At 37.3% G+C, this 144,179-nt stretch overlaps 1 protein-coding gene across 1 annotated transcript; it reads left to right on the top strand.

Moving 5' to 3' along the window:
* The first annotated feature begins 27,607 nt into the window (after positions 1-27,607).
* On the top strand, positions 27,608-143,883 carry TTC29 (tetratricopeptide repeat domain 29). The gene is made up of 12 exons (XM_048305332.1): positions 27,608-27,682; positions 30,430-30,526; positions 32,870-32,953; positions 46,436-46,659; positions 56,282-56,467; positions 73,424-73,636; positions 76,254-76,339; positions 91,554-91,645; positions 97,135-97,258; positions 100,256-100,493; positions 143,339-143,411; positions 143,792-143,883. The coding sequence occupies exons 1-11, from the start codon at positions 27,673-27,675 to the stop codon at positions 143,374-143,376; spliced, it is 1,392 nt and encodes a 463-aa protein (XP_048161289.1). The 5' UTR covers positions 27,608-27,672; the 3' UTR covers positions 143,377-143,411; positions 143,792-143,883.
* Positions 143,884-144,179: the final 296 nt, after the last annotated feature.

Here is a 144,179-nt window from a genome sequence, read left to right as displayed (position 1 = left end):
GAGGTGGGCTCATTCTAACTGTGTCATCTAACTCTAAAGTCAACTGAATTATGAAGAGTAGAATGAACTATAGCACAGCCAAATATTTAGAAATAAACAGACATGGTGCTCATTGAAAACGCACCACTCATGCAGTTAGCTCACAGACACTCACAGAGACCACTTATTTACTTGAGACACTCACAGAGCATCTAAAGTAAATAAGTAATGGTAATAAACAGCATTAAAAATTACTGAAGTGGAACTATTAGGTAACAACCCTGGAATTTTAACATGGTTATGTGGAAATGGGAAAGGGACAAAGAAAACTAGCAAGAAATGGAGAGAAGGGCTTATAATTTGAGAGCAGAGATAAAGGTTGTCTTGGGAAGGAAAGGCTGAATACACTTGGGAAAGGCCCTCATCCAGAAAGATACTTATTTTAAAGAGTAGACTTTATGTCACATTTACAATTTAGAATTACAAACTGAAACTTAATTCTTTAATAACAAAATAGTAACTGCATTTTTTTTTTTTCTGTGTGTGTTATATGTAAGAGGAGCTTGAAAACCTTTTGGTTTTTTTGTGGTTTTCATGGCCTTCTTAATCCTCAAAATATCAGATGTTAATTCCAGTTTTGCTGGAGGACATTTTTACGGATGTACCTCCTATACGTACCTTAATTGAACTGATAAGAGAGAAGGGACTGAACATTTAATAATACATTCTTCCTTCAAAAAATTAATGAAACAAGAGTATGAAACATTAATGGAATTACTTCATATTAAACTATCCAGAGAAAGTGCTAAACATAAAGGGTCTCGTCACTGAGGTGACGGTATAGGTTAAGTGCTCTGTTTGGATGGAAGGGGATTGGAGCAATCTGGGCTCCCCTGGACATTGTTTCATCTCTCACACCTACAAGGGGCTGAGCTGTTAGTCACTTGTCTGAGGCCAGGCAAGGTTTCAAAACATCAAACTGAAGACTAGTTCCTTTGAGCTGAGGGACACCTCAGTTCAAAAGCTGAGCACAGGAAGGAAAAGAAGAGTGGACTAAAAGCAAGAGAAAGAGATGAGAGAGAAGAAAGGGACTTTCTTGGCATCAGAGCTGGCTTGGTGCTGTCTGATTTGAATATTTTGAAAGCAGATTTACTTCAATTTGGATCACCTCTCTTAAAAATAAAACAGTTGTTGTTCATGTTGGGTACAAAGACACCCAGAAGCTGGGACATTTCTCTTTCGGCTGTAGAAATCTAAGAGCCATTGTAAAATCCTGATTCTGCTATGACTTTTAATGCAGCAACATTCATTTCACACTGAGCTGACAACAGAAGACATCTGATATAGGAAAAGTTCCTACCTCTGAGAGCCTCCCAGAAAGAGTTGGACTGGCAATAGCAATTTGATTTCTAGATAATTTTCTTACACTGATGATGAAGCAAGAGCTGATGACTGAAGTTGGAATTTGAAGAAATTGCAGCTGGTGGCTTTTGTGTTTAATGGTATTGTGGCAATTTACAAGTTGCCAGGTACACAACTAAACAAGTTTACTTCTTCAGAGCATTTTGTCATTAGGATGACTGTATTCCTTACCAGTTGTTGTGCAGGAAGTTGTTAGCTCAGGAAGACTGGCAGACAAGTGCCCTGCTGGTGCCAAACCAGTGATTCTTTGCTTACTTGGTTTGTTCCTGTCATTCTCCAAAGAACTCTCAACTTGTTTCACTTCCCAATGTTTTATTTAAATCTCAGTGAGATAGTGGAGCATGGAAAAAGACCTCCTGTTTCATGGCTGAGCCTCCTTTCAAACCTGCAGGCTCAAACAGAATTGCATAGTGTTATGTGACCCTTTGCACTGCCTGTTCTGTCAAAGCTTTGGCCGCATCCTGCCCAAGTGGTCAGTGATGAAGAGAGCTCTGCCATGATTTCTGCAGGATTAGCAATGGTATGAAAATACAGGTATTCCATAAAAAAAAAAAAAAAAAAAGAAAGAAAGAGAGAAACACACAACAAGTTGGTTTTCTTTAAAATCTTTTTCTACTTTACTCCTCATGCTAATACATTTGTGACAAATATTATTTTCCCAGATGACATTTGTACAGTCGGTCTATAGGAAATGTCAGCCAGAGAAAAAAAAATCCTGCATTAATCTGCATTCTGAAAGACTTCTCATTATTTCTCATCCAAACTAGGAGCTTACTAAATAAAAAAAATAGAATACAAATGATTAAATAATGCAATTAAGCTCATATGGAGTTAGAGCTGTCCAGAAATAGCAGGGAAAACTACACACCATATTTATGGGTGTATATATGATTTATAAAAGAAAAAAATGATGGGGTATTGATTTTATGCACACTTTATATTCTTATCACTCAAATCATGTAGTAAAAAACAAAAGATCAATTAAGGTGATACTGTGCTATGGAACAATGTACAGTGATGAGTCCAATGGAATCTGTCACAGGTCATCTTTATGGATCCTTTCAAAACAAATTTCTATATGGGAACTGCAGTGGGGACAAAAAGGAAAGTTCAAAAATATCTCCAATGTATGAGATTTTAAAAATGAATGAGGGTGACTTAATCTTTTAAGCAGATTAGATTACACCTAATGTCTACAAGCAATTATTTCCCAAATTTTTGTTCTAAAAAGTGGGACAATGAGCAATCATTCCTTGATGACTTTCTTCATACTAGTAATGATTATCACAGCCTCCAGGTACTCATCTTTTATCAACTCTTTCTAGTTTATGTCAGCCTTTCTCTTACAAAAACTATTCCCTACCCTCAGTTTTCTCGATGATTCTGCAGAGATCCAAGGATGGCCCCTCAGGGGGAATGTCATGGAGAACAGGGAACTCTGTCCTAGTCCCCTAAAAAATTATGAATGCCCACTATGCCTGTCCAGTCCAGCCTTGTCTTAGGAATATAAAACTAGGTGGTTTCATAAGTGTTCTGGTCCAGAAACTGAAGCACAGTATGACACATTAAACAGTCTCTGTGCAATTTTCTTTAGCAAGACAAATTACTGTAATTAAAGGGATTTTCTTCATCTATTATTTTAACAAGGAAGGTTCAGAAAGTTCCTGATACCAAAATCAAAAAGGGTCCTAGGGCAAGAAGAAACATTCTTTTGACTATCATAAACAATGCCATTTAAGCTTAGAGCAGAGAACAGAAGATACCCAGTTCAAGGGGTTAAACTCATCCCCTTGGGGACAAGGAGATGTGTGACCTGGATGGCCATGTAGAGGAAAGAGTCCTTATAGTTTGGAAACTAGAAAGAAAGTAATTGCACAGCAGCTATTGACAGAACAGAATAAGTAACTTTGTGTAAATCATTTCAAATAAATTAGAAAACATCTGCACGTGGACAAGTGGCATTTATCTAAATGTTAGAGGCCCTTTCTTAAGTCAAGCTGTGAAGTTCATGCAGTCATAAAACACCAAGAAATGAGTCTGGGATAAAAGCCTTTCATATAGATGAGATTTTTTAATTAATTATTTTTAAGTTAACAAAATCAGTCAAATTTGAAATTCAGATAATTTTATATTTAATCCTGAGTCCATTAAACAAGTAAACATCTATGAAACTCAATACAATTGCAGGAACTAATAACAGAGAGAATATCTAAGGAAGGAGAAATCAGCTCTTTCGCTAACAGGCTACAGATTATGAGAAATAGTCTTAATTTTAAATAATTTGAAGGGGTTTTGATGCTACAGTAGGGAGCAATCAAGTTGTAAGACACAATTTTCTCTGCCTTCCAAAGGGTCCCTCTTTATCTTCTGTATCCTGCTCAGATTTGCAAGTCAGATCTGACTACAGCACCCTATTTTCAACGAGTCCCTTATATCCTGTTGGTCTTCAGCCTCCTGAGAGTATTTTTATTCTATCCTAGTGTTAAGGACTTTAGAGAGAGCATTTGGGAAGTTGTATTAAATTATAATTTGTTTCTTCATAATTTGTTATATTGTTGACATGCCAAAAGAAAGTTGGAAATTACTCACAGGTATTTATAAAGTGAATTACCTTTTTAACATACAAATAGGCATCACTAGCAATGAAAGCCTCTCCTTTTGATGATTTTTGCCTTTTCTTTTATACCCCTGTTATACCTTTTTTCAACTTCTGTATTCATAGTGCTTTTTGCCTACATTCTTGGACTTGTTTGTTCAGCTAGGAGACTAAACATTTTAGAAGCTTTGTAAGTAAGGGTTAGTGTGCCCCAGACCCCAAGGTCCTCTCCAGAACACATTCTGTAAACCGAGATAGAACCATCCAGGGGAAGGTTCCTTGGAGAGGGGGGCTCATTCTAGCCTCTCATTGAGGAATTTTTGATAGGTATGCTAATTAGTAAGACCTATAATGTTAGACCCGATCTTTTGGGGGTGCATTGTGGGGTTCATGATGGTGTGCATTTCGGTGCATTCAACCTAGATGTAGTGCACCTAAAGATCCTTAAAATAAATACCAAAGTAAAATCCCTTTTTCCCCTTCTAACTGTGTTTGACTCTTAAGACCAGGAAAAGACATCACCTTATGTACCAAATCATGAGCAACACACCCAGAACATTTTAGACATCTCAGGAAAGTGCTTCAAAAGTCTCTGCTCTACAAAGACTATAAGAGTCTGACACAGAGAGTGAACTCTGCTGAGAAGAGCAGCAAAAGTGCTGCTTGTAATTGTGAGGGCAACTTTGCTCCTAAAAACAAGTAAAGCAGAAGGCACTGAAGTTACTCACGTGGAGTTGCAAAGGTCCAGGTGTGCGTGTGATGCACAGCCCCAGTAGCTCCTCTGCTCCACAGCCATGGCAGCAATGTCAATAATGGACAGCCAGTCCTACGTGTCTGAGAATCCACAGAAGAGAATGCTCTGAAGAGTCTTGACAAGCAGTGCCCTGGGAGTTACTTTGCTTTCAAGAGGCTGACTGCATTCTTTGTGCTTTTGGCAGCATCACTACAAAAAAGAAAAAGAAAAAAAAAAGCATTCTTGGATCTCAATTTTGTTTTCTATTGTTGAAAATTATTTCTGAAACCAAAAGAATACAGTCTTGCATCTGCTAGACGGGAACTACAATGTTAAAAAGATCAAAAACTTTTTTGGGCTGGTAAACTGAGCAAACACAGTATGCAAGTTAAAGAGAAAACATCTATAGAAACTATGCTTTTAGACATCAGATTTTTGAGAGAGGCCATGTCTTAGTGTAAAAGAAATTCAACATACTTTTCCGTCAAGTTTTTTTAATAAATTTTAAATTCTCTGTGCATATTTTGCAGTAAATTCAAAATTTAACTCAAATTTGAAAAGCATAGGTAGCTTGTTTCTGTGATATATCTCCCCCCTACCTTTTTTTTTCTTTTTATCTGTTTCTCCTGTTGACAAAAAGTCAACAACTCTCAGTGTAGTATTTTTCTAGTGTCACAAATGTGACCTTGATCACCCCTTCTTCTGTTAAGTCTTCAGAACATTCTTGTCACAGCCAGCCATACTTTTCCAGAATAATACCAAACAGCTTGAGAATTTATTCAGTCTTCAGTTCTAACTATATCTTTTTCTGCTCCCTCTGATCAATCTGTCTTGGGTGCTGTTTTACCCTGGTGTATTGTTTTCTTTCCTGCCCATATTTCTGAACAAGTCTATTTAGATAGTCTGTTTCATCAATTTTAACATCAAACTCTATCATTACCTGTTTTGCCTTAAGAAAAAATAAACTTTGTGGAATCCCATAACATCGTAACTTCAGAGCAGCTGTCTACCTAGTAAAATAAAGACGTAACTTCATTATCATGTGTCAGCATCCCTGGTTAGCTAAACTCAGCTAGCACTGGAAACAATAGCCCAACAAAGAAGGGTGCAGCATGAGCTTTGCAAGGCAGGACTGCACAGGATCCTTGGGAAAACTGCACTTGGTTGTGCAAAGCCAGCACAGCCCTTGATCTGACCACAGGAAATAAGGAGCTGCTCTTTCATGAGGGCCTTATTCAGTGTTCTAGACTGGAAACTTCTTTCTTCCTGATTGCATTTAATTCATACACTGTCTCTGCCACTGCTGATCCCACCTACTGTCCTGAAACAAAAGCACGAGCTGTGAGTGTGGTCAAATACTTTTTTAATAATTATTTTTAGCTCAAAATAACACAGTGCAGTATCATAATTTTTTTACTAAAACATTTTCTGCACCGTTTAAGTAACATCACTTATTTATCCTCATAAGAGGATAAATACACCTGCCAAATCAGGCAGAAACAGCCTTCCTCTCTTTATAACATTTCTCTCACCTATACAAAGGCATATGACATCTCAGTGCAGAACTATGACACAGTCTTCCCTGTCTGGATGTTTCCTTCTCACTCTTCTGTCTACTGGTTTACACTCTGAAATGGTTCTTTGTAGTCTTTACCCCTTTTCAAAGCCAGACACAGTTCTATGGTGGAGCACTAAGCTTTTCCTTTTTTTTTTTTTTTTTCTCAGTTGACTATTTGTTACTGCATTTTAAAGTGCTATTCAAATCTGGAACACGATACACTGATGAGCTGCTATTAATATGTGCATATAAAAATACAAATATATTTATATATGCTAATCCATTTAGAACACCCCTTATTTAGGAAATGCATTATTAATTATGATCTCAATAACTGCAGAACAACTAAAAACCAATGCACTATGAATAATTCTGAAAGTAAAAATATTCTACTTCCTAAAAATATTTGTTAACAGCTATGAACTCTGAAACATCTGTTTTCCTGACTTTCCTTATTTAGAGAATAATTCTGAAAATCTCATTGATTTCATTGTTTTTCTATTTCCATCACATGATACAAGAAGTGAAAGGAGGTCATAGGCCATGTTCTCAGCTTGTGAAAAATGGCATGGCTAAGTGAGAGATCCTTTATGCTAGCTGAGAATCTAGCCTCACATTTCTAAACATTACTCATTTACTATTTAAAATGTATTTTTGATTTAAAGGGTATAAACCAATGAAATTTGGAATATATAGATGGGAAGCTGTGATGCATACTGCCTGTAATTACAAAAATGAAGGTCTGATTAATACCTAATATTATATTTTGCTAAGATAATTTATGTTCCTAATAGACAAAAGAAACACAAACAATTTCTTATCTGCACTTTAGAATGGGGCCTAATACAATGCTACATGGGAGTTATTTTTTGCAGTGGAATTTTTACAAGAAAGCATGGAGGGAATTCACTGGAGAGGAGATGCTGACATACTACATTGAAGGCTGAAATAGTCAAGCTAAGAAGAAGCTTTGTGTAGGGTTCATAAAGTAGTGGTGAGGGGACAAATTAGATGTAACACATTCAAAAAATTCTTGGAAATTGGGAATAGATGAGTCAAAGTGGAGAGGAAGTTTTAAACACAGAGAAGCATCCAAATATGCAGAGAAGAAAATCACACTGAAGGTTGGACTGATTTCAGTGACATGAAATTTAAAACTACAGAGCACAAAATAACCTATTTAGGGACTAAACGTGGAGAATGTTTCTGCAAGATCAAGTTCAACTTCTGAGTAAGTTCAATTTTCGGAATTACTGTTAAGTAAATATCTAAAGCCTGGAAAAAGAGGAAATCCATTACAAGTTTTAGTGACAGTTTCAGAGCCATGAAGTCTAGGGCATATTATGCAGGTGCACAAGTTCCTTCCACATGGAACAGGATTCTAACTGGGATCTAATTCAAGATCTTGGACTAAAAGTGTTTTATCAGTGTCACATTATTTATACTTTTCTAAGTCACCTTCAGTTTAGCTAATCTCTTCCATGGCAGGAAGAGACTGGTTATGTCTGCATTTGCTATCTTGTCCCATTTCCTATGGTGCTCTGGCAGTTAATACCATGCCAAGGCATAGGATTTGTAGGGCTTGCTTTGACTTTATCCCTGGCAAAACAGGTCTGAAGAACTGGCCTGAGTAGTCACTGCTTTTAATCTTCAAATCTGGCTACTGGGATTGTTCTTTATCAGTGTCATAATTTAAAATTTTTAGATCTAATTCCCCTACCAGCCATAACTGATCATATTCTATAGCTAATAACATATAGTGGCATGAAGTTTTTTGCCACACAAAAATCTTATGGGGATTCTTAAACAAATCCTCTGTTCTCCTATAAGTCCACCTGCTCTGCTGGAATTTCCATCTCAGAAAAAAAGTTCCTTCTTCCAGCATCAGTCACTCCTTTATCTCAGCTCTTTCAATGCTGTATAGAAAAGGTCAGCTCCAAGCAACACTACTGTGTGTCATTCTCTCGACCTAGTACTGGATCTCTCTTCTCATCTCTGCTGGATGCAGCAGTGCTGGTTTCTCTTCCTTCTGAAATGGCTTAGGAAGAGCACTCTTCTCCATTTCAGAGTTTGCTGCTTTCCTCCCTTTTTATTTAGGAAAGAATAAAGCATAAACTTGAGCTCCTTCTTCTAACACAGCACCAATTCCCTGGCACACAAAGATATAAATCAAAGCCACCACTATTAATATTTCTTTGCAACTGAGAGGATATGCTAAAAGGATACTTTGTGTTCCACTCCCTTAAGAGAAATGCGAGATGAAACTGTTACTGTGCCAGACTGAAGATCTTGTTAACACAGGTTTGTTCGGTTTTGGGGTTTTTTTCAGCAAAAGCAATAAGAAGATAGTTCCTTTATCAGGATATTCCCATCTGGCAGTTCAAACCTATTCTACCAAAACTAGCTGAGAATAGAAAGTCTGTTTACGTGTCACATCTGCCCTGGACATCTCAAACTTCAAAAACCCTTCAAAACTGCCAGGCACTGTACTTGGCAACTCTGAGATCGGTCCACTGGAAATCCAGTTGTATTTACCCACATTTTCACTCTTCTCACACAATACCCAGTCTGACAGTGTTTTTCCTCTATTTTCTCTCCAGAAGTTTATTCAACAGGTTTTTAATAACTTACCCTTTTCCACTAACATTAGTTATGCTTCTTCTTCACATTCTAACTAACATCTTTAAACATTTCATCCTCCTCCACATTTCCTGATCTTTCTTCACTTACTATTTGTATTTCTTTGAACTACTTGTTCCCTGTCAGAAGTTTATTCTCCTTCTCCTTCTCTTTCAGTCTTTTTCTCAATGTCAGTCTTTATTTCAATCCTTATCTCATTCTGCAAATTCATCCTAAGTTTCACATACATCCTTTTCCAAAGGATTTTTAGTTCTTAAAGTGATATCCTTGGTCTTCCTAATGGTAAGTCTCAGGTCAGCTCAAAACACTGATGAATGAATGTCCGAAAATTTGCACTGAAAGTACAATTTGTTACAGTGGATCTTTTCAGGGCTTTAAGTCTCTTCTCGCTTAAAAAGTTCCTTTATTGTATTTAACTGTATCACCATGGAGAGGCTTAGGATGAGCTGACAAGAGTAAAGGCAAATTATGAAGTGCACCAGCAATGGTTTCATATCTTACACAACCCTATCCAAGATTATTTTACAGAAAGCAACCTGGGCATTTTCTCCCCACTAATACCTAGCAGCATCTGACCTGTATAATTAGAGACCAATATAACCACTTTCAATTTAACCACTTAATATTTCATTTACTAGCCATGAGTATCTTTTTTTTTTTTTAAAGGTTAGATGAGTCAGTTTATAGTTGGTGTTTTTGTGATAAAATAAAATTCTAGTCAAAGTAAGCACAGAACAAGGTGAAGACACTGTATCACAGAAGAAGGAGCCCTCTAACTCAATGAATAATTCATTCGTGAACCATGGAGACCATAAAAATCTGAGAACAATACATAAATATAATCTGCACCACAAAGCTTGGGAGTGCTGAGTGGGGGTTACTCACTTGAGCCCAAAGACAGTGGTAACAGTTTGGTTCTGGCTGCCCTGCCAAAAGCTCCAGGACTATGTTAATATAATAAAAGCTATGATCAGATCCCTTCAACTTCAGGTGCAAAGAAAATGCTGCAGCAGAAAAGCAGATGTCAATTGTTTCTAAAACAACTGAAGAAAATACATAGAACATGCTGCTAATCCAAGATGATGAGAAGAATGTAGAAAATTAAGAGACTTTTACTCCAAAAAGATCTTCAGTGGCTGGAGGCAACGAGTGTAGGAAATTTACTGTGGGCTATAATAATTGCTGCCTGCTTTGGGAAATGGCATCAAGGCCAGAGCAGTCATGGCTCCATGCAAGCACATCCTCTAATTATTGAAAAACCTGTGTAGAGTCTCAATGTTAATCAGTCTCTCAGAGACTTCAGCTTTATGTGGTTAGTGCAGATTTATGGCATTTTTCTTTTCTTGTTATTAAAACTGATATTTCACAAGGAAGAAACTATCTCCAGACCACTGTTAAAATGCAAGTTTCAGTCATAAAAGAGAACGGCAGAATTATTCTGCGACTATTCCACAGAGAACCCAAACAAGAAGGGTAAGAAACAAAACATCAAAGACATATGGAAAAATGGAAAAAGATGAGACTTTAAAATATTAACTAAAGATGCAACAGTTGGCCTATAGATTCAAGAGGTTATAGTGTAATTAATTAAGTGCTTGTTACAATTAGGGAAATAAACAGCGCATATGCTAATGCAACATGAATAATACATAACTATAAAAAAGTAAAACAAATTGAGAGCTTTGCACAGTCACATTACCGGAGTAATTTGCATTATTGTATCAATGATGTGCTTACAAAACAAACACAGAATTTCAAAAATCTATTGCAAGGCCACAGTTTGCTTCCTTTTACAAGTGCTGCAATAATAGTATAACGTACAAATTCTGATTATTCCACTGAGATGATTTTATATTATATTTTGTTCCCTAATGCTGAAGCAACTTTGAAACATTATACACAGTGGTCTTGGACAAATAATATGTTTAATCAATATTTCAGATTTTCTACCAGCTGGTTCTGCAGATTTCTGGAAAATAAAGTGGGAAAAGTTGTGTGTCTCAAGATCTTTTCTCTTACATATTACATCAATCCCTACTTTCCAGAAGTACCTGCCACTTCATAAATAGACAAACCCTGGGAGAGTTCACAGAAATGAAACCATAAAAATTGCGAACTTCTATGTCACTGACAGGATTTGAGAAGGGCTTGGGGGTGGGGAGGGCAATAGATGTGTTATTCACACCTCATTTGGTTGTCATCATTCTGAAAAATATGAAATAATAGATCTGATTTGTCTACAGGTTTTAATTTGCTGGTGATTACTCACTGTGCTCTTCAGTGGCCTAAATTAGCATCAAAATAATCTTTCTGGAAAGAGGTGCATAAATACTGCATAAAAACTGACCGTAGATTGTACTTATAACCCAAAAGTGGCACATTTATTCTGTCTAGAAAAAGACTGTGCAAGATACCCAATTATCTATATGGGAACAGGAAGTTCAAAAGATATAACTGGAATAAGCTGTGGGAATGCCTGAATCAGAGCACAAGACTGGAATCAAAAAAGGAGATGCAAACTGACACCTGACATCAACTCTTTATTCCACTTAGGATGCTAATACTTGAAAAGAAAATAAGGACTAAAATACCATGGCCATATGTGCAGGAATGATGCAGAAATATTTGAAGTACAAAAAATTGTACGCAAAAGCAAGCAATGTGTTCAAGAATTCTCTCATCAGCATAGAAAGCTCTTAGATATAAAGACATCTGGGACATTATTTTAGACTAACTTGCAGCTGTAACCTTAACTATGGTAGTATGATAACTTAAATCATGTCGTGCACTCAGAAGCAAATCACAGCTGCCAATTTTACTACCTGGTTTACTCTGAAGGTGCCATTAGTTACAACAATGAAAATACATTAAAGCTTTCAAGTGTTTTATCTTCTGTATGACCTAGTCCTACTCAGCACCAGAATAAATCTCATTTTGAAATTGAACTTGAACAAACACCAGCTAGTCCTGGGAGGGAAAACATGCAATGGGATCAGTATTTTATTCCCAGAACAACATTTGAAAAATGTATGCTCATGTGAAGTAACTTGGCTGTTACCAATGCAACAAATGCTGCAATAATTGTGGCTACAGCAAATAGAAGTAACAGGGGCAGCGTGGAAAGCTGTGCGTGCTGCTGTGCTTGTGAGCCAGGCTGTGCTAGGTTTGGCTGGAGCAGAGTTAATATTCTTCCCAGTGGCTGGTATAGATCTGTACTTTGGATTTGTGCTGAACACAGGGTTGATAATGTGGAGATGTTTTCTACTGCCACATTGGCAAGGGGGTGTGGGAAAGTGGCAGGAGACACAGCCAGGACAGGTGACTCCAGCTGACCAAAGGGATATTCCAGACCGTGTGACATCATGCTCAGTGTATAACCTGAGGGCGAAAATGAGGAAGTGGGGGATGTTTGGAGTGATGACGCTGGTCTTCCCAAGTAGCCTGTGATGCATGAGGGGGCCCTGCTCTCCTGGAGATGGCTGAACACCTGCCTGCCCATGGGAAGCAGGGAATTAATTCCTTGTTTTGCTCTTTGTGGCTTTTGCTTTCCCTGTTAAACTGTCTTTATCTCAACCCATTAGTTTTCCAGCTTTTACTCTTCCAATTTTCTCCACAATCCTGCTGGCAGGGGATTGGAGGAGTGAGCAAGGGGCTGCCTGGGGCTCAGTTTCTGGCTGGGGTTAAATCATGACACAAGCAAAAGTTAGACCAATGATTACTAATTACAAATTATAACTCAGATGTCTATCAAAGAAAAAAACCACTCGGTAATACTCGATGTTTTCCATTTAGCCTTTAGATTCACACATTCTTACTGGTATGCATTTCTGTTTCTCAGCATTAGCTACCACTTTCTGCCTTAGTAATAAGATCCACATCCAAAAAATATGAAGGCTTCCTCACCCTTTTATAATAACATCATATGAAATGCAAATGTATGCAGATTATATAAACATAGACAGGGAAGTCTAGATTTTCACACTTGCTTCTCTGTCTGCATAACTGTATATTTGCACTTTAATATTTACATGTTTACACCACATTAATTTTAAAACATGAATAACTGGGAGTTTTACTGGGTGAAATATTAAGTGCCATCTTTATAAAACAGAGTATTCGACAGTAATTACTGCAAACTGCAGTATTACTCTTATTACTTAGAGTGTCTTAAAGGCTACAGACATCCTGTGGTATTATTTTTTAAAGGAGGAGAAATGCTTGATTTGTATAGGTACACAAAATTTTCAATCCCAAAACTTTTTTAACCCACAGGGAAATTAACAACAGTTAATCAATTTTACTTTCAAATGATACATACAATTATCAGGTATATTTATCCTCTGCTTCAACTTTTATGCAAACGTAAAAAAATATAACACGTCTATTTATTTTATGATACAGTATTATCAATTACTGAAAATATAGTTGGCAGCTTCAAAGATATAAACAGCAAGTAAATTTTTCTAAAGATTTGCTTCACTTTTTGTCTTGGGGTGACCTTATGATGTGTATCCCATATCGCTGCCTATGCCCAGAAATTAATTTCTGTGTCTTTCTATGCCTCTAAACTGAGCCTGAGAGGGGGAAGGAAAAAAACTGAGCAAAACTTTTTCAAAGCAGTTTGCAGCTTGTTCAAGGTCACACACAGATAGCAGGGTCTTGTTTTCCCCCCCAGCTGCGGCAGGGGAGCGAGGAAGCACCCAGCATCCTGCTTTCCAGTCAGCTTTTGGCCAGTTGTTTCAGTTTCTTGTTCTCCGGAGAGAGACTGAGAGTTGGATTTTGCTTTTCCTTCCGATTAGGGGTGGAGAATGTCATAGGTTAGCAAGCATAGTCCCGGAAGGGATATCCTTGCTGAGGGGTGCTTACAGTTTCCTCTGGGACCTGATAGAACCTATCAGCTGGCCAGTTTGAATATGGACAATTCTCTAAGCCACTTAAAGTTGTGATCACCTCTGTGATACACATTTAAGAATAGGCAAACTCCCCCCCCAAGCTCTCTCTTGTTTCCGGCGCTGGCACAGGTGGCTGCGGGCCCCGTGTGGGGGCCAGCGGGCCCGGCCCCTGCTTGGGCCAGGCCGGGCCGGGCCACGGCCATCCTGAAGCCGATGGACCTGTTCCAGCCGTGGAACCCCCCCCACTGCCTTGCCGTGGGCAGCCGGAGCGGCTCGGCTCTCCCCCCTCTCCACTGAGATAAGAAACATTCAACATTCCAGCTGCAAAGCTGCAAGGCCGAGGTGAGATTAACCCTTTTATTGCTGTGAAGAGCTGAAAACCTGAGGGAAGAGAGAGAGGAGATGCTTGAAGCTGAAATTCTGTTGTGAAGCTATGATATATCAGAGTATCCCGTTGTAATTCCATGAAGATATGGGGGGTGGAGTGTTCAGCTCGTAAGCAAAAGCACCTGCGCTGAGATAGGCAGATGCTGATGCAGCTGTAATTTCATGAGAAGTTTGGACAGGGAGAGATGAACCAGATGAGGACTTTTGCTCCAAACGGGAAAGGAGAAAACCTCAGTCCCTAGAGATGAACCAGATGAGGATTTTTGCTCCAAACGGGAAAGGAGAAAACCTCAGTTCCTAGAGATGCTCCCAGAGATAGTCCTAACGATGAAGATGATGAAGACCCTTTGCTCCCAGGGAAGGAGAAGGGCCTCTGTTTTTGTTTCTGAACGGCTCAACCTTAAAATTGTACCCCAAAAAACTTCAAGAGTGGACCCTCGAAAGCAGTTGTGGGAAAAGCTGCAAGTCGGGGGAAGGGACTCACATGCAGGCAGAGAGACTCCTCTTCCTAAATGGACTGAACAATATTTGGAAGTGGGCAGCTGTCTCGTTGTGATAATGTTTTCACAGCATGAGCAAGAAGAGACTTCTCTTTCTAAATGGACTGAACAAGGTTATTATGGAAGTGGTAAACAGACTGAACATCTTAAGGGTTGTCTTTGAACATTGTCAGTGGGAGAAGGGAGGAAGATGGGGGGAGGAGGAGAGTTCTGAAGGTGGTATAATTTTCTTTTTCTTCTTTTAGGTCTGTTAATAAACTTCTTTATATTCTTTCAAGTTTGGTGCCTGCTTTGCATTTCTCCTAATTCTTATCTCACAGAAGATAAACAGTAATGAGTATTTTGGACCAAACCACTACACTTTTCTAACCTGCCAGTTATTGGTCTTATAATAATGAGAGATTATTTCACCTTTAAAATAAATACAAGATTTTTGGAGGAGAAATTATTTAACCAAACAGAATCTTTTAAGACTGAGTGGCAGATTTGATTTGAGCTTCTTCACTTACAAATGAAACAGATATCCTGCAAAGACTTAAAAATTTCAAATCAAATTGTTCCATAAGCAATCAGTAACTGTATAAGAACAAATGAGTGATATTCATTTTATTTTATTATTTAATGAATTTTCCTTCATTTTATTTTTTAAACCATCTACAGTTTTATGTTGATATCCTACCTTTGCCACTACTTTTACTAGACATTGTAAGTGATGTCATGATGTGTCTTCATGTACATAAATAAGTGATCTGAATGTTTCTTGACTAAATCTTTCCTGGGAAGAATGAAATACGTAATTCTTACTTTTTTCATGGATATAACTGTGCCATAAGCTGTATGACCTGTTTTTCTGGGTATGCCTGCAAGGGTTTCTTTGTGTTGTGCTGCCCTCTTTGCCTACTCCCTATCTATATGGATACAGAATTAGGTCCCTCTTCAAAAGATACCATAAAAATACTGAGAAAAATGTAGTAAGAGAAAGACAGAAAAAACAAAGGACTGCTCTTTTAGGAAGAAGGTCCATTTTGCTATGAGTTCTAGAAAAAGAAAGTATTTAGCTGTAAATGAGGGAAACACCAATATTTCAAGAAAAACATGAGGCACAAGGAAGAAGAATCCCCAGCTCTTCAGAAACAAGCCAGACAACTGCCTCTCATACCTTTTTCTTCAGTTCTTTTTATTGTTAAAATCAAGGTAGGATCTCTACAATGCCTCTATTTCATACACTTCAATCACCACATTTATCTGCTATGATACTTTAAAAACCTTTGCCAGAAAAGAGAAAAGAAAGAAATTCCTGATGGCTCCTGGGGAGCTTGTCTTTGTAAAGAGTCTTTCCTGGTTCGACAGCAGGGACCCAGCTCTCAGGGGAGTGTGCAGGACAGGGAAACTGCTTGCTAAGGCTGAGTACAGAGGCAAAAGGCAGTGCCTGAACTCTGCTCAGGTTGAAGAGGGCAAGGATTCACTATGAGGCCTCGGGGAGAGTTCAGAGGCAAAGTTCACAGGGTGGACAAGAAGGCAGCTGTTAAAATTACAAAATTAGATGATTATAAGATAACAATGTAGGTCATTATAGACCTATACTATGGAAGATTCTTAACCCTGACTTTGTTTAAATTGTTATGGCAGAGAAGGCTGGTTCTGCAAAGCAGAAGCATCTTGGCTGAATCCTCCATACTGGGTTCTGGAGACCAGAAATTCCTCTCAACAAATCCAACACCAAGGACAGATGGGTGCTGATATTACAGTGTATCATCCAGGAGGAGTTAATGTTGAATTTCATTATGGATATTAGCTTCTGATATTTCTTGAAGTAAACTCAAATTATTGTCTTTAATATTGCCATAATCCATCTCTCAGCCACGGCCATATTACTAAACTACAGCTTGTTCCCATGTACTTAGTTCAAACTGTTTAAATAACATTGTTCAAAGAAATGATCATTAATCACCCCGTAAGAATTTCTATCTCGCAACACTTTAAGACAAAGCTGAAGACTGATGTTGTAATGGCATAAAGGTAATGGACTGTTATAGAATCATTGAATCATAGAATGTTAAGGGTTGGAATGGACCTTAAAGATCACTTAGTTCCACTCCTTTACCACGGGCTGGTAAAATCCACTAAACCAGGTTGCTCAAGCTTTATCCAATCTGATCTTCAACACTTCCAGGGTTGGGGCATCCACAGCTTCTCTGGGCAACCTGTGCCAGTGCCTCGCCACCCTCACAGTAAATAATTTCTTCCTAAGGTCTAACCTAAATTTCCTTAAATTTCCTAAATTTCCTGTCACTGGAGTTCCTACCAAAGAATCCCTTTCTGGCTTCCCTGTAGCCCCCCTGTAGCCTGGAAAGTTGTTACAAAGTCTCCACAAAACCTTCTCTTCTGCAGACTGAACAGCCCAAATTTCTCAGCCTGTCTTCGTAGGAGAAGGTGCTCCAGTCCTCTTACCAATTTCATGTCCCTCCTCTGGACCTGCTCCAACAGTTCCGTGTCCTTCTTATGTTAGTGGTACCAGAACTGTGCGCAGTGCTCCAGGTTATGAAAGTTTTGAATTCATGGTCAAGTCCCAAGAAAAGCTGCCTTTAGCATCATCCTCTCTGGAGCTGAGTGAGAGATTTAAAATTCAGAGCACCTGTAAATTTGTGGAAAATGATGGCCAGGATAGAGCAAGATAGACAACATGGCTGAATTCTCTGCATCTGAGGAAACTGTGCTGTGAAAATGCGACACAGATGTGTACTACAATTACAATAGGGTGAAGTTTGTCCATGGAAGAATTCCAAGAACATCTATTTTCAATAAACATGCTCTCCCAAAGCCTAATTCACGAGAAACTGTCTGACACAAACTTCTGTTTCACATTTAGGGGAGAATGTGACTCAACAGTTTGGACCTTGTGGTCACCACAAGACAAAGGCATTTACGTCAAAGCCTACTGCAACTGCATGCAGATCCAAGTTCAGCTCTTAGCATAGTGATAATGCCTTCTTCAGGATTTATGGCCCTAAACTGTCATTTCCGTTGCTGTCTTCTGCTTCACTCTCCAAAAGATTTTACTTTGACCAGATAAGCAAGCAAAATAAGGGTAAGGCTAGACTGGATCAGTCTTGAGTTACACTTAGACATCCTTGCAGACTGAGGGACAATAAATGTCACCTTCATCTGTGAACACTTCGTTTTGAGGCAGATCCATAAAGAATGAGTAAAGCCATTGGCTTTTGCTGGGAAACTCCTGCTTCCCTGTTCTGGACATCTTGCAGGCAGCTAAAAATCTTCCTCTTCTTTGCATGGTAGTGAAGAAAATCAGGCAAATAATGCTGATTCCAGTAAAGTATCATTCCAACAGCAGCACTTCACTGGATTCTCAGGCTTTTTCAGTTCAGTTATTATTTTTGTATTATCTGGTAATTTAGATACAGTTATTGTAGGTTCTTCAGCCTTTGTTAGATATTCTCTGTACTCCCCAGAGTTTTGTATCCTGTTTTATACTTCTTCTCTTGTTTTTATCAGTTGTCACCTATTGTGCCTCAGTATTTTACTCTCGGGTACTTCAATTATACATGAATGTGATGTGCTTCACAGCAGCTACTTTCCATTTGCCGTCTAAATATCTTTCCAGATGAATGTAGTAACCTACATTTAACTTCACAGGCAGTTGTGCAAATCTACTGTGTTTCAGCTTTTGGGTTTTGGTGTGGTTATTTTGTCTGCTTGCTTTTATCTGATAATTGATTTCTAGATTTTTTTTTTTTTTTTTAAATTCTCTGCTTTCCAAATCAAAAATAAAATGGGAAAAGAGAAAAAACCCAACTGGTTAGGAAAGTCACTGAGCCTATTCCTATACCTGAAGGGAAAGAGGCTAGTTTGGGATATTACAGGGCTCATCTCTTAAATTTTAATCATATTGGCTCCCTTTGCTTGTTCATTTACTTAACTTCTGCAATTTTTAAAGAAAAGTGCTATTACAAGACAAAGTAGCTTGTCTGGTTTCAACGTCTTAGCAGAAGAAGTAAATATTTGCAAAGCATTGGTAATACCTCACCAGACTGATTTTCAGAAGTGCTTTCATCCCACAATTAAGCAGAAACTGTTTTCCCTGCACTCCTATAAATAAGGCACTTTGAAAAGAGAGAGGCAAGATTCATGCTCTAGTATTGCCTACAGAGATAAAAGCCAGGTAAAGAAGGTGGCAGGCATATGAGCTGGCATTAACATTTATAGGAATATCCTTTGACTTATTTTCAGAAAATATCTGCAATATTTGAGACACAAATATTTGTTTGATATTTTTGCAATTTTTTAATGTAAATATAAACACACTGAAGGAAAATCAAGTATACCTCACATCGTGCTTCCCTATGCTCCTTATACACTATCACAGGATAGTGAAATAGAATTTAGTATCAAGATCTTATAAGTTTGAGTTTGGGCTCTTATAATTATACAAAATAAGAATCAGTGCACTACATTATCAAAATAATTTTTATTTTTATCAGGGTTTTTTTTTCCCCTCAAGCTACTTGTCAGATATTTTTGCCTCAGTCTACAATATTCAGAAAATGTTCTGGGTAGAAAACATATGCTGAAGAAAAATGACCTGCCCACAAAGCTTATGGCTGACCACAAATGTTTTAACAGTGTTCTCAGTTCTTAAAATTACTTAACAGAGCAGATAATGATCTTCTCAAATTCATGGAAAGTAAGGGGCTTTTATGGAAAATTGAATTTTAGACTAATATAACAGTTTCTTAAGTAGTCATCTTGCTGCTTGAATTTTAAGCTACATTTAATATAATATGGCAGTATTCAGAAAAACATATAAAACAATAAGCATATATTCTTACAGGAAAAAAAAATCCCAGTGCTAGAAGAACAGAAAACAGCTGCATTGGACACAAATAATTCAAAAGAGAAGCCTTCAATATATAGCAATAATACACCATATTTGTTTGTATTTTTGCTTTTCTGAATCCCATGAGCACCTAACATACCTTTTAGACTATTTTGAAATAATTTTAAATGTAAATAATTTGGTAGGACTTTTTAAATCAATTGTTAACCCATGATTTGAGTGGCAGTCTCACTAATCAGGAAAACAGCATGAACAAGCGGTAAGTAAATACAAATCAAAATACATCAAGAAATAAATGTCTGAAAAAAACCTCCAGCAATGCACTAGGGAGTTCTCTGACTTCAAATCTGTGCAAATACAGATTGAACTTAAGATGTGTTGTTATTGGTTAAACAATTTTTAATGAAATATAAAGACCTATGTGCTCTTAAATGGATAATTTATGTGCAATGTTATTGTCTCCCAAGGTTTAATTAAATGTTTGCCTTGTGGCTAATCAGCTACAATTAATAAATGAAGCCTATATTCGTGTCACTGATAGGGAATGTTAAAATGGCCTCCATTGTAATTTCAGTATCACTTTTGTGTCTAGTTGATAACAACAATCTATCTAATGTGTAAGAGGTTTGGTCCAAAATACTCATTACTGTTTATCTGCTGTGAGATAAGAATTAGGAGAAATGCAAAGCAGGCACCAAACTTGAAAGAATATAAGGAAGTTTATTAACAGACCTAAAAGAAGGGAGAAAAGAAAAAAAAAAAAATTATACCACCTTCAGAACTCTCCTCCTCCCCCCATCTTCCTCCCTTCTCCCACTGACAATGTTCAAAGACAACCCTTAAGATGTTCAGTCTGTTTACCACTTCCATAATAACCTTGTTTAGTCCATTTAGAAAGAGAAGTCTCTTCTTGCTCATGCTATGAAAACAGTATCACAACGAGACAGCCACCCACTTCCAAATATTGTTCAGTCCATTTAGGAAGAGGAGTCTCTCTGCCTGTGTGTGAGTCCCTTCCCCCGACTTGCAGCTTGTTCAAGGTCACACACAGATAGCAATTGGTTTTCCCGCGTTCGAGGGTCCACTCTTGAGGTTTTTTGGGGCACAGTTTTAAGGTTGAGCCGTTCAGAAACAAAAACAGAGGCCCTTCTCCTTCCCTGGGAGCAAAGGGTCTTCCTCATCTTCATTGTTAGGACTATCTCTGGGAGCATCTCTAGGAACTGAGGTTTCTCCTTTCCCATCTGGAGCAAAAATCCTCATCTGGTTCATCTCTAGGGACTGAGGTTTTCTCCTTTCCCGTTTGGAGCAAAAGTCCTCATCTGGTTCATCTCTCCCTGTCCAAACTTCTCATGAAATTACAGCTGCGTCAGCATCTGCCTATCTCAGCGCAGGTGCTTTTGCTTACGAGCTGAACACTCCACCCCCCATATCTTCATGGAATTACAACGGGATACTCTGATATATCATAGCTTCACAACAGAATTTCAGCTTCAAGCATCTCCTCTCTCTCTTCCCTCAAGTTTTCAGCTCTTCACAGCAATAAAAGGGTTAATCTCACCTCGGCCTTGCAGCTTTGCAGCTGGAATGTTGAATTTTTCTTATCGCAGTGGAGAGGGGGGAGAGCCGAGCCGCTCCGGCTGCCCACGGCAAGGCAGTGGGGGGGTTCCACGACTGGAACAGGTCCATCGGCTCCAGGATGGCCGTGGCCCAGCCCGGCCTGGCCCAAGCAGGGCCTGGCCGGGCCCGGTGGCCCCCACACGGGGCCCGCAGTCACCTGTCCCAGCGCCGGAAACGAGAGAGAGCTTGGAGGGGGAAGTTTGTCTATTCTTAAATGTGTATCACAGAGGCGATCACAACTTTAAGTGGCTTAGAGAATTGTCCATATTCAAACTGGCCAGCTGATAGGTTCTATCAGTTCCCAGAGGAAACTGTAAGCACCTCTTAGCAAGGACATCCCTTCTGGGACTATGCTTGCTAACCTATGACAATGTATGAGACACTTTCACAAAATAATTTGGTAGGGACACTATGACAAAATTCCAGTAGTTTAATGCACAGGTTTATCACAATGCATAATTTCACATTCAGTTTGGAGGTAAGTACCCAGCAGTACTGGATGTGGAAGTGTATTCCTACAAAGTGCTTTTCACCCTGAAAGTTTCCAAAGTTCAATTTAAATACCTACTCTACCAGAAAAGGAGCAAATTTCTTAGCCTTATATGGTTAGATAAGAGTTTACACAGTGGAGCATAAACATCCATTAATCACCCGACCTACTGAACCCAAAGAATTTGAACTATCTCTGGCATGACACACCTAAATATTGTCTTAGACTATATAAGAACAACACATTATTTTCCTAGACGTGACCTTTCCATGCCTTTTCACTCTCCCTACTTTAAGTTATAAACCTCTATAGGTAAGCCTTTAAACTGTAGGTGAGCCTCTGCTGGGTATTCTCCCACCTGAACACATCTTATAAACGCTGGGCTAACAGAGAACAGGCCAAAGGCAACACTGGCTGTCACTGACAGTTTTCCAGAAGTCATCTAGAAAGAGAATTTTAGATCTACCGACCTCAAAAGACATCTGTTCTCCGTAGTTAGCATATTATTATTTGTTATTTATCATTTACACTGCACTAGTGCACAGAGGTCTCAGGGCTGGGCTCCATCACAAAATGGGATCTGTAAATAATTGCTGTTGCCTGTCTGTATCAGTGTTTTAGACAAGATGCAATCAATGGGTGTGACCAGAACTAGAAAACAATAGCGAAAGAAGAGTTTAATATCAATCAAGAACAAACAATCTTCACGGACCAAGTGCAAAACTTTGGAGTTTCAACTTACTGGGGAAAAAAATAATTTTTTTCTGCCAGCTGAATATGAGCATCTCTTGCTGTCAGACTTTCTTATTATCTCAAATCATTTTTTTCACCAATTTAAGCATAATTTTTCATACAAGGAACAGAACTGTACAGGATAATTCTACTGTCATCTCTTAAGTCATTCATTTTGATTGCACCTCCTTTGATTGAGTTAGATTCTCATTCAGCCACAAGTCACACCACGTACAGAATCATGAAATTCACTCAGAGGAGTCTGAAAGGCTGTAAATACTGCTGCCTTCCATTAGGATAAAGAAAGGCATAATTAATTGCAGTACAGTAAGAATATTGGCTGCATATTTTGTCTCAGGAAATGAAAACTTATTTAAGAATAACTTATTTCTCTTGGGGTTGTAAAGACATCTTTATCTGTACATCACTGTTCTTTTACCCAGGCTTCCATTTATCACCCAGGCTTCCATTTATTACAGAATGAATACTGTACAAATTAATGGATTAGAACTATTTAGCTCAGCTCTCCATGAAAGAGCTTGTCCCAACATACACCAGAATAAACAGATAACCACACACTGAATACTGAAAATACAGTCAAGTTTTCTAAATGTGATTACAGTGGTTTTTTCTATTAGTTACTAATATCAGTTCTACACACAAAACATTTTTTAAAATGCTCTATAAGGATAAACAGTCATAAGCTAATTCTGATTACAATTTCCCATTCAGTTATGAAGGAGACCTTCAAACTCACTTGCCTGAGGCACTGAGGAGCTCCAGGTCTTTGACGCTCATGAAAGAAAGATAACAATCACTCTTCAGGGGAGAGAGATTTTATTATACATACCCCGTGGGTTTTTTTATCCTTTATCAAACTGCACCTTTGTGGGCCTTTAATTTCTTAATGGGTTGTTTATCCTTTCCCCCATAATTCATGATGATAAGCTAGATGTCACAGAGATATTGTTATGGTGATGAAAAAGTTGTACTGATGAGTTGAGTCAGTGATGTAGTTTGATTAACTTTTTATATAAATCTTTCTAGACAGCTTTCAAAAGAAGGCCAAACAAGTAAGTTGGCAATGTTACAAATGTTTCAGTAGGTGAAAATCCATCTGATGCAGACCTATAAAAGTACCTGAAATAAGTAAACAGAACCAGGAGGAGATATTGATGGGATAAATTTCGGTTTGTCATGACATAAAAAAGTGCATGCTGGGGCACTTTTGTCTGTAATGCATATAGAATATAGGGCCTACAATGGCATGATATAAAGACTTAAGAGCATGAGTTTTGGAAAGCAGTTATTACTTGCAATTCCAACATTCTTGACTTAGTTTATTAGGTGCTCTCAGGCAAATGCCAAGAAAACGTTTGTACACTGGTTGTTACTTGGTAGCATGCTCAGTGTTGCCCCCCTCCAGTTCCCTGGTTTTGTATTTTTAACAATCTGGCCTTTCCTCCTTTTTTTCCTTCATACTCTTCTCCATGATACTTTAATTTGCACCAAGTCTCTTCCTCTTTTCCCCCTTCTAAAGTGAAGGACTGGGGACACTTCAGATTTGGGGTCTTTTTGTGTAGTGGACAGGTTGATAAGTAATAGGAAAATCAAAACTACCAGGGACCAAAGATGGACAGTTAGGCAGGAATGAAAACACTTATTTTTTTAATGAGCAGTACTCAAGTAGTCAATATTCAGGAGTATCCTGATATGTTCTGGTAAGTTTCAGGCATTGCCACATTTAAGCACAGCAATTCCTTTTCCGTGTAACCATTAAAGGTGCACAAACATATTTCCTAAGGGTACCAGCTACTCATAATGATCAATACATTGTACTTTTTGCATCTCTAGGTTACATTTTTGAATATGCCAATGTCTGAAATCAATTTTTTTTCAAGAAAATTAGTTCTTCACACAGTTTTTGCAAAGAGTATCTGCTATGAAATATTATCCTTCCTTGGACATTATCATTGCTTACAGAATTGGGAGAAAACCTACTCTAATGATAGGAACAAAAAAGTGCTAGCAACTGAATTTTTTTTCCATGGACAGACATCCTTTCCCTTCAGGACTTGCAGGCCAAACATTTCTAGGCAAATTAAATTGGTGCTAAAACACAGCATTGTAATAGGAGCTGGTTTCATCCTTAACCACAGAAAGGCTACTGCCTCTTCATATTACTATGGAGATGTAGACTGCCTTTGATTCTCTGCTAAAGAGTGCTCTCTCTAACTTACATATTGTTTGGCATGCAAGATCCTTTGAACACATCTCCATAAAAAAAAAAAAAATTCTTACTTTGCTTCCAAGTCAAATGAATTATATATGTTTAACACAGGAGATGTAGCCATGGCGTAAATGTCTGCTTGTGAAGTACTTCAGATATCATTCCAGAATATTAAGAGTAATTTTAAATCTGCTGGTTTATCTTTTTTGTTTTTACAAGTTTTCTTTGTAAGTTTATGTACAGGATACAAATAATTGTGTCATTGAAGTGTTTAATTCAAAAAGCCAAATGTTAATAAGTCAAATGCTTTACTGAAGTCTAATTAAATTACATCAATAAGTGAAACCTGCAGCATCATTAAGAAAGCAAAGTCTGCTTGCCAGGCTTTATTTTTCTGCCAGGATATATAGATTTTTTAGCAGAAGCCCACAGTAATTGGAAATATCTTTCTTCTTTTAAATTATTTGCTAACTGAGTTAAAAATATTGTCTATCCTGTATTTTGGCTGATCAATGTCACATGGGTAAACTATTATTATCCCATTTATTCTTTTAAGGTACTAGAACAATACTAGCTTCATCCTCCTTAAAAAAGTCTTAGTGTTCCAAGAACTTTTGAATAAACATTGATTGATATGTTCATTCCAAAAGCTTTAATGGCAGTTTTCTTTCAGTAACTGAACCATTCCCCCTCATCATTTGAATAGAAAACAACTCTTCAATACTAACAACATAATTACATCAGCTGCCATCTTCCCAAATGCACAGAATAAATATGTATATCTTTAATATTTGGAGTTTGTCACTGATTAAGGTTAAAGCTCTCATCCTCATGTCTTAATAGGGTCTTCTTACTATTCAGATCATTTTCTGTATTCTATACTTGCAAAAGCCTTCCAATTTCCTCATTTTAACTCTGTTGACCACATGTGTATTTCCCTCATAACCTTTTACTTGCCACAGTAATTTTCTAAAACCCCTGCCTTTCAGTGTACATGAATGACACCACATTCTTTCTTCAGTTTTGCAGATGTTTGCCTTATAAACCACCCTGGATTTTCAGCAAACATATTCCTCAGTTGTGGCATTATGGCTGAGTGGGTAACTGCACTACCATCCTTAAACCACTTCCAATTACTATTCTCCCACTTCAGATTAAATTTCTTCTCCCAACAGACTTACCATGTAATAGTGCTCACCTTTATAAAATTAGCCCTTTCAAAGGATTAAGTATATGTATTATTGGCTTGGACTTAATTCTGTTTGCACATAACAAATGTGATCGAATAATTATCAGTTATACCTAAGCTATGGCTAATTTTTAGTTCTGTGATCAATTCCTTTTCATCTGACAAGATGACGTCTAATATAGAATTCCTCTGTGTTGTATGCAACATTTTTTGAGTTAGGAAATTGACGTTTTAAATATTTTGAAATTCCAAGTACATTTTAACACTGGCAGCATGAGACCTTCAGCGTATGTCACTCAGATTGAAATTCACTCAGTACAGCAGTGCTTTCCCTATGTGTTGTAGGTGGGTAAGGCATAGGTCAGGCTGTTCTCTAGTGTGATTTGATATCAGCTAAGTACCCTGTCAGCTTCTGACTTATCCACTAGAACATTGACCCATAAACATTCACGATCCTTTGTTTCCGATTGCCATCAACTCAGAAACGGGTAATGCCATTTTTGAAGTGCTTTCTGTCCACTTGATCCTTCCAAAACAGATTATAGCAATTGATTCTGACATTCCAGTTTTCCAAACAGTTGTAGCAATAAAAACTAGGTCAAATCTGTGCTAAAAAAATGATCTCCTGCTGGTGTCAAGTTTCCAACACAAAAACAGAAGTCACTGAAAAATCTCTGTTCTTTATATTCTCTAACATCCCAGTTGGGTTTCTCTTATAGTTTTCATTTGTGCTTATCAAAAGCTTGTTGATTCCTTCTCAATACTTCTATTTCTGACCAGCCCTCAGACACCCTAGCAGGCCAGCCCCTTAGAACAGCTCCTTTGTGACAGTAAATTAAGCAGCAGGTTCTCATCAACAGAAAGCAAGGACATTTTCAACAAACCAAATGCCTTCATGTTATGTCACTTACTCAGAGATTCAGTCTAATATTTTTTCTACGTGCTCTTTCCCCTTACTCAGAAGTCCTGAAGGATGTCAGAGAGGAGAAGAAATCCTGGAAGGATGGAGGGTAACAAAGATGATTAAGGGACTGGCGCATCTGTCTTACAAGTAAAGGCTGAGGGAGCTGGGCCTGTTCAGTCTTGAGAGGAGATGAATGAGAAGGGACCTCATGAAGGTCTGTCAGTATCTGCAGGAGGGATGCCAAGAGGATGGATCCAGGCTCTTCTCAGTGGTGCTGAGCAATAAGACAAGAGGAATGGGCAGAAAGTGATGCACAGGAAGTTTCACCTGAACACAAGGAATAACTTCTTTACTATGCAGTGACCACACACTGTAACAGATTGGCCAGAGAGATTGTGGCCTCCCTCACTGAGATATTCATGGACCATCTGGGCACAGTCCAGTGCCAGGTGCTCTGGGACGACCCTGCTTAAGCAGGGAGGTTGGACCAGATGACCCACTGTGGTCCCCTCCAACCCTAACCATCCTATTATTCTGTGAAAGAAGAAAACCTGCTCAGTGCAGGTGTCTATTTATCATCAGAGAGATTGCCCACACTTCCTTAGGTATCCATACGATCCTGGCTCTTTGGTTGCCAGCTTCAGAAACTCGCTCAGCTTTGAGGGATGCTCCCGTTTGAGGCAGCTCGTTCAGAGCTCACCTGAGCTCCTGGAAAGCACACCAACACCTTGTGCCCATTTCTCCCAGCCCCCGTGTTTCCCAGGGTCTAACCCGGCGTCAGCGGCTCCCCAAGCCCGCCGGGAAGGGCTGGGATGCTGCCTGACGGCTCCCGGGAGCCCGGCCCTCAGCGCCGCCCGGCCGCAGCGCCGCCCGCCCCCGTCGCCATGGCGAGGCCGCGGCGTCCCGTGAGGGGCCGGGCCGGCGGAGAGCTCCTGCAGCGGCCGCGCCATGAGCCCAGGTCTGTTCCCCGGGGAACTCCGGCTGATGGGCGTTACATTTTATTGGTACCGGAGCCAAGGGTCAGGGTATGTAGCAGGACAGGTGAAGACAAAAGCTGAAGTGTCCCTGGGCGGTGGCTGGTGACCGCCAGGCAGCAGCGGAGGGCGGCTGTATTCCCAGAGCCGCAGGGACGGAGGGCATTCACGATACGGGTCAGGCTGGGGCCGCGGCCTCGTCCAGGTTACTTGGAACAAATAGCATCTCTCATGCTGGCTGTTGATTTCAAAAAATTATTGCTCATTTTTATTTTTTTAATCAATTTACTCTCTTACTTTCAGTGTAATAAAGCAGCGTGCCAGTAAGTCTGTCCTGTCACATTCTGGTGTCCTTTTAGCTGACAAGGTGCCGGGTAGCAGCAGATATGCCCACAAAGACATCCATGTGTCGAGGCCATTCCTGCTTCCTCACCTCCTTCCCTCCTTGGGAAATCCTCAGCCTCCAGTTAATACCTCGGAAAAATGTGTGGGAAGAGCTAAGAGGCAGCCAACAGGTTTCCCAAAAGGTGCCGGGAAAGGCACCATTGCAATCAGCTGGTGTTTTACCTTCGGCTTCAGTGCACCTTGGAGCGATTCCAGTCCATGGGAAGATTCCCTCCATCATGGGATTAAGTCGAGCACTTCTTGAGAAACAAACTGCACCCCCTCATCTTTCACTGAATTTTGTGGATGTTTGATTAAGTAAATGAGACGTGGCTTGGGCTTTATAATAAAGGAGCAAAATGTAAAGTGGTCTTTAAATGACCAGCAACGAAATTTACATGACTGAAATAGCATGGGTTTCAGAAGGATGTGTTGCTGGTGCCTTCTGTCATGTGTCTGTGGTTGTAATTTACCTGTAAGAATGACAGTTACCTTGGAAATGAGGGAAATACACCCTCCATTTCACTCTGAAAGCAACCTCCCAAGTCTAAAGTAAAAGTTCGGTTGGCATTATTAAGGAGCAGTTTAGGAGGTTTTTTCTCTCCCAAGCATGGAGTTTGAAATAGGAGCCAGGACAGTATTTTAGTACCTGTGAGGCAGGAACGTACTAAGAAAAATGTCTGTGTATGTGCCTCATGTGAGACCTGTGTGCATGACAGCCTCTTTTCCCATAGACTTTTGTGTATTGGCAACGTGGGGCGTGTGAGCCAGCAAGGAGCTATTGTGTGCTCCAGCCAGGTGCCATGAGACAGTCCCCAAATTACAGCTCCCCATCAATAGCTTTCCATGGCTGCAGAGGCTCTCTGGGGGTCTCTTTTCAGGTGCTTCCCCTCCTTTTTCTGCTCCATAGCTGCAGTCAGCCCTGCTGCCTTGCCAAATTCATCAGTTGCCAATAAGGCACGGCTGTTTTCATTTTCCCACTTAATACCTAAAAACAAAAGCTTTGCATCTTCTCTGGGCTTCAATATAGTTGTTCCAAAGTTCAATTACTATTTCCCACTGAATAGCATCTTCCTGAAAAGGAGTTTTCCTTTTGATAAAGTTTTTATATACAAACCTGTCATTCTCTGTGAGAAGTGCAATCTTTTGTAGTGATGAATTACCCATATTTTTTTATTTTCCAGGACACACTTCTGTTAAATGTTGCTGCCTCTAATTGCAGATCAGTTTATTTATAAATAATATCTTTTTTCTTTCTGTAAAAAATGTTATCATTAGTACGAGTCCCCAAAAGAATGACTTAGGAGAAATATCCTATCCTGTCATCTTTTCAAACTATAATTCTCCTTATTATTCAGTTCTAAGTAACACAATTTTAAAAATTACTTCACTATAACCACAGCAAAATACTGCATCAATGAAGTGGCTTTTGATCCCAGAAAGGCTAAAATATAAAATATCTGTTAGTCTGATGCTAATCATTCAGTAACAAATTGATTAGTATCAAATACTTATTTCCCAAAAACTAAATTTCCTTTCACTAAATGTAGCAAATAGTTAAATTCTTTCCCCCCTCTTATTATATTCTGTTTTTCCATCCCTATTAAAAGTTTATGCCTTCAGGCCTACCAGCAGGGCATGCAATACCTACATTAAACCAAATTTAAAAGTAAGGGTGCTCCTGCTGCTAACGTCCTCAGATCACAGACATGCAAAATGAAGGAACTGGCAGCTGAAACTTTAATGGTAGGAAGTGTAGACTGAATACTTGGGGAAAAAACACAGTAGCTCTATATGACAAAAAAGTCCTATTAGCATTTATGTATTTCAAAATGACAAGCTAGACGATTTTACATAACTGTGGGGCTTTTGGCTTTTGTTTTAAGTAAAATCCTGTGTTGTAAGTATAGCGTTACTTACATTTTTTCCTTCAAACGATTGTTTCTATTTTAATTATGTAGGATTTTGAACATTAAAACAGTGCTTTTCATACTGTATATCCCATCATTTGTCCACGTTGTGTATTAATTTGTTATCAATACTTGAACCTAGATAGCTCAAGGAAGCACAGGGAATCCCATGCAGGTATGGTTCCTGAATCAGCTGTCCCTATGGAAATCAAAAGCACCTCAGCGAAAGAGAGAAAACCATGGAAAGTTAGATAATGACCATTCCTTTGTGTTATGTCCTACTGAAGTAGGGCTGTGATTTTTGTGGAACTGGAGTTGGGTCTTAATGCACTGGAAATAACAGAGAGTGGGCTGGGAAGCAGCACAAGAAGGAAAAAATCCTGCATTGCTGTGAAGGGGTTGTTTCAAGTAATGTTGGTTTTGTTTGTTTGTTTTAGTTAAATTGAATGTGTTGCCTCAAGCGGTCCTCCAAAGCCCAGGGGAACATCCCAAGTTCATAGAGCAGGCTCTTTGCCCCCCGTTAGACTTTGCAAGGTAGGTACCTCTTCTCTTTCAAAGCATCATTTTTGCTGTGAACAACTTCAATCAGCTGTGCCGAGGTGACAAATAATATTTGCTCTTTTGCAATATTTAAAACTACAAAAATCAGAGGCAAGGAAATTCTCTCTTAGGAAAGTTCTGCAATTAAAAGGGAGAAAAAAAGAAGGTGTCCATTGGATTAAAATGGATTTCTCTTTAATAACTGCGTGATTTAAAATTAAATAGGAGCCAACTTACAGAAGTGGACTCTTTTTATACACTTTATGAAGAACAGTGAGTCATTATGGAAACACTGGAGAAATAAGGATAAAACAGCTTAGAAAAAGCAAGTGACAACTTCTGGAGGAAAAGAAACCGGGTCTTTTAGCAAGTGCCATCCTCACCTCAATTCTGTATAAAAAAACAATGTCTATTCCAAGTCACAGTCTCTTTTCGCCACATTGATTAATTAATGAATTAATTTTTATGTTTTTAATTCTCATTGCATATAGGAAGCCATAATGATTTTGTTGAGCTGATGGCATTTCCTAGTGTATTTTTTCCTAAGTGTCACCTGCCTGTCTTTTCTGTATTATGGCTACATTAACAACATTGATAATAACAGCCAGGATGAGAGGAGTATTTGTTATTCTTAGTAAGCTAAATGCTTTATGATGGATGACAATGTTTGTAGTTGCATCAGTCCAAAACTGGTTATTACAGAACTTTTGTAAAGAGTAATTAGTTTGCAAGTTTTTGCTTATGATTTTTCCCCTTGACTGTAGTTTTCTTTATGTTTGAGGGGGTTACCAATCAGAAGTCAGAAATGTATACTTTGCCTATAAGGCAGGTGGCATTTTAAATTGTATATGATTCTAAGGGCTTTCCCCCTGATTTTTCAAATTTTTTTTTTTTTATTTATTAAAATACCTTTGTAAGGATAATGGAAATGCATCAGTCTTTCCTTTGTTTCATTTTGAGGTGGTTTCTAACTGCAGTGAGGATTAAATTGCAGCAAGCTGATAGGAATTTGCCTGTTGTAGTTCACTGTTTCAGTCTGGGGTTTTTGACTTTCTCTCCATTCTTCCAAATATCTTCCTAAATTGTAATTATTTTGATGTGAAAATTTTGATATTGAATACATTTTGGTGTTGATTATAAGGGAATTTTTATGGCAATATCCATAAGGTGTACATTTAGCCAGATCAGCAGCAACTCCTATGGCTTAAGTGCAGCCTGGAAGCACAAGCCTGGTGCCACTCAGCAGCAGCAAATTCTGGAACAAATTTAAAGGCACTATTTGTGAGGGAAGTTTTCACTGTTACATTATTTTAAATACAGATATGTCAAAATATCTCTGCTTTGCTTAGCTATTTTGTTTTCATTTAAATGAACTTCTTGAAGTGTCTTTGGTATTCTCAGAGCAATAAGGAGCATGACGCTTATATTAGCTAACATTATGAAAAGAGTTTACTCTCATCACTGTAATGAAAGACAGCAGTGTAATACAGACAGAGGAAGAGCAAAGTAATAGATTTATGTGGAACACTAATGCTGAATTTCTTTTATCTTTGAGTGATTAACCAGACAATCTTTATGCTCTTTCTCCGAAGAGTAAAAATAAATTCACATTACTTTTATAAAGATAACATCCTCTACAGCCAGGATATCAGATTCTATTTACATACACTTTATGGTCAGTAAGTGCATATTACCCTTTCCAGGCATCTCGTGTGTATCAGAGTGGAGATGCAAAGATATGATGGCTGAAGTGAAAGGTGAAATGATGCACAGTTCAAATTTTAAACTTAGATCCATGCATCCTGAAATTTGTGGACCACCTTTTGCACTGTGCTGCATTTGAGCTGGATTTGGGAATTCTTTTGTTGATTTGACTTTGTTTTTAATTTTGAAGAAGCTAAATATGAAATAAATTGGACCACTCTGGTCCATACTGATAATACGAAAATGTAATGGTCCGGTTTAGGAAACAGTTTAGATATGGATAGCTTAATCAATTATTATTGATTTAGCTGATACACAATTTCTTCTAGTTTAGACAGAAATATCAGATAACCAGATCCCTGAAAGCTACTACCACCTCTGTTTTCTTTTATAAATAAAGATTTGAAATAGCTACTGAAAAAATTTGAAAAAAAAATTTGAAAAAAAAATTTGAAATAGCTAGACCAAAAAATTAAAAAGATATTTGTATGTGCTTATAGAATGTCTGATACATTACTTTGTCAATATTTCAGTATTTAGCTCTACTTGGCAATGATAATATATTATACATGCTGCAGAAGTCTATGTTAGCACCTTACAGTGTTTCTTTTAATTTTTTTCATTTAAATTTAGGATTCATTTGATCAAAGACAAAGATGCCACAGATGATTATTTGGCAAAGAATATCAAAGGGGTGTCAAAACAAGAAGCTGCTGCGTAAGTTGGCTTTTTCGAGGCATTTTAACATCCATAAGTTTATTGTTTCCTTTGTTTCTAGTCATCATAGTCATTTAAATTTAAAGTTCCCTAGGCCCTACCCTTTTTAGTGGAACTTGGCATTTAAAAATTGAAGTTGATATTAAATAATGATGGTTCATTTCTCCTGATGTTAAATATATCAAAGCATTTATCTCCTTGCTTTTACTAATTTGTATATTTACCAATTAGATCAGATTTGGAACATTATTGTTAAGATTGTGTCAGTAATTATTATATTGTGCTGCCTTTTTTTTTCCTTTCTCTTTTTTTTTCTGAGCCTTTGTGAAATATCTCCTTTGGGGTGGGAGCTTATTGTACCGACATACACATTCTTGTAATTTTGAATTACTATTTAGCCAAGCCCAAGTGCTGACTTCTGTGGTGAAGCATTTAATACCCCATTAGTTATTTAAAAACCCAGTGAATGAAAGAAATCTAGATAACTTTTGATTTCTTACAGCTGAGGTATTTACATTTAGAAGTTACAAGAGACTATGACTGACTTATTCTTCTGGAGTCTTTCAACAGATCTGGGGTTCAGCACCATCAAAATTAATGAAAGAATTCGAACAAACTGAATTGCTGGTTGCTTAAGTGAGCTGATTTATTTATTTCAATATTTAAATAATAAAAAGATGCATATACAAGGGCTCTAGGCACCTTAACAATGAATATTGCAACATCACCCTTGCAGCATAAAAACATTCTATCAGTCAGACAGCAATTCCACCAGCTAGTTTCTTGCAAAACAGGCTTCTTTTCTCCTTCCTAGCCTAAGAATGTGCCTACAAACCTTCCCTAAAAACTTCCTCGTTAAAATCTAGACAATTACTAGAAGTATCAGACCTCGGGGAGCAAGCACAGAACTAAGTACCTTCCCTTACTGTCACCCTGGTTGGGTGCCAGCTGTGGCTGCTCTACTCATTACACTCCAACAATTGTCACAAGCTGGGTTGCCTTCCCGGGGAGCTGTTTCAGTCATCAGCCCCAGTGGACTTCCACACACCATGCCAGGGACACAAGTGTTGTCTCTGAGGTGATTACACAGGAAATCACCACTATTTTAGGAAGGCCTTGGGGCTTCAAAGTGCATTTTCCAGCTCTGATTTGATCAGGTCAACTTTTCACTGCTATTTAAAAAACCAAACAAAGCCACAAACAAACAAAAAAAATGCAAAAAATCCTCCTAAATGATGTTTTTATATCCAAACCCTGAGTCTGGACACTGTGGAAAAGGAAACCAGCAAGGACATCACAATGAAGCAGGAATTTTATCATCTGTTCTGCAATACCTAGACAAAGTGGAGTTCCCTTACCGTTTTGTAAGAGGCTGTTTTTCCAAAGTTACCAAAGCCTCTTAGAAGATTGAACTGAAATATCATATGTATCCTGGCTTATTTCTATGGAGATTTTTAAAGTACCTATTTTAAAAGGTTACATTCATGTTCTGTGCATTTAATTCTTCTTGGAATTTTAGCTTTTGATAATAGATCAGCAGTTATGAAGTTTCTCTCTCTAGATATAATTTACTAATGCTCTTCCATAACCTTGACAAAATCATTTGAGAGCAAACAAAAGGTAACAAACTAACTACACAGTTATATTAGTACTATGCTAATCCAGTCAGGAAAAACTAAATGCATCAAATGTAATTTAAAACCAATTTATAAAGTAAGGCAATGCCATGTCTGCAAATGATCTTAGTGAAATCAGTGTAATTCTTGGTCTGTGTCAGCAGACAACGGGTGTTATTATTTTAAAAATAGGAGAGATGGCTTATAATATGCTGTGCAGTTTTTCAATATTATTTCCATTTCAGAAGTAAATTATTACACTTCTTTGTAAAGGGACTGAATTTCCTTCCTCTGACGCATAAATATCTGTACTTTTGTTTAATATGGAGGTTAACTTAATATGCCAGTGATTATTTCATCAATACAAATTCCTCTAGCCACACTCCTGCTTAATATTAAACACGCTTTTTTAAAAGTGTGTGTTAGGCAAACAACAAGTTTATTATCTTCTAAATAAAAGAATGTATAGGTAGTATTACATTTATGGAAAAAAGCAACATTCTTTCAAACTTTTCCCTAAAATTCTATCCTTCACAATATTCCTTAAAATTGAGATGTGCTATTGAAGGAAAAAGATTGCAGTTATTCTTGTATTGTGTAATGTTGTATTGTGTTCCAAACTACAGGAAAAGAGAAGAATTCCATTAAGTGTGTTCATGATATCATCTCTTTTTTTTCTGTGGAAAAATGAGGAGATGTTTTTCATTCTTTTTTCTTTGTAATAATTTTTTGTCCCAGGTTGATATGACAGAAGAGGGCGAAAAAATAGTGCTTAAGAGAGATAGTACTTTAATGACATTAAAACAGGATATTGCTTTGTTTTTTCATTGATTTTGTTTTGCCTCCTTCTCAAAGACTTTTAACTTGAAATAAGAAGTGAATGTGGTGCAAGGATCTGGAAATGGAAAAAAAGTAAAACTTTCATTAATGCAGAACATGAGTGCTTTCTTGCCACAGAAATAGGCTTTTGTATGACGAGGTTGGCTGACTCCAGTGGCCTTCAGTGTGCTTTCCCTGCAACTTTCTGTTCTTAGTCCTGACTCACCAAGTCATTAACAGCTCAAAATCAGATTGCAGTAAAAATTAAAAATCGTTCTTTTGACTGAACTAAGAGTCAAGAAGTTCACGATGAACTGTGAAGTAAAGCATTTTTCAAGAGATTGATTCCAGGATTGAGTCTTCAAATGAGTTTAGAGCCTAAAATGGGCCAGAATTTGAAATTGTCATTCTTGTTTCCTGATCTTTTTGTCAGGGCCAGAAAGATCAAGTAACAGTTCTCTCTTCTTCATACAAATGAAAATTGTCCAAAGAGGACCATGTCATCAAAAAAGAGTTGAAGACTAGAGAGAGCCTTTGAAATGTATTTGATGAGAGGAACAGCTTTGCTTAGCTGTGACCAAAAAAAAAAATTACATTAGTGATGTTACTACATGTATTTTAAATACATTTGAGTTGAGTGGTGGAGTTCTACTGTCCTCAAGACTGTGGTGGGCAAATGAAATCCAAATTATTATACAGAGATGGTAAAGGCTTACCTAGGTATGCAGAAAATTTGTATTTGTGTTTCCTGTCTCGTGAGCAGTGGATCAGTGTGCTGTGGAAAGCTTGCTTGATAGATCTGTGTCAGTAAAGACAGGCTCTGAGATGACTATTTTCAGGCAGGAGACAAGATTCTCTGACACGCATTCTGTCGGATGTTTTTGAGATACAGTGGGCTGTTCTGCTTAGAATTCTCCAATGGCTGGCCCACTTGAAGATTAGCTGGAACAGAAGAAGGCAAAGGCTTTAATTCTCGGGTGGGCTGTGTCCTCCAGAGCAGTTGTTGGCCATCTCTGCCAATACTGGGAAGATGAATCATTAAACTACTTTGCAGATTGTAGACTGCAAAATGGAACATAAAATTTCTGCTCTAGCAGTGATGACTGATGAATATAGTGAAGTATAGCTTTTGTAAACTCCCTGCAAAAAGAGCAAAGGGGCTTTCACCCAGATTTAACTGATCCAGGTTAATAAGCCCAGTTGTGTGATTAGTTGAGCCCCATCTTTTAGGATCCAGACAAGTGCTTTAGAATAAAGTGGATTATACTTTGGAAACACCTATTTCTCTCCATTGCTTAAAGAGAGATTGTACGGTGACGAGCTCAGATGTAGGCACATACATTTACCACTCAATCCCACACTGCAGAACTGTAGGTTTTTGAAAGCTGTAAAAAGGATGAAGTAGAAGTCTTAGAAACTAATTCCTGAGGCAGCATTTTTACAGGAAGCTGTCAAGTTCAGAACAGAAGTGGCCCAGGATCCATTTTAAATCTCCTGCCATCTGATAAAAGATTATTTTTCCATTCTTCAGTCAGAGACAAATTACTTACTGCCCTCCTGCCCTCCCCAAGTTTCTGCTCTTTTCAGTGTCAGCATCAGATAGGTAGAGTTAAGGAAAAAAAGATGTGGGAAAATTTATGAGGGACTAAGTGCTAGATGAGTTTGTGGAAATAAATTGTTTCTTTCCTACATCAGTACATCTTCTACCAGTCGATCTCTGAATACTCAGCCCTATCTGTCCTCCAGGACTAAAGAGGGAGAAACTTCCTTACCTGACTAGAGGCTGGGATGATCTGGAGAGCTCCCTGAAGGAGAAAAATGGGGTTTGTGGGCTGATGGAGAGGAGAAGACCTAATATGAAGAGTGTTTTGCTCTTTATTTTCTTCCTAGCCATGATGGACTAGTAAACCCTATTATTAGACTGAGATTTTTCTGACCTTGTCCTTCGTTTGTAAGTTATTTACATCATGAGAGTTTCAGTACTCAGTTTTTGATTTATTTGCTTCTTTATCAGTCTGTATTCTGGTCTTTTGCATTGATGGACCAGTGCTTTGAGGAAGCTGAACACAAATAGCTGGTTGGGGATTTGATTAACCCATGCCTTTAGTAGCTGTCACCTCTACCACATAAATTAGTAAGGTGACTTCTTATGTTACTCAAAAAATAGATGGGGACCTTTTTTTCACTGACATCATATTGCCATGTTTTCTTTTTCCCAATCTGGAATCTCTCCTGGGGCTTCCCAATTTGAAGGGGCTTAATTTAGGTGTGGGGATTTTGTATTGTAAGGTGGATTTGACCATTTCTGTGTTATTAAGTGAGGCTCTCAAGGGACAGAAGAGGGGCACTGCCAAGAATAAGGGTAAGGAGAAATATCTTGTTGATACGGGATAAAGGCAAGGAAGGAGGAGGTAGAGCTGCTATTACTAGCAAGCTTGCAGAAGGAAATTTGGGATGCAGACAGATAAAATGTAGGTGCAGATTCTGCTTTTCCCTTGTATTTCAGCCCTTGATTGCACAGTATTTGTTTCCAGTGATGCACTGCTGCGAGCTGCTTCCATTCTTCTGCGTGCAATGCTATGAAGACAGAGAGAGGGAGGTGAGCTCAAGGCAGCTGAAGAAGGACGTAGCAGCAAACAGAGAAAGAAGTAAACTTCCTTCCCTTTCATGTTCAGTCCTAGCAAGATTTTGCTGTTCTTCCTGATGTCAGTCTTTGGATAGGACCTGTAAGCACCTTATAGCCTGCTTTGTTCACATTACTCTGGTTGAAAACTGGTGCAATGTTGTGTAAACTCATTTACATTTTATGAGCATATTTCTTCACTTTTAGATACTAAGAACTATGGAAGAGGGTAAATCAGAACCAAAGAAATCTATCCTTTCATGGTAAAAGAAATTTTAAATTAAGGCTTTCTGTCCCAAACTCCCTGCTGGTTGTGGAAAGGGAGATGGCACAAGTCACTTAGTGAGCTAGATGATAAATTTTAAATTTCTTTCACAATATTATTTAAATATGTATTTTTTTCAGTCTGAATAATTCCTAACAATCTTTCTTGCCATGACCAGGATTCAATGTTTATTAAACAACTTTCAAAAAGAGATTTTAGCACTTAGAGGCACACATTCTTTTTGGTCAAAGGAATGATCTCTGTGAATTTTGGGCTTGATAAGCATATTATTTAGTGTAATTAGGCAGTGATCTGAAGAACAGAACTGTGTAGGAAGTGAATGGTTTGCCTTTCCTAGAGAAACTTCTCTGTGCATTTGTGTAATGTGAAAGATTTTTCTTGAAAAGGTTAAAAAAAGTTCTAATCAACTTCTGTACATTATGTAGAACTTCATTTTCTAAACTCTGCAAAAGAAAGTTTCATATTTAATGGGAAATCATGAATTATTCCATTTATTATCTACTTCCTCCTTTCAAAGACATGATCTGGATAAAAGGCGGGGTGAATAATTTCAAAAAATACAATACATTTTTAATGGGAAGGTGCAAACTACAGATTCTCATGACTATTAGCAAGTATAGAGGAAACAGAATTTTACTTGCAAAAACTCATCAAACTCTTGCAAAGATAAAATACATGACATACTTTAATAAAGAAGAACACAGTGAGCTGAAGTGGTTTTTTTTATGTAACTTGTTGTTTTTACTAAGTTTGGTCTTATGGTTTTTTAGTGTTTTTATTTCTCAATAGTTCAACAATATTTACTACTGAAGATAATGTACAAGCAATACACATTCTGATTTCTATTTCTAAAACACTCCATAAAGGTGAAGCATCTCTAACACACAAAAAGTCTGATATAAAGAAATATTGTCTAATCCACCCTGGTACAGTCATGACTTCCTAATAATTTTCACAGTGAATCCTGCATTGTGTAAAATCCTTGCTTTTCCTTTCTTCTCAGTCTCCATGTGGTCTATTTGTCCTTATCCTACTGAGTCAATTCAGCTGGGGACTTGAATAAGAGATATCCTAAACAAAAGCAAAAGCGAAAGTGGGAATTGTTCATATCAATACTGCAATAAATGCAGAGCCTTGTATAGGGTTTTATGATATTTCATAACATCAGCTTGAGAAGATATAGGAAGTAAGTAATTATGTTTATCTGTCTTGTACACTGTGAAAGAAACTTGCAGAGAAATTTAACGACTACTTTGATATCATGCAAGTCAAATGGAAAGGATTCCAAACTCCTGTGTTTCTAGCTCTGAGTCCATCAGGTCAGCTCTGAAATAAAAGAGGGAAGTTGAGAAATACTTCGTTTTGATAAATAGTAGTTCATAACGTATGGTTGGGATTACTTTTTGTTAAGGAAGATTATTAATTTAGAAAGAAAAGCAGAAAGATTAATGAAGATAGTTTTCTTCTGATTATGCTTGAAGTAATCACAGGTGTGTGTACTTTTGTATGATGAAAATTTTTATAAGGGTAGCACTTTTATCTTTAAATAAAGATATTTTTTTCTTTGCATTTATGTTTAGGGACAGAATGTTTCAAAAGTTCATTGCAAAATTTATGTTTCCATTTTCTGGGTTAATTAGGATTGTTAATTATTACAGTACTTACATTCATTTTAAAATACTTTTTCTGTGTCATCCTTTGATGTTTATAATTGATTAATTTTTCATTTTATGTAGCTTTGAACAAAAGGAAGTGAATTCAATATATGTGTTCTTTGTGGGGTCCTACTGACAGGGTATGCATCCCCCTTTGATTGCGTGATTTAGGTTAAAGTTTGGTTTGACAACAATCCAGTGACTGAGGCAGGAGATGAAAAACACTGCCTTGCTAAAGATGAAAGTTCTTGTACCTATATATATATATATATATATATAGGTACAAGAACTTTCATATATATATATATATATATATATATATATATGGTATAAGGTACCTACATTTCTTTCTTTATATATGCTTTATTTTCATCTTTCTTTTAATAGTTCTGGATACATAGCTCCAAAAAGCTTTTCTTCTTTAAAAAAATCTGTATTGTTACAAGTCAATTGCAAGTGATGTTTTCCCTCCCAGGATGTGCACAAATTGCTGTGCAATATTTTTTTATTTATAATTAGAATAGGGAATCCTTTTTATAACATTTGGGGGGTTGTGGATTTTATTCTTTTTTGTAATAGGATATTAGCTATTTCAAGTTTGTGATTTGGAACTAAAAAGCAGGCACCCCACCCCAATGTAATTTAACTCTCAGCCTTAGTAGTAAAATATTCTGAAGTGTAAGCTAACTGTCTATTACTGCTTAATGGCATTTACTGTACTGTCATATCTTTTTTTAATGAGATTACTATAGTCTAAAATTCAACATATTACCATCCAGTAAATATTTCATTAAAAGAAAAGTATTTAAACGGACAGTCTTTAAACCAGGATTAAAGAGGCTGTGCCCTGATGCAGTTAAATAGCTTTGTATCAGTAGCAGTACGTGGTGAAATGTGCTGAGTGCCTGGACCATCTAAGGGCTTGACTTACCAGAATACTTACGTGGATAAACTTTCACACGGAACTGGGGTATCACAGGACTTGGATGTATTTTTAAGTGAGCTGTGTGCCCACCTTTGGTGGGTTGCAGCCCAGGAACGTGGCAGTGTAGTCGTCAGCAGTGTGAGTACAGGGTTTGACACCACTGGAACCTGGGCACTGAAGGCAAATCCTCACCTTCCATATTTGCCAAGTATTTGCATGAGCACATTGTGTTCAACAATTCCCTGCACAAACTTTAACTAATTTTAGGCATGGGTCACCAGTGGTGTTGCAAAACTGTTCTTGTTTTTTGGCTGCCCAGCTACAATTAAATAATTCCTCTTTCAGTTCCTAGAGCAGCCTGAACTTACAAATTCTTACAGCATATTTGGCTTTTTTGTGGTTTATTTACTATATTTTTTTTTACTTAATGCATATATTTTTCAAATCTTAGGGAGGAAATTCTTATATCCCTATGTTTATACTGTGGTTTTTTGCATATAGGTTAAACAAAAAGTAGCTTAGCGTTCACATACTTTATGTAATTTTAATTTTCTTGTAGAGTTATAGACAGGAAATGGGGGGAGAGTAAAATAAATTTGTTTAAATAAACTTAAGCAAATATATCTTGATTATTTTTTCATAATTTTGTGATGCTTATCTAAGGCAGTTATATCAGTCATTGATTTACCAACTGCAGAAGGAAATCCCAAGTGGATGAAACCTATTTGAATACAGTTTTTAAACATTATAATAATTGGTAGAGTAATTATTTTACACTAGAAGTACACTTTAATATTTCATATACTATTGTTGTTTAAGCCATGCCATTTTTTTCTTTACAAAATGGGATTTCTACAGTACAATACAGCTATTTGTATTTGTATATACCCAAACCAATTCTGGAATTAACTGGAAGTGCTAGTTAAGACATACAAAATCTAAGTATATGAAACTTGATATTAAAAATATGTATTTTTATATATATATTCATTTGCCATCTGAAAATAGTAGTCTTTTGGACTTACTTTGCATGTCTGTAATTGACCACATCAGACAGCAGGCATGGAGAATTAAGCTCCTGATGAATGATTCTGTTATGCTATACTGACTAGTTTGATTATTTCTAACACCAGTACCTGGCTTTTGGCCTCTTAATTTCCTTTCTCTGTCCTGTCTTTCAGGGTGAAGGGTAGAATGCAAATAACCTTATCGTGGAGGATTTTAAGTTAAAGGGAACATTGTGTGGTGCTGTGCCGATCTCCCAGCATTGCTTAAGGGTCTTGTAAAAGTGCAATACCATAACACAGAAAAGTCCTTGAGACTGGAACAACAGTGTAATTTCATTAATCTCACTGAAGGTTTACTATTTATTATTTTTGCACTGGTAAAGGCAGTGAATGAGATTCCTGTGATTTCTCAGCATGACTCCAGATCTTTTTGTAATAGCAATGATAATACAAAAAGAAATCCATATAAGAAAATTAGTGAAATAGCTGTATAATTTAGTAAAAAATTTAAATGCCTGTAGCAATATCTGGGTACGCTTAAATTAAGCCCAGTGTTAGCAACAGCAATGTCTTTTCAAGCTCACAGATCCACATTCAATAAGTAGCTCCTTCCACCTGTGTGATATTACACGGCACAAAATCATCCCCTGTACCATGGTGCCACTAAAATGGCAACTTTAACATTTGGTTGTTACTTATTTGGTGCTGAAAACTCCTGTGACACACAACACCTGTCATGACACAGACACTCTCAGAAGCTCACAGAATTTTTCAGCACTTTCTGATACAACACTGCATCACAGTAACTGCTGGTGTGGAATCAGATCCACCTGGAACTCACTGCCCAGCCTGTGTAAATAAACATTTAGCAACATCACGGGGTTTCAGCAATGACAGAAATGAGTGCATGGGCAGAGGAACGGGGGATTCTCAGCATCACCTGGCTTTGTGTTAAGTGCTGTAGTTCTCATCTGTTGAGTTTCACGGATTAAAAAACCCAAACCAATTCTGCTTTATACTAAAACCAGATTCGTTGGTATCTTTGTTTTAACCATAAATACATAGAGATGCTCCAGATGTCATTAAAAAATAGTTTGCTTTGAAAAAAATCCATCTGAAACCTTTTTCTCTGGCGTGATCTCATGATCACCCTAGGAGGGGGAGGACTTTGGGTTTGCAGTCACGCCACAGTCAGTTTTAAAATGAAACCCGGCTGACATTACAGAGCTTTCTGCTCGCTCTGGTCCGATACATTCCATGGCTTGCAGGCGACCGTGCGGGCCAGACGAGCGCCTTGGTGGCCCCTCGCCCTGTGCCGGGGTACGGCCGGAGGCCTTTGTTCTGCGCCGGGATCCGCGCATCCTGCCTGCAGTTTCCCACATTTCCAGCAGATGCCCCCAGAGACCATTAAAACCCGTGAACGGCTCCGCTCCGAGCAAAGGACAGTCTTTTCTCATTTCGCTCCTGGAAATAACATAATTGTTCAAAGGAAACCTCAAGTCGGCGTGGGCGAATGCAGAAAAACCAACTCGCTTGTTTAACAATAAATCATAATTTATTAGGTAGTAAGGTTCAAAGTGTTTAGTGTAAGGTTGCTTATTAATATAGAAACACACTACGCTAATGTTAACAGTGGGATTTTATAAAATAAATCATAGAATGAGAGCATATCCTGAGTTGGAAGGAGCCTTAGGTAACACATTTTGATACTGACATTAGAAATCAACTAATCTTGGGTTATCTAAAATATAACCTTGGATTTTGCATGCTGCATGACATCAAAAAAAGCAGGATGGAATGGATTTTGAGGATTGAGGATTTATAGTTTATGTCAAGGTATCACGAAAACTTTACTGCTGTCACCTATGCCACACCTCTGTTCAAAAGAACTGTTTGATGGAGGGAAAAAAGGACACTGGAATTTTCACCTGGAAGCACTTTGATAACTGTAACAATTTTAGAATTCATTGCAGTGTCAAACTCTTTTAGGTGATACAGATAGCATTTATCCCCATAATACCATTAATCTCTTGCCCTATTTTATTGTTTGTGTGTGATCAGTCACTTGTGGCTCGTATATTACAGCAACTTAAGGAAACAATAATATTATTATTGTGTGTTTTATGTATTATAACCGAGATTACTTTTATTTTTATGCCACTAAATTTGAAGGGTTTTACAGTAGATAGCTTCATTGCTTGTGTGCTAAAATCAGTCCTCTTTGCCTCAGAAAAAAATGTGCTCAGCACAGTAGGATTACTTCAGCATTATTTCAATTTCTTGATTAATTGGGATGGGATTTATTAAAACACTCTTGACACTGATTTTTAAAACTGACATGTTGTACTATGTGCTTTGTTTTCCGGTATTGGTTTGCTAATAATGCTTTCTTGTGGGGAAAATGTGCTTTGACTTCAACTAAAATACATAAGTCTACAGAAAATAACGTGTTACATGGACACAGTTTTCTGTTTCTAGGAATATTTGTTCTATGCTCAGTGAGCGTGCAGTGAGTGTTAAAAATTACTTGAATGACATTTTGGGTAGTGACTGCTGATACCTTTTAGCACTACTTCCTTGCTTACTTCCAGTACATCTAATGATCTAATGCATGCACACATACAAACATATATAGATCACATTGTATAAATAAATAGATATGTGTGTGTGCCTGCTATCCAGATTGTTATTCCACTTCTCTGAGTTATATTACTATAGGATTCACTCCTAGGCCTTTGGAAGTTGGTAGGAATTTTTTACCTATACTCTTCAGGGGTTTTTTTAATTACATAGAATTTTTAAACAGGAAGGAAAAAGGTATGCCATATAAAAAAATAGAGAATACATTGCATGGTATTAGCATAGTATCTTTGCAGTATTTTGAAGCTATATACTGTACATTTGGTATATGTCAAATATAGCATGTTCTAGCAAATTAAAACTAAAATGTTTAAACGTATTTGTCATTTATTTTTCTAAGATAAATATTGCAAATATTTTCTGGTGCAGAATAGTTATATCTTTTCCCTTATCTGTGTGAGCAATGTGTGATTTTCAATCTCAAAAAAACTATCTTTATATTAAACAGAAATTCAGTACTGTCTGGTCTAAATCATATCAGGATTATTTAATATTTTTATGCTCAGTTCTGCAACTGAAATGTGAAAAATACAGGTGAAGGATTAATGTGCATATATGTAGTAAGAGATTTTAATTATGTCAAATATGAAATAATGCAGATTATTTGCTTCCTACATCTTACATTGCTATTTCATTGTCCATATCACTGATATCTAGCTAAGAAGTTTTTCACATCACTTCCATCTTATCAACATTGTTAAAGCATTGCAATAGCTCTTTTTAGGCTCCAGGTATTAGTCTCATTCAACTATTATTTTTTACACCTGAATTTATTACATACACTATAAATCTCAGTTTTCAGAATTCCATATTTATTTCAAAGCTGAGATAATTTGAATTTAAATGGATTTTAATCTAAAAGGACAGTCTTGAAAACAGTTTGGAAACTTAATGGAATATACCAGATAAAGGTAACACATCTTGGTCCTTGCCGTTACTGGGATAAAGGTTTGTTTTCCCACACTGGACACCCATCCCTGCAAGCCTTTACCTTTATCTGTACCTTTGTGTTGCAGTCCCATTGGACTCACAGTTTTCTCCAGAAAAGGACACAATGATTGTTTCCTGCCATATAAAAGAAATATTTTGATTATTTCCATAAATAATACTTCAAAAAGTGTATTACCACTTGAGAGTATTTGCTTACACAACTTTTTGATATGTACATCTTATCAGAGTTTATTAAGGCAATAACTTCAATAAAAATTCATCATAGCATCATTTGATTGTAAAATTAGGGAGAAATTAACAAACTTTTGTGTCAGCAAACCAGCTGAAGTTGTATGCTAAACAGAAGCAAAATAGTATCTAATGATTATGTTTCTGGCATAGCATTTGTTTGACATTTTTAAACCAAGCCATCCTTTCCTACAACAAAACTATTTAATGTGTATATATATATAACAACATATACATATAACTGACATATAACAACATATATGTAACACATAGTAACAACGTTATATATAACAATATATTTATAACAACATGTGCATTGTTTTGACATGCGGAATGTGCCTCAATTTTCCCCGTGCACTGTCTTAAAGCAAACTAAGAGTTCATTGTGTTTTCATGAACTAATGTAAACACGGGGTGGGAGGGGGGGGTGGTTCCCATCAGTCAGCCTTTTTAACCAAATACCAGCTAAAGAATGCCAGTGTATTTTTTAACGTGTTTTCAATGTATATATTGGTATTTATTCATTATTGCCATGTTTGCTTCCCTAGGGTATGGCATTTGCAATCATATTTTAGCAGATCTCTTTTTGAGCAGGAGAAATAATACCCACTCCCTGCTGCTGAACTGCAGAGGTCTCTTCTTGAAAGCTGTTGTAGTTATCTGCACTTATTTGGTAAGGTGGAGAACAGAATACAGGTTTAAAGGCTTAAAATCTCCTTTTCTTATTCCCAGTTACAGGAATTCATACAAGAAGAACATCTGCATAGACATGCTGCGCCAGGGTTATCACAAGTCCTTCTCTGAGCTCCTCACTCTGATCCAGAAGTGGAATGCCTTGAGGGAGGCTGCAGGGCCTGGGTCAGCCATATGGCATGAGAAGTCCCTGGAGGAGCAGCCTGATAAGCTGGATCAGCTTTACCACTTCCTGACCAGGGCTGAGGCAGCCCGGCGAGCAGGTAAATGGGGGGATTGTGGGTAGCAGAGCAGCAGGAGCCGCAGCCGCCAGTGCCTGGGGGAAGCTTCCAAATTGTTTCATGTATGAATTTGAAACGTTACTGCATCTCAGCACATTGCAGTCTTAGTCAACTGAGCTGTATTTATAGAATAAATGATTAGGAGCTGCAGATATCAGGAGAGGTTTTGTGAAGAAAAAAAAAAGGGAAAAACATGCAGAGTGCCTTTTGATATCATCAGAAATGTTTGATGTATTTATAGCTTTGATAACATCTCAATTATTTTCTCATAGTTTCATTATTTATTGTTTTTCTTCCTCTATTGATTTGACTAGCTGGTTATGTATTAGAAAAATTTAATAGGTGAAATGCTGTTTCACACAGTAATAGTTTTATAAATCTGTTTTTATTAAATACCCTATCTGCTAACTGTGTTTGGATTTGTGACTGACTTAAAAAAGATTGTGAACATGTCAAATAAAATACAGCACACAGATGTAACATGCCACCTGTGAATTACTAGATATTAGTGAAGACATAACTCCAAATTACTGTAGTTTGTCTATTGCCTGCTATTCACTAAGCACTCATATTTATCATTTCCTTTTACTATAAATAGTAACATCACTTACTCCATCTTTTTCCATTGGAATAATTATAGGGATGGAGGCAGATAAAGCTTTAACTGTAATCCTGTTTCATAGCTGAGTTGATGTCACTGTAGTTGTTTCAAGTTGCATTTTGATCATTACAAATATGAAAATCTACAGTAAAGCTTGTGAGTTTGGAATCTAAGCTTTTTGGCTGAAACTTAGAAACAGGCAACTTCATTTCAGAGAAGGAACAGCAAAAGAAACCCTTTTGGCACTTCAAAAAATGTTAATTTTAAATGTTTATTTTATATTTGCCATGAAGGCCAAAAGTTGTGTTTCTTTATTCAATTCACTATAATTCTTGACAGGAAGTCCAGCCAACCATGATTGGAAGGAATCTTCAGCTTTGCCTGGAGTATGACTAAAACCTGAATAGGCACCCCTGTAGCTTGCAGAGTTTAAGAGAGAAGTTTGAGGCTTGGACTGCCCTGACAGAAGCATTGTGCCAATATCTGATGGTCAAAAAGTACTGGATATGGCTTATCTCGATGGGCCTGCTCCCTGCGGCCACTTGAGGAGAACAGTTTGCCTGCCTTCCGTGCATGATCTTTTTCAGTGTTACAGACTGATGTGTGACAGCCTAGGTGGCAAACAGGCTCCCAGAGAGGCAAGGTATTGCCAAATGTGCAGTTCCTGCCTTTCTCTCACTGAACCTGGCATTCCTTGTGTGCTGGGCTCAGTAAGTCTTTCACCTCTCCCAGAGACAAGGTACTACCACCAGCTGCCTGATTGCACCTTGCCTCTGGGAGAGAATATCTCCCAACTTTGCCTGTTAATTAAAATGAAAGAAGGAAAAATAATGAGAAATAAGAGTTGGCACGCATCTTTATTGAATTGCTAGATCAGAGCATAGTTTTGATTTTTTTCACCAGTTTCAATGCAAACCTTTGCACAAATGTTTGTATAAAATGAGGTTTGAGTTGCCTGGTGCATGAAGGGGTGGATGGTAATTCATGTTGCAGGTCTGAGAGCCAGCAGTGCAGTGAAGATTCACATGAATTGTGCAGCTCATCAAACACTAATTCAGTAGTTCTGCTAATCCAGTTACTCTCTGATTCTGATCAAATTGCTTGGGGCTCTGGCTTATGATCTCCTGACAACTCCAGTTGACACCATTTAAGAATCATTCAGCAGTTCACCTCAGCTGGAACTTACCATGATGTAGCAGCCACAACAGCAGCTGACCTGCATTTGCTCTTCAGCTGCCACAGTTCAAGCTTAAAAGGGTGAAAGTAATATTTGGGTCAGCAAACTGTGAGAGTTTATAGCATGGTTGATGTTGCTAATATAAGGTTGGCTGAAATTTTACCTATCTCAGGTAATGATTATGCTGAGAAAGAGATAGCAGGTATAAATAATTACAGTAAAAAATTCATGACTTGTATGTTTTTTGATAAATTTAAGTATCATGAAGTGTTGGGGTTTGAACTTGAAGTGGTATGTGGAAAACAAAACTTCATTTACTAATTCAGCAAATCATTTTCTTATTTGTTATTTAATTTTTTTCACCTGCTTTTTGGATCATAGGCTATTGCTGTCTTAGTTATGAGTGTAACTTAGAACTTCTAATTTTAGACTTTTATGATACTTACTGTAGTATACAGAGCAAGCTATGTACACATTCAGTTTTCATATTTATTGGTGGAAAATATTAATAGTTTATAGTTCTAGGACACTACTATGCTGGATGTAAGCTATTTCCTAGAACTGAGCCAGAGCCATCTGACACAATGTGCGGGCTAATATCAAAAAGCAATTACTTTCTTTACTGCTGGGTTTGAAAATAGTAACATTTTGTTTACCAGCATTACACTGTACAGACTCATTACCTTTACACACAGCAGTAAAGGTTCCCTCTGTTTTCATTTTTAATGGAAAATTTTGGTTGAACTTCAAATCATATAGGCATTGTCTTTTTTCTCTTATTGCCTATTACCAATATTTTACTGTGTGCAAAGAAAATAACTTTTTTTCTGTCCATCTTAAACTCATTTTTGTTGCATTTGAATATCTCCCAAGTATTTAAAAAATAGAGAGGGAATGTTAATCCTTGCAGCTTCTCAGAAAAATGACTGATGGAGTTATTTTGCCCCTAGTTCTGCATTATTCTAGAAGCACTGGCAGAAGTACTGGCAATGCTTGACTGTATTTTTATCTTGTCTTCTTTAGACAAGTAAAGTAAATGTTTCTGATTTCAAAATTGGGGGGGGGGTGTTAATTATTCTTTGATGTTCCTTCATCCTGGATGAACCTCTTTTTTTTTTTTTTTTACTAGTTCTGGTTTCAGGAGCTTAGGGAAAAAAAAGGAGGTAGTTTAGCTGTTTAATGTATAGTTGAAGGGCTTTTTACAGAAGAATGGAGGATAAATGCGAGAGTAATGGATCTGCACAACTCAGCATTTGGTGTATACAGTGATTTCTTGGTATGTATATGGAAATGCTGGGGGTTCCTTCAAAAGGCAAGTTATATTTTGTATATATCAGTACTTGCTAGAGTGAGATGGTTTGCTTGTAGTAGTTGAAAGGAATGCAAAGCAAGTTTCAGCTCAAGAACAATTAAAGGAAGAGATGTCCCAGCTGTTAACTCTGCTTTGCCAGAGCAGGAACGCAAAACCAGGGAAAATGCCACAGCTCAGTGGCTGCAACATGTGTTGGGCAGTCAGCACTGTAGTAGAGATCTCTGTGCCAAAGCCAGAGGATGGAATCCTTGGGTATGAACATGCCTTCAAAAGGGCAAGACACTGCTTATCAGCTGATCACTGGAGCAGCTGCTGGAAACTAGGAGTTAAAACCTGGGAGTTGTTGCCTTTCTGAGATTCCACCTGCTCCTGGTTCCTGACCCCACTCAACCTTTGTGCTATGCTGTGTGCTAAATGCTGAATTTGTGCATGTGCTGCAGGCTGCTGACCTTTGTTCTAGACATTACCAGACGCATACAATTAGAAAGAAGTGACAACTTGGCTTCTTTTCCCTCACTTCAATGTAGAGAAAAATTTTGACAGTATGAGTTATCATTAGCTTTTTTTGTAAAAGATGTCTTTTCATAAATTACATGAAGAAAGCGTGAGTATTTGATGTGCTGGCCCTGGAAAGTCTTTGTCTAATATACTTAAGGTTGAAAACAGAGTTTAGCATTTTACAGTAGAAAGCTTTTCTGTAAGATTTCACACTTATGCCTTAGACTTGGGCTAGAAACATTGCAATAAGAATATTGCCCATGCTATTTTGAAAAAAAAAATATGGAAAGAGGTTATGCATTAAAAGAAAAAAGTATAACATACCAAACCTTCTTTTAATATTTGCTTGGATGAGGCATAGTTTTGTTTGCTTTTTAGGGGCTGGGCAAAGGAACACTGTTTTATTTTCTAAGCAGGTTTGTTATTCCCTACTTAATATTTTATCATAGGAAAAAATGCAGCAGTTGCTGGACACCAGTGGAAGATTTTATTATTTTGTAATTGTCTTATAAAAAGTTGAAGTGATTCTGTCCAGAAAAGAAGCAGAGCCATCTCGAAATACATCCACTTGTAGAACTACCATTGACTTCAACAGAAGCAGCACTTCTTAGAAAGTTTCTGTAGTATGTTTTCATTGCAGTAGCTTGGAGTCCCCCTTTAGCATTCCAGATTACCAATTAATTGCTTTATATTATTATCATTAGCTGGATTTTTCCTTTACCCAGTAAAATTATACCCTGACCATTTCCTTAGCATTTTTGCATTGATGTTACATTCATTAAGCGTTTTCCCTTTGTGTACCTGGCAGTGTTGGGAGTGGTGTGCTCTGTGTAGACTCTAGGAAACAGACCCTGCCTGAAACTTGGTGTCATCATGCTTGCAACTCACATTTTCACTTGCTTCATTTGTGGACTTATGGCTAAACATTCAGGAAAAAAGTTTATCCATTTATGAATAAACTCTCTGGAAAAAAGGATGGCTGGGTGGTCCTCTACCTGTGGGTGTAGAGGCATCCTTTTTCTGAACAAGTGAAAGGGACTGATTCCTTGCCATGTATAGATTCAGGTGGAAATAACTGATTGCAGCACCATATTCTACTGCAGTTTCTGCTTTTTCTTGATCCATCAACCTCCACCCTGGATCTTTCTCTGTGTGTTCTTCACACCAGCAGCTGTCTTGCTATTAAGTCATTGATTTTGATCTTTCTGGTAAAAGAAAAATGAAACTTTCAGCATTAATAATGTCTCATTCTGACGTAAAAAATTACTCCGAGTGACTTAATTGACCTTAGGCCACTCCTTTGTGTCTTCAAGAGTCAGTTATAATCCAGTCATACACACTTTAAACAGCTAACTGAAGTGGAGGATGAGTGTTAACAGCTCTTGAAAAGTTTCCACATGGCCTTTGTCTGGCAGGAACAAAGGACTGACTGGTGGCTTTTTGAGTAGAAAATACTGAGTCATAACTGGATGTTGAAAATTTTCTTTCCGATACCTGTAGTTTAAAAATCAGCGCGAGTTCTTGTTAATGGAAAATGGAACAGCTGCCCTTTTTATTCTTCAAGGGAAACACCAAGCCAGGATCTCTTCATGATGTTTTCATCTGTTCTCTAAAGACCATTACTGTACTTTTCCTTTCTTCCACTGCATCCTGTCACAAAGGAGATCATAGAGATGTGGCACCAAGTTGTACTTGAGTCACACTGGGATGGCTTGCTGACCTGTGTTTCTTTTCTCTTCTTTGAGCTCTGTTGGGGTTCTCATACTCAAACTGCACCTCACTATCCCTTGCACTGCACTACTTAGTAGTTGTCTAGCTGAGCACAGCAAACATGCAGACGTGGATTTGAGTGATCCTCTGTTCCATGCACATGCCTGCTAAGGGAATAGGTCCTGGGAAGAGCCCAGGAGCAAAGGTATTGTTCAGTGGGCTGATCAGGGTCTACAGCTTGAGCACGATGAGGGGAGATGTTGCTTGACAGCTAAGGTGCGCCTAAAGAGATCCTGATACAGATACCCTGTGTGCTTAATATATGGGGTTTAATGCTTAAGCTCAAGCTGAAGGGACTTTTTTTTAATCTCTGTTAAACAGAATGATCTCAGCAAGGTTTGATAGGAATACTTTGGTTTTGTACGTAGACACTCAATTCGGAAGTTGTTTTTCATTTTTTTGATCAATAGATACATAAAGATGACTTGTGTACTTGTATTCTATTATCAGTTGTAGAGAACTTACTCTGCAAAATCAGAGTTCAAACCTTGAATATCTGAACTACTTCTTGGAGATTTTATAGAAGAGAGTATTTACTATTCCAGTATTCTTCTCTTGGGGAGGTAAAAGTTCACTTTCACTAGGTCTAAAACACCAGCTTTGCCACTGTCAGAATAACATCAATTAACTTCTTGATTGGTAGCTCAGACTTTGAATCCAGAAGACAATATGACTTTTAAAAGTCTGGGGTTTAGGGGTTTATTTTATGGCCAGCATATCTGGTCAGCTACTGTCCAAGACAATGACAGAGAAATGGTTGTCTTTGTGCACTTCTCATTGTTATGCACTGGCAGGATCGTCATCAGAGGGTCACATTAAAGTTCATTCAATCAAAGCTGTGGCAGGAGCTGGAGTCCGCCTCAGGTCACTTCCATCCTTTGGGATTCGTAGGGCACTACCTGAAGTTATTTGCGTAATTTTATGTCTTTTAAGTGCCATGATACTTCGTAGCAATGATTTCAAAGGAGCAAATCTATATCCAGTGTGTGTGTATTCAATGATTATCCAATTACCTTTCTGTGTTATTGCAACCTTTTGTATGTATCCTCTGGTATCCTCCTAGTTCATTTTCCCTTAGCTGTGATCTATATATAATGTGTATTGTTATCTTCATGTTAGTGGTTATAATTAGGTCTTGTATTTCTCTGCTCATGTGGTTGTGTGCTTGTAATTGTGGGAAGCTCTGCCTCTACATCTGAGATAATCTCTAAAAGCCCTCCCTTGTGCTGCAAGAGTTGTTTAAGTCAGGGTGAGATAAATCTCAGCCAAGAAGTATCTGCTTTTCTTCACTGAAAGGAAAGGGATCCTAGGTAACTCCTATTCATATCTAAATTGGTTAGTTTGGATGAATCCCAACTGAGTCTCGACTTTGTGTGTTGGCCTGGTTTTGGCTAGGATAGAATTAATTTTCTTCTTAGTAGCTGGTACAGTGCTGTGTCTCAGATTTAGTATAAAAATAATGTTGATATGTGTGATAGGTAATGATGTTATACAGATGTATAAATATATCTGTTAGAAACATATATATATTCCACGTGCACTCAGATGAATATAGGTATATGAAGCCCAACCCAGTTTTGTTACTTACATCCCAGAATCATTTGCAGATTTTTTTTTGAGGCTGTTTTACCAAAAAAAGTCTTAATTTCTAATGTATGAATAGGTTTTATATGACTTACACTCTGGGATATTCTGAAAAAGAGGCACCTAAGATGTACTTTTTTCTGTCTTGAGGGGAAACAAAAGGCATGAAAACTCTCAGCCATGAAGAATGTTCAGATTAGGAATACATAAAGTCTGTATGTTGATAATTATTCCTCCCAAAGCTGAATTTTGAAACTTAAGCTGGTGTTTTGGTATAAAACCTTAGATGCAAATGATGAGATGATAACCTAAATGTAATTTCTGAGCTATTTCTGTTTTGTGATTTTAAAGAGATTGTAAATCACTCGTGTTGGAAGGCATGTTATCTCTTTTAAAATACTAGAAATAGAAAGGTATATATATACAGACTGCTTCAAAATCATAATGTTGTATATTTTTAATGGGAATTATTAAAAAGGTAGAAATCTGAGGTTACCACTTCATAGAAGAGAAAACTCTGAGAAATAAACAGGAAATGAAAATAATAAATAACACCAACAACAACAACAAAGTGTTATTTATGATTAGAGGAATGAGTTTTTGAATCAAAAGACAAAACCAGAGAGTGTTCAAGAATGGGGGAAATGTTTCAGCTTGATTTCAAAAAACTTTAGGCAGGGAGAATTCAGACAGTGTTCTCTGAAATTACCAAGATGGAGGAAAAAAGGAGGAGAAACAAGTCATAGATAAACATCTTGAAGTCTGCAGACAGCATTAGGTGGTAGCATGGCTTTTTCAAAAGACAGAATAAAGTTCTTACTGTGTTGTGCAACACACTGAAGAGCTTTATCAAGATATCCTGAAGTCAAATAAGAGTCATGACAACAGAGAGAATGAGAGATTTACATTTCTTCAATTAGATCATTTGTAATTTGTAATTTTGAGACACAACATACTAGAGATGAGACTGACAAAACCCTCTTGTGTGGTTTAGTGATGAATATAAAGTATTTGTTTGAGTAATTGTTGCTGTGTGTTCCAAATAGTGCAAGTGACTTGCATAGATGGTACAATTTACAGTCACTAAGCTCATCCTTTTGGAAGCTGGATTTCCCCCAATTCTTCTTGTAGATAGCAGAAGAGGAAAATTTAACTGCATCTTTTGATCGAAGTGTTTTCATATGGTTATCGTAGTTTTAAAACACTTGGGAAGGTCTGGACTTTGAGATCTTGCCTACACTGAAAAGATTTATTTTTTCCCACTTGATTTCTGTGTGGTGCTCCAGACCCAGAATTAAGAGGGTATTTTTCTTTGCTTCCTTTTCTCTCTATTTTGAGCAAAGCTTATAAATTGCAGAATTCCCAAAAGCAAAGCAGTTCTGTTCGCACATCCAGCTTAACCAAACAGTCTCTCACCTGCTGCAAGACCTGTGCTTCTTAACTCCTTCTTTACCCAACTACATGGAAATTCCTTTTAGAGCTGGCTATTTGGCTCACATTCATTTAACAGCCACAAACACGCTTAGTAGCTCACCAAATATGCAATGGAAGTTTAGCTAATTATTCAGTTTCACATCTGGCATGAGCAGAGTTTGCAGAGAAAATTAATTTATTTTAGCCATGAAGCATAGAGGCTCATGCTGTGCTTTATTATCTTATAGATTTTTCAGCATCTTATGAGGAATAGATCTTTCTAATTCTCTTTAGGGAGAAACAGTACGACAGGATTTGTCAGGAAAGTTTCAGATTTCTACTCCAAATTAGTAAAGTTTTGGAATATTTCAAGGAAGGGACCCTGTGGATTTTTTTTAAAGGTGCTTTTCTAAGGGAAATAACTATTTCTGTAGACACTGTTATTCTGTAACTTGAAATTGTGAATAATATATTTGTGGATAATTTTGTAGTGGTACTTAGATTTAGCACTTGAAGGTTTTTTGTAAATTTTAGGGATGATGTGTGCTCATCAGCTGTCTGAGATGATAAACAGTGTAATCCAAACTTCAGGCCACAGAGAAAATCTGTGACTTTGAGTCTCCCCTGCTCTCCACATTTGTTCTGAGAACCATACTTTGGTGAACTGTGGGGGGTTTTTTAGGGGAAGGTGTACAATTTCAATTTGTCCATGATTTCTAAGAGTGCTAAGGTACTAAACATGGGAATATACATGAAAACTCAAAGCCTTTCTTGTTAGCCATACTTTGAACGCTTAAAATTGTATGAATTAATGGATTGTGTTTGCAGAGTGTTCTTTTTGGTCCTTTATCTCCATCAACACAGTTGCTACCTTAGAGGCCTAAGGTTTGGAAAGCTCTTGGGCCTTTTCAGGGCCACGTGGCTCAGACAAATGCTTCTCCAGTCTCACTCTGACTTCTCTTTTGACTAGCCAGTGTTTTATCCAGGTTCTGTGTGTTTTATTGAACCAACTTTTGGTTTTGCACACAGAAATGAGAACAAAAATATGTTTTCAATTGTGCCTAATTTGTAAGGCTATAATTTTCCTCTTCTATTTCTCTGAGTGGACACATAGCAGAACTTGATGGCATTTGAATGGTGGAAATATAAATAGCTCGTAATTTTCATTATATGGTTATTGCTATAGCATGCAAAATTTCTGAACACCGATGATAATCTGATATTTTTATTGTGATTTTTGTTTTTAAAGGGCACTATGAGGAGGTGTATGATAACCAGCTTAGCTTGGCCTGCTTTTTCAATGAGCCTGAGGACAAATGGTTAAGTAACTACTTTTATGAGCAAAGCTTTAACACTGCTCAGTTAGTAGAAATTGATGGTGGGAAGAGAAAAGCACAAGCATATGTAAACATGGGCCTCATCAATGAAGAACGAGGTAAGTCACTGACATCATAAAGCTGCATTGGATGGCATCTGGGCTGAATTAAAAGAGCTGTAGACATGTAATTCTGTAAAGTTTAATCCTGCTTCCAATTTACACTTAGATAAACAGCCTGTATTTTTGTGTTCTTTTTAAAATTACATTCTTGGTTCTCTTGACTGCAAGTGACACCCTCTTTGTTCATACATGACTGCCACATTGGTGTTGGCTTCAGACTTAGACCTCACCACAAGCTCCATGCCTCCATACACATCCTTAAACTGTGAGTCTCTGAAATTAGAGGATATTAATAGAAATAACTAGAATCATAGAACAACCCTGGCTCTGAGGGACCTTGACAGATCATCTGATCCAACCTTTCATGGAAAGAGAGCCTAAATGAGGTTATTTTAGCACCCTGTCAATTGCATCTTAAAAACCTCCAGTGATGGGGACTCTACCACATCCCTGGGGAGCCTGTTGCAGTGAACAGTTGTTCTCACTGTAAACAATATTGCTTTCTTATATCAAAATGAACCTTGTTTCTGTATTTAAAAGCATATATTCCCTTTCATGGCAGAGGGGTTTGTGTGTGGATAGCAGTCTGAGTATAAAAGAATTGTTTTCCTCTGTTTGCATAAAATCCTTTCATGTTGTGAGAAGACAAGCAATAAGTGAGCCTCAAGTAATTGAATAAAGCCTGTCTTCCAGTTCTAATTTGTAAGTGTACTGCATGTCTAACTATTGCTTAAAATATGTGATTTGTGTAGCCACTATGGTTTTGTTTATAAACTTGACTGTGGGTTCAAACAATTCCAACTCTGAATTCAACTTGTGGCTGGTTTCTTGTATAAAGTGGCTTCACTTAAAAAAAAAAAAAAAAGAAGATTCACAGAAATTGAAATATTTTGTGGAAATAGTTTAATTCTATTAAATGTCTGACAGAATGGGTGTGGAAAGATGGCCCAATTTCCCAGCAAAAGCCTGCAGCCTTTCTTTTCTTTTTCTTTTTCTTTTTCTTTTTTTTTTTTTTTTTTAATTGAAAGGGTGCTGTCCTATTTTTTCCTCTTGTTCTCTTACAGCTGACACATCACACCTTTTTTATATTTCCTCACATCTTTCTGGACTACTGGTCATTCACACTGTTTCCTGTGAACTGTTGCCTTATTTTTATTGCCTGCAACACCCAGACCTGGATTCAGTTTTAAAACTTGAGCACATACCAATAATCAGTAAAATGGAAGGATTACTTTTCTTACACATGGTATTTTTATTTGTGATTGCAGGTATGACATCTACTTTCTATATTTCAGCATGGGTTGCATACTGATAGTTCATGACCTTCAGTAATCTCTAAGTTATTTTCTGAAGATCTGTTAACTACCTGTCCTGTTCTAAGGTCTCCAGTTAGTTGTACCTAAATGCAGTTTGTTGCATCCTGTGTTTTGGTGGTGGTTTCTAGAAATTGTCAGGATTGTTTTGATTTCTGAAGTTACCCTTCAGCATGCTTTCTCTTCTTCCTGGTTTGATATAATTAGAACATTTACAAGTATTTTTCTATCCTGTAAATCAAATCCTTAATGAAAACACTAAGTAATAAACTGGACATAGGGGAGGCACCTGTGGAACCACACTGAATACCTTTTTGTTGGAGTGAAAGCTCCTCTGGACTCAGGCCCAGAGGGAAGCCAAAGCCCAGGGATTGAATTAAAACCTTTGGACAAGCTGAGATACATGAAGCCACACCAAAATGAAATAGAAATATAGATTTTTAACTTTTAGTAGAAATATATGCTAAGTGCCTTAAACATTAAAAAGCTGTAGCAGAGACCTTAAACACAGTTCTTGCTGCAGCAGTGTTACCTTTTCACAGAATTTTTTACTTTAAACAAAATATAAATAGAATTATACTGTTCACATTTTTTAGACAGAATGTTCACATAAGCCATAAGAACTGATAGAAACTGTATATGCAAATCTGTGTAATACCTATGTAACACTTGTGTAAGACTTACAACTGTTAGAATTAGACCAGAATAGGTTAAGAAAAGAAAAACTAGAATCGTGTGTTAATCTTATTGGTCAATTAACAAAGATAATCCACATTTCTGTGAGAAAAAATATATGGAGCATATAGAAGAAGCTGGTTTTGCCTGCTGTTGCTGCTGCTGCTTGGCTTTATCATGTAACCCCCTTTGGACTCTGCCTTCAAGAAAGCTATGAGACTATGAAATAAAGAATTTAGCGGAACAGCAGCCTCCTCTGCTCTTTTACTCTGGTCCAAGAAGGAAGGGTATCCCATCAAAAGCTCAACAACTTTTTCCACACTCACAGTGAACTACTGATAACGAAGGTCTAGGTAGGATTTCCTAACTAATTTGCACTCACCTGATAGCAGCTGCAGGTGAACTGTGTTTCCCTAATGCTTTACACAGAAGTTATACAACAGTGAGAAAGGAATTTATTAACTTAAATAGAAGATTGGCTTGATGATATCCACTCTTGAGATATTGACATTAGCTATAATATTTTCATGTTTTCTTTAAATGCTTGGTAATAATCTGATTGATTACTTACTTACTCCAGTGTTGTTTTGTTCTAGGAAATGAAGTTGATCAAAATCCGGTTTCCCAGTTGATAATATAGCAGTTGCTTAAAGCCCAGCCGGTCACAACCAAATCATTTTTACTTGGGATGAAAAATGCTTAGTTAGGTTATCTACTTCTTATTCAGTAGAATAAAATTGCTGAAAAATTGCTGGACTTTAATTTTTTTTGCAATCTTTTCACTTGATCCTTGAGTTACTAAAAAATAAAATTTTAAGGAGGTGCAGACAAGCAAACATTTGTATCTACTTGTAATTTTGAAGGCTCTGAGTGTGACTCACTACTGTTATCTAAGCACTGCCTAGAAGAAAACATTTTCTACTTTTATGATGTCTTAAGCAAAAGTTGTTAAATACTTAGATATCTTGAGGCCCACCACAAAAGCATGTAAGTAAAGTTATGATATAGCCTGAGATGATCAGAGGAGCAGAAATTTTATTTTCCTGCTGAAGAATATTAGAAACTTTTAGAAGAGAAGCTTCTTATTAACCTTAGTAAAGAGAGATAAAGCAAAGTGGATTTTTACTGCCCAGGGTAAAGCTCCACTGAATCTATGGGGTCTGTCTGTTGCAAGTATTTTCTTTCCATAGAGAGAGAGGTAAAAAAATAAGGAAGCTGAGAGAGTAAGCATAGGATTTGCTTTGAAGGACTGCTGAGGAAAAAAAATAGCAGATGTATTCCATGCTCTTTTTATTTCCAAGGGTGAAAAATTGATCCAAGGGTGAGTTTTGACTGGAGAAAAAGTGTAAGAGCAGATGTTGGCTTGGCATTGTATAATATTGCATCAGTATTCATGGTGTTATAAATAAAATTTTAATTCTGCCATTTTATTTTTTTTTTTCAGTTATTTACAATTTTGTAATTAATTTTTGAACCAAATTAGCCAGATGCCCACTTCTATGGGAGTGTATCTAAGGGACTAAATGTAAACATCTGGTCCCAGTTCTTTTCAGTTCTCTCATCCAGTAGTGTATTTTTCATTACTTGGGAAAGGAAGCTGTCTATATATGCTTAGGACTGATTGCTTGGGAGTATAAAGTTAAACATGGACTTGTAAAGATTGTTGTTTGCCTTGGAAGAAAATCAATAAATTTGCTGGGTAATTTTTGTGTAATCAAATTTAAAGTTCTTTGACTTTCAGCCTGGTCCCTGTCCTAAAGGCTGGATATAACCTTATGTTCATTAATCTTCAAAGCTAAATATTTGAGGTGTCAGTGGTGTAGACTTCAGTCATGATATTTGGATGCAGGCCATTAGTAGCTGCCAGTAAAGGAAAGAAAACAATAATAAGTGAGTAGGCTGCTACAGATACAAATGGAACATTCTGCTTGGAGCAAGCATGATTATAATGGCCTTTCTTCACAGAATGAGATTTTTAACCTCTTCTCTAAAATAGTCTGCCTGTAAAATAAGGTCTGAAGCATTCATTGATTATTGTAGGAGTGTTCGTATTATGATACTGTTCAATTAGCTGTGCTCCCTAGTTTGTCTTTCCTCAGAGGGCTGATAATAAGTCATTTTATTACTTTAGTTACTCATTATTTTACTATAGTTGCTCATTTATTACTTTTTTTTAATAGCTCTTTAATGTGCTGATGTCACTTTACAGACACTGAAAATGCAATGACCTAACACATTTTTCTCACATTAACTGCAGAATTACTTGTTGTCCAAGTAAGCACAGGCTTTGCGATAGAAACTCTCTTCGGAAATACAAGTTTTAAACTAAATGTTTTTCTTCCTGTGCTTTGAATACATTTTCAGAAGTAATATCAGTCATTATAAATGCATACAACTTTCTGCATTTCAGAGAGTAAGTTTATAATCATAGTTTATGACAGACTATATTATTATTAACTTTCTGCTGAATTGTCAACTTGAGGTTTACACTGTTGTATCCTGCAGAAGAAACAGTGTGAGTGCACTGACAAACACAATGTCTAGTATTGTTTTGTATAGGTTCTTACGTCATTGCAATATTTGAGTGCTTTCAGTTTTGTGCTAAATGCTTACCAGCTATCATGCATGAAGTGATATACACCTTATATATTTGCATTCCAAAGTTTAAGATAACTTACATCAATAAAAAGAGCAGTCTGGGGAAAACAAGGAATTTTTACTTGTTGGAGCTATTTGCTTCAAATAAGTTACAACAAAACCAGATCAATTTCTATATTATTCAAAAGCATAGCAAAAGCAGACATCTGAAATTAGGGTACTTGTCAGCTGCAGTACTTGGAAACGTTTCTGGATACTTTTAAATAACTAGTTTGAGAAAGCATATAAGTATCACAGTAGAGTCCAGTGAATAAAACTTTCACAATGAGTTACAAAACTCTATCAGTGCCACGCCAGAAACTGGATCTCCCCTGGTATGAGAGCTGAGGGGCGTGTGGAAGTGATGCCATTAGTCTCAAGGCAATGGTGACTTTGAACTAGTCATCAGGTTTATATTCTGCTAGCATGTAAGGATCAACAAAATTGGAGGTAATACTTTATCTGTACTCTTTACAGGCTGAAAAGATTAAAGACAGGTGGAACTAGTGAGAGAAAGGGACCGAGTACAAAGCAAATAGCAATGCTGGTAATTTCAGAGCTGATTCCCACAACATACAGCTAATCCAGAAACCCAGTTTTATCCAACTTTGTGTGTTTTTTTAGATTGCAAATCTTAGGAGACCTTGATAATGAGTTCCTTTAGTCCTTTCTAAACTAAGCTTAGGGATTTCAAAGATATGCCATATTCTGCAATTTAATGAAGGGTTTATAAGTGTTCAGTCCTAATCCAACTCTGCCTTGATTATAAACAATGTTAAGGTCTGATTGCTTTTCAAACAGAGCAATGTTATGCCAGAGTTGATTACTTCTGATCCCTTTGCACCTACCTCAAAAATATTAATAAATTGCACCTGATTTGTTTGAAAAGGTATAGTTGTTTTATCTGTGATCATGGATAAAATACAATCTATTTTGTATGTTGGAATTTAATAGAAACTTTTCTGGGTGAAAGACCTACTGAACACAACAGACTTGTAAGTTTAATTCATTTGTTGGGGAAAAAAACACCACAGGATTCTTGCAGACTTTAACAATCTCAATTGAGACTGAGGTGTAGGATTTTGCCTATCAGTTTGCCGTCATACTGAAATTCAAATTTTTATCAAGGCATTGCAGAAGTTGATGGAAAGATTCTGATTGTGTGTTAGGGGCATTTCACAGAATGGCTGGATTGGAAGGAACCTCTGAAGATCATCTAGTCCAATTGCCCTGCCAAAGCGCGTAGACCTGAAACAGGTTGCACAGGATAGCTTTGAGTTATGAAGCTTAAGTATTAATTACTAGATATATTTGCTTTAAAACGACTCCAAGATGGTTCATGACATCTCTTGATTTTAGAACATAAAGTCTAAACTGTTTATTTACTTGTTCTTAGTCAAGAAATTCTTGCTAAGAATCCATTCTTACTAAGAAATTGTTGATTTTGTATTTAGAATTGTTTATGGCAAGTGTTTTTTAATTGAAAACTGTAATGTATGAATAATTGAGAGAAGCTCAGCATAAATTCTTGAGTATCTATGCAGAGGAAATATGCACGTTTAAGCAGAATTTCCCCAATTGGTTTGCCTTCAGGCAGAAATCATTTATATTCACATATAAAAAAGAGAATGTTAATATTGCAAAATGAAGTACTAAAAAGGTTTAAAAAGGCAAAAGTTAAAATGGCTTATGAAATTTCATATGCTTTTGTGTGTGCACATTTTGCAACTTTATTTTAATTACATAAAAATATAGTTTCTTTTTAGGAGATTCCTAAGTATAGCCAGAATAAAATTCACCTGTGGAATGGGTGGCCCATGGGCACCTTCTACATTAATAGAGCTTTATGTTGTTATCTATGCAGCAAGTCTGCCAAGCCCACTTAAACAGCAAATCCTCCATAGTATAATGGAGAAATGCCCTGCTTTACAATCTGATTGCATAGTTGCAAACAGCTGGTAAATAAAACAAACCAGGGTGACAGCATTTGTGAGGAGAGATTAATTTGTTCCTCACTACCTGTGGAGTGCGAAGCTGTCACTGATAGCAGAATTGCTGCATTTGTCCAGCCTGTCTATTTAACAATGTTATGTTTCCACCATAAGGCCCAGTATCTCAGATCTCCATACTGTTGTATCCACAAGCCCAGGTCAGACACTGGAAGAAGCCAACCTAAAATGAATCCCACCTCTTTGTTCAGGAACAAAAGCAGCTCATATTATCAGCTAAAAGATAGGTTTTGTCTATTCTTGTGTCTGTATTGGAGATTCCTTTATGTAAGCAACTTGTCTTGGTTTAAAATGATACCCAGTGAAGTTTGTGATTTTTGTTAAAACATCAACCTCATCATTATATTTCTCTTTCTTTTTATAGTGAGAATTGTCACTGTGTGGGCCAAAAAGGGGAAAAGGATTTAAATATATAAATTCCTATGTATTTTTTTTATATAGGAAGCTTGTGTGCTAGTTAAAACATGACAGTGACTTAAAGGAGAGTCATAGTTCTAGAGATTTAGAGATTCTCTATCCTTTTGGGCAGGAACCTGTTTGTTCTGCATTTATACAGTACCATTTCCTGTGTGCTTCTACAGCACTTGTACTTGGTGAGTACTGTGAATACATTTATCAGTGTGTGCTGTGATAAACTAAAGCTGGATGAGAACATGCTGCTCCCTGGCCAAGCAGAGTGCTGCTGTCTCAACATGTACAGCAAGTTCTTCCTGTCTTTCTGTCTGTCTGGAATTTGGATCAATGTCTATCCTCAAGATATTAATCTTTTTTAAAGTGGTGGGAACCTGCTGTCCTACTGACTTCTTACCAAATTAGCTTGCAATTCACTCCGAAAGTAGCTGAAGAGCAGGATGATCATATGGGCTTGTTCCCTGTGGAATGTAAAAGTGTCTTTTTGTACTCTTCATTGTCTGGAGGGAACATACATGTTTATATGACAGACCAAATCCAGTAGTAACCAAATCCCATTGGTTTATCATGATATTCCCCCCTCCTTGCCCCACATTGCATATCCCAAACTACTAACTAACTTCTCAGATTTATTCCTAGTTGTGATTATAGTTTTCCAAACTGCTTTTTCAGAAAAAGGCATGCAGGAATAGTTCAGACCTGTAAACATACTCACTTGATTCCAAATCCCATGTCTTTGACTACATAAACCTGTTGCTAAATTTTACACTCATGTAGAGACATATATTTTAAAAGAGTTTCCACATTAGGGAACTTTAAAGACATAAAGAAGCCTTCCCTTAATGGGACATGGAATTCTGCATGCTCAGTTTGACCATTTAAGGCACTTCCAGACCTTGATTTTCACCACATCAACTGAAGCTAATTCTCCTCTGTTTTTCTGCACTATCTCACAAAGTGATTATATTGTTTTGCTGATTGCTTAAGAATTGAATATATAAGTTGGCTGGGAAAAACTTGATTGTAGAGCATAATTTTAAAAATTTAAGCAGCAAATTGCTAGGAGTTAGTCTTTGGATATGCTGCTTTTCTCTGCCAGCCAGTAGCAGACAGAAGCAGCCATAAATCCTGCTGGATTCTTGGGAGGACAGATTTTAAAGGTTTATTAAATAACTGAGCTTATCCTCCTGCAAGTGCAGAAAGTAGTTCCCTAGTAAATGGCATCTTATTATTACAGGGTTGTTACTGGTATTGAGCTACAACTACTGTCTTGAATTGTTGTTATAGGAATTAGGAATGTTTTCAGTTCAAATTAGCATAGTCTTAAGAAAATCTGGAAAAAGTTTCTGAATATGCAACATGAAAGCAGAAGGGGTCTGTTAAGTTCATAAAAATATTTTTCATAAAATTTTTTTTATTCTTATTTTTAAAAGGTATTGGTAGGTAATGAAGATATTTTGAATGAGAGAACTCAGGTAGAATTCTGTAGTGTTCCTATTTTCAATTCTGAAATGAAATCCGGTGAAAATGTAATGCTTTCTACACGCTTTTGCTTCCGTTGATTTAAATCAAGGTTTATTATTAAGCACAGGAAAGTAATAATATTCTTTACACTAAGAAAAACTTAAGTTTCCTTAATCCTTTCATGGTCACTCCCACTTTCCTACCCTGTTCTTCAAATGGAGAAACTTTTAGTCCTGATATAATAACTGGGGAGAGGTCTGTATTCTTGCTTTCTAATAAGCTCTTCAAAATACTCACAGCAGTGCACAGGTGCTAATTCTAAAATGTCATTTTCATTAAAAGTTTTGACATATGAAAAAAGATCCTAAATTAGTTTCCATTCTTAGGAGTTCAGTGATTGTAAAGTTCATTTTCAAGTCATGAAACTACTGGAAAAAAATGATTGCTGTCTACATTGAACTATGAAATCAAAATATTTTAGAAAAAACATTTGCTGTGTGCTTGAATATAACGTGTGGCACTCAGGTGAACTGTTTATATAGACACTTCTGTACCAATCATATTCTAAATGTTTTTGGTATCAAATATTGGTCTGTTTGCTTTATGTGCATGTTCATAAGACTATGACATTTAATGAAGAGATCTTTTTAAAGTATGGATAGCCATGAGTAAATTATACTGTGTTTGATCTGTGTTAAAGATTCAAAGTCCAAGATATTTGAATAGAACTTAGAATAAAAATGTAATTAGGTTACATCCCCAAAGTCTGATATATCTTTAAACAAGACTGCAAATGAAACTTTATTAAAACTTCAAATGAATTATTTCTTTGCTTTTTTAAATTCTTTTTCCCTCTCTTCTCTTTCATGTCTATTACTGACATTGCTGCTTGTATTTTACCTGTCTTTTCCAGGGTGTTTTAATTATTTACTGCTTAATGACTAGTACTGAGATGAAGCTGCCCTCTCACTCATGGGTTTTTTTTTTTCTTTGCTTCAAAGCTTTGAGAAGTCTTGGAATACTCTAGCTGGACCAGCAGTTGTCATCATAAACTTTCCTGGAGGCAGTGTTTCCTTTCAGTAATTGATAAAGGAGCCTGTTTCCAGAGGTGCCTATCCAGTGTCACTGGGAGCTGATGGAATTGCGTGTCCTCAGCCATTACCAATGATCTGTAGAAGCCATAGGTAAAGCAAACATGAAGCTGTTAATAAAAATATATGTTACTCTTCAGAGGATCATTCAGGTTGGTTGGGATCTTAGCAGGTCATTAGTCCAGCTGCTACTCAAAGTACACTTCTGAAGTAAATCATCTGCACCACAGAACAGCTCCAGTGCTGGAGCACTGCATCTGATAATAAATCTATTATTGGAACCTATGAAGAGTAAGGGGAACTGGGTAGAAGCTGAACAAAATGTAAACACTGCCAAAAGAAGTATTTAAACCAAGGCAAGTATTTGACTTGACATAGCAAAAAAAGTAATTTAGTGAAACTAATCTGCTTCAGTGTCACTTTCTCCATTTAAAAGATAATGATTGTATTAATCTTTGAGGTTAAATATAATATAACTTGTTTTCATTTAGTTCTATTGAATTTAAACTCTCAAGCCCTAAGAAACGGAGGTGCAAAAGTATGTGCCATTCATCACCGAGTTTTCTGATGCCTTTTCTTTCTGCACCTATAGACATAGAAATATTTGTGGAACCTGAAATGGGAGCATCCCACTGAATGTGGGCCCACTCTCATCCAGAGCCTGGAGCCTTACAGTGTGAGCTTCCTGGATGCGTTTTGCATCCTTGGTAGTCTTTGCATATGAAAGCACTTTGATGCTCTGCAAACGTGAAAGAAGGCTTGAATATTATTGTGAAGCAAGAATTCTATTCTCTCTAAAATGGGTGTGTGATCATTTAGCTAATGTTCAACATTGTTTGCAATGTTGTCCTCTAGATTAAAATTGATGTATATCAAAAAGTGTTAATTTATATATAATCAAACAAATCAGAAGAAGGCATCTGACAAGTGCTGCTTTCATAAAATGTGTTAACCTAAAAAGATAAAGGAATTTTAATTGTAAACCAGAATTTTGTGTGTTGGTTCATTTGAATATGAATGTAAGACAGACAAGTTAGTGGAATTTTCACTTGGGGCCTGTGTGGTTGTCTGTTTTTTTTTTTCCCTTGCTGGTCCCCAGTACCCCATTCCCAAAGCAGCTGTCATTTCAGCTGCCTGTGGGAAAACCCTCTTGTCTGCAGCTCAGTAGTGCTGGCAGCAGAAGGGGAAGGGATTAGAGAGCAGCCAGGCAACCAGAAAAGCCAGCATTATCCCTACCTTGTGAGGTGTCTCTGGGAGAACCCTTTAAGCAACACGTTTTTAGAACACGCTTGACATCGCTGTGTGCTGGTGGTGTGATACAGCACATGTGAACTGTCCTTCTGTGGATTCTGCAGTCTGCACTGCCCTCTAGGTTTGTATAGGTGTATTTTGAGTGCTTGAGCTTTAAGGCAAGTAATATAGGTCCTCAGAGGACAAGACTATATATGCTGTAATGCTCACTGGATTACTACAGTTATGATTTTCTTTCCAGACAACACACATTTGTTTAAGTAATGTAAACAGAAATAATGTACCATCCTCTAAACTGCAATACCAAGGACTAGCCTGGCAGTTCTTCACCCAGAGAAGGGAAGAGAAAATATTGTCTGTTTGCACTGCAGTCAGTCCACCAATGCTACATCTCAGGTTGTGTGAAGCTCAACTTTCCTTTTCTCTCTTCCTTTCTCCTTTGTGTCCTCAAGTGCTCTACTTCTCAGGCATGATTTCAGCTCACCTTAGGCAACTTGGACTCCAGGTAAGGTCTGCTGGTGCATTGTCAAACTGGAGAAATGGTCAGAATACCCTGTGGTGAGCCAGCATGGTCATTGCAACATTCTTATGAGCTGCCTATGTCATTTGGTCAAGCTCATGGTGGAATCTTTCTGAAAAAAAAAAAGCTTCTGTAAAGTAAATTAATATAAGGTTTTATCCATTATCTTTAAAATATTCGCTTTGATTGTTGTCTGATGGTTGGTTTTGTTTGAGATGGATCTTGCAGAGTTACGAAACCGCAAAATTTTATCTTAAATCCCTTCCGCAATTTTTTTCTTGTTTTTTCAGCAGGCACGTGAATTCAGGTTATTGCATGTGAGAGCTGTCCCAGTGGCTTCTTTACAGTTAATTTTACCTCAGGAGTCTGAGGTGGTTCAACTGTTTGCTGAATGAGAGCCCTGTTTTATGTTTCTTGTGAACACACCTCTGTTAAACACTTTTGTAACAATCTCTGTAGATAGAAAACTGTAGCAGATTTAAGTATTTCAGCGTGAATAGTGCTGTCAAAATTGAATGTAGAAACTGAGCATAATACAAGTGGTTCAAGCAGTTAGACCAAACTGTAAGTATATATCTTTTGAAAGATAATAACATTTTTGGTTTTCGTTACCATTAACTGATGCTTCAACCAGATTTTGTGTTCTCATTGTATAGTGAAATAACTGATGGCAAGAGATGCTCTTGATTAAAACATACCACAATAAAGTTTATTGTTCCTTTAGGTTGTTGTTTTTATCTACAGTGGAATATTTTCTGAAGCCCTGTACAACTGTTTGCAATTTAGAATTAAATGTGCTTTCTGCTTCTAGTGGTGCTGCTGAGGCAGGGTACCTAACAGACCTGTCACTTTTCTTGTGCAGTTGTTTCTGTGGCATTATTTTCATTGGCAAATATTCGAGCTGATAGAAAAGGAAATCATTAGGTGCTCTCAGTATTGCTGAGGCATGGAGCTAGAGCAGGTCAGTCACTGCGTTTTGCAGATTGTGACATTTTAAATTACCTGTACACTACTGAAAGCAATCTGTGGACCTAATTAACACCTCACCTAATTAAAGTCAGGACTGTATGTAGAGAATTCTAGATAGTTTAGCACTGCCTTTATTTATTAAATACCACACTATTCAAATTTGAGTTGCTAATTTCAATATTGAAAACTTCAGGTTTGTGTGCTGTTTTCTTAAGTGGGAGTAACTTTTTTTTTTCTCCTTCAAGTAATCAATGCACTGCTGAATGAGTTCATTTTAATGCACTCAATCATGCCTCTAATGTTTGTAGCTTACGGGCGCAAGCATCAGTAATGCAGGAATGTTATATGGCTTTAGTTTGGGCCATTTCATAAAATATTCATGGAATCAAAAATGTGCATCAAAATAGCGGCTGGGAGAATTACATTTATGTGCCTGCTTTTATGGCAGCTTCACATTTAAACCCATTTGTGTTAATATCTAGTCAATCTTTCTACTTAAAAAAAAAAGGCAAAATAGTAGTCTCCATATATACCCTTTTTCGTTTGATATCTATTTTGATATAAAAAATCTGTGGTTTTGGATTGGGTTTTAAGAAGGAGAATTATAAAGGAACTTTTAGATGATCTAAAAACATTTCTCTTCAGTATTTAAAAAATTACATTGAATTATTTTCCTTGAATGAAAAGATTTATTTTTTTTACTTTGAAGCAACTGAGTGAAAACTATAGCAAAAATCTTTGTGTCAGAATAATGTCTTATATTCAAATGTAATTGTTTAAAACTGATCTTCTACTCCCAAAATTATATTGTGACAATGTTTGCCTCCCGTATTTAAGACTAAACTCTTGATGACAGGATTTCTTTTGTTATGCCCCGAGTTATATTAAACTATAAAAAATTATAAAAGTGTAAAATTTTAGTAGTGGTAGTACATATGTTGTAAGAGTTGCCATTCTGGTTTTTGATTCCTTTTATAAGAAGGAAAAAGTGACATCGGAGATTCTCCAACTCAATTTGGTATCCACTGAGAGAAATTCTGCATGGTGGTGTGAGAATAATATGCAATTGCTATTAATGTTGCCAACTGAAAATAGCTTTACTGCTTTGTGTAACATTCTGCAATTTTTCAAACATGGATTTCCTAGAAACACCTTCTGGATTTTCTCTTTGAATTCCTAGACCTATAAAAATACATTTCTGCAAACTATTTCAAGTGATTTTGTTACTCCATTGTTTTTCCTCTCATTTTGCTTTTTTTGGTCTTTTGGTTTTTTTCAGTTCATAATAAAAGTAATTTAAAACTCTGCCTTGTCACATCCTAAGTGAGATAAAAATGCTCTTATTCTCAGAAATGTTCTGCAATTGGCTAATTACTTTCTTTTAATGTTTTTCAAGATTTTTAGATGGCATTCTATGTATGTCTGCAGCCAACACTTGCAGTAGTTCCATGTTTAAAAATTAGAGTGCACTGGCCAGATCAGTTCTAGCTGAACTGACTCATGACATGGCATAAACTCACCAGTGCCCTGAAAAGATTATTTTCCCACAACATTTGAGTTTCACGTAAGCATTATGGATTAAATAAATATGTCATTTGCCAGTAGCAACATGAGATTTCAGGTTATTTTAATGGAAGAATAAATTCCAAAGTCTAAAACGTTTTACCTTCTGTGAATTTGAGAAGTGTCCACATAGCCAGTTTTATTTGGGAGAGTCTTCAGTGAGCACATTCCCAGCCATGTAAGGGCTTTCATGTCAGGAATTCTATCTCTTCTTTATTTAGGAAACTAGCAGGTATTTTGCCTTTTTGTTCAGCACTTTCTATTTAGTGTTTCTGTGAGCAGATTGTTTCACTTTTCACTTCATAATCTTTCTTGGTAATTCAGTGAAGCCAAATGTAGTATAGATTCATTTGAATATTACCAAAAAAATCATATTTCTTTCATATTTTGAAGCTTGGTGTAGATGGATTGTTTCCTAAGAGGTATCATTGAGATCTGGCAAAAGGAGTGTCAGGTCACAGCTCTTATGGTTTGGCCAGCTCTTGAGGACTATGGGGTACATGGAATGCATGAGTTCGATTTCTAGTCTGACAGAAACTTTCTCAAGGGGATACTGCAAGAGGGGAAGCTTGGGTAAGAATCACCATACCTGATAGTTCTAACAACCTGAACAATAATTCTTAAGAATGCAAGTATTATTTACCTAAATGATGGGTCCTCTTAAGAGATCACGTTAGAGTGTCTTAGGAGAAACTCAGATACGGTGTTCAGCTTCAAGGTGATACCACTCATTTGTTTGCTGCTTCCCATTCCTACTAAAAGTTTTTGAGAAACACATGAATCAAATTCTATTAAAGAATCCATTACTCGTGGAGTGTATCCCGATGACTCAAGTGTATGACTGTACCCTTTCAAAAGAACAGTGTATCTATTAATGAACTTTGGGGAGAATTCCAAGAAGGAGTCTGTATGTGTTTATGAGAATCCGAGTGAACAAAATGCTGGATCTACCTATTAGCATTAAATTTTAACTCAACTTTCAATCATTTGTCACAAAGCCAACCTGATCTTCTCCAATATCTTAAATCTGCATTTAGCAACTTGGATAACTGGAATTCTGTTGACTGCTGAGTTGACTGTGCCTTAAGAAGTTATCTGGCCTGGACAGACAAAAACTCGAATTGGAAGCCTCTTGAGAATGGACAAGGGTTTTCATCTGGCTTTAGCTAGTCTACATGTCTATTTTCTGTACTATCAGGGAGCCTGTAAACAGCTTGTACTGGTTGTGATAATTTCCCTGTGCCTTTCTATTTGTGCAGTCTGATGTCAAGTATGGGACATTTTGGAAAGATTGTGTAGAACTTTTCCTGTTTTGCCAGTGTTTTGGACCGTCTCTCCAATACCTGTCCCTAGCTAGAATGGAACTGAGTAAAGCCTGGTATGTCTCCTTCCACCTGGCACTGCACTCTTCAGCACCTGTTGTCTCCTTGGGGACTCTTACACAAATTGTAGGCTGTAGAGCCATAAAATTATTTGTCTGTGACACTCATTTAATTCATTGTGTCTTTGAAAGAGGAGTTTCTTGTTACTTGTCAGTTTTAGTTGAACTCGTTTTAATCATCAGAGAAGCTTAATATGAAAATAAATTTAATTCTAATAAAGATGAGTTATGTTTTATATTGCAAAGTTGAAAGCATGGTTATAAAGGGGTAACATATGCAAAAGACAAATCTAAATTGAGTTAATAAGAGAAATCTGTCATAGCTGTTCTGCTGCCTCTAGGTTGGCTGGAGGCCTGGGGAAAATAACCTCATTTTCTCCAGGAATGCTTAAAGAGGATCCTTCTCCAAGCTTTTCTCCCTTCCTTTCCTACAGCTGGGAAACAACTTTCCTCCTTCCGGGTTCTTTTTGAAGTTTGAATGCAGCACTGAAAAAAAAGACTGCAAAACAGCAATAGTTCCTTTTAAATCACCTCTCAGAAGAGGTGTAAACTACAAACACTTCTAAGTGAATTTGTTGTACGGTTTATTTCAGCTTTTAATAGAAATAGTAGTTGATATATTGACGATCTATGGGACAAGATTCCTCCATCACACACACACACAAACTTATAAAGGCAAGGTCACGTTCACAGTTCTCCCTGCTGCAGAATAGTCTTTGCTAAACAAGACACTGTGACCAGAATGCTTTTTTTAAACTTTTTTTTTAATGTAAATAGTCTTATCTTACCTGCTTCCCAGCAGTTTTTCTGTACCCATTAAATATAAGAAAAAGCTTTTCTGTTCTTTCTAAGAGCTTTGAATTTCCGCTGTCAGCAGGTATGGAAATCTCCTAGATTGAATTGTATGCACAGAGATAAATCCAGCTGAAGGTAGAGGGAAAACTACTTGCTTGTGAAAATGAATTGAATTCTATCTTCAAACTTTCCTTTGCCTTAAAGATGTTTGAGAAACTTACATTTGAAGGCCTTGGAGTATATTACTTCAGGCTCAATAATTAACCTATCAATGGTTAATGCCCTTGCAGTAAATGTACTAGATAAACTCACCAGAGTTGGCCTTGCAATAACTGTTGAGTAAATTACTTTGCATGATAATTCTTTTTTTCAGCAATTAAATGGTTTGAATGAAGATTTTTATTTTTTCTCCACAGTTTTGATACCTTTATTCTCCACATTTCAAATCTTTCAGCACAGGTTTTCATTATGGAAAAAGAAACTTGAGGAACAGTTTCAGTTGTGATTATTTATGCATAGGTGTGATTTTGATGTATGAGAATCACAAAGGCTTTATGAATCTAGAATAAATTTATTTTCTAGAAGATCCTGACTTTGCATCCATGAAATCACACCCGTTCAACATTGTGAATTTACAAAGGAAAGCTAATTTTAAATGTGATAAATTTAAATTAGAGCATTGCTGGGTGCTGTGAGATTTGGCAGTATTTTCCAGCGATCTGTGAGTTATGAATTGAAGAGTCTTGAAACATCTGTGGAATGTTTGGCTGCAACTTACTTTTAACAATACAATTATTATAGACTACGAACTTTTACAATTTTTTTTTGACTGCACGTTTGATCGTTGATTTTAATTACAAATGATGTTTTTCAGGTCACATCATGAAAGCTGCTGAGCATTTTGAAACATTTTATCAGCTAACAGAGGGCACACCATGGAAGGATGAGACAGGCTGTGCTTACACTTCACTGGCATGTCAGCATCTCTGGAGAATTTATACATTGCTAGCAGACAAAATGCTCGAAAATAAAGAACACCAAGAGGCCATCAAAACGCTAATAAAAGCTTTAAAGATGGCAAAAGAAGGTAGGTGGAAAATAAAGCTTTCCCATTTCTTCGTTTGATGTGTGGGCCATGATTTTCCCATGAGTAAAGTAGACAGTGTCAAGGGTTTGACTGGGTGATTGTTTCCTATGAAACTCAAACACAAATACTGTCAATACACTTGTAGATCTCACTAAAGCAGAAATGCCTTCTTGCTGACAGCAAAGAAACTTTTAGGTTCCTCAAAGCTTTATCTCCCAAAAAAACCTTCACAACCTTGTGGGAATAATAATATAAAACTGTGAACCCCTAATCAGAAAGTGAGGTCACTGATGGAAGCTTAGGTCACTGATTTTAATTGGCTGGTCACTGTTGATTTGGCAGTTTTTGACTGATTTTATCTCCTGGAAAAAAGTTACCTTTTCACTCTACATAGTTATTTAATACTCGAAAAATACAGGTTTTTGTCATAAGCAGCAAAATTTTCTATCTTAATACACATAAATGCTTTGAAACCTAAAGTAAAAAACTACAGAATCGCAGAACAGCAGAGGTAGGCAGAAAGACCTCTGGAAATCATAAGGTTGTCCTGAGCAGGCTGCCCTGGACTAGATCCAGTCAAGTTTTTAGTATTTCCACAGGTGGAGCCTCCATAACTGCCCTGGAAAAGATTTACCACTGTTCAAGCACCCTCACAATGAAGAAGGGTTTTATTTAAATACATAATAATTCAATATTTATCAGTACATACATTAGGGGGTTTTAATTTAATAATGTATGTGGAATATTAATCTGTGACCTGGTCTTTGAGTAGTAGTTGCAATAGATAAACCATCAAAAATGGCAAAAAATTTCAAATATTTTCCAAATTTTAAAATAAGTTTTTGTGACAAATAACGTTATGACTCTACAGGTCATAATACAAGCTTGTAGTGTTTTCTACAGCTATTGTCTATAATATATGCTTAAATCACAGCTACACTTAAACTTCTCCTCTTAATATTTAGTGTAGTAACTAGAAGGACTGCTGATGAAGTTTCCTATCAATGTCTTCTTATTGCTAGTGAAAATTGCTGGATATTAAAGGATTGTCAGACTGGATCTGATGTCTTTCCAAAACTTTTTTGACCAGGCAGATGTTCTGATTCCCTTATTTCAAATCAATCACTTTCACATCTTCCTGAGGCATGTATCACATATCACTATGCACAATACATGTGCTGTTGTTCTCTTTAAATTTAGGAACTTCTGAGGAGTTCTCCAGTCCTCGTTCCAGAGCCATACTGGCTACTGGATGTTATCTGTTATGTCCATTCTGTCCTTCTGGACCATCATCTATGTTTATGTATTTTATGGATTAGGATTAGATATTACCCACTTCAGACTGTCAAAATCTTCTTGAGGAAGAAAGTTCTCTATGTCCCGAGCAACTTTTAACTTATTATTCTTCTGTGAAACTGTATTTCTGTATCCTTTTGTCTTATTAACCCTTTTAAGGGATATTGAATATTGGAAAAGACCATCAGGCTTTTTGAGTTTTTGAGGCTTTTAATAATTTTAAGGAGCATATTAAGTGCTATAGATAGAGCACTGCTATGGTATCAGCAATTATTATAATTCAAAGACTTTCAGAACTAGGTGTAGGCTTCTGTGTATTTGGACAGAAAGAATTAGTCTGACAACTGCAAGCAGATAATCTCCCTTTTCATTTCAACTACATTTATTTATGCATTTTACAAAATATCTTGATATGCAGTTATGCTTCAGGTTGATTGTGTTGGAGCAGATTGATATTGAGCAACAGAAAGATTGGATTTTTGGCTATTTTTAATTTAATTTCATCTACAGGGGTTGGGGTTTTTTTGGCTACTCATGTTCTGTAGGGAAATTTTTGAATATAGTCTGATACTTTAAGAAGTTACACAATTATTTTATATTTATTTTGGTATCAAATAGTTGATTTTCTGTTGAGGGAGCCATGCAAAAGGACCAGCAAGCAGTGTTTGTTAGACCAGTATCTATCAGTGAAATAAAACCTGGCATGGGAAAATGTGATGCACCTTAGTTAGCAACAGCCTATACAGAATTTTCTGTAAGTACTGTTTGCAAGTGTAAATTACCCATTTTTTTAGCTATTTTAGCCTACAGTAGCTTGTAAAACAGACAGGAGAATAAGAAAGATGAAGCTGGTCAACTGGTTCTCTCGGTATTTCACTAAGATTCACATTAGCAAAATGTGTGAGTCAAGATGTATCTTGTGTTTATATATTAAGGTTTATTACCTATTTGTAGCCACTTTTATTTTATATTGAGTATATAGAGAGACTACTATAATTTTCTAATGTGAAGATACTAGGACCATTATTAAACAATTAATAACTGAGAACCTTACACATGTTAGTTTGATTGTACTTCATTACTGAAAGGTATTTTCTCTGATTTTGCTGAAACTTCCTTGGTGAACTTTGCTAGAATCTATAGCCTCTATTTTTAATTACCACTACATGTTTTTTGAAAGAGATATACAACAGGGGTAAGGAGAAGAAAAAAAATTACTACAGTATTTTAACATCTGTATGTTATTTAAGCACCTGCAAGAGCTGTCTGTACCAATGTCATGTTTTTCAGATCATGCTGGTAACTCTACCCCTTTCTTTAGGAGGTGATATGAAGATGCAAGGAGAAGCAGCCTATTGCTTAAGTCTAGCATACCATTTTTCTGGAGAACATGAGACAGCATTAGCAGTAAGTTTATTCTTTGCTTTAGCTTTCTCAGTGCCTTTCTCTGCCTCCTCGGCATCTTAGGCATTTGCAGAGTGGAAAAACTTGGAGAGACTTGGCTCATGGACCTTTTATAACTCTATCTAGTTCTGTAGGCAGGGATCCATGTGGCTCAAGCAGTTGTGGTTCCAATAAATTCCAGAACTGATGTAGTCCAGGTTTCCATGCTTGGATCTGTAGAAATAATGTAAATTGACAGTTCAGGTTATATGTGACTGGCTTTCCTTTTCCTGTACATGTGCATATACAAAATAGTCTCTATTTAGTTAGGGTTTTGTATAAAACACCAGTTTTACAAATTAGTTTGGTAAAGTGTATTTGTAAGCAGCAATGAAAAATATATCAGTTCACACATTGAGATTGTTAGAAAATCAGTAAGTTAGAAGAAATATTAATTACTTCTGAAAAGCTCTAATGCTGATGCTGTGGACACTTGAGTTCAAACTCCTTCTCTGACGTTTCCCTTGAACCTTAATAATTCTAAGACAGGGAGAGTTGTACATGTGAAATTGTAGTGTAGAAGGAGGGTTTCCCTACTTCCTTATAGGTCAGCATGAGAGGAAAGATAAGCAGCAACTTGATTCTTTTGTGCCAGTCATCAGTCACAATCCTCCATGATTCTCCTAAAAATGTTCTGTGGAAAACAAATTTGTATATATTTTTCATGATTATTGCAATTAATCAGGTGGATAATTACTCTTTCTTTTTGTTCTTTTAACTGCAGAATGATTCAGTATTCTATTAATGAACTTGTTTTATGGAGGTCATTTGTTATGGTGCTTTTTGTTTTGGTGGCTTTTGTTTTGTTTGTTTTTTTCAGAAACAGACTAATAGAAATCCCAGAATAAATTCATATATTTCAGTATTACCTGCTTGGCTTCTGCTGTGTAGGAGAGGTTCTAGATTTCTGTCTTGTAATGTCCTTTTACAGGCTTTTTTTTTCATTTATGTTATGATTTTTTTAGACTTTATCGACCACCTTTATACATAATTTTCAATGCTGAAAGTCCTATCTTCTGCATAAATCAACTGAATCCTGGAAAGGTGGAGCCTGTTCTCAATGAATTGCAGTTAAAGCCTGTAGCTGAATGTGAAAATATTTCAAAACTAAAAAGCTCCATATAACTTTATAAAATTGTACCTAATAGTTGCAGCAGCAACAAGAATATGATATTTGATCTCTTCCAGGAAAACAGTATGATAGATTAGATGAGAATTTTTCCTACTTCAAGTTTACCTGCTATTGGTTTTTTTGCCTGACAAGTGTGCTGGCATTCTTACCTGAGCAACTTTTCTCATGCTCTCAGAATCTTAAGTTTATACTGTGTAAATTCTGAAGAGCAACAAGATAAACAAATGTGCTAAATAAAGAAGCCTGCATGCGTGCTTAATCTCTCCAGAATATACAAAGGATCAAACTGCCCTTGAAAGTGTCCAAAATATTAGTTGTCCTGGCATTGTTTCCTCAGGATCAATTTTGCCTACATTTTATAGCTATTCCTTTCCTTTCGTTGCTCTCCCATGTCTCCTGTCAAAAAGTTACAGCAGTCATTTGGAAGTTGCATTTCTTTTTGTTGCATGCAGATTTTTTTTTTTTTAAGGAAGCTTCTGAAACCCTGAATTTTGTAATGGACTACTATTAATTTTAAATATATAATAGGTTGTGTCTAATGTTTTTAGTCCTAAAAAAACACCTGACAGTTAAGGGAAGCAATGTGCAAGGGCAAAACCAAAGGATACCTTGTGTTAAGATTATAAAATGTTATTTTAACAGTAATGGAAATACCACTACTTTTCAGTGTTAATAATACAGTGGCATATTCTAGTATAATGGCATTACCAATAATATTACATGATAAACTTTTTAAGTACTTTTATTCCAAAAATATAGTGTGTTCCATGGGACAAAGAAAAGGGCATACAGTTCTAGCTCCTTTTGTCCTTTACAGTGATCAATATAAACAGCAGTAAAATATCAGTGGTTGACAGTACTGTTGAGCAGAAGTTGTCTTCACTCTCCAGTTGGAAATCATTGCCTAAAATTTACCCTTCTGTTCTCAGTTTAATGGTCTCTGTATCCAAGGGGAGCTCAGATGCTTACGGAGATGAAATCATTGCCTCCTGTTCCCAAGGGCCCACTGGTTATCATTACACATAACATGCAGACAATACTGCTAGGAGCCAGTTTGCCTCATGGTAATATGTAGTTCATCACCAGCTTCTGTAGCATGCTAAAGAGGTCTTGCCACACAGCTTGGGACTATTCGGATGTAGACTCAGGGGTCTCAGCAGTTATTTCCCTGCTTTGCATCAGTTTTCATCTTCTTTATCCCTTTGTGCTGTGGTCCACCTCAGGCAGTCTCCTTCTAGGGGAATCTGAAAGGAGCAGCTGTTATAGGCACCATTTCCTCCAATTGTTGCCACTTGGTTCCTTTTGCTCTTTAGCCTCCCCCAACATGCACACACAGTATCATGCATATGAACTTGTTTCTCTTTCATCCATGTCTTCTAGCAGGGCAGAGAAGCATATGTTCAAAATAGTCATTATCTGATGCAGTAATTAAAGATTGAAATGATTAAGCTGCAGCCTATTCTATAAAAAAATGCAGTCGCTTTGTATTGAATGGGCTGGTTTTGTTAGAGAAGGGTTTTTATTTGCTAGGGACTTGGTGTTTAACATGATTTGATTTGGTGTATAATCTGTATAAATTAGTTTAATTTGATCTGATATACATGATTGATTTCAGTGGAGCTACTCAGATGTAAAAATATAAGTATGTGCAAGTTTAAAAGCCTGAGAACTAATTACATTCAATAGCAGTGGGATATGTTCATAGTATTTTTCATATCATCTGGTTTGTAATCGAGCCTAATGTTTTTTCCACGAAATATTAATAGTTCACATAATATAGATTTCATGTTAAACATTATTGATTTTGTCATGGAGAGTTCTCTATCTAGGCTAATTTTAAAGTAAAAGTTACTGTTTACTTTTTTTTTCCTCAGACTCATTATGCAAGCAGAGTATTAAGTGAAACATTTCTGTGTCATTAGAAATCTTGCATAAGCTTGATGTGGGGATTTATTGGGGTTTTTTCTTAGACCAGGCTTTCAAGAATGCTTCAAAGTGTAGGGTATCATGGATTTTTTCTCTTTCAACTAGATTTGCATCCCAAGTCATTAGGAAAATTCCAGTCCTCATTCTTCATCTAAGTGCTACGGTTTTTTCTAAGTTCCTTTATTTTGGATATTGAATCCTGCGTTTCAGATATGTTACATATTTAAATAAAAGAGGCAGTATTCATGAGTACTGAGACTCATGCGAAGCTAAATGTGGTAATTTATGACATAATGCTATCTGCATGAATTGTCAGAATTATGATACATAAGCCACAGGCATAAAATTAACAAGAAAATTTATGAACTTGCAAAGACATCTTCACATTCAAAATGACCCTATTGAAGCAATCAGAAGTATTAATGACCATAAACTTAATTTCTGAAAAAGTCTATGTCAAAACAACTGGAAATTTTGTCTCCTCCCATGCAGCTGGGGAGAATATGAGTGTATCTGGGGTGCAGATATTCTGTATTTGGTATGTACAGCATATTTTATCTGATTACATCTATTATATATAATTATAAGGATTATGCCCATATGGATGGATGGATGGATTTGGTGAATCAAGGAGGATCTTAGCAAGTAAAAGAACTCCAAAAGGTAGAATAAATGGTATCCTCTTTTCTCCCAAACATTGGGTAAGGTGGTTGAGAAGAATGTGGAGTTAGAAGGCCGAACTTCAAGTCAGTGGAGTCTGAGTAGACCACTGAGTTTAGGTTTAAGCTTTCATTATTGTTACCGCAAAAAAACCCTCTCAAACGGAGACTCACAATACATATTCAAAGATAGTATTCAATGGAAATTATTTCAAACTTCCTTCTTTTAAATCATCCGTATTGTCCTTTATTCAACTCTAAGTGATATTTAGCCATTAGTAATGAAGTGTAACATTTTCAGCTTAGCAAATGGCATCACATGCTTGGAAAAACATCATAGCATACCAGTTTAAGAAGAGGTCTCATCATTCCTAGAGGCTCCACTTTCATTAAAGTGATTTTTAAACTGTTTTTAAAACTGTATTCATATAGGAATGTAGTGGGGTTTATATCTGAAGAATAAAAACCCAAAACTTTGAGCCTTCTTAGAAGGTAGGCACTTCTGATTGATCTTGACACTGACAATAGATTATGTACAGAGAAAGGAGTAGCTCAGTTCTGAAACTGATTAAATTTCTTGTTCCTGAAGGATCCAACTGCTGCTAGAAGAAGCAGTGAAGTGCTGGTGAAGATAATACAAACAAAATTATCTGAGAGAATTATTATTGGGAGTGAACTTTGTCCTGACAAAATATACTGACTCAAATGCTGAGTGAATTAAGAAATTAACTTTATTTGTGTTGAGAATACTAAAAAAGACCTGGAACTTCAGGAAAGAGATGAATGTCTGATCATTCAACTAATTTTTTTGTTGTTAATTTAGCACTTAGTTCTTAACGTGGAAGACAGTTCTAACATTTTATTTGGAGATGAAAATTAACAGTCTCTTAGTGAAGGAAGGATTTCTTCTGTTGGTTTAATGTAGATAAGATTTTTCCTATCTTAACCAGTTTCTTGAAAACCTGGGAAAAAAAATGTTCTGATTATCCCTGAGATGCAGCAATGCTACTTTCCTTCAATACTTTTCCATGCACCACACAGATTTGCACCTTGGTGTTATGGTGTCCACTACACTTGCCTTGAAACATGGTGTCATTTTCCTTTTCAATCTGTGGTTCAAATTGCATTTTGCTTGGTTAGTGGCAGCACAAAAACTCCCTTCAGCAATGTGGATTTTTTGTCAAAATAAATGTGCCACAAGAACGTCCTCTGTAAGAAAACTCTCTCAAATGCAGTACTGCTGCAGAATTACAGTAGTCTAGCTTTACAAAAATTATAGACCATGAGAAACAAAAAATATTAAATACATAAAAAATCTATTACCTGGTGATAAGAAATTCATATCACATTTCCATGTTTTCCCACAGCAACCATGAAAATAAATGGCAAGTTGCTGATATTGACCTTACTCTTCAGGAGTCTCATCCCACAAGAACGGCTACCAAAACACCATGAATGGCTGGATTTCTATTTCATCCATTACAATTTTCAGTTTACTCATTCATACACCCCAAAAGAGTAGGACAACTGCAGTGAGTTGAAGGTTTGAGTGCACAATCCATTAGATAAAACTATAGCACCTTTCCAGAATTCTAGTTATCTGACCACTGGTGTTCTCAGGAACCTGAGTACAAGTTGGTGACAAAAAGTTTAAAACCTCAATTTTGAGGGCTATGCCTGGAGGACATTGATTCTTTGTTTCTAGTTCTGAAACAGCATGAAAGTTGCTAGGTTTAGATATAAGATTATGTAGCCTTACTTAAAATATATATATTAAGCATCCTGTATTTAGAAGTTGTGCTATTTAACATATCAAATGTGGTTTCCCAAACTTCAAAATCTATTTCTGGTAATATTTTGACCCTATTTAAAAATGATAAATTTTATTATTTTATTGTTATTAATTTTTTTTTTATTGCCTTACACACACATGCAGACACACACACAGACCCACTTTCTGTATGAGTATGGAGAAGTACTGGAGGGGAGTGCAGGGCAGCACTAGTAAAAGTATATTTACATCATAAGAGATATTCGAAGATCAAGAGAATTCTTTGTATAACTCTGAATTATTTCTGTGAAATTGTTGCTAACTGTTAAGTTTGAAGTTAAAAGAAGGAAACTGCCCTTACTGGGGGTTTGCTCAGCTCTAATATCTTGAAAAAATTAGGACAAAGCCATAAAAATTCCTTAAACTGCTCTGCTAGGGAATAAAAATATCTTTACATCTGGTTTTCACAAGGCATGGAGGGCAGAGCACTTGGCAGTCATGGAGCCTCAGCTCAGGTCCCACCTTTTTGGTGTTGCTGCTGGGATGAAGCAGCCTTGTGTGTTCTCTGCTGGTGTAGCCAGTGCAGGTGGCTCTTCCTTGTGCTTTCCCAGGTTGGGAGAGAGATTATGGACACAGACAGGGTCTGCTTAGGGGAAAGAAGGTTACAATTAGTCCCCTTGCCCCAACTGAGAGTTCTAATCTCCAATAACTGTCTTCTGTCAGTAACAAGATGTGATTTAGGCATTTTCTCTGTACTCTATTGAAACTTTTTTTAGAGTAGCTAATAAAAAAATTCTCCTTTTCTTTCCCCCCCCCCGCCTCTTTTTATTTTCCTTTTTTTTTTTTTTTAAACCCCTGCCAATGCGAAGTTTCCCCTCATTTCATTCCCACACTGGATTTCTGGCTTAGGTGTGCTATATCTCAGGATCTAAAAGCTGTACATAATTGAGGGAAAGGGATAGCTACAGCATGTCTAAGTCCATAGCTTATCTTATCTGATAACAGTAACATACAAGATCCTAGGAACTGCCAGCCCATTAGTGTACATTCATTTGTGAAACTGCACATTCTATACCCAGGGCTGTAGCAAATGGCTGAAAAACTGCAAGAAATTTTTCTAATTCTGTTAGATAATCTTCCTTACAGAAGTCAGACTCGTAATGTGTTGTGAGAAAGGAAACATTTGTACCCACACTGTACAAATTCAGGAATTTCCGTACTTAAATGCAAATGTATTCATAATCTGGGAGGTTTTGTTTTCCATTGTATAGTTAATTCTAATGAACAGATGATAAAAAGAAATTCTGTAAAGTAAGGCTTTTAAAATTAGATTGGTTTCTCAAATTGGTATAGTTCAAGCTACAGCAATTCACTTATTAAATATGTTTTTGAATTTCAATTCAGTTATTCTCAATGACTTCAGGGGGACAAGTCATATACTCAGGTGTAGGAAGATGCTTAACAACTTTGCTTGATCAGAACCATTGATGGCTAAATTGGAAAATAAGTCTTGATTCAGGCATTAGATCTTGAGGAATTTAAAATTTATCCTTTGATAGATAAATAACCTGAGAAGTTAAAACACTGACGCATGCCAGTGTAAAACCTAGAGCTTGGTGCCTCCTTGCTAAAAGCAATTTGTTTTGCTGTTTTGCTTTCAGCTTATGTATTATTTCAGAGCTGATCAAAAGAATTGGTAGCAAAGTGTGAAATAAATTGGACTTCTAAATAAATCGATTTCACATTCCTTGCTGCTTTAAATGATTTTAGTAATATTAATATTTAAAATATTTCTGTCTGAAATCTTTTTATGACTACATATACCAGTAAAGGTCCCCATTTCATTCAGCTGTTCTTCATAGTAGTATATTACACAATAAACATTGTGTAATATACTACTATCTTTTAGCACTGAAATGGATGCAGAAGATCTCAAGTGTCTATTTGCATCTAAATGACTCAAGTTTTATTCAGTCAATAAGAGTCTATTAATCCTTTTACTGCATTACATGGGTTAAAACTTGAAGAATATAAGGTTTTCAGCTGAAGGAGATCTCTTCCTTAACTTTTATCTTGGTTTGCAGAAAAGTAATGGTTTTTAATTAACATTAATTGGTTTTATACTTTCCTACTTTATCTCTGCAGTTTTTACCATTGTTATGCAAATTTTAACTGTTTGCTTGCTTGCTTGCTTTTAGCTAGGAAAACTTTGTGTAGTTAAAAATATCTGTTCAAGATATTAGTAAGCATGAAGCAGAATATTTATAGGTGATTTGTCTAAGAAGTAATGGGAATTTAAGCATGCACATATTTATATTATGGTATTATTGTCTTAGCAGCCAACAGTGATCTGACAGCCAGGTACATTCATGCAGACACAACAATCTGATAAAAGCAGTCCAAACATCTGGATCACAGTGCTGCTATACAAGAACATTTCTTAACAATTCACATTATTGCACTTACCCCAATTTCCAGTCCTGTCCACCCTTTTCTCCTGTTTCTTCCCCCGGCTCTGCATTTGTCTTTTATGTACTTGCAGAATCTCATTTTTCCTTTACAAGTCACCTCCATCTGCTTATATGTCAGAGTGGCCCTTGTGCCACACATCACATAGAGGAATTCTCAAGATGAAGGGCTGTATTCACATCATTACTTCTGTCTCAGCACTGTTTCATGCTTGTCACTGCTCAGCACTCAGCGCCACACTGCCTTGTTTTGTCAATAACCATTTATTTGTTGCTGGAATAGTAGCAACCATTACATCTGACCTCCCTGTTTCATCAATTATGAATAGATTATTGGATGTGAACATCTGCAAAAGCTTGCTGTTGAACTTACCTCCTGGCTGGGATTAGATAAAGTATTAAACTGTTGTTTATTGTCAGGCCAAAACTCTACTGGGAAGCCAGGGAATTCCAGGACTAGCAGATTCCCATCAGCAAGCACCAAAAATTGTTTAGTATTGCCACTGTTTCCCATAAGATCGTAGCCATTTATTATTTACACTTATTACTAGTTGTTATAACGTACTTGATAAAAGCTCTTGGCAGGCACAGTGTTTCCAGCTATTGTCACATCTGTCAGGATGGAAAGGATACATAAACTGTTTTTTCCTCTTATATTGCTGTTAAAGGGTAACAGATGAAGCTTCTTCACTCCAGACTGTTAAGCCATGCTTTATTTTGAAGAAATATGTCAACAATGACTGGCTTGGAAAACATTACATTCCTGTCCTAAATATAGATTGCAATAACCTTTACTTCTGCAGTGGAAATCTCAAATTGTACTATAATAGCAAATGAAAATACTTGGATTTGATGTTTGCATCGTTTTTTGCTCTGAAGGACCTGGATGACTTTTAAAAAATTTTTCAAATATGAATAAATAATAAAACCATTTATGAGGTATAGGAAATAAGGAAATTGTTACTTCGTTCCTGCAAAGTTGTTGTGTAAAGAATCAGAATTAATATAATTATTAGTGGCACAGAAGGCCAGAATTAACGACAGTAATGAAGAAATAAAAGTTAACATTTATTCAATCATCTGTATATTTCATCTCTTTTAAACCTTCTGTGCAGCAAAACGAAGCATACAGGGTGAACTCCTGACCTTCTGGAAGCCAACAGAAGTTTGAAATTACTCTGGGGAAAGGAACTTTTTCAATTAGCTACTTGTATTTACATATCACCCATTCAGAATCAAAGCAAAATGTACATGCCCTGAGTATTATACAAAGCAGACAAGACTTGATGCAGGCAAAAAGCCTTAGGCCTGATCTTGATAGACTGTTAAGGAATGAGTGAAATGTTTGTCTTCCCTCCTTTAATCCTTCAAGCAGATGCCGACACAAGTAACCTGAAGCGTCTATTGCTGAGTGTTTGTAGAGCATAAGGGTAAATGCTGCACTTGATAGCCCAGTAGATCAGGGGAGGAGGAGTGTGGATTGGATTCGTTGCCCACAAGGGAGAGTGGGAGCCAAGCAGCACCTCAGTGATAGCCATGTCCTAGCTCTGGAAGGTCTTCAACAAGGGTGTTCCACTTTGACATTTGACTTGGACAGACTTCTGGGTGGATTCTTCTACTTCCCTCGCCTGTCCCTGATCCCCTTGCTCTAAGATGTGTGTTTATGCTATGCATTATCCAAATAAAGTCCCTGGAATAGGAGTTCTTGGACAGACTTCTGGGTGGATTCTTCTACTTCCCTCGCCTGTCCCTGATCCCCTTGCTCTAAGATGTGTGTTTATGCTATGCATTATCCAAATAAAGTCCCTGGAATAGGAGTTCTGGAACAGACCAGTTTGGCCAATTCCAGACAAATTCTTTCTGTCTCTGTAGGAAGATTGACAGCATTTGTGGATTTCTGGTTATTTATCCAAAACTAGCCCAGTGTAAGTGGATGTGGCTAAGGGCAAGGAGTAACATTCACAGGATTGAGTTGGTGAATTTGGATTGTGAGTAAAAAGGGAGAAGTAACAGTTCAGGCAAATCAGGGAGTGCTGCCTCTTTCCTGAGCATGGCACCCAGTTTCTGTATCCCTGAACTGTGAGCCTGCAGGTGGAATGCTGTGCAGCTTCTACCCTGGATGCTCACTGTGCCTGAGCACATTCAGCATTTAACAAGGTGTGGCCTGCCATTCAGTTGATACTAGTGTATAATATTCCTGGGATCAATGAGCTCTGCTCATTGTGATCAATACACTACATGGACAATACAATCTTCTTTTTGCTGTCCAACCTCTCTCATGCTAGGTTTTGGCAAAAATAAGAATACATCTGGGTTTGTATTATGAAACTTTTCTTTGATCTTACTCAGGATGGCCACAGGTATGTAACCACTCAAATTATGGTAATAAAGGCTGCACTTTCTTGTAATTTTTAAATATGCATTTCTGGGGCAGCTATTGGGCAGAGTTCATTGAACTGCAAAGTGCCGATGCATACCATACTGATGTCTCTTATTTTCACTGGCCTATATCAAAGTGATCCTTTAGCAACCATCAGAACTATGTGGTTTTTTCTGAAAGTATTTAAGGGCTACTAAGTGGTATGAAGCCAGTAGTCTCACTTGATTGCATTCTGTCTACCAACACCTATTGTTGGTTTCAAAAAAATACTGTCAGATGCTGCGAGCCAGGCTGGGCCTTAGCCTGCCACTGCAGTGCCTGTCAGGAATCATTAGCTACTGATCTCTTTGACTAATGGTCCAGTTGATTGTTTGATTCATGTTCAAGATCTGTAAATGAAGCAGAAGCATCTTTCCTGCTCACCAGCTGTGAAATGGCTAAACACAGCTAGATTTGCAGAAATCAAAATAAATGTATTTCCTATAAAGTTTGGCAACAATATCAAATCTAAAGCTGAGAACAGAACTATGTTTTTGTGGTTTTTAAAGTTACAGTATTATAAATCAACATTATCTCATCATGTGCTTGTCAGAGAAATGTATTTTACCAAAACAGTGAAATGCTGGTAGTAACATTAATCTTGTGTTGAGTTGGATAGATGTTCTTTATTCAACATAAATTCGTACTTTCAATATTTGCTCTTTTGTCCATTATCCCCAGATGTATCAGTGTTCAGCAGAGCTTCTGTGCTTTTGTCTGAGTCCTGTGTATGCTAAGGGGGTGTGTGTGCATGTTTTTATGCACATATAAAAAAATTACAGGTGTGACAACAATAAAAAATAAAGAGTGGGGTTTTGGATAGAGGGGGTTCTTGGGGGAGGAGCTCCTGTATCTGTTTTATATTAATGGAATAACCCCTGGAGGTTCAGCCTGGCGTAATGCTGAGATAACTGAGAAGTAAATCTGGGCCTGAGATCTCACTAATATTTTTCTTGGAAAATGAGGTAAATATGAAATCCACCTCCAGCTAGAGAATTAGTGTGAGAGCCATACCACAAATAGGCTTTAGTTTGTGGATTTAAGCAGAGCTTAATACTTTATTTTTACACTGTAATTGTAGACACCACAGACTTACAAAGACACAGAGAGAGAGCTGATTTTGTGAATGGATGCTCCCACAGGATCTATCCTGTGGTCTGTTACATGGAAGATAAAGTTGAAGTCCACCTTAAACTTCTACCTTCCCACATTCTGCACGAAGGAGGAAAATTTATTTAAACCCATTGTTCATTTCTGTATTAGACTTTGACTTCCATGTTATTTGGTTTTTTTAAACCAGTGTTTCCACAGACCCAGAGAAGTAGAAAGTTTGAGACAGTCGGTGTGCTCAGTCACATTGATCCAAAAACTAATCTGTGACCAGAATCAGTGTGGTTTTTATAATTGCTGTGTTGTTAAACTTAGGTTACATTTTTTATATAGATTATTAATATAAAAATATTATATATTTTTATATAGTACATTAATCTACTCTGTTCAACCTCATATACAACAATCTTTTCCCACTAGTTGCTAGTAGTATCAAACTGTCTTTGGAACAATACAGAAATTCTATAATGGAGTCTAGTATGATCAAGACAAATCTATTGCAACAGCTTCCTTCCTCAGAATTCTTTTTACAAAGTTAATTCTAAAATAAAAAACAAACAAAACAAAATGTAAAGGAAAAGAAAAAGACATTTTGCCCCTTCAGTAAGTCTAAATCTCTGGAAATTTTGTCTAACCTTTGAGAAGGAAATTTAGCTAAATTCCTATAATACCCGAACTCTCTGGTTTTAATGTACATTACCAGTATAGATTCTTACATATTCCCATTCAATATGTCTTTACACACTGTTGTATGTTTTTATTAACATTTCCTGAACATGAAGAAAATTACTAAGATGACATTTTCAAACACAATATTTGCTATAAAATACTGCAGCAGAAGAATCTTACCTTAATAAGATGGTTTTTCTTTTGTTGTCTGAATTTTTGCCATCCACTAAAACTGCACATTTGTGTAGGAGTTTTCAGCATTAATTATTAATTATTCCACCTCTTCCTTGGATGTCATTTTCCCCTGCACAGAATGGCCAAAATAGATATATATAAAATACCCATTTCTGGCTATGCTTCTGTCTAAAGGTGAACTTTCATTGGGAGCCTATAAATTTCATTTGATCCAAATGATATGTGTTGCCAATATTTATCCACTTCTCAGAGAGCTGGTAGATGACTGGCACAGCCCTGCCCACTCAATACTCTCTGCCACATATATGTCTTTTCCTATGTGGTATCCACAGGAAGCCAGTTAGATGGACTGGTTGTTCCTATCCCATAAAAATAAACAGGAATATTTGCACACCTATTTGTTGGTTTTAGGCTTTTTACAGATTCTGGCAGGTATCACTGTGTTGATTTGACTTGATTTTCCAGCATGCAAACTTTGTAATATTTTTTAAATAAATATGAAAAATGTGCTGTAATTGCAAGAGACTGGGTGAAATCCTATAATTCTTTCGTGTTTAACCATCATTTTAGCCTGCCCTATCTGTTTCTCTTCTTCTATCCTGAAATGGTCCTGAAATGTTTCTATCTTGAATGTTGAAGGTCAGGCATACACCATGGGAGAAGAGACCTTTCTTCACTTCTTTCACATAAATGGGTACTGGGCAGTTGTGGCATCCAGGGGCACTACACAGCTCCTTTCCATCAAGCTCTTGTGTCCCTTTCTGTGTCCCTACGTATTACCTGAAGCTGGAGGAGTCATTTGAAATGCAGACATAAAGAGTACATTTTCTATGCTAATTTATCATGATTTCCTCCCTTTCATGTAGATGATTTAATTAATGTTATTTCCTCGTTATTTAGAATGAAATATCTGATTTGTGTAGAGTAGTAGTAACCTGGGACCAAAATGAGCACTTTTCATTAATATGAATGAGTGGCTTTATTCATTTACTTCCTTCTTTCTTGCAGCTGTTGCAGTGACGCAGTGAACCAACTTTTTACTTCAGTTATGCTGTGTATGATTGTTCCTTGGACTTATCTCTATTTTTTAGGCTTTGTGATATCTTTAATAGAAAAATAAAATGTATAGTAGCCAAAGCCTTAGGTTCCTAAGTAACCTTTCTGTGCTAGACAGTAATGACTACAGGCCCTATGTCCAAGTTTAATATTGTAGAGGCCAGTGTAAAGTAGGAGTGATTTCAGTCCAGCACATAATATTTTTGACACCTCCTGACACTCTAAAAGCAGGTTTTCTAATATGGACACAATGATTACAACAAATGCTGTAGGTCTCCTGAGTTAAATGCAATACTAAGAATTACTTCTTGGACACCTGTCTGTGTTCCTGCTACCATCCTGGATTATTAGAAGGATGTACTGCAGGCATTGACAACATCGAGTATGTATTCACTTTAGGGAGAGTTCTGAACTGATGTGACAACTTCCTAACTGAGGTGCCTTTGTACTCTTTCTGTCACACCTAATGCATTGATAAATCAATTGGCAATGACCTGCAAGGATAGGATGTAACATTAGAACAGAGCTGATAAGAAAGTACTTGAAGGATGATGAATAGGGCAGTGCACATTAATAAATGCCATTTTTTGTGCATACAGCGTTTATGTAGCCAAAAATTACCATCCATGTCCGGGGTTACTGCTGCATGTAGTAAAACTCTTTCAAGAACCAGGACATCTGAGTGGTGGAAACAGCAATACAAATGGTGACACCCACAGCATTAGCACACACAGGTTGTCTTCTTCTGAACCATGCACTTTGCCAGGGACAGGGGATGCACTCTTAATAGAAAATGTCCAATCTTTTACCTCAGTATAAATAGGCATCCTGGGGCATGCAGGATACTGTCATATGTCCCTGGGCATCTCCCATCCCCCTTCAGAGCTGGTAAATGACATTCACTACTGCTTTCTTGGAAATGTGCAAAAAGGATTTCCATAGAGGGTCTTTGGAGATTTCCTGTTTTCTCATGTGTGTAATAGATTGGGTCAAGCAACAAAGAGGAGGGATGAAAGAATAAGATTTAATTTTATATGCACTCTCCTGTCATCGCCATTGAAAAAAAAAATGGATGAAAAGAGAAATTCTGCAATACAGGTGATGTCAGTGTTAAATTAAATTAAGATCATATGTTTTTATGCAGCAGCTGTAAGCCTTTAGTTATGGGAGGGTTCGTAATAGTAGAGTAGATTCCAAGCTAATGTTAACAAACTGCTTGTGTATGAATAATCAGAAAAATACCAGCATTATCTACAGGACTTTAGGACAACATAGATTAAATGTATAACCTGTAATTTATTCAATTTTGGGGCATCTGGGTTGTACTAAGATAAATTGTGACAGGTTAAAGAAAGAAAAATAATATTGAGTTGTACTTCAGCATATCATTCTAAAACACTATGAATGCAAAGGATACCATCTAAAGTTATTGATTATCAGAAACTCATAAAAGCACAGGCTCTTAAAATCTTTTAAATTATGGATAAGGAAATTTATACTGCAAATCAGGGAGTACCTCTTTGGTTTTTGCAAATTACCAAAATACAGAGATATAATTGCAAGTTACATCTTTTTGATTTGTAATTATTGTGTAGTTTCAAACAACTCTAAATAATTACCAAAGCCCTAGTCCCATTATGGCTCATTAGAGAACAGTTGTAGAAGTGGGAAAGCTTTAATTTTGTCTTCTGTGTGGACAGAGAGATTGGGAGAGGAATAAAAAGTGGAAATTCCTTTTGGGATATTTACCGGTTTTATCTTCCTGCTTCACAGATTTTGAAGACCTCTGTAGAAATCTTCACAAGCCTTTGTGATTCTGGTGGCCTGGGCAGAGCATATGCAGCTGTAGCCAAGATCCTGGCAAGGTAGGTTAGCACATCCTTGTCTGTCAGTGGAGATTCACTCAGCTGTGAAAGACTTAAATTGTTAGAGGTCTGTCGCTTCCCATTACTGACTGCTTAAATTTTAAGCAGTGCCCTTCTTGCAGTAAGTGACCCTTTCATTGGAAGTTATTTTAAACTGTTACACGTTTTTTAAAGTGTATAGTCCCAGTTTTTCTTTACCTGTAAACTATAATGTGTCCTTTTTCTTCCACATTTTGAGGGCTTTTTAAGTTGTTGGGGGTTTTTTTGTTTGTTTGTTTGAGAGGGGGACCTTACCTTACCGGAAAATAGAAATGCAGGCCTATTTTCCAGGTTTAAAAAAGAGAGAAAACCTGGAAGAATGTAGCAGGCTTCACTAGGTGTCTCAGTGTAATATTTTCTGAACGTTAAGCTTCCATTTATTACACTCACTTCTGTGGAGACATTTCTGGTTTGTGCATGTGTAACTAGGTACAAATTTGTTGCAAATATGATGTTTGTGTTTGATATTTTTGTTTCAGCATCTTCCTCCAGGTGAATTCGTTCAGATACAAATAATTTTGACATAAATTACTCTAATGAAATTATCATATGAGGTAGGGAAAAAAGAGATTAAAGTGAAGATTGCAGCTTATTCTTGATTTATCCTATGTTTGAAGACCTCAGTGCATATGATGCATGATAGAGCTTGGCAATTGTTTATGGAGAGGGACTTGTCACCAGGCTTATTTCAGTGTGCAGAGCAAATTCTCCTCTTTGAGTCAGATCCCTTGTCTCTTGGCCTTATCAGAGCACATAGGGATCAGCCACAACCACAGTCCTCTTCTGATGCATAATTCATGTCTACGTGTACTCTGAGCATCCTAAGTAAGGACGTGGGATAAGATATTTAAAAAGACACAGAACAGATGAAGAATACCAGGTCCCAATCTTAAAACTCTCTTAAGCCTAACCAAGAAAGATTTGGTAGCTAAAACACCAGCTGTTACAATGAGTGGTTCCGCAATGAGTAAAAAGTTTTCTGAGCTCTCAGTAGCATTCATGAGCTCCTTGTATTCACAAAAAGCAGAAGTCTGGGTAGAGGCTGGGTTAAGATAGTCAAGAGAACATCCCTGGTAAACCATGTATATTAATTTCCTTTCTGTGATTTAGGCATTCTGGAATGAGGGCACATATATTTATTTACTCAAAAGTTGCAGATTTTGAGATCTTTCTGAAGTCAATTTGCTAAACCCTTCATCTGAAAGACCATGCCAATGCAATTCTTTTCTTAAAAGCAGACCTAAGGAAGGAGTGGCTAGTGATTTTCTTCTGCATCAAATCTGTACTCCACACCTTCTGGGAGCAGTCTTCAGCTATCCAGGAATTCACAGTCCCACTGCTTTCCAGTTGTTGCAGTTTGAAAAAGAAGGAAAACAGTAGTGAGGAGCAGTGGGAGCAGATACTAAGAGCAGTAAAACTCCGCAGTTTAGTATTTAAGGCATTCTCATAGAAGGGGAACATTCTGATTGATTCAGGTGAAGGAGGAATTCAGTCTCATATACAGGATCAGGGATTTAATCTATTCAATGGTGAAGACCCCACCATAAACCCTTTCTTTGGAAAATGGCTGTTGCAGTACTTTTTATAAAAACCATCTGCTAGTTATGCCATGAGAGCATTTACCAAATTAAACACCTTACATATGTATCTGCTTTGAAGAGCTTTGGGTATGTGATAGGCATTTACTGGTCAACCCTGTAAAATATCATGATGGTTCTCAGCAACTTTCAGTTGTTTGAGAAACTTGTATGTAGAAAAGTCTGGACACCTATGAATCATAGAATGATAGAATCATAAAATCGTTTGGGTTGGAAGGGATATTTACATGTCAGCTAATCCACCCCCCTGCAGTGAGTAGGGACATCATCAACTGGGTCAGTTTACTTAAAGCCTCATCTTGGCTGGCCTTGAATGTTTCCAGGGATGGGGCATCCACCACCTCTGTGGGTACCTTGTTCCAGTGTTTTACCACTCTCATTGTAAAACATTTCTTCCGTACATCTCGTCTAAATCGACCCTCCTTCAGTTTAGAACCTTTGCCCCTTGTCCTGTTGCAGCAGGTCCTGCTCAACAATTTGTCCTTTATTATAAGCTCACTTCAGATACTGTAAGGTCTCCCTGGAGACTTTTTCAGGCTGAACAACCCCAGCTCTCTCAGCCTGTCTTCATAGGAGAGGTGCTCCAGTCCTCTGAGCATCTTAGTGGCCTCCTCTGCGCCCACTCCAACAGGTCCATATCCATCCTGTGCTGAGGATGCCAGAGCTGGACACAGAACATATTGGATAAATGCACCAATAATTACTGCTGGTGACAGAATCCCTGTATTCAGTTTGTTCTATTTTCCTTTACTTGTATTTTTACATGATTTAGGCTAGATTTGTGTAAATAATTTTAAATTTGAGGGGTAACATCTTCACATGAAGAAAACTTCTTCCCAAAAAAAAAGCATTACAACCATAATGTCTGTGAGAATTTGCACTGAATTCCTTGTGACAGGTTGGAGAAAGTGCCTGAGCCCTCCTGAATCGCTCAGAAGGGCTTTGGAATATTTTGTGAAATCTTTGCTGCAGATGTTTCCAGAGACCATGGGAAACTGAAAATCTTTATCATGTGCATTTAGGCATGTCATTTTCCAGGGGAAAGAATCTGACATAATAGCATCATGTTCTTGACTTATTCTGCCAGTGTCCACCATGGTAATGACTTCTTGTGGACACATGATTTATACATCCAATTCCATCACATGAGCAATCCTATAAAAGGTGCATATTTTCATAAAAGTCTAATAGGGGTAAAAATCTCATAGGGCATTTTAGCATGAAACTGGAAAATGAGTTGCTGTAGATGTGTAATCTCTTCTGCTGAAGTCATCATAACTGTTCTGTGGGATCATGAATGACTATATCTTTTGGAAATTGCATTTTATGCATTTAGGAAGGTGATGTCTAAGGAGATAGAAAGTATATGGCTGTATAAAATAACATGTAGATTTTTGAAGGAACTATAAAATATTAGCCCTTTGAGTAGGAAAGACCTGTTTATCATGTTACCAGGTCTTGTGCAGGATAAGGTGTTTCAGTAATCCTTCTAGCATACTTAAAATATCTCAAGCTGTAGTGCTTTTAAAAGTACTTCCTTTGAAAAGTTGTTAAACTGTACCAACCAATCGCTATCTGGCATAAGTGAAGTTCTAACAGTGAGAAATAACCTTTCTGATATGTATCAAATTGATTCCTGTTTTCCTCAAACAGGTTATATGTTGTAGCAATTTGCGTACTTTCTATATGTGGAGCATAGGTTTTGATATGAAAAATAAAAAATGGCCAAAAATACATCAAAACATTTCTATTAATTCATGAAATTAAGAAAACCTTTTTACATTTTCTCCTGTCACTGATTCCATTTGCTTTATTACTTTCAGCCTCTAGCCCACAAACTTGGTGGCACAATCAACAAACCCCTTAGTGGCTGTTTCATCTCTGCTCTATTTGATTTCTCCACTCTGAGTAAATGATTAAGTTTTCATGCATTGGTTCAACCAAAATCTATGTTCACTCAACCACATCCTTTATTGATTACTTCTACTGCAAACAGTAGGCCAAGTGTGATATACATAATTGGACAGTTGTCAGGGGATGTGGGTGTTAACAGTCCTGTTTTCCCAATTGGAAACTGGAATCACCTTGATACACAAATATTCTGCACTGTTTCATTCTCATTCCTTGGACCAAGGAGTCCTTTTCCTCAGAATATATGTTTTTAACTCTCAAAGGTCTGGTTGAATGGATTTAATGATTATACCATATTATATGCTCTTCAAGTTGCACCTGTGCACTGCATATAGAAAACTAGAAAAACTGGAATTAATATTTGTCTAACACTTTAACCTTGTCCTTTAACTTATATAAATCATATGCTGTATTTCTGTAGGGAAACATTTGATTTTCTTTTCTTAGGAAAAAAAATAGGTTAAAAAAATATGTATTTCTAATTCTAAAATTTAGAAGCCTTTTGACATTTGGCAAATATTTACAGTCCGGTATGTTTCATATTCTCATAGTAAAAAAATATTTACATTAGGAAAGTTTAGTAAATCCAAGTCTGCTAATTGACCACTAAGCTTTACAGTGGCATATACTTGAACATTTCAAGAATGTTAGTTTGCAGTGATTTAGCATCCTTTTGCAGCAATCTTGCCCTCTCATCACATACAGATAATCACTGCAATATTGTCAATTTGCAGCTAAGCTTTGCTGTGTTTCCTGTTTCATGGCAGGCTGTTATAATTACTCCAATAGCATAAAGCAGGGAAGTGTAGAGTTCTGCCAGATTTTGAAAGCACATATCCCTAATATATTTTGTAATAAAAACTGTAATGTAAGTAAATGCCAGGCCGTCATTTGTTGCAGGAATATAACTTGAAGGTGGCTTAAGATGGTGAGAAAATAAATCACAATACTTTATCACTTACAGAAACTCCTATTTCTGTGAAATCCTTAATTAAGACTGGATTTTCTGTCTTGCTTCGTGCCTTGACATTTAGCACGCTATGCTCCTACATTAGTGACTCAAGTTCATGGCTAATATTGAGGTCAGCTGGAGTAACACTCTGGCCTTAAAGGAAAAACGCGCATGGTACCTTATTCACAAGCAAGCTCAGATGTCTGTCTTATATCTTGCAGTCACGCTGCTGAGATCTTCTATTGTTAATATGACTGGCTTTATTAAAAAAAAAAAAAGGCAAATCTGCAAATTTTATTGTCAAAGTACATTAGCCAATTTTCAAGTTAGATGCAGCTGTGACCTCAGGTTGCTCTGAGTACTGGGATTTGGGGGTGGCACCTGCAATCCACAGTTTATAGGTTTGCCTGTGTGACCCTGGCCACCTTTGATCCACCCAGCCAAAGGGCAGTATTGTGTTCTAGGGAAAGGCTGTCCCCCCAAGAACTGAGATACAGCAGTTTTATGGAGCTGCTGCTGCACCACCAGACTCTAGAGCATGAAATGGCAGCTCTGAATGACAGAAAGCTTTACTGAAAAAACAGCCTTCATACCTCCTTCCCCTATTTTGTCAGGATGTGAGGTCCAGCTGAATTGAAAATATTATCAGCAGCTCAGTAGAAAAAAAATTTAAAAACGGAAGGTCTAAAACCCCTGTTAAATCATCCACCTGTATTTTCATTCTTGGCCTCTAAATATGGCACAATATTCTGAAAAAAATTTTGTTCTGTTTTGCCGAAAGGATCCAGTTTTGCCCTCAGACATTGTGTGTGGAGTAGTCTCATTGGGCTCAGCACAGGGAGTGCTAGAGGCCATTTGGAAATAAAATCCAGTCATGGATGAGTCACCACAAAGTAAAGTTACTTCAGAACAAGGGGGCAGATCCTCAGCATTTGAAGAAGCTGAATATTTGAGTAAATGTTTAATTTTGTCCCTGTCCTTTGCTTCAGTCAGGGAAAATCAGATGAAGCTGTGACATACTTGGGAGAGTTTATGAAGGATGCTGAGAGCACTCATCTTAGCCAAAGCCTGGTGGATGCAAACGTCTTACTTGGAAAAGTTCACAATGAAAGAGTAAGTACTGTTTGTAGTAATGATCTCAAACAACTTGCTTTACTTCTTGGTAAAGTCTGGTCTTGTGTATGAGATGACGCAGGAGGATTTGATCCCAGTGTTGCATCTTGTAGGAGTTACCAAAGGAGAAGTCACTGTGACTAAATGAAATGTTCCTTAATTTTCTGGGAAAGGGGGGAGATTCACATTATATTTAACACACAGAGCTTTGTTCTAAAATAGATGAATAACAACCTCCAAATTCATATCAGGACCAACTTTCCACGCTGTGAAAAATCTGCATCCAAATTACCATTAGGGCCATATATGCCCATAAAGAGTCATTGGTTAATGCAAATGAAATTTTATTGCACTATCCGTGAACATATACTGCATTGCATGCTAATGAGCTGTTTATAATCTTAGCTCCATTTCTTCTCTACACTCTCTCAGCCAAATTTATGAAATGGGTTCTAGCAGCAAGTAGTTTGTCAAAGGTCTGTTAGTAGTGGAAGGACTTTCTTTTCTGTCACCACTCTCACTGCAGTAGCACTTGGGTTTTGAAATCAAAAGGGTTAGAGACATTGCTGCAAAAGTGAAAGATTCTTGCTGAGTCCTTTAACACCTATTTTAAAGCTGAAATGCTACATGAAATTATTTAGATACAGTAAGTAATAAAAAGAATCTGTTCTGTATGCTGGATAATGTGGAACTTAGGAAAAACTTTCACTGTGAATAAAATAAAAATGGAAATACCCTATCTATCTTCTGCTGCCTATTTTTTTGTCATAAGTTCTGTGTGTAATGTATTGAACAGAGTACTTTCCCCTTTTCACTTACACTACCCCTAAGTGCCCTTTTATTTTTCTGGGTTCCTCTTACAGAGAACTCCCACTACCAAAATTGCTGTCCTGTTTGTCCTGGTTTTATTTCATAAGCAGTAGAAAACATTTTTATTCTCTAATCTCTAAATTAGCCTGAGAGTTTTCTGTTTACATGTGTTGTTAGCATAAATGCTGAATTTCCCATTGAAAACTAAGTTTTTGAGTCTTTGACAACTTGATGAAGTAACTGTAAAATGGATCTGAAACTTAGCAGAAAGCAGGGTGATATGACACTGTGCCAAATTATTCTTCTCCAAATCTGAAAAATAATTAATAAATTCTATTTAACTACTTCTGTATTTCATTCCTTCTGCCACCATTGCTAATAATCAATTCAATAGAACTGGTATTTTAAGAATTAATCTCTATTTGATTATTCTTTAAATTCTCTTTCTCAGTTCAGAATTTTCTGCCTTGAGCTGGGGCAGTGGTATAGAAGGGAAGAAGTGCAGTAACTTAATCTTATTAATTATATTAAATACTTAGTTTAAACATAAAAAATTCTTGATGTCTGCAATTCCCTATTTTCTATACCATTTTTTTCTGCAAGGTCAGCAGTGTTTACCAAAACTGAGTGTAAATTAACATTTCCTCTTTTGCATCACTGCTTGCTGGTGTCAGCTGTCATCACCAGTATTCTCTAAGTTAAGTCATTATTAGGGTCCTTTTATTCAACTCTGTACATCCCCCAGTGATAAAATTTGCAGTAGTACTGTCCATCAAATTAAAGATATCTTTATTTATATCCAGATCTATCCTTGGGGACCTTTAGTAAACCAGGGACATAACTCTTCCTGTTCTTCCAAATGCAAGTCACTTTGACCAAATTCACTTTTCTCTGTCCATACTGCTGCTGTATCTTTACAGTTCTCTCATCTCACTATTCCTCACCAGCACTGTCTTTCTTTAATTCTGTACACTCAGTTTGCTTTCTAGTCATGGTTGTTTTACCCAGATGTTTCTTGTTTCCTAAAATGCCTGGGTTTGTGTTATGTAGGAGTATTAGGTCTCATTTTCCCCAGTTTGTTAAGCAGGTTGCTTACTTAATATGTACACTCTGAAGTTAGCATGACACGCTCTGTCATTTCTCATTTCACTTTTTTCAAGTTTCTTAGTCTGATTTGCTGCATTCCTCTCACTAATTGCATCACTTAACCTGCTATAGTTCTCATGAGTATGGTAGGTAGGTGTTCCTGCTTTTTATTATATTACAGCTTATCATTCTTTATTCACTGTTGTGTCCTCATAGGCCTAATTCTGCTCTTCTGCTGTATTAAACAAAGCTGAAAGACTACTGGAATTTCTATTACTCTTTTTTTCCTTTTTTAATTATAAGAACATTTTAGCAGTTATAGGAATTTTCATCCTAAAAAGTGGTTTCAAGTGAAACAGGTACCAGTTGGAGTGTCTCCTCCCAGTCTCTATGCAGAAGGGAATTTCAATCTTACTAAATCAAGATGAGAGTGAAAGGATAAGACAGCTCTAAAAATGTTTTCAGTCAGGAAGTTTCTGCCATCAAGGCAGCAGAATTCCACACCAGTGGTAGGATAAAGAGATCAATGATTTGAGTTTTCTATTCAGCAACAGTTGGGTTACATTTCTCCTACTGTTTCTCTTTTTGTGATTAGGAGTACCCCTGGGTTTTGGTTATCCCTTTCTTCCCCCATAAATGAGTAAGTTTTAATTTCTGGGTTTTTCTGTGCTTTAAGTCTATCACTTCATTATCCTCTTTCTTTCCAGTTTTAGGATTTATTCTTTAGAATTTAGTACCCCCATAAATTAGGACCTTTCCTCCCACAGATATATTGAATGCCATGGAAGAATAGGAGTAATTTCTAATGGTCTGGCTGCAATCTTTATTAATAGTTAGCATTGATATACTTGGATTTGTGTGTTCAAAATTCTACAGAGATAACCAAAAAAACATTCAATTCCTGAGAAAAACATGAGCAGTGTTATCTGGATTTTAGAGGTTAGAAAACAGCAAGGGAAAGTGATTTGCTTAATGTCCTGCCATGAGTCATTCTGTGGGCTGCCACATCTCTGAGGCACCAGAGGAGCAGGCTCTAATGTCAAGGTAAAAGACAGGTGACTACAAATAGTTTTTAATTATTTTTTTTCTCTCCTTTACCAGGGGAACTATAATGAAGCTCTCGAATATTTCAGTCAGGCCTCTGAGGCAGCGAAAGCTTTAAGCAATTTGCCCTTGGTGGCTGAAGCAGAGAGTTACTGTGGCATCGCGAGGGCTCACCAGCTGATGGTGGCGTTTAACAGCCACGTAGCCGCGGCAGCAGCAGATCCCCGCAGCCTGCAGTGCCTGCTGGCATGGAAGCAGAGCAGAAGTGACGTGTGCGCTGACCCTCTCACAGGCGGTAAGGCAGTGCTTATGAAACACACCAGTGCTGGATTGTCCTCAACACTTAAGTCATTTTTCTTACAGAGTTTTATTAAATTATTTCCTGGGTTTAATCCTTGTACAGAATGGAGGTTAGGCTTACTCCTCAGTGCGCTTGTTTTAGAGGCTGAATTAAACAAGTTAAAATACAATGTAACAGGTAGAAATGGATGGTAGTAGTTGCTCTGGATGGTAACTTACATTTTTTCAGTGCTGCTTGCCAAAACATCACATTTACATGTTTTAGTCAAACTATAATTGTTTTAATCTTTAAAGAAAATAATAATAATCTTCATTTGCAGTACATTTTTCAAGTGCATCCAAAAATACAATCTCTTATACTAAAAGTGAGAAGCAATTTCTGCTTGACATAGTTCTGAATCCAGAAGAACACACTGCTTTATTTTTTGTATCCTTGTGCTTGGCGTTAGAGAGAAAGGGAAAAAATAAAGCCAAGTCTGGTTTCTTTACTATGTTTCCTTATCTCAGAAAGAGCAGAGGAGGACTTTGTGTGGAGTAGACCTCTTTCTTCATGGGTTAAATCTTCTTTGCTCTTTTTCTCTTGTACAATACATTGATACAAGACAAACTGAATTATGCATTATCTCCAAGTACTGATAGTAGTAAACTGCATTGTACTGAGGAAGGGGGAGGTATAAGTCTACTCTACCTTAAAACTTCCTCCTCTGCATTCCTGTGAAGAGTGTGAATCTGGAGTACAGTGGAAATAAACGAGAGCTGGGGCGGTCACAATATGGAGCTTCTGTTACCATGTTATTCCCTCAGTAATCCTACTCCTAAAGACAAAGAACTGCCTGGCTGCTGTTTTCTTGTGTATCTCACCCTTTCATAGAAGTGGAAAATTAAGTAAAACTTCAGTGGTGAATTTTGTATATAAAATAAGTGGCAATTGAAGATATTAGCAATTTAACAGGAGTCAGGATACAAGAGGCAACACTGGAGCTACTGAGAGTTATGGAACACGGGCATTCATTTGCAGGCTGAAGAGATAAATTAGATAGCATTCTGTTGAAAGTTCTAGTGATGGTAGCACTTTTTCAATGGCTGTATTTGTGATTTGTGTCTCAATAAGTGAACATTTAGCAAACTAAGAGATTTTGTTGACTGTCCGAGTTATTTGGATGCATGTCTCCTGTCTAGACCTGTAGTGCAAATGCCGAGAATTCCAACAGAGATGGTCAAAAAAAGAATCCATAAAGAATTTTATATCTGTTTATATCTGTAGCTGATACAAATAGGAGGCAAACAAAAATCAACAATGGCAACAGCAAAAAAACCACAGGAACCTCAAAGACATGGAATGAACTTTGTATCTCCAATATGAATTTGAGCTCTTGCACCTTAAGGGGTTTCTGTTATATATCGCTTTTTCCAGTCAGTTGTGAAACTCATTTATATCCTGAAATTATATGTGCCCCTTTAAGCTCGAGATTCCTGCTCCTCTTTAACTGTACTTCAGGGATAAACAGACTATGATTAGAAAAGCCCTTTATGTCCTGGCAAGTGTGGTACCACAAACAAGTTTTGCCTGCTGAGATTCTCTTCCTTCTGTATTTCTGCCTAGTTTACCCTCTGTTGCTTCCAGTATTGCAGTTTTCATTTCAGTTCCAGTTCACTCCAGGAACCCTGTGGCTACTGCATATTTAGCAGCTCTTCCAGTTCAATATCATTCTTCTCATTAGTGCTCCAAGCTTACTCTCATGATACCCAGATTACATCCAGGAAAACATAGTGTCACACTGTCAGCACAATCTGTAACATTCCTCATGTTTCGTGTGCCAAATCTCTCGTTAGTACTGGCATTACATTTTTAATATCTTTGTCTGGCAAAACATGACCTGGCACCAGTTCAAGATTAGGATTTGCTGGCTTTGAGTTTCAGGTACAGCCTTTTTTCTACCTTCCAGTAGAATGTCTGTGCATCCTGTGATGAACTCATCACTTAGGAAATTCCTGCTGTGATAATAGAGCAGTATTTCTAGCTCTTTCAAACAGCTCAGTGTTGATAATCTACTAGATTTTTCTCAGTCTTTTTGAGGATAGAACAGAGAAAGACAAGATACAATGGTAGTTCTTAATCCACAGGGAAATTTAATGGAAGGGAGAAGAAAGGTAGTAAGTTTTTATTTATAACTGTTCTGACTGAAAAATTTTTCTGTGTCAAAAAAATAAGAGTAGTTTCTGTAGTCTTAGGCAAAAGAAATACTTAAGCTAGTGGGGAAACAATTACATTTAAATTCAAGTACTGCCATATTACCTTATGTCTTTCAACCAAGACTTATTTTCTGAATCAATCATTTCAATAACCGGCCAGGAAGAACCATTAATTACTCAATTTACCTCAACATTTATTAATAAAATAGACATTTTGACCAGAGTTGTCATGGACAAAAGGGATGGGATTGTCAGAAAACAATGTTTAAAAATGCAAAGGAGAATGTGTTTCTATCTGCTGCCTTTGACTCAGTCACCTGACTTCACTTACAAGAGAGTTATATCATAGTGAGATGCCACTGCAACAACAAATATGTTTTTATTGTTCTTTTTATGTTTAGTAAAATGTATAAAAAACATTATCAGCAGAATCAGTAGGCAAAGGATTGTGACTCCACATAAAATCCTAAAAAGGAGCCCACAGCCTAACACTGTCTGATGAGAAAACATTTCACAGGTCTTTCAATAAATAATCACCTGACTTGCTGCCTTCTAGAGGAAAGAAGAATAATTAAAGGCACTGAAGGCAGGAAATTTTTGAATCAGATTTTGCATGTTGATGACATGAAATGCTGACCAGAAATTGTTTTCTGTGAGTCTGGCAACTCTCAGTCCAGGTTTTTGTGTCTGGCAGGGCTGTGCCTCAGCAAGAGCCCTTGAATGCTTGAAATCATCTGAACAGTTTTAAGAGTAGACTTAAAAGACAATGTTTTCCTCATCCTACAAAGTCTTCAGTTGTTTTCTTGAGAAATAGTATGTGCTACATACTAGTGTGACCACAATTTAGGTTTACTTTTCTTGAATTTGGAGAACTTGACAAAATTGACGCATTTTACCATAGGTTTCCTGTGTTTATTTTGTTGGAGTTTTTTATGATACCTTTAAATACTGCATATTGTCATCAATTGTGAAGTCTTATGATCAATGAAATTATCTGGTCCCATCAACTTCAGCATGATCAGGACTATTTCTAGCATTCCACACCTGAGAAGCCTTCAATATAATTTAAAATCCATGCACTTTCCAGTTTTTCCAGCTAAACCTATAGCTTGGAAAATACAATCCAATGAGCTTTTGTTCTTACTCCCAAGTATGTAGTCCCTCAATATTCTTTCTCCAGCCTCCTCTCATGGATGTAAGGAATGGTACTTTCCACAGTGTGACTCTGTCCTTTTTGTGGTGTTCAAAAAATTACATTTTCATCCTACTGAGTCACATTTTTGAAAGCTCTTTAAGATGTTTTATAGTCCTTTTCCTGTAAAAGCTGTGGCCAGCACAAAATTGCTAATGTTTTATAAAACAGCAATCTTACCAGGTGTGTTTTAGCTTGAACTTGTGTGTAACTTTGTCATTCATTAATAAAAGGATTATCCCTAAAGGATGGGAGAGTCAGAAGTGAGATATGAGATCAAAGATTATGCTAAACAAATTCAGTTAACATTTCTCTGCTGTAACTTAGCAGAGAGGTGTAATTTATGGGCCGTTTTGGTAATGGTGTCCAACAGCAGAACAGGCTGCTTCATAATGTGATAAACTGCTTTTTTTTTTTACTCTCTCTTTTGTCTAAAGTACACTAATTCCAGGAAAACTCCTAGTGTCACCTCCTCCCTCTCAGTACTCTGTGCACTGTGTGCTAGTCTGGAAATAGGGAGAAATTGAAAGGATTTTAGAGACAGATTTTGGGGTTTCTCAGAAAATGCAGCTAAACATGAAGTAAGGGAATTATAGACACTGTTGTTCGTTATATACAGTAGGTATATAATTATACACATTATTGTTCACTCTGGTAAATAAGAACTATGACTTTAAATTATGTAAAGGAGGTGTGTGACCAAGTACAGACTCCAAGGCTCACTTTTTAATAAGCCTGTTTTGAAAGTAATTCAAATGCTTCAGTCCCCTACTGAAATTCACAGGATGGCTTCTGTACCTTTTTATGGGGTTACTCAAACAGAATTCTTTGCTCTCTTCTGGAAAAAGACCAGGGTTTAAAATGCTGAAATATATATCTATTTAGGAAAATTATTAGGAAAAAAAAATTGAGAGGTGATTCTTTTTTTTTTTTCTTAAAATTTGGTAAACTTGTGCTACCTCTTCTTTCTTCACGTCACCTAGCACTCATCACTTGCTAAATTTTATCTTGTCTCACCTTTAGCTTTTAAAAATATCAGTCTTTTTTTATGTTAATGCTAGATACAGTCTTAAAATATTCTTAACTAAGTCTTGATGCGGTCTTAACTAAGGGTTGAAATAGACCATGCTTGTGTATAGATGTGGATGGCATGGAACAGGTGTGTTTCTGAAAATCAGCTTATGTGGTTCATATATGTTATGTTATTTATTATTAGTTGGGATTTTTTTTTTTAAGTATGTATTAAGTCTGCTTAGAGATAGACTGATATTTTTAGTAAGTGAGAGTGATTATTTCTTGGACTACAGAAAGAATCAAGTGTGGAGAGAAGAACTGAGGGTGACAGGGAGGTTTTTCAGCACACTGTGATCAGTGGCCAGATGCACCAGATTCTCAGTGAAGAGCCTGAGAACACGTTATAAACATCTGTGTCAGTTTTGCCAGGAGTGCAGTAGCTTGTTCTGTTTTCTGTTGGTGGCTGAAGTTGTTTGAGAAGATGGGAGTGCTGATATTCAGTGTTCTCATGCTTGGTACTAATGCAACATCCAGGGGGCTTTAAATGTGGTTTATTTTTAAATACTGACTTAAATAATTGGGAATCATTAGACAGGATCAGATCTAGGTCAGGTGTGTGGATTTGCTGTACCATATTCGAGAGGAGGGTTCATGGAACACTTTCATGTTTAACCATGGATTAATGTGTTTGAAGTTTCTTCATAGTCTGCTGAGTGTTGGCAGTTCTTTTATGACTAAGTGGTGTTATAGGTTCAAAAAAATATCACCCTGACTGTGATTGTGAGTGTTCTTGTCATCAATAGTTATATAAAAACATTTTACCCACAGGAGAATTTGGATCTCATCTAGGTTTCTTGCCATCTGATATTTTGTATGGAAACATCTAAATCTTGCCACGCGTTTCCTTTAGACACGTCCTGTGCTAAATATTGTTGGCATCCAGCTGTGTTTTCTCGGACAAGCTCCCTAGATCAGCAGAAAATGGTTTCCTAAATAAGGCAAATTGTTCTTTCCTGTGGAAAAAAGAAACTGAAAGTGATGTTCAAATTGCAGTATATTGTCAGACCCTTTAGTGTAGCTTTATGCACTGAACTAGCATAGTTTTGTGCACTGCATTGTCAGTACTTCTACATAAATGGAGTTCCTTTCCAGTTTAAAAAGTGGCTATTCTCAGGGCAGAAGTTCAGTCCTGCTTGATTTTATAGAATGGTGCAAAAGAAATTGAAGCTCTTGCCCACCATGTTAGGTCACTTCTGGAGAAATCCTTGATTTGAGGTGCCTATAAGTTTTAGGTTTGACTGCAGCATTGATGAAAAGAGTCACAAAACAAAACAGCCCGCAGGAGTTGTGCTCTGGCAGTCCCCTGTGGCATGTGGCAGGGCCAAAGTAGGAACAGCCAGCTGGAAAACTTTTGGAGCGGCCCTGGGGCCTCTCCACATGTGCCCATCCTTTCCTTTTCTTTGCTGCATACACGAGCAGAGGTGTATCTAGTGGGTTTATGCTCAGAAGGGAGAATGGATCCTCATAAAGAGCCAGAGATCAGGCTTTTGTGGGTTTGTTTAATACTGAGATGGTTGTTGTCATTTAGACTTTGTAAAGAATCTTGTATTGGTGCTGTCTGCCATGTATGCCAACCAGTATAGACCTCAGGCCAACATGAAAACAGCTCTCTGCTGCAAACTCTTCCTTACCCAAAGCTCCCCAACAATCTCTGGACACCGGAAATCAAAGCCAAGACATAGAAACTGTGTTCAGTGTGTATGTTCTGTAACAGAACCCTTAGGTCATCTCAGGAGTCAGAGGCAGTGTATCAAACACCTTCTTTCTCCTGGGTTTCCCAAGCCAGCTTTCTTTTCTGCATCTTTGAGAGATATTTTTCTGAGATCCTTTTCCCTGCCTAGATACATCCTTTTATGTTCCTCTTATGTTTAAGTTACAAATTGCTGGTTTTATTAAGACTCTGTGGTATGAAGATAGTCAAGATTTAAATGATTTCCATTTAGAATGAGCCAATCTGTTTTGAAAAGTGCAGTGTTACTTCCACAATTTTATGTATTTATGAAACCGTATTTCTTTTGCCCAAAAATCCACCTCTCTTTATTCTTTTCTGTAATCACCAGAGATATTTTGTGATTTTTTGAACTGTTTCTGAAACATTTATTATTTTTTTGTTTCTCTTCATTCCCTGTCTGTTCTCTTGTGTTTTCTTGCCTGTTCTTCACTTTTACATTGCAAATTGTTCTTTCTCCTTTTTTGGCCCTGCACCTTCACTCTGAGTTCCAATTTTATGCGTGTTTATGCCAATGTTTAAGGAGTGTAAGTCAGTTACCTCTATACCCCCCAGTAGCTCGCATCTCAACTTACATCTTCTTAGGTATATCTTTTGTGCTTGTAGTAGAATCAATAGCAGATTTTTGAGAGTTTTTTCTCTATTTTCCTACTGTTTTCACACTGTTCTTCATGCTCTGTGGTTTTATTACACTGTGATCAGAGAATGAAGTGGAAAGAATCACACTTCCTATTGAGTATCCTGACAAGTTGGTTAATAGAAAATTGTGAAGTATCAAAATGGCCTTTGGATAGATCTTAGTCACCTAAGTGGGAATGGATTGACTAAGTTTAAGTACACAGCTGGGTGATTAATTAGCTTGAAGATCCAAATGCATGCTTAAGTAGATGACCATGCCTCCAGGCTCATCTGCTTGTTTCTACTCACTCAGTTAAGCATTCAATATTATCTATAATACAGAATATTCCCATGGAAGGCCTCATACAAGTCTTGCCACAGAGCCAAGTAATTATACAGTATTTTTCATCATGTGTAATACAAGTACATCATTTTGAACATGAAGCTACTATCCTACAATAGTGGCATCAGTAAGTATCCAATAGAGTAATTGATATGGAGAGGGTGATTTGAAATTGTTCTTATTCAAGTTTTTTTTCATATTTTTTCCATGTTTGCTACAGTGGTTTAATACAGTTTCTTTTCCTTAAAATTCTGGCTTATTTTTTAATTTTTGGCATGTGGAACTGCTACGGATATTAGTCAAACAAAGTGTAGCTGGTGTCAGCTCCTGTGGGGAATTAATCTTCCACAGCAGTTTTTGAAATGGGAACTGCAAGTGCCCAACACCCCTTGTAAGTAAACCTTATGTTTATTCATCTGCTAATGACAATGTCTGTGAAAGCCGACACTCAACTCCCGTCTTTCTTGTGAAGGTGGATTTCACACTGTCTGGTATTTATAGGTCACATGAACGGAGGCACGGAGCTGTCTGACTGTGTCTGTGCATCCCAACCGGGCATCTGTTAGCACTGTGCATTTAACTCATTGCTGATAGAAAACTGAAGCTGAAAAATGGAGGATACCTGTGCTCTAGAGTAATCTTGCTCAGCTTATGTTGTGTACCCAAAGAATCTGAGGAATGGGAACTGCATACTAGAGGTGTCAAGGAAAACCAGTTGGTACGAACCAGGAGGGGAGAGGGACGTGTGCTGCACAGTGTCCACTGCTTCTTATCCTGGGTGCAGCACTTGCAGCCCTCTGTTTACCTCACACGTCAGGGTCTTGGTGGAAAATGTCGCTTCAGGGTGCTATGGAGCCCAGTTCTTCGACTCCAGAATCTTTAAATCTGCCAAACAGCGTCTTGAAATGTGTAATTCTCCAAGAGTGAGCTCGTCCTTACTAGTACCTTTAGCTCAGTTCTGAGAATAGTATGAAATCAAATTATATTTCATTTTGTTGATATTCATACAAGTATGCACACTTATGCTGCAGTAAGAAGAGAATTGAGATGAAACATTAACGATTTCAAGCATTAAGAAATCAGCGGATATATTGAAGGATAACTGGATTTCTGTTCTTGTCATCTCTTATAGATCTTGAAAAGGCTCACTGTTTGTACAGGGAAAGCAATACTTCAGTTGCTGTATTAAAACTGTTAGTAATGACTGCAACAAGTTAGCTGTGGTTACCAGAAAAAGATAGCTTGGGCTAATGACATGGAATTTGATTTAGATACATTTCATTTTATTTTAGTTCAAAATCAAATATTTCTTTCTCTCACATACTTTGATAAGTTTTTAATGATTGTACTGCAACTCCATTAGCCATTTGGAAGGTGGGTGTGCATGTGGGGTACATGGACATATATGTGTGTGTACCAACAGAGAGAGAAACTGCATGGCAAAGAGAGGAGAATGTTGCATATATGTTAAAAGTTGTGGACCAGAAACTGCTTTTTTTTATGCCCACAAAATCTTACTGATTTGAGGAGGGTGCCACAACTGTATCTATAAGTAGATTTTGTCCCTTTGAACTGCATTATCAAAAACTTCAAGGCAAGCAGAGGTTCAAATAATTGGGGGAGTTGCTAGTTATGGTATTTGTGCTGGAGAACATAACCTAGATAAGGGGGAGGTTCAGACTGAGGCTATTCTATTAACTAGATTTTACTGTGTTATATTTTGTATTTCTAAAGAATATATTTGCTGGGAAAATATATTTCTCACTAATCATAGTTGTAGTATATTTAAGGAATGATCATGCAACTAAAATGTGGAAGATGCAGGAGGAGTCCTAATACGTCCGTAGGAAAATATGGGGTTAAAGTGGACTATATTTTAAGCAGTGTTCAGTTGACTTGCTGTGTGGGGAGAGACTGAGCAGTCCTGGCTAATGACTTGTAGGTACTGAATCCTCAGGTCTCTCAGGTGGTTTCACTCGACCAGTTTCAGCAGAATGATGAAAAGGTTGAGATAAAATAAACTGACAGTTGCTACTCATCGCAGGCAGCAAGCTGTACCCTGGCAGATGAGACCCTGGGAGCCCTCTTTTTTAAACAAAGGCTTTCACTGCAGTGAGCAATGAACTCCACACAAAAAAGGAAAAGGAGAGAGAGATTGGCAGCTGGTGACCGACAGGAGGAGGGAAGGGAGGGAAACTGAGAAACACAGCAATTGTTGGCTAATTAGAAGCCATTCCCACCTACTTAATACCAACCCATTAAGCAGAAAACACTTTTCATCTTACTCTCGCTGCTACACATGACATTATACTCCAATCAATACCCTCCCACTGGCTGCCCCACTGCCCACAAATGAATACATTGCAGTTCAAGAATGCAGTAATTGAGTTGGGGCAGTGAAACTGCAGCTCACAGTCAAGATCTTTCTCTGAAGATACGAATGTAATGTTTGTTGCTTGGATAAAGAAATCAAATCTCTGTATTGACAGCTGTCAACAACTCGCAAATGGATGAAGTCAGCAATGGATCCATTTTAACCTTGTATTGAAGTGACAATAAGAGTTTATTTTCGGAGTGGCTTTTATTTCCTCATTTGAATAAGAGATCTAGAGGATTTGCACCGGGGTGTAGAGATTTTCAAGGGCATTTTGAACTCTGTTCTTCAGTTATACCCATAAAATATATAAATACACACATCATTATGTGCATACAATACATCTCGTATTTACAGCTTCTTGATTTTTATTTATTTTTAGTTTTGTAGGCTACATTTACTCAGGCTATTTTTAAATTTCATTTAGGTCTTCCTATGATTTTTAGACATCACCTTAAAATTTACTATGTGGTCTATAATAGTACCTTGTGCAGTAGATCTAGGCCTTACATTTCAGTCATTAGAACCTTGTATTCAAGTTCTGTGTTTAGATTCTTGCAACATTTCTCTTTCAAATTAAATCCCTTGTTCCCTGAGCCATCTGGAATTGGTAATACCATGCACGCGCTGCAGCATAAAGTAATACTGTGCAAATTGCAGTGTAATTCTTTCTTCATATCAATTTTGTCACCACAGGACCAAAACAGCAGGACACTGTTACTCACCTCCTTGACTGGACTGAAGACATCAGTGTCAGTCTTTTGGAAGTGCTAGAAGAAGGTTCCAATACAAGACATCCCTCCATCCCTTTCAATTCCAGGGAGAATTGAGTATCAATTCAGGAACTAAGATTCCTTACAGTGCAAGTTTGAAAACATTTTTTGGATGCAGATAAATTGAATGCTGTGACATCTGATATTTGCAGAAAGAGGCAACCATCACTATTGATGCTGTTTAGTGTCGTAGTGATGTTGTGGCATTTTCAGCATGGCATTTCTTCAAATGCTGTTTGCTCAAGTGCTTCTTATCTGCATAATTGTAGAACATGCTGTTAGCTTGCCAGGCTGAGCCTTGAACCCTCGAGTCAGACTTTATGTATGTGGAATAACTTAACCTACTATTTGTGGCTCTCACCATTTAACAGCCTGTCTATATCTGAATAAGAACACTGAAAGCTGAGTAAGGCTGACGCAACAGCAAATGTTTTGCATCTTCTGAAATTTTAAGCCAAATAACAACAAACTGCTACTCTGTTGCTTCTTTCCAGTTGTATTGTAATATTTTTAGCTTATTAGTTAAATTATCGTCAATGTTAACTCATCTAAGTTGCTTCCCAGTATTGTAAAGCACCTCTCAGTTGCCTTCTTTGGGTATACTCCCTGGGCTTCTTTTGATATGTGTTAATGGCACTGTTAGAAAGAGATTTGTCTTCAATACAATCTGTAAAGGGGAAATAATTGTTTTCTGATGGAGAGATTTGGGATATTCACCACTTGTGAAGATGCAAGTGCCTCAGACATCGGAGTTGAATACGATAAGACATGGAAGCAGAGGTTTTCTTTACGTAGGGATACTTGGATAGAACAATCAAACCTACTTTTAGTTCCCATATAATCTGCTATTTAAAATAATCTGGTTCTAATATTTGTCTCTGGGACACTCTGGTAATCTCTGGGACTTTGATTCCTTTCAACACAGAAGTGTACAAGTTCAGTCTTACTTTGAATAGATGCCAGTTAGAAGGATCAGAGGCAGGCTAGGGAAAAAGTCGAGAGCAGTTGGCAGTCTTTGTGTTTCTCAGTGCCAAAGCCTGTGGGGTTAATTTGAAGACGCCCAAATCACCTTGGCAGCATCATCTCCAGTCTTTTCCAGAACTGTGGAATTTAATGAGCCAGGACAATAAGCATAGGATCATCGAAAAATAGTAATGGAAAGGACTCTAGGAAGTCATCTTCTCCAGCCCCTATATAGGAGCAACAATACAAAGTATTTATGTAATTTCCGAGAGAAGTTTGTCTTGTCTGTTCTTAGAAAAAGCTGGCAATTGATTTTCCACATCATCCACCAGCAGTCTGTTCTAAAGGGTAAAATTATGCAGAAAAAAGAAAAAAAATCAGAAGTTGTCTGTAATTGAAACTCTGTATTCTTCAAATTCATCCCTTCCCTCTTTGCAGTAAATGGAAGAGACAGGAATTATCTGGCACATACTGGTATTTAGAAGAAAATGTTCTAGTGATTTCTGAAGAGGATGGTTATAAAGATTACTTAGTCTAAGTATAAATTATATATGATGGAATGTAGCTCTTCCTTATGAGCACGACTGATGGAAGGAGGTAGAGAGCAAATGCAAGGCTGCTGTTTCCTTGTTTATTTTCCAGTTACACTGCCCAGTAGGACTAGTCCATATCACTCAGCTGAGCACGGTAGGTTGATATCCACTCCAAAAGGGCAGGCAGAACAAGGGCTTCACCCCCAAGAAAAACCAATGCGGGGGAAGGGTTGCTACATATTCTTAAATGGTCTCCCTAAGTGCTGTGAAGCTTTGTTATTCAAAGTCTCTTACATAATTCAGGACTCTTTCCCTTACATAAGTTTCTGAAGCAAGAAAGCAGCTAGATTTCTCAATTCATTTTACCAGATTAATCCACTCATACTTCATCTCTTCCTAGGGATGCAACTGAACTTAAATAAAATACTTTAGATCCTTATTTGTGATTGAGGATGTTCTTTCTACAAACACAAATAGGAGAATTCAACACTCTTTATCCATTCTACACTGGATATTTTGATACTTCAAAAACCAGACTGATTTTTCTCTAGGTTCAGAGTTCACTACTTGAATCTATATCCCCAAAGAATGAAATTACAGTACTAGTGTGTGCCTTCACAACTCTACACTCTCATAAAGCTGTACTGAGTCCTGTTTTGCCAGTCTTCTGCAATGAGAAATCAAAATATTTATAAGTCAGATAGCTCACCTTTTGAGCCCTTGTCAAATGCATTTATTTCCTTTTCATTAATTCTTTTTTTTTCCCATTCCATAACAACTGAATTAAGGGCTTAGGGTTTTTTCTCATCTTAGAATCTCTTTTAAAACTATCTGCTGTAGTTCCCTTGCTCCAGTTTCTCAACTCAAATTCTTTTCTAAATGTCCCTCTTTTTTCTATCGCAACTAAGATCTAACAATAGCTGCCTTCATTAGTAAAAGTTTCCTACAGAGACGCTTCTACCTAAGTTAGAAGCTGGCAAGGCTCTTGTTTGCTTAGGACTCATTCATGGAAAAGAAAATCTGAGGCTGTGTTTGTCTTCTGCAGAAGTTATAACTAAGGGAAGAGAGTACCAAAAGCATCAATCTTCAACTAGATCAAATGATCAATAAAACCCACTCAAATTGCATCCAGCAAACATTCTGCTGAAGGAGACTCTGCTTCAGAAAAATGACTTCATCATAGCTGAACAGAAAGTGTATCCTGTGGAAATACTTATAGCCAGGCAGCGAGCTGATCTTCCATACATTCTTTCACTCCATGTGAAATAGAGGTGTGTTTGATTTTCTTCTATCAATTTCAGTTGTCTCACTGTGCTGTGAAATCTCCAGATTGATTAATGGAGCTTCTCTGGAGAAAAAGGATGTTTCTCTCCCCTACTTACACATACACTGTGCACTGTAGAGGCACACACTGGTTTGGTTTTTATATTGTGTTTGGGGACGTGTGTTCTTAATGGAAAAAAGGAAGAAAATTGTCAGACTTAAAATGAAATATGTTCTCCATTATTGATTTCCATAAACTTGAGCTTCTTGTTCAAGTTTTCATAACCATTGAGTCTCTAGTGCCTCTCTATCTGTAAACATTTTCAAGTATTTGTCTCTGAGGATGCGTGTGTGGGACTTGCTCATGTCTGACATAAACAGTCTCAGTTACGGGGAAAACTTCTTTTCCCCTGACCTGGTGATTTCTGTGTGCACAGAACTTTGTGGTCTAGATATTAAGGAGGCTGTTGCATTTCATTTTACTAGACTGAGGTTTCCTATGTGCCTGAGAATCTCAGTTTCCGTGGATAAAGCAAGGGCTTAAGGGCTTTTGAAGTAATCATTACTTAGGAGACTGAAGGATTGTGCTCTTACAGCAACTCTTACCTCATTTTCCTGGAAACAGATGAAAAAATTTTCCTCCATCAGTGTTGTTTTAATTGTGATTCTGTCATGTCTGAGGGTGAAATTTGGTTGCTGCAGGAGTTAGGTGAAACTTTGTTTTTTATTTAATACTTTAAATAATAGTTTTGATTTTAAAAGGGATTATTCACAGACACACTGCCCAGTAAATTCAATTTTTTTTTTAATTAATCCTAGCTCTTCATAGATCTTTCCTTATTCCGAAGTTGTCTCCACTGGCTGATTGTGGTGGAGTGTTCTACCCTGTGCCTCCTGACTGCATGAAATACATATACACACTGCATCTCCACATGATGTAGCTCCAGTATGTGCTTCTCTGTGTTGGCACAGTGTGAGACAGAAGTGAGCAACACTCCCCTGTTGCAAAGTCACTCTTTATCCTCGTTTTCCTGTCATATGAGCAGCGCTGTAAGAAGAAATACTTGAAACTACAAAGCACATTCCTTAAATCAGTTTTAACTGAAACTACAGCCACTAATGGTAATTTTTTGTGTATTGCATGTCACTGCAAGGAAACTGAGAAGGTTTCTGAACCTCCAACAGCAATCCCTCTGTAAATGGGAGATTCTTTTCAATTTAACCTTAAGGTATTCAGGATTTCACGGCTTTATTATGCTCACTAGGGACATAATTGCTGTTATCATTTAACGGCATTTACACACAAATTCCTGACACAAGCTCAGTCTTGTTTACATCAATGCAAGTATATGCATGAGCAATTGCAAATGTTTGCCTAAAAATTTGATCTGTCTTGATGAACAGAAAAAATAATGAAACAGTTTAACATGTACTAACAATCAATCCATTGTATGCTTTTGAAAAATCATGATTTTTATTATTCATTATGAAAAGTAAGATCTTTAATAGAAAATTGTTTCTTAATGAACAGAGTTCTGTGTTGGAGAGCAAAGTGTAGGAGATTTAACATGACAGTATTGTTCCGAGGGGAATTTTGGTGCTTTTAGGTCAACTCTTGAAGTAATTTATATAGGAAAAATAGCTTAATACTGTTCTTGCCCCTAATTAAATGAAATTGGTATTCTTTTACACAGGTGCTTTATTTAATTAGGATGTGAAATATGAGAAAAGAAGCAATAATTTCAATGTAAGCTGAGGAAAAAGGTCCACGAGCATGAGCCTTTGCAAGTAGAATTGTCTTACTTAAATGACACAGAACTGTTAATTTCCATTCAGCAGTGGCTCTCCATCATTTAATTGGAAATATTCTATACTAGGAAATTGACTTTCAGTAAGAAATACAGATTACTGCTTTCTGCTCTGGGATCCTCAACACAGGGAAGATATGGACATGTTGGAGTGAGTCAAGAGGAGGGTCACAAACATGGTCAGAGGGCTGGAGCGCTTCTCATGAGGAAGAGCTGAGAGAACTGGGGTTGTTCAGCCTTGAAAAGACAAGCCTCTGAGGAAACCTCGTTGCAGTCTTTCAGCACATGAAGGGAACCTCTAAGAAAGGTGGGGACAAACTGTTTAGCAGGGCCTGTTGTGATAGGATGAGTGGCAATGGTTTTAAATGGAAATAGCATAGATTTAGACTGGATATAAATAAGAAGGTTTTTATAATAAAACTGATGAAACTCTAGGACAGGTTGCCCAGAGAGGTGGTGGATGCCCCATCCCTGGAAACATCCACAGTCAGGTTGCATGGGCCCCTGAGCAACTTGATCTGGTTGAAGAAGTCCCTGCTTGTTGGACTGGATGACCTTTAAAGGTCTCTTCCAACCCAAACCATTGTGTGATTCTCTGATTATTGAATTTAGTACATACACCCTTTTCCATGAAACTGTGGGAGCGTGTCTTTTGACTGCACTTTGCTTCCTTTATGTTCCTTCGAAGTCATGATGAGCTTCATGATGGAGGTCCAGCCTGAGCAAGGCATGACTCTTACTGTAGGCCGGGCTAAAAAAATATATCTCATTCTTCATTTAATTTCCACGCCCCTACAGCCCCGGACAGCAATGCTATGCAGGGTGCACTTGCAAAGGAGCGCTCCTTCCCTTCTAGCATTTTACATCGAGAAACCAAGGCAAAGCTGATATTTTTAATACCCTCTCATGACTGACTGTGGTCATTTTGTTTGCAAGAGGTGACTTGGGGCAGAGAGAGCCCCCGGGTGTGGGCAGGGGAGCGGGCGCCGTGCGCGGGGCCGGGGGTTTTGTTTAGCCTCTAGAGGGTGCGCTTTGATCCCTCTTGATCACACAACAATTTGCAGTGACAAAAGCGACGAGCGGGTGAGTGCAGCCACTTATGCATGAGCAGCAGCATCACACAGCAGCACACATTGCCGAGGCGAGACTCCAGCTTATGTAATAAACCATTCCAGCTCGCATGTACCCGGCAGAGATGGAACCTGCCTCTTTTTTGTCACTGAATGGGGTGTTAGGTATTCAATCAGCATTCAGATTTACGCTTCAGATGCTCATGAAAGAGGATGCTCTCCTTCTCGTGCCTGTCAGCAGTGATGCTTGTGTGCAGGTTTTTGTATTTTTGGAGGTTTTCTTCTGAAAATATTAACACAAGAAACCTGCCACGTAAACAGATCTGGGGAGATCTGAAGAGTTAAGAGATTTGCAATATAAGGTTGTTTTTTTTTTTTTTTTGCTTTAATGTGAAAGGTGTCTTCAGGAACATAGCTTATCATCTTCCTGTGATATATGTGAGCTTTAAAATGTAGTCTAAATTTGCTGGGAGAAAATCGTATTCAGGATCCAGTAATATAGTTGCATTCAAGACAGAATAAAAGGCTTATATTGCTACATTTGATTCAAAACAATGGCTTAATTGGCCAGGAAAATGTAGTTATCAGATGATAAAGATATGAAGTCAAGGGCAAGATATGCCTGAAAACAAGCTTTTTCCTGCCTAAAATTAGGCAAAGTTAATAGGTTAAATTTTGTTTATTGAATAAGAGAACCCAAAGTTGATTGATATAGTAATTTCAGTGTTTGCTATGGCAAATATTTAGCTCATTATCAGTTTTAATAGCATTTTGCAGAACAAGCCTTTTCTTGACATGCAGAAAATACTATTAAATTTCCCTGCATAGATACATTGTTATGACATGCAATAACTACTTGAATATAAAGGGGATTAATAATTTAAAAGGTGTTAACAAATTAGGGCCATCATTAAAAATAGACTTTGAACCATTTTGTAGAAAAATCAGATTGAGGTAATGCTCTGCTCTTATGATAAAGAATTACAGCATTAATTCTGCAAAGTGAACTTATTGCTCCTATTCGTCTCCAAAACCCTGGAGCATTAAAAGACAGGAAGAATGAAATGATCACTGCGTTTTTTTCAGGCACAACAGCTCTAATATTTCCATCACAGTTTCACAGCTCAGCTTGCATGGTTGTGCTAGAGGAAAAACCCATAAACGTCATGCTTCCCTTTGTTTTGTTTTTGCTGGTCTTATGAAATCGGGTCGAATTTTTTCAGACAGTTTATATTAATATACTGAGAATTTTGCTTGTACAGCATCTGTGCCGAGTATAAAGCAAACATTTCTTCTATACAGAAGCTGTTCTTTCCTTGGATTTTAAATGTAATCCCCATGTTCCTTCTGCATTTTGTTTTTCCTTTCTTTCAACAATTGATGTCCAGAGGCATTTCAAGGTTGAATTTTGTTGCTTTGCAAATTATTAATTTGTTTTCTTTCCAACTTGAGATAAACAGAAATAAGATCGCTCTTGAAGCCTTTCTTCATTGTTTCAATGTTTCAATGTTTTCATCCATGAAACATGCAGAAAAATGGATCAAATTGGGGTTTTTTGGTGCAAATGTATTAGGAAATACATTTGTGATTCTTACTCATGTGAGTAATCCCTGCCCATATAAATAGTTTCACTGAAGTGAGGGTCCGGTATGGACCCTTATTCTAGAAATAGCTCAGTCAAAAGGTTTAAATAAGATTTAAAAGGTTGACCTTTAATTATTGCTCATTTGCTTGTTGTTTACTTTCAGATGCAAGTTGGAGAAGAAAAAAAATAATTTATGGGATTTAAGTGGTAAATTTCACATTTGAAGGATAGAGACAGCCGGAGCTCTAAGGCCCCCATAGGAAGCAAAACATTTGTTCTCCCCCTCCCTCTTATTCTCACTTGCCATGGCAGTCATCTCCTTTCATAATATTTCCCTCTCATCCCCCTTCCTGAGTTTTCCCTCCCCTTCCCCTTGCACTTTCTGAGACCACAGAACCCAGATGGTACCCTCACTGCTGCCAGACCCTGGGGGAACTGCTTCTGTTATACCCACCTCTCAGTAGCTGTACTAAGGAACATGCCAAAAGTCCAGTGCTGAGATATGTTTAATTTTGATATTATTTCCTTTCCAGTGAATTTTTTTGTCAGCACCAATTTTTATCCCTAAACTCATGTCTCTGATATTGGCTGTGGTGCAACATCGAGTTTAAATAAAACAATGGGTTTCTCATCATCTGGTTGTGATTTTAGCAGAGTCAGATGTCATTAAAGCACCAATCAATAAATGGTTAAAGCATTGTTTATATAGCATCTCTATTCCTGCTAATACTGAAAAATTCTTAACACCAGGACATTTTGCAGGCAGAGGTGTATGTTTTGGTGCATTCAAGAAGTACATCTCCTTTTATATACCAATATAACAGTGTTTGGGGTTTCTAATTACACAGAATGAAGAAATGGATGGAGCAAGTAGAACATGTGGCAGAGGAGAAAAGATTCGTGTTGTGATAAAGTACAAAATAAGAGTTGCTGTGGTAGAGATGCAGTTAACAAGGGCCATCAAGGATAACAAACTATTAGCACGTTATTAGCCAGCAGAAGATCAAGGGCAGTATTAGTCTGCTCTATGACAGAGGGGAGAAACTCTTAATAGATGACCTAGGGGAGGCCAGTGTGCTTTAATGCTTTTTTTGCTTTAATCTTCACTGAAAAGGTCAGCTGGGATCATGTGGCAAACTGAGTTTATATGTGCCACAAGAAAAAAAAGCAGCAAGATCCCAGGCTAGAACAGGGGAAAGTAGGCTAGAAAGTACTTAAAGGAGATAGAGCTTCAAATCAGATGGGCCACAGAAACTTGATGGTACAACCCTTAAAAAACTGGCTGGAAGGATCTCAAGGTCATTAGCCATTTTTGGAAACTGATGGAGGTCAAGTCAGGTTCCAGAGTAGCGGAAAAAGACAAACCTGATGCCTGTTTTTGGAAATGGAAAAAGGAGGAGCCACCATGGAATTTCAGACAGATCAACTTAAGATCCTATATTGGAAATATACCAGAACATACAACCAGATGTTTAATAGGTATCTAGAAGAAAACAAGGAAATCTGCAACAGCCAAGATGGATTTGCTAATATTAATTGGGTCAAGCCTAAATAATTAACAAGCAACAGGACTTCCAGGTAAAGAAGTTAAACTAAGGAGAATATATTGGATATAATCTGTCTGGAGCTTTTGATATAGTATTATATGCAACATTTATAAGCAAGAAAGGAAACCTGAACTACCTGAATCTACTATCAAGTGGGTGAATAATGATTATTAATAAAACCTCTGACAAATAAAAGCTATCTGTGGCTGTTGTTAGAAATGGAAAGCTGTTTAGCTTGCTATTCTACAAGGATCTGAGTCTGTACTAGGTTATGTTTTCATTCCTTATCTGGAGACTGGAATAGTAAGTATGCTTTACGTTGGAAGAGAACACAAACTAGGGAAGGAATGTAAGCATTTTGTTCATGGTGGTGCAATTCTAAAGGAACTTGGCAAATTGAGAAACATATGTAACATTTTCAGTCTTTGTGTGTGTTTATGTGTGAGTATATAATCAGGAGTAATCAAGGGCATAATTACCTAAAGGGAGCAAGTACCAGTTCTGTAGAGGGTGGGAAAAAAATCAGGACTTGCAGCAAATCACAAGCTGAACCTGAATGAACAGTGTTAGGCTGTTGTGAAACCTGCAGACATCTTACTGGGGTATTAAAAAAGGATGACTTGTGAAGTAATCCTTCCGCTCTACTCAACACCAATAAGGTCTCAGCTTAGTATCATAGCAGTGCTGGGTTTCATGCTTTATAGAGTATGCAGAACAGCTGGAGAAGGTGCAGGAAGGATGAAAAGGAGCTAAAAATCATGACCAAAAGAAAATATTGATTTAATGGTGGATTTGGAGCTTCTGTGTCTATAGAAAGACTGAGGGAAGAACAAAATAGCAGGTCTGAGCTTTGCAGAATTTGAAGAGGGCGATAAAATAAATAATGATCTTTTCTTTTTGTCCATGATATGTTGAACTAAAAGTAGTGGACTGAAAAATTGCAGTTCATGGAGGGATGCTACTGATTAGCCACTGGGAAAAACTTTACTTTTCTGTGTGTTTCAATTTGCCCACCTGTGAAGTCAGCTTTAAGATGTTAATGTTTTTTGTAAAACAGCTTTCAAAAATATTTCTTGGCTTAAGGATATTGAAAGATATTCCTTGCCTACCCCAGTTCATCCCCTTATCCCTTCCTTTCTGGAAGTTCTCCATCTCTTTCTTCTCTTTTTATCTATGCTCTTCTTCTCTGCAGAAACCATTTCAAGGCTACCAAAGTATCAAATTTTTCCATCCCATGGATTCTGATGGCAACAATATTCATTTTTGCTGTTTGTTGGAAAGCCTGGAATCAGCTTCCTATTCAGGTTTAATGTGAGGGAGGGCTATGAAGACTGAGAATGAAATCCACTTATTGGAGCAAAGCTCACAACTGCAGTTTGGACTCTTCCCTTCTTCCATGGCCTGTTTCTTTTCTCTCTGGCTAGAATAACAAACCAGTCTTTTTCATGTCCACTTTCCAACCCAGGACCATTCCATCTCTTCCCATTATTGGAATCTTAGAACCTCTGGTAATTAGCATTCAAAGATGACCACATGTTGCAAGTGAAATGTCTGTTTCCCCACTAGCTGGGATCAACCAAGAGATCCATTTTCTCATTCAACATTTTATGTGCACTCACAAGATTGTTTCTCTTGCTGCCAAGACTTCTGATATACTATGACGTTCATGAAAATTTATTTTTTCAATTTAAAAATGTTTCCATGTAAACTCAAGGTTAGCCATAGGTAACTAACACGTAAGATGAATTTGACAGAAATCCTATTGGGTCTGTAGTGTTTTCTTCCTCTACTCAATATTAAGGAATCTATAACCCAAGAAATTAGGGCTTTTCAAGGGAAATTAAGCAGATAGAAAATTGGGGCATGGGGGTGTATATTGTAACATATTAAGTATTTGAGTATTTTTCCATGTCTTTTGGTCTCTAGAAATTACAAATATTTATAGATTTGAAATTCAGACAACTATTTGAAAAATTAATTTGGTGCAGTACCTTATGGTTAAACTGTATCTATAATTTCAGCAGTTTCCTACAAGCATTTAAATTATTTGCTTACATGTTGGAGGAGGAAGAGAAAGAGAAAAGGGCTACAGATTGATGGAAGTTTTTTTCAGAGCCTGACTTAATAAATGTGACAATCAAATATGAGGATTTTTGGAAACAGAGATAAGCGACGCTAGCCTGAAGGCTGAACTTAATGTCAAAGAGGGTGTTCATGCAAAGCAGAACAGTGTATCTAGTAAACTAGAGAAATATCATCTTTGGCGGAAAAAATCTCTAAAGATTTTATGCCACTTTTAACAGGCAACAACAAAAAAGCCCTAGCTGTACCTCAGGATATGATCAGTCTTTTTGAACTGAATTTGTTCAGTGCTTTTTTGTTCTTCAGTGCTGTCTGCAAGCATTCCCTGTCTCAGTCATAAGGCTCAGAGTTTGGCAGTTTTATTTCTTTGTTATATTTTCATCATGTGAGATAAAAAGTCATGGATGAGTGATATAATGGAAACAAATGTTACCTGTGTCTGAGTAGGAGAAAAAAGCCCTCAGTTGCACTGAATCCATGCTCTTATTCTTTCATAAAATTGTTTGAAATTTTTTGAAAATGATAGGTGATTTTTTTTCCTTCTCTGCTCAGCCAAACTGCCTCTCTACCAGAAGTGGAGTTCAGTAACCACCTTAGGAAAAGCATTTCTCAGGATAGCTGAGGTTGAGACTGTTGTAGGCATGATCTTTTCAGACTCTGTAGGAGGGGATGAAGGCTGCATCACTCTCGAGTAGCCCCTGGAGGTTAGCTCAGAGCAGCAGTACAGCTTTGGAGGGAGCTGTCAGCCCTCTGGGCTACAGGGATGTGCTCTTTTTAATAAGTACATTGCACAAGACAGTACCTATGAGGTAAAGGGCATTAAAGGGCATTTTTTTCACAAGAAAGTCGTTTTAAAAATAATGATTAATAAGTCCAAAGCTGCACAGTTAATTTGTGAAAAATACAGTGTGTTCAAAATACCAAGAAGTCCTAAATGTTTTACATGTGAATAGAGCCTAAACAAAGTACATTCTACAGTTTGATTTATCCCTTGCTCAGAGATTTGAATTTAAATTCTATTTGTTTTCACCAGCTGTGAAGAAGGGAGTTAGCAATATGAAGATCATTTAATTCTATAGTAGCTCTTCAGGTAAACAATATTTAATTTGATTAGTCAGCATATTCATTTTTGTGGTGGAGGAATTGGGAGAACTCCTTGTTTAAAAAATAGGGAATACTAATAGGTATGCATTTGCTAGATATCACAATGCCATATATCTTCAAATAAATTGCTTTTCAGAATGTGGGATGCAGCAGATTTTGAGGGTATTCTACGTAATTTATACTTTCATTTGTTTTTTTAGTACGTGCTTATGGCAAACACTTCATATATATCATGTTTTTCCCAAATTTAGCTACTTCATTTAGTTACTGAAAGGTTAGTCTTTTTTCTTGGACACATATTAAGTAAACATATCAAAAAGTTACTCAAAAATTAAAATGGAGTATTATGTTATCAACACATTAAGCAAAACTCACGTGTTCACAACCAGCAATTGAGTGAGCTAAATCAGACAATGCATTAAATATGAAATAACATGACAAAGAGGCCCTTGGATTTCTTTTGCATATTTTTAATTATTATAAAATCTTGGAAGTCTGGTGTTCATTGACATGATTCACTGACTTGCTCACTGAATATGGGCAGTCATAATGAAAACATCACTGATGAACTGGTCTAAAATGACACTGCAAGATTGCCTAGTTTTTTGTTTCCTGAGAAATGCATGTCTGCCAGAAATGAAGGATGGGGTTCTGGTTGTCCTAAAGTTATTACAGGTGGGAGATTATGCGGACATATATGGTAGTGATGAACAGAGATCAGAGAGACCAGAACATCAAGGGGAAGGAGAAATGGGAATTAAGAGATCAAAGATTGTAGAGGAACTGGAGGGAGAGTTGGCTTTGTCTTCACTGCCAAAAGAGGTGTGTTTTTTGTGTGAAAAAACGAACAGTAGCTGTAGTTATTTTGCTGTGGAAGACAACAAAAGCCTTGTAGCTTTTGCTGTGATCTGGCTGAACAAGTTCAACTGCAGAAGTGAACTGTAACACCTCTGTCCTTTGTCTCCAATTTACTTAACAGTATGGTAATTTTTAATGAATGAACAGTGAAAAAATTACTCTGTCTCTGCTTTATTTCGTTGAACACTATTCAGAGAGGAAAAGTATAACAGTAAAGAGCAGCCTAAACTGGACAAAAGCCTGATGGTCATAGTAAGTAATATTTGACTCCACAAGAAGGATTCAGACTACAAGAAAAGCACATGGAGAGTAATATCTGGAGAGGATAAAGCACTGAGGGCGTGCACTGTGAGATAGGAATTTATTCCACTCCTTGGCATTGATTTGCCTTGCAAATGTTGACTCACCTTTTCTCTCTGATGCATCTTTTTCTCTTGTTTTTTCAGTAATCACAGAAAAGCACAGCAATTCATTAATTCTTCTCTTAGTCTTTCGTTATTCAAGGAAAGAGCTCACTGAAACCCAAGGTCATATCTCTTTAATACTGGCTATTTATAATTAGGCAGTGAAAACCATACCTAAATATTTAAAGCAGTTTGAGATGTTGATTGCCCAGAACTCCCAATGGAAATGCACACTTCATTTATAAGAAGCCTAGGGAGAGATAGAGATGTGTGTGATTTTGGAAGTTTTGAAAGAATGTGTTAGAAAAGTGTCTGTCCAAAATTATCCAGGTACAGTTGATTCTGATTCTGAACAGCAGTATTATTCCAGGACCATTCTTTATTATCTTGCACTTCTTGGATTTCAGTCAAAGATGTGGAATAAAATGCTTAAATGGAGCAATCCAGTTTTAAAGACACTTTCTATAAATTATAGCTTTTCATATACTTTCTCATATAAAATTAATTGAGGCTTTTAGGAAACTTGTCTACAATTTCCTCCACCTCCTCAGTAGTAGACAAGACTTTGACAGAAAGCTTTGTATAAAGAGGAACCTGTGAGAGCACAGTTCTTCTGGGTCATATCCTAAGTTTCCTTTATCATAGAAGTTTCTGTGGAAGGAATTTGCACAATAAAAGTATTTTTATGACAGTAAATCCAGCAGAAGTAGAATTTACCGTGCTTGAGTTACATTGGAAACAGTTGTTTCAGTTTGGGGAAGTATTTTACCTCTGGTAAATTTTCATCTACAAATGTGTACTGGAAGGCAACGTATCTACCACCAGAGAATGTAGTGTATAATTCTCATTTTTAGAACCTGAAAATGATTAAGATAAAAAAATCCTTATCCCTAATGTTAAAAAGCAATAGTAATACAGCTAAGCTGTAATAACTTTGTCTTCTGTTCTTCAGGATAGACCTCCTAGTAGCATCCTCTTAAATTCACAGCAAAAGAGTAAGTTTTTTAATAGAATAAATTTTCCTCTAGGGTTATGTGCTTATGTCTACTGTCTACCTTATCAAGGGACTTGATTCTTTGTTTAGCATAAGTAGCATTGGGATCACAATAAAAGAGAAGGCTGGTCTCCTTTGCTGTCTACAGACTAGATTGCCTTAAGAGACATTGAGACCAGTAGCGAAAAAAGAAATTACACTGATCCAATAGATATACTGCTGAGAGGTTTCTATTATATTCTTACCTCAGACATTGTACCGCCATTAAATTCACACTTTCAGGCCCTGGGAATCAGGTCAGCATGACAGAGAAGTTTGGCTAAAATGAATCTGCTATATTAGTTTTTGTGAAAATGATTAAGCTCCGCAGGTTCAAGATGAGGACTATTTTTCAAGCAGTCATTGTTTCAAAGCTAGGCAAATAAACCCTGATAGAAAAGAGAAAATGACAGGGAGTCAGACCAAGATGAAATTGAGTATCAGAGTAAACAAACTACCTGAATACATGATCTCAAGTTGGAAAACAACACAGAGTCATTCATTTGGCACAGTTAAAAATCAGCTGGTAGGTAATTTTTTTTTAAAGTATTTTAAGTAGACTGCCCATCAAATAGGCATAATTATAATCAAAATTCTTACAACGTTCTCAAAATTCCTAAAGGCAATCAGCTCCACTCAAATTAGTAACTTGGATAAATCACCATTAATTAGCTAATATAAGCCAGCAGGTGGTTTTGAGCCCAGAGAGATTCCCTGGTTATTTAAATTATGTATACTATACTACACCAAAGATAGAATAAGTGAAAGGGGAACAACAGGCACCAGTCTGCTAGAAAAAAAATAAACAACAACAACAAAAACACACTTTAGGGATGATGCTTTGCTAAGGTCTTCTCCAACTCCTACACGCTACCCAAAGCAATACAAGCCGTCTTTGACCCTCAGCTCAGATAGTATCATCCAGGAATGTTCTGTATGGTTCCTATTTCACAACTGAAATATATGCAGGGAACAAAATCTGCAGTGGAAGCTTGCTTGGAAAGATTAGTTCTGAAGATTCTGTGATTACTAGAAGGACAGAGAGAGCAGTGACTCTGTTTTACAAAAAGGGACCACTGAAACCACAGGGATAGCTTTGTCACACACACATACATCCCTGAAACAGTGGGAGATTCTTTTTTGTGGGCTTTTTAGGCATTTCCTATGAATAAATAAAATTACATAATTTTAAAAGATTAATGTCCAAGTCTTCTGTGACCAATCCTGTCATGGTCAGTTGTGGACAATAATTGTTAGGAACCAAGCTGAACACTTCCACATTAGTATATCAGAAGAAAATCAGATTTTTTTAAAATATTGGTACCAATGGCTTTATGAAATCCAGAGATTCTTTGAGAAATCTGACTCAAACCCACCTACAAAACTATTGTCTTTCAATAACTCCTACTTGCATGGTGCATTACCCTAAAAATCTTGGAGATTGCCATAAAATTCTGTCATAAATTACTGCCACCCATAATGCTTATGCTTGGTGGTCATGCAAAATGGAGACTCAACTCTATTTTAGTCTCTGATTGAAGCAAATGACATTGTGTAGGAAGAAACAACAAGATCAATACAGATACTTGTATTTGTCCTACTGATAACATCTCTGAAAGTCTGGACAGTGATGCAGTAACAATGCTTCAAAGGATTAAAACTCCTGCCAGGTTTTACTGAATGATCTACAGGTGTGGCAGTAATGTTTAATCCCACAACGTGCTCTGGGATCACCTGTGCCTTTCGCATCAGTCAACTGAGTGTAATGTTCTGTTTACAAAGAACTGAGATTGTGTATCACATTGTGTTCCTGCCTCTGTGACTGGCAGATACTCTGTGTTGCTGGCATATTCTTCAGGCTGGGTGATGTGTTTTGATGACCCTCTTTTCATACATTTATGCAGGTTTCTAGTCTATCCCACTTTTTTTTTTCAATGTAAATGATAGATGTATTATAAACATGTTATCCAATAACTGTTTAGCATTTTCATTCAAACACAAGTTTCAGTAAATTGAGTCTGTTCAATATGACAAAGAATAGCAGAGGAAGAAGGGGTTTGGGGGTTTTTTTTTGCCATATTACAACCCAAATCCTAAAGTTATAATTTTTCTAAGCAGAGAAAACGTGAAGTCTGTACCTACCTAAGTCCTTCCCACCTCGGCAACAAACACATAGGAATTGGGCTGATCCTCTATCAGTGGGGAGTCAAGGCAGTTCCTGAGTTACTTGAAAAAACCTCAAGACATGTTAGCAAAGTATGTAAAAATGGTAACAACCATAGCTAATAGTGTAGATAAAAATAATTCCATGTGTATACAAAAGTAGTATCACCAGTTTTTAAAAAATGTGTCTTGCATTGCATTTTAAACTACCTTAAAAATTCTGTTTTTCTGGGCACAGTATAGAAGTATACAGCTGGTCATGGAAAAAAAAATGCAGACTTGTTGTTCAACACATACAACACTGCCCTTTGATATCTTTTTTTGGACTTTGTAATAATGCTGTAACTACCGCTGTTCACAAATATTTTATTTATAAAAACTGTCCTCCCACAGGGTGGCTGCAGATGATCTGCAAGCTGAAGACCAGCCTGCAAACTCCTCTTGCTCTAGGAAATGGTGCTCCTGTTTGTAAATATCAGTGCTTGCCTTGGGATTTTTAATAACCACTAGTGTGCTCCCAATTTCAGTATATGGACCACAAGATCCAGCTCTTGGCTGAAGTGTGGAGGTGACAGTTTAGCATCCACTCCTTCCATGGCACTGCTGATGTATTCTATTGTTGTTAAAAACCATAGAAAAACAGTCTGAATGCCTTTACATTAGTACCACAGGCAGAATTGGTGTTATTCTTGTGAGAAAAAATAGTCATTCGGTATCTTGGAGGGATCAGCACTCACAAACCATCATTTGTTAGTAGCTTTTGGATGAAAGTCAAGCAGGTGTTAATGTTCAGAAAATGTCAAGTTTAATAGAATGAGTTTTAGTCACCAAAAAGATGAAATTGAGAGAGTGATGAAAACCCCTGGTAGTATTTAGCAAGAGGTCATTTAAGTCTTGTTTCCTACATGGAAAACATTGGAAGAGTTTCTCTGTAGGCTTTTTATGCTAACTCTTCTCTAATCTCCATGATTAGAGATCCTACTTTTCTAATACTAGCATGATATATGGAAAAAAGACTGTAAAAGACAAAGGCCTGTTTAGCCTGGTGTCTGTCCAGCAGTGGCTAATAGATTAGGGGAAAATAAGAACAGGATGTTTGGAAGTAAGACTTCTGCTAGTATTCTCTCCATATCTTCAGCAACCTGCAAGTCAGTGACTTCCTGAACAAGTCGGATCTAGATCCCATTATATTTAATAGGTTTTCCTGTATTTGTCCATGAACTTCTCCAGGGCATTTCTGTTACATAACTGGCAGCCAACGCACCTCATTGAATTTGGCAGCTAAAATGCAGCTTCCTGATCTGACGTTAGCCCGTTGTTTTGCAGCTTCAGTTGTTGCCTCTCAGCTTTTGCTCTGTAAGAAAGTAAGTTATCATTTCTCACTCTTTTTTTCTTCATGGCACTCATGAAAATAGATACATCTCTTTATATCCTGCTATCAGTCATCTTTCTATCAAGCTGAAGCTTCCAATCTCCCTGTGCATGAAAGACATTTTCCATTAGTGCATTAATTTGCATTTATCAACATTGAATTTTATCTGATGCTTTATTGCCCAGTCACAAAATCTTTTTGAAGTTCTTTAAAGTTTTGATTTTGATTACCCTGTGTCATTTTTTTGTCAGCAGTAGGTTCTGTCACGTTGCTGTTCACTAACATTTTGAATTGTTTGGGATTTTTTAAATGTTTACTGTACAAATTCTGCCTTAGATCCCTGTTGCGTTCACTACTGATGTTTCTTCATAATGAAAATGAATCCATCCATTCTTATCTTTATTTTCTATCTTTAACTAGTTGTTGATCCAGAGAAGGTATCTGAAGCATTCTGGGAATCTAATCAGCCAGGTAATAGTCATCCAGATCTCTTATATTCCTCAAAAGAAAATAACCTCATGAGACCTCTACAAAAGCTATTTTGATTTCTTCTCCTCATTATAACATTTTAATTTACTTATCTATCATTATATCCTTTATTAGAGTTGTAGCTAATTTGCCTGGTATGCAAGTCAGGTTTTTACTGGTCTCTCCTCCCACGACACATTCTTGGTTTTAATTAATGTCTTGTTTAGCACTCCATGTTACTCTTGTACTGAGGCTGATTCAAGCAATAGCTTTGTACATGTCCTTTAAACCTCTTGAGCAAGTACAGCTTTCTTGCCTGATTGATTTCTCAGTTTGTTCTAATCCTACTCTAACAGTGTTTCCATTTGGGACTCTTCCTCTCTTATCTAGGAAATAAAAATGCTGATGTAGAACTCTGCTGGAGGTCTTCCTTCGTGACCACCATCCCAAGAATACATTTCGCCTTTCTGCTGTTATGTTTTAGTCACTGAGCTCTCGTTCAACTTTTGTGTGTGTGTGTTTGTTTTTCTGAGAAAGAAAAAAGAAAAATAAATATGTAATTATGCTTTTTCCCACTATTTCATTCTTAGGGACACAAATAGAAATAGGAAAATGATGCAATCTGTGGAGATGTGATACCTGAGATCAGTGCTCTGTTATTTTTGTGTGGTCATCATAAACTAAAGCACTGGGTTAACTTGTACTTTTATGCCCATACCCTGAAAACTTCCAGCTTTCGTACTTTAGAAAATTCTGCCTGATATCTTGGCACCATGAAAGTTCACATTAGGGTTCACTTTAAAGCCAGGGAGTGATCAGCTGTTCATAGCTGCAGTGAGGGTGTCGAGCTGATGTTCCTGGAGTGTAGCAGAGAGCAGCTTCCTGTGTCAGTGGCAAATGAGCAGGATACAGAGTGATTGCAAAACAGCTACATCCTCCTGGGCTATCCAGGGGAAATTCTTACAGGCATGTCAACCTACAGAGGCCCTGGTTCTACTTTTAATTGAGAGCTATATAATAGAGACACCTGTACCTTCCTTGTTGCATGTTGAAAAGTTCAGGAGAAGCTTCCCCAGTAATCAGTGTCAGAATACAACATGTTGTGGTTACTAAACTTTTAGTCTCTTACTGGTTTTCCTTGTATTGCCTTATTCGTTTGAAGAAATAAAAATTACATTGCTGTATTGTTCATGACCATTTCCACTTCTTTTCCCTTCATCCTTCTTTTCACATTTTTGCTGCCTTCAGGGTTTTCTTTCATCTTTTCCCTGCAATGCTTTCCTGATAGGGACTTCACTCCTTTTTCTCTCCTCACAGCACTGGTTAAATGATCAGAGATGAAGTTTGATTTGATAGCGAAGTACCATTATTTGAATTTAGAGATAACATCCTAATTGAAATGGGAATGGAAAAAGAGGCTTATTCAAGGAGTATTGCTTTATCTTGTCTGCAGTTAGGCAAATACCACTGCATTAGATTGATGCCTTTTCCTGGTCTTAAAATCAAGAGTCAAACACGGTTAGAAGGAAAAAATGGATTTTACCTTTGTGTTTATTTGAAGGATCCTTAGGTGCACACGTCCAGGTCGAATGCACCCCAATGCACCCCGCAATGCACACCCCCAAAAGATCGGGTATAACATTATAGGTTTTACTAATTAGCGTATCTATCAAAGATTCCCCAGTGAGAGGCTCAAGTGAGCGCCCCTCTCCAAGGAACCTTCCCCTGAATGGTTCTATCTTGGTTTAAAAAAACGTGTTCTGGAGAGGACCTTGGGGTCTGGGGCACACTGATCCCTGGCTACGAAACTTCTAAAATGTTCAGTCTCTTAGCTTGACAAACAAGTCCAAGAATGTAGGCAAAAAGCACTAAGAATACGGAAGTTGTAAAAGGGTATAAAAGGGGTATAAGAGAAAAGGCAAAAAAACATCAAGATATTGGAAGAACATTCAAACCTCTTTGGGGAAACAAATGGAGGGAATAGTTCAGTGAAAGTGTCCTGGAAGGCTTCGGGTACTTGAGAGAGAGACAGAAATAGTTTGGAATGCATAAATGTGGTGAAACAGTAGAAAGTATCAGCACTCAAAGAAGAAAAGAGTTGTATCTTCTGAAAGTTCTACCTGGTAGCCCAAAAAGTAGGGGCAGGGACTTGAAAGAAACAAAAAAAAAAAATCAGTTTGTGATCCTTTGTGGCCCATTTTTGCCTGGTCTTCAGTTTGTAAAGGAGTCCTGAAAGGTTCTAGTCTTGCTGGCTTTTTTTGGAAATTTCAGAAGATGCAATGTGTGCTTTGTGGTAGGTTGTGTGAGCTTTTCAAATTTATCTTCAAAGCTGGCATATTACATTTTTTGCCAGGTCATATTTTCTTACCCAAGTGTATGATGTGTGCTTGAATTAAGATGTTGTGATTTATTTAATGTCTGCAAAAAAAAATTATGAAAATTTCACGTCTTTTTTTCAACAGCTTAACTTTTAATCCTTTATTTCACAGTGTCTTAAGACTGCTGTTTTTTCTATTTACTTTCTGCATATAGTGAAGAACTACATTTATAAAAAAACAGTACATAAAAGTACATAGGTAAAATTGTAACCTTTGATTGACATTATACTCCCTGTGGTTAATAAAGTGACTTGGGAAGTTTTACAAAGGCAGGATTCAGTCCAGACCTGAACCAGTAGTTTGGCTTATATTGGGTTGTTTGTTTACGCTTACTTTTGGGGAATTAGGTATCTCCTGAGCAAACATAATATATACAAAATCATTATTTAGCATTGTCTTACTAAATTTAGTTGTCCATTAACAGATCCAGAACTCTTCAAAATAAATCTCTCATTTTTTAATTTAAACTTCTCTACTAAAACTACTTTTAAGATTCCAGGAGCTGTTGCCTTTATTTAATTGTAAATCATTTGTGTGTGAGATTAAACGTCAGATGAAGTTATAACAAAAATACTTTGTTTTGTTAAAGCATGACCTGAAAGCTCATGGGGAACTGAGTTGTAACTGTTTCTATCTGTGACATGCTTTTTCCATAAAATCAGAAAACAAATTTCATACTAAACTTGCCTTTTCACATAACTGTTAATTGTGAAGTTACTTTGCCATTACAAATAATAATTTGAATGTAAATACATAAAGGAAATGTGTATTTGAGATGTCTATACTTTTGATATAGGTGAATTTAGCAATCTCTAAACTACCAATGTCCTAGAAGACAGAGTGATTCCTCTTTCTGAATGCCATCTTATACCAACTCTTGAAAGAAAAGTACAAATGATGGATACAAGATGGAGATCTTTAGTGTCAGCAGAAAAGTAGAAGAGAATATTCCTTTTTTTGAAGTGGTATTGCTTATCTCCTCTGTACTCAGGAAGGAGTAAAACCATACAGAAGTAAAAACTCTTCATAATGGTCTGACTAGTTTGCATATGAATAAAGTGCAAAAATTAGTATTAGAAAATTAATCTGAAAGTTATTTTATTTGCCTATTAATCAATTATATTAACAAATAACACTACTGTTAAACAAATACATAGTTTGAAGTTGTTACCCACATGTAGAAAGCACAGAAACACTGATTTGTTGTCTCTTCTTTGAAGGAAACAAACTTGCAGCTAGGTTTAAAATGTTGAATTTAATTACTATTAAAATTGAAGTCAGTGACTAGAAAGGGCATCTACTGCAAATGGGCACTGCAGCTTACCCTAAAGGAAGAAATATTGGGCCAATGAAAGCAACCTATAGAGAATGTGAAATAACAGCCATGTGCTGGCATATTAGGAATGTCTCTTCATAGATGTGCAAGTTTTATTTCACATTGTCCTCACCCTTCTCAATAAGAATGACTGATAGCTTCACTTTGTGATTTCCCAGCTTTTAAGAGTCTATTTTTATTTATTTTTTATGACCAACCTCGCACTTGTTAAATGTAATTTTTGCTTTATGTAACATAGAAAAAAGCACATCTGCAGTATACTGTCCCATGAATTAACAAGAATGACTGGACATAAGACAAGAAATCCTTTAAAAACATATGTTCACATTAAATATCTGGGCTAGTTCAGTAAAGGAGGTCTTATGGGGTCATTTTTGATGCAGTGCAAGTAAACCATTTCTGCTCTTCTGAAATAGTTTCTTTCAGGTTTATATTGAGCTTGTATAACGGCACATTACATAAATAAAGGCTTAGTTTGTACATTAGTCTTTTACATCTTGGATTCTTACTAAATCCTTGTTTTTACTAACTTGATGCTTAAGAGATATTGATTTCAGCTACGCATGCCTGTGGTGTTTATTTTGATATGTCTGGGATTAAAAACAAAATTAACACGCATAATCAGTTTTCTTAGAATTAAAAAGGGTGCTTTGGTACCATTGGTTACATTCCTCTGAACAAAAAGGAGAGCAGAAGAGATGTGATAAAAAAGGGATCGATTTATTCAATCACTGGGTATAAAAACATTAGCCCTGGGAAAGACCCTTCCTCTAAGAGCTTTAGCTGCCCAGTCTCGCTTGTGTGGCACAAAATAATTTGCATTTTTAGAGAAAATTCATGTCTTCTGTGAGCTCTAGTGAAACATGAATAAATTGCTTTCTTTTCCTCTTTTTCTGATTTTATAAAGCTGAATCCATTAGGGGCTGAGTCAAACTGTAATGAAAGAAAGGCAACAACTGAGATGATGGAAACCCTGGATTAGATTTCTTAGTAGTCCAAGCCCAGCTGTCATGGCCTACGTGTCAAGTTAGTGCTCTTTGGGGAGGCCTGGCAGTACATGTGAATATTTTTTTTAACTGCTGTGTTACAATAGGTCTCTAAAGCGGCTAGGAATTAAACAGAGATGCAGAGATTAAGAATTAAATAGAGCCACAGCAAGCAGTTCACCAGGGAGACTTGCAGTGGGGCAAGTAAACCTTCCCAGGGCTTTTACCCACTGCCATGCCTGGCAGGCTTGCCTGTGACCTGGGGACTCTGAAACCTCCAAGCAGGGGTGTCTTATTCTAATATATAGCAAGGACTTTTGTCTATTAGACCTTGTGAGCTTTGCTATGAGGTAGGGCTGTGATTTGATCAGAACATGCAGATGCCAGCGTGGATTTTAAGCCACTGTTTCTGTTTTTATTGGGAAGACCTGCTTTCCTGTCAAAGCACCAAACATTTGTCTGAGTACAGACTGGTGTTAAATTATCAAATTACTGTTGTCCAGAGTCTTCTACCTAGTGCTTGGAATTTATCCAGTTTCCAAAGAGACTCTCACATCCTCCCATGAAAGGGCATGGCACAGTCAAGGGGTCTTCCAGTCTGTAGTAGATTCAGACACTTGAAATCATCTCAAGTTCACCACTCACTTTGTGAATTTGGGGAAATTGTGATATTTTCAAACCTAAGATAATGTGATAACAGATTTCCTCGACTGTGGGAACAGTTTATAACAAAAAAAATCTGCCAGAATCCCTATCGGACTTGTGCCCTGGGGAGAAATTCCTTCCTTATTTCTCAGCTGGCAGCTTTGCATGATTTATCTCATCTTAAGAAAGCATTTCAAACCAGCAGCAGCTGGTGTCTGCCTGCACTTCCACTGGTACCTTTGTGAGGGACAGAACTGAGCAGCAACACCTAAATAACCCTGTTTCCTTTTCTCCCCTTGCATTGTGGTCATGGAAAAGGTCCAAAAGTAACCAGGTCATCCATTCCTTGGATGCTCTCCTTCCCTTGCATCTATAAGTCCATGCCTCCCCTCAGCCCCATTAAGTGTCTGGACACTGGGAGTACCTGCTGGTGCCTCTCATCACTGTGATTGGGGAGTGGGTGACATCTTTTACTTCATGAAGACATTTGCTTGCCTGGTGTATGCTTCTAATCTCTGCTGTTCCTAGAGCAAAACAATGGTATAATTCAAAGTGAATTTAAAATTTCTGAAGTCAATTTTTTTCTAAAAAGATCTGTTTTGAAGCAATTTGGCAAAGCTGACATAACCATGCTAACTTCAGTGAAGCTGCATTGGCTGCATCACTTGAGAATTGGGCCCAGACTAGCCAGAGCATTTATTTTTAAATTCTAGCTTCTGCTGGCTTTTTCTTAAGTCTCTGTAGTTCTATAACTTTCTAAAGTAGCTCACAAGTCTTGTGCTACTGCTAATAAAACAGAAAATCCATTTCCATTTTCAGTGTAATCTTTTTTTCATGCGAATCTATTTCTCATCAAAAGAAGTGAGTGACTGGTGTGAAAGCTGGAGCTCTCTACTTATCTGTAAAGACAAGTAGTGGCCTTTCAAGTTGTCACACGTTGTCTGGAAGAACATGGCCATAAATTCAAAAACTGGGAGGGAGAAACTAAATGCCCTGTGTTGCTGTGACCAGCAAAAGTATTGTTCCCAATGCCTGGTGAGGAGAACTAGGTCTGATCTCTGATTCTATGATCTCAATCTGTTGGTAAAATCAGCAAGGAAAGCTGAGACAAAGAAGATTCTCCAACGTGCCCATGGGAGCACACCCATGTCACCACATGTGAATGCAAGGACCCTGCATAAACCAGGACCTTTATTTCCAGCAGCTGTTTTTTGTTGGTTATTTTTAAAAGATAAGTTGGAGCACTTTGCATCAATCTTAGAGGGGAACAATATTCTCCCCAGACAAGCTCAGTCACAAAAAAATTGATGCTTCCATGAGGGATTCCATAACTTCTTTTTGAAGAACATAATCTTCCAGACACTTCCTACATCTCGTTAGCCACAGAGGATGCAGTCATGCCTAAGGTGCCTTAGAAGATGTAAAGGTCAAGTCAGATAAAGAGAAAAAAAAAATCTCCCTGGCATTCCTTTTTTTTTTTTTTTTTTGAAGCAGATGCATTGCTGGATTTTCTCTGCTTCTCTGGCTTCCGCTTCTGTGCCCAGATGATACCTTTGGCTAAGCTCTCGGAAGACAGTTTCCCAGGCAAAAAAGACTGCATTATAGAGACCTCAGATGACAAACAGTTTGCAAGCCACGAGGCAGAGTAGTCACTGGAAATGCTGAAAGTCTCAGCCATGAAGAAGTGCTCTTATATATGCAATTATAGAAGAGTAGGTAAACCTTTAGAGGCCAGAAAACAGCAGAGCCAAACCAGAACATAAAGAATGAGATCTGCAGAACAAGAAACTCTCAACAAAATTACACAGGACACTCATGTCAAAATACAGAGATAAAGCAAAAAGAACTAAAATCAGAGATACTTTTAGTCAGATCAGGCTGATACTGTATTTGAACCTCAGCATGATGATGGCATACAGTTAAGCAAGAGGACGTGTTTAAGTAACCTGTGCTTCCCAGCTTTCCCTCCCCTGGGACACCTTTGAGGAAGCTGAATTTCAGAGAAAGGGGTGCTAAGCACTCTGTGACAGTCAGGTCCTTTGAAGACACATCAAGCTGCATATTCAGAAATAAATATTACACACTGCCAGTGATTTAATACTGAGCTCCTCTGCTCAGTGGCATGTTTTGCTCAATGGGTAGAAGATGGTGTTCACAAAAGGGAGATATGAACTGTCCTGCTATGCTGTCTTGCATGTTTTAATTGTGCCTTTATACCAAGCACTTAACAGAAAAAATGCACTACATCTGTATGAGTAAAGGATAAGGGACGAGGGTTTATGTGTATAGAAGAAGGTTGCACAGTAAACACACGGAGTAGATTCCCCAGCAGAGTATTTAAATTTACAGCACAAGGACTGTAGTGAATTGGGGGAAGACAGCAATAATTTTTCAGTGTAGTGGCTTTGGTATGAATTGCTGTCGGAATCATCACTATGCCTGAAATCTGTGTTTTCACAGCTACTGTACTGTCATTAGGTACTGAGCACCCAGTATACCTGGCTTTGCTTTGTTTTAAAGTGAAGTAGCCATAATAATTCTGCACACAAATTAGGAACAGATATGCTGCTTCTGTTATGATTAGTATGTTGTCGGAAACATCAGCCCACTTACTGCTTCTTTGCCCTTTGCAATGAGAGTAGACTTCTTTCATAACTCCAAAGATGTGTGTTAAAACTTCGATGCATACATCATTGAGACAGACATTTCTGTAAAAGTCTATAGGAATATCTCTACTGTGAGCAAGGTAAGAGTTTCCTTTCATATGGATTTCTGAGTAGATCTTGGGCTCAATCTTTAGTGATGGCTCTTGGCAGATATAGAGGTAATAGAAGTGTTTTTATACTCCTTGCATGTTCTCTGCTCACCAGCTTCTCAGGGTAACCAAGGGCACGTTTGGCTTCTACCACAAGAACAAGCAGCCACCCTTTGCTCAGAAGTTTGCTTTCTCAGCAGGTCCCTCCAGCAATTAGGTTCCAGGTGTGATCTTCATTCTGCACCTGGAGGGGAGCAGAAAGAAAAGAAACCCCTCTCTAGGCCATTTGGGAACTCTACTTTGCATTGTGGAAACTTTGATTAACCAGCTGGGCAGATGCTCACCTGCTTTGCGTTGCTGGAAATCTTTGCCTTTGAGAATGTTTCAAGGCACTGAATGGCAAATACTCCGAGTAGAGCTAGAGACAAGATGCTGTATTGAAATTTTAAGCTAATAGTTTGGATTTAATGTAGAATTTGTTGACAGTAAAGGTAAAACTATGAGCTAAAAACTGGCAGTTCTTTTGTTTAGGTTTCTTCATGCTTGAAGTGATCTTCTTGATGATTATTTTCCAAAGCTGATTTTTCTGTGTCACCAATATTTGCGTAGAATTTTTGGGATCTCTAACTTCCAGACACACAAAAGACACAGTGTCATATTTTGGCCTTGAGAAAAATCCCTGCTTTTCTCTCTACAGTCAACAATTTGACCTGATAGAGCTGTTATTTGATATAATTGATATTCAACAAATGGTTTGTGCAAAAGATGTCACAGATGAGTGTATAACAATGCACAGAACTGAAAAATGTAAGATCAAGAGAGATCTCCATTGTTGTACAAATGTCTGGAACATGCCCAAACTATGTAAGAGGGGAAGATTAATTTGTCTGAGAACTGTTGAATATGAATAAGTAAACAATGCAAGTTATTAGTCAGGGAAAAATTCGGATTCCCATTAGGGTTTCTCACCCAAACCAGAAAAACCTTGCACTTTCCTTATAGTGCAATAGCCTGAGTAGGCTCTTGAAAAGCTTATGAAATAAATTCTGCTTCTCATTCATAAACTTACCCATCTGTGAAGCCTTTATTCAGAGAAACCTACGTGCTCAAGTGCTTGCTGTAGTTCATTAAAGGCTCCCATTTGTACTCATAAAGACTCATTCATTGCCCTGAATAATATATATGGTGTACGGAAAGAGAACCAACTCTTGCTTTTACAATCTAAATTAAACAACTTTGTCTGATAAAAGAAGCACTGTCTCACTTCCAACTAGGCCATAAGCCCTAAGGGTCTTGTAAGTGTGTGTTTATTATTTATTTATTTTTGCCAAATAGTCCTTCAAGGATCTGAAAGCTGAGAGAGCCAAGCTGCCTAAATTGTTCCTCTTTCTCTGCCTGCTTAGAAAGACAGAGGCAAGCATGGGCACAACTGTACTGAAGCAAATACTCATCCATAAACTTATTCTAAAATGCAATTGGATAATCTTCTGTCTTTTTCTCGGTCCCACCTTCTAACCTTCCTAATCTTGGGAGTCCATCTCTATTATGTGTGGCTTTTACAAATGCCCATGATTAATAACTGCTGTGCTTCATTAGCCTGTGTTGTTGGTATTGTTTCCCCAATGGGAGCATTTGCTATCTAGGGATAGTCCATGATTACTCTGCCTCCTGGAACAGTCAGATGCTTTCAATCTAATGCGCTGTCCATGTTTTAGCATAAAATAATATTATGGCATCCACATAATGGAACCGTCTGAAGATCCATTTTATTAAGCACTGGAAGAAAATGCGTGTGTGTTTGCATGTGCAATGGAAGCATAATCAGCAAACCTATTTCACCAGAAATGTCATTTCCATGAGGGTTTCATGTAAAGACACAGCTATTTTGAGGTGTAGTTCTTTGGCGGTGAGCATGAAAAAATACTCCATAGCCAATATCTTACCTGGTGCAATTAACTTACTCAAATTACATACAGACTATTCGAAGAAGGAAAAATAGGAAACAGGGGTAGGTTTATTGTACTTATTCCATTTTGTGGGTATTTATTTTAAATGCAATCTACCTTGAAGTACAGAGCTGTACTGCTCTTAAAAGATTACTGCTTCAAGTTACTCCACATACCTTAACATAGCATAGACCGTTTTTACATTATACGATCAACTTTTTGACAGTGCAGGGCCAGCACAGCTAATGGAATAATAGCCTGCAGGGTCCAGCTAAATGATATACGAATATAATCAACCTTTGTGATGACTATTCAAAAGTAATCCCTTTAGCTTTCAACTGCAACTTATATTTCAACCAGGCAAAGCCATATGAAGAAAATCTCTGCAGACTCCACTGATACAATATGGCCTTCATATCCCCACAGTGTGTTTGCTGCTCACAGTGAGTTTTAAATTTAAGGTAATGGCTACTGTATATTCATGTGAGCATAGAACAATACCTTTGATTTGTTGGAGAAATGTTACATTAGCTACCAAGGGCCCTATTCAGTAAACTTTGACACAACCCTTATATATGGTTTACTGCTTATTCTAAATGGAATATGCCTGATGAAAATGCTTTGCATGCCCAAATTGTACAAATTCGTTAATCTTTATATTCATAAAACCTCCATGTACAACTACCTCCATTCCAAGTGAACCAAGTCAGAATACATGGTTAAACAGGTAGGCCCAACTTGCTTTTAGAAAGGCATTACATCCATTTTCATTTATCAAGACAGAAAAATACATGGGAAGATCATCTACAAGTGTGGGATGAGCATGTTGTTGGAAGTCATATTATTTTCTGCTCTGTCTCTATTCCTACACCATTGCATCATTCTTCAGGTTATGTAACTCAAAACAGCTGCATGACCTTTAAAAATGCAAGTAATTTTTAAATTACAATAATGGATTATATCTCATCAGCTGCATTACACCAACATGATAATATGTCGAGATAGTGTCACTTTCTCTCCCTTTTGTGACAAAAAATGCAGTATTGGCTAATGGTGAATCTGAATATGTGAAGTTAATTCTGTTAAAGTAAAATAGATGTAATGAAAATGCTACTACTTTTGTAGTTCAGAGAGTTCAGTCTCATTAGCAGGAGTTGCAAATGGGGTCTTGTTTGTGTACGTGCACCTGAATCCATGTGAGAACATAATAGCATGTTTCCATCTCTTGTTTGAGGTAATGTGTTGTAGGATGCTGCTTAAGGAGGTGAGCTATAGTGGAGGAGTAGGAGAGGCTATGGACTTTCCCCCTATTTGTTTGCCATGGCACTTCTTGAGCCCACAGAAAACTACTGCATCCTCAGCATCCTGCAGCAGGGAGTTCCAGTGATGAGGCGGCAGGGCACAAGCAAGACCTTTCTTTGTATCCAAGCCCACCACCTCCTACTTCCAGTAGACTCTACCTCATTCTTTTATTGGAAAACACATTGAAAAATGGTTTCTGGGTTCCTGTGGGCTACTCTCATTCTTATTTTTGTCATCTCCTCAAAATATTTTCTTTTTTTTTTTTCGAAGCAGTTTCAGCTGCCTGAAACAATAATGACTTACGACTTCATCACTTCATGGAGCTTTCAGTGGAATTCTTGTTTAATAAAGTCCAGCAGTCTTTGAATAATGCAGACCTTGGATTTGAATGCTTTCCCATCACATGGGCATGCAGTCTCAGGAATACAGTTGTGAACTGTTTCATTTTCTTTATAATCTTTTCAGAGAATGGTGCCTAAAATTCCTGTCCTCTCTAGAGTTAGTTGTAGCTTCAGTCTTTGTTGGTGTGGCCTTCTTTTTTTTTGTATGACTTTTCACTAATTATATCATGTAAAGGACTTGCAGCTCTGCAGTGTTTTCTCCCAGAGACATCATGAAATAATGAGATTTTTAGAAGTGTAATGTTGTGCAGATAGACACACAGAAACAAAAGGAAGAGAGATGCCTATTCTAGCTGCACTGAAAATCCAATCAGACAATTTTAATTATATTTTATCAACAGTAATGATAATCTGTCAGGAACATCCTATTATGATTAATTATATTTACATTCTATTAATACATATTAATGTTATATCCACATTTTGCACAATAAGATGGAAGGAGAATGCTTGATGGTGTGATCTGTGTTGGTATATATGTATTATCATTATGAATATGAGATGCTTTTATTGTTTCTAAATAGCATAGGCCAAACAAATGCCAAGAAAACATTTATGGCTCAGTATTCCATCAGTTATCCTTGATATGCTTAATATGTGCTGGGAGGGCAGAACTGTTAATCATCCAATAATAGCTTGGTGTCCAAGTGTGAAGGCAAAAGGCCAAAAGGTGCACGAGAAAAGCAATTTCTGCTGTAACTCCCCATCTGTCATGTGCACATCGCCACCGTCTCTTGCACGTATCAGTGTCTGTAGCTGTCAGAGACACGCTTTTCTTCGTGTTTCCCAGGAAATACAGATGTTGCTGTACTCAGACACATTTTGGGCTTGAATCACCTGCTTTGCACCACTTTTCCACCAAAGTGCAGCCTCTGGAAAGAGCAACAACACTGCGCTGGTGTAAAACTGGGGTGGGACAGCATAGTTCCGACCCCTATAAACACTTCTGGACTGCCTGGGGCTCTGGGCTGCTTCCTACTGGTTGAGTTCCTAAACCAGACCAAATGTGCAGGTTTTATTAGATTTTTTTCATTTAGACATGGTCTGCTAGGAAAGGAATTCCGATTTATTTACTTTAGGCCTGGTTTCAGGACATGTCACCTGGAATAACTACACTGTTAAATACAGAGTAAACGACTAACATGTACAGTGCCCTCATACAAAATGGGACTTCATATGAGAATGCTAATTCTCTGATATTCTTCACAGATTTACTTATCCTGTTCTTGCTTGCATACAACTGTGGATAAAATCCTAGTTAGCAACTATACTTAATAAAAGTCTATGAAATGACAAAACATAAATTTTGTTGAGTCTTAAGTAGTCCAGTAGTTTTAATCTGTTCCAAACATTGCACCAGCAGATACACTGCCTTAAACATTATTTTTCATCCCCACCAGAACTGGATGATTTATTTTGGCCATGAATTAAACTATGATGCCATACAAGCACTGTTGGTATTGCTGTGACTGAAAGACAAAGTCCAGGTTTAGGCATCACAGTACAAAGAGGTAGTGACAAACTGAGGAGGAGGATCGAGTCAAGAAAACGTGAATTCCTTTTGAATATTGAAGAGACTGTGTTTGCTTCGCCTCCAAAAGAGAAGATTAGAGAAAGGAAAATAGTCTCTCAAGCTATAAGGAGTTATTCAATCTTCCATTGCTCTTGTGTGTCTGCAAAAGGTAGGACAAGAGAAAAATCAGTTTAATTTGCAATAAATATTTATCTTAAGTATTAGGGAAGAAACTGAGCAATAGGGCTGTGAAGCACTGAAACAGAGAGATTAGGGATGTTGTGAAACAGCCTTCATCAGAAGCCTTGGAGAATAGATGTCAGGGATGGACTAGATACATGTGCACTTTCTTCATTTGAGGAGGTGAAGCAGATCAGTAGTTCCCAAAATAAGGAACAATGCCCCAGGGATGGTGTGGTTGGAATGAGGTAGAGGGAGGTATGTTTCTGGAGAGTCCCTGGGCGCAGAGCAGAAAGTGCAGCCAGGAGGTGGGAATTTGGTGTGGAAATGGAGTGAGGAAGGAATGAGGCTGAGCCTCACAGATCACTGGAGCAAAGGAAACGTGTGGCTGTCAAGAACTGCAGAGTCAAGCCATGCCCTTCCAGCCACCTGTTCTTTGGATCACATCCCATGAGGAAGACCCCACTGAGAGGTGGCAGCCTTTTCTTGCCTCCTGCACTGCTCACTTCCTCCCCTGCACAGTGTTCCTCTTGCCCGCCGTCTTTCAGTGCTGTCTTGGCCATCGTCTTCTCCCAAATGCATCTCCCTTGTCGGCTCCCCAGCTGGTCCCACCCAGCTGTCCTGTTGGAGAACTGCTGCACAGGAGTGCTGCAAATGAGAGCAGAAATCCCTTTCAGTTCTGTATTTCTAGGATTATGTTTTCTGTGGCTCATCTCTGTGTTTTTTAGATTTCCTTCTCTTGTGACTTTTTACTGTATGATGTGTTTTTCAATTAAACTTTTTAGGTCTTTTAACCATTAAAAGTGTTGTAAGTCTAAAACAACAATGTACTTTTTTTTTTAATAACAGAACCTGATGAAGAAACAAGTGCCTCAAAGCCTCTGTGAGCCTCTGTCCAAGACACCAGCTCTAGATCTTCCTGGTACAGTATTTGCTCATAATCTGCAGACTTTATACCAATATGCTTATTTTTACAAATTGTCATTGCTATCAATACTTAACCTGATTCTGACAGGCAATTGCACATCATCTCTGTCTTACTATGTCTAAATAATAGTATTTTTCCTGCTCATAAATGAATGAATTCACACTTCCCTCAGTTTTTTTACACGTATTCCCAGTTTTAGAATTTAATTGCCTTTGATCGTGTAATTACTTTTAATTTACAGAAATAAGCCTTTGAGACAGAAACAAATCTGCTTAATCAGATGCCAACCCCAAACATAAAACATGTAGATATCAATGTATATACATAAACTTCTGACATTTTAATATTTTTCTATTTGCTGTTTTTTATTCTAGAGGTTGCCTGCTTACTGACCGAGAAGCTGATGTATAATGAGTACAGGAAGATCCTTGAAGAGACATGCAACAAAGTAGGAATTTCAGCAAGGATTTTGTCATAAAAATTCTATTATCAAAAAAAGCATCTGTCATTGAAATAAATTTTTTTAAAAAAGAGTAGCGGAATAGAAAGTTTGTACTTTGTGCCCCTATTGCTTAATGTCTTCCAAAGTGTCAAGATCCTCCTGTTAAGATATTAAACATGAATGGGAATCCAAGATGCTCAGTGCCTTGAAAGATCAGGTTCCAAATGTGTCTGGAGAGTTTTTTTTAAATCCCAGATTATGATCCCTTTCAGAGAAACTTATACATAGAGCTACCAGTGATTTTATCATGTGTGTAAAGG

Source organism: Corvus hawaiiensis, chromosome 5 (genome assembly GCF_020740725.1).
Source record: "Corvus hawaiiensis isolate bCorHaw1 chromosome 5, bCorHaw1.pri.cur, whole genome shotgun sequence".
In the NCBI taxonomy this organism is placed as follows: domain Eukaryota; kingdom Metazoa; phylum Chordata; class Aves; order Passeriformes; family Corvidae; genus Corvus; species Corvus hawaiiensis.
The sequence above is the reverse complement of the archived record's forward strand: the minus strand, read 5'-3'. Positions and strand labels throughout refer to the sequence as shown.

Bases quoted from the DNA above. Each gene is read 5' to 3' on its own strand.
- TTC29 (XM_048305332.1), top strand. The intron at 30,527-32,869 runs GTAGGTACCTCT...ATTTAAATTTAG, and splicing joins CCCCCGTTAGACTTTGCAAG to GATTCATTTGATCAAAGACA. The intron at 76,340-91,553 runs GTAAGTTTATTC...CCTGCTTCACAG, and splicing joins AACATGAGACAGCATTAGCA to ATTTTGAAGACCTCTGTAGA.